This window comes from Carcharodon carcharias, chromosome 2 (assembly GCF_017639515.1).
Source record: "Carcharodon carcharias isolate sCarCar2 chromosome 2, sCarCar2.pri, whole genome shotgun sequence".
NCBI classification, from domain to species: Eukaryota; Metazoa; Chordata; class Chondrichthyes; order Lamniformes; family Lamnidae; genus Carcharodon; species Carcharodon carcharias.
In genome coordinates, this window is record NC_054468.1 from 8,500,168 (window position 1) to 8,629,651 (window position 129,484).

Sequence of the window (129,484 nt, forward strand, 5' to 3'; positions counted from 1 at the left end):
CTATGGCTCAAACCAGCTGACTCAGCAACGGAAGCTAAACCTTTCCTGGTTTGCATGAGTCAGCTACTCACTGCTTTAATCAGTCAATCCTTGGAGAAGCCCAAAAATAGCTCTGTACAATGTGAGCAACGCAAGAGGATAATTCGCAAGATAAGGATGCATTGAGTTTGGGAAATGTTATAAGATTGGATGGAGGATTGGTGAACAGACAGGGAGCATGCTACAGCTGCAACACATCACCTGCCCTGACATCCTTATTGTGTTCATATAACTAATTAGGTTTCAAGTTTAGAAATATCACACAACTGTTGCCTGAAGTTTTACCAACTTTTATAAGCTATAAATTTAATGCACTAATTAGAGCATCCTAGTACTGGTTTAAACTACTGCCCCTGCTTAGAGAGAGTAAATCTTAAAAACTCACCAACCAATCACCTAGCTGCTCACCAAATTAAAACTTTGAGCACTCACCAGCTTCTGGAGATTTGTCTCACTCTGGCCTGGTCACACTCTATTCTCCCACACTCAGTGCCTTTACTGTGAAAAATAGTCTCAAAGTGCTTCACAGGAAACCAAGCTGGGTGAGGATAGAAATAAGGGGGTGACATTCACTTTGGACAATAACTGCAGGGAAGTCGTAGTTTGAGCGCTGGTGTAGTGTTTATCACTGCATCTCAATGGGAAATAATTGAGGCAAATCCTTCTCAGTCAGTGGTCTTGAAGTCAATCCTAATGTTGGAGGTTAAAGCCCTAAATTAGCCCTAACTGGCATTTTAAATATTGACACTTTTATTCAGACATCATGATGTTCTGTGTGGGAAATGAAGATGCAAATTCAAATTGGAATGATACACTTATGCAGTGGAATATCCTCTCCAAAAATTTATTTATATATCCTAGAGTGTCGCTGGCTGGGCCAGCATTTATTGCCCATCCTTAATTGCCCTTGAGAAGGTGGTGGTGAGTTGCCTTCTTGAACCACTGCAGTCCCTGTGGTGCAGATACACCCACAGTGCTGTTAGGAAGGGAGTTCCAGGATTTTGTCCGTGTGGTGCAGGTACACCCACTGTGCTGTTAGGGAGGGAATTCCAGGATTTTGACTCAGCAACAGTGAAGGAACGGCGATATATTTCCAAGTCAGGATGGTGAGTCGCCTGGAGGGGAACTTGCAGATGGTGTTGTTCCCATGCATCGGCCCTTGCCCTTCTGGATACAATCACAGAATCACAACCCACCTCCACTACCTTCCCAGGCAGCGCATTCCAGACCATCAACACCCTCTGGGTAAAAAAGTTTTTCCTCACATCCCCCCTAAACCTCCTGCCCCCCACCTTGAACTTATGTCATCCAGGACAAAGGTAATAGTGGCTTTGGGTTTGAAAGGTGCTGTCAAAGATGAGTTGCTGCAGTGCCCGCTGGCACATGTGCCAGCAGTGGAGGGGGTGACTGTTTAAGTTGGTGGATGGGGTGCCGATCAAGAAGGCTACTTTTTCCTGGATGGTATCAATTTATTCGAGTGTTGTTGGAGCTGCGCTCACCCAGACAAGTGAAGCGTATTCCATCACACTCCTGATTTATGCCTTGTTGATGTTGGGGAGGCTTTGTGGAGTCAGGAGATGAGTCACTCATTAGAGTACTCAGCCTCTGTCCTCCTCTCGGAGCCACGCTGTTGACTAAGATTGGTCCATTTCAGTTTCTGGTTAATGGTCGCTCCAAGATACTGAGTGTGAAGAACTCTGCAATGCTGGCACCCTTGACAGTTAATGACACGGCGTCACTTAAACCCATTAGCCCTCTTTGGTATCTCTATCCGTAAGTAACCCTTGCAGAGATGACTGTTTCCCACTATAGCTCTCAATAGTTGGACCTAAAGGAAAACAGCCGTGATGAAATGGCCTTATGTTACGGGATGAGTGCATAAAAGAGACAAAAACAGAATTTTTCCATATAGCGGGATGGGCTTTTTTCGACAAACAGACCAGCGGGATCACATGATTCACCGCCAGTGTATGCTGAGGGAGAAGATAGTGATACAATTGACTGGCTCGATAAGCCACCTCAAAGGGCAGTTAAGAGTTAACCCCATTTGTTTAGAACTGGAGATGATTTGTCTCCCTCTAATGGGAAGGGGCATTACAACAAAATTATTTTATGTTCTTTCAAGGATGTGAACATCACTGGCTAGGCCAGCATTTATTGTCCATCCCTAATTGCCCTTGAGGTGGTGATGGTGAGCTGCCTTCTTGAACCGCTACAGTCCATGTGGTGTAGGTACACCCACAGTGCTGTTGGGGAGGGGTTTCCAGGATTTTGACCCAGCGACAGTGAAGGAACGGCGATATATTTCCAAGTCAGGGTGGTGAGTGGGTTGGAGGGGAACTTCCAGGTGGTGGTGTTCCCATGCACCTGCTACTCTTGTCCTTCTAGGTAGTAGAGGTCATGGGTTTGGAAAGTGCTGTTGAAGGAGCCTTGGTGAATTCCTGCAGTGCATCTTGTAGATGGTACACACTGCTACTGTGGGTTGGTGGTGAAGGGAGTGAATGTTGAAAGTGTGGATGGGATACCAATCAAGTGGGCTGTCTTGTTCTGGATGGTGTCGAGCTTCTTGAGTGTTGTTGGAACTGCACTCATCCAGGCAAGTGGGGAGTATTCCATCACACTCTTGACTTGTGCCTTTAGATGCTGGACAGGCTTTGGGGAGTCAGTAATTGAATTACCTGCCGTAGGCTTATGACACTATCCCTGGGAACTCCTGCATTGACTGAATACAGAAGCAGCGATATAATGATGGAACTGTATAAGACATTTGTTAGGCCACAGCTGGAATTTTGTGTACAGTTCTGGTCACCACATTACAGGAAGGACATAATTGTTCTGGAAGGAGTGCAGAGGAGATTTACAAGAATGTTGCCAGGGCTTGAAAATTGCAGCTGTGAGGAGAGATTGGATAGGCTGGGGTTGTTTTACTTAGAATAGAGGAGGCTGAGGGGTGACCTAATTGAGGTGTATAAAATCATGAGGGGCCTGGATAGGGTAGACAGGAAAGAGCTGTTTCCCCTAGCTGAGGGGTCAATTCCCAGGGGGCATAGATTTAAGGTGATTGATAGAAGGATTAGAGGGGACATTTGGAAAATCTTTATCTCCCAGAGAATGGTGGGCCTCTGGAATTCACTCCCTAAGTTGGAGGTTGAGGCTGAAACGCTCAACTCACTGAAAAGGTACCTGGATCTGCATCTGAAGTGCTGTAACCTGCAAGGCTATGGACCAGGGGCTGGAAAGTGGGATTAAAAATGAGCCGCTAGTTTCTTTTTTTTTGGCCGGTGCAGACACAATGGGCCGAATGGCCTCTTTCTGCACTGTGATTTTTCTATGGTTCTGTGGTTTTATGGTCCTGGGACTGAGATGATTGACCTCCAACAACCACAACCACCTTCTTATGTGCTAGGTACATCTCCAACAAGTGGAGAGTTTTCCCCTGAATCCCATTTATTCCAGTCTTACCAGAACTCCTTGATGCCACAGTCAAATGCTGCCTTAATATCAAGTGCAGTCACTCTCACCCCTCAATTCAGAATCCAGGACCTAGGAGGTGGAAATAAAATGGGTGGGATTGCTGTCCCTGATCACTAACAGCAACTGCTATTGGAGAGCATGAGGTAAGACCAGAATTGGAGTTATAACCAAGACCCTGTCAACATTCTGAACTAAGACTGGACAAGAGGAGTAGCTGCAAGCCAGACACAAGAGGGTGCTCATATCCTGAAGAGCTTTACACCAGCAAGGGGACAACTCTTTTGAAAAAGAGAGGAATGGAGCAGAAAGCATGAGTCACAATGCTGGTTGCTGCAGCGAGAGTCATTCTCTTGTGATGGATGTTGTACAATCACATTGGCATGAGATGAGTTGGGCATTAATGATCCAATTGTTTAGCAACCCAATTTGCTTTAAATTGCACCAATATAAATGGCACGTCGAGGTTGGTCATGTGATCTCAGCTGGAGTGATTCAAGTGACCGAGCGTGGGTGACTCATCAACATCCCATGATGCTTTGCTCTCATGCAAGAAGCCTGGCTCATCAAACACCATGTCACCCCCACCCCCACCATCACCACACCCTCCTCCCCTCAACCCCACCACCCCTCCAACCACCACCGCGCCCTCCCCCCCTCAACCCTGCACAAACCCCCAGTTAAACTGAAAGAAAATCCTGTATTCATATATCATCTTTCACAACCTCAGGACATCTGAGAACAGTTTACGGCCAATGAAGTACTTTTGAAATGTACTCACTCTCGTAACATATGGAACTTTGTGCACAACAAGATCCCACATAATATGAAGCGATAATGAATTAGCTTATTTTGATGATTTTTGTTGAGGAATAAATATTGGTCCAGGACACCAGGGGAAGACTCCATTGCTTTCCTTCCAATAGTGCCATAAGATCTTTTCTATTCACTTGAGAGGTCAGACGGGTCTCAGCTTAATGTCTCGTTCAAAGGACAATCCCTTCAAAAGTGCAGTGTTCCAACAGTACTATACTGGGAATAGCAGCTTGGTCGATGAACTCAAGTCTCTGGGGTAGGATTTGAACCCACAACTTCCCTGACTCAGAGGTGAGTGTGTTGCCCACTGAGCCATGCCTGACACTTTAGAAAAGAGGCCTTTAACCCATTACAAAGTGGGAACACTGGTCTTACTCACCACAAGGTACAAGTCAGAAGTGTAATGGAACACTCTCCACTTTTTTGGATGAGTGGGCCTTCAACAACACTCAAGGAGCACAACACAATTCAGGACAAAGCAGCGTTCAAGAAGACGGCTCACCACCACCTTCTCAATGGTAATTAGGGGTAGGCAATAACTTGGCCTTGTCCACGATGCTCACACCTAATGAAAGAATTAAAATAAGGTTAAGGGTCGGCCATTTAGGGTTGGAATGAGAAGACTCTTCACTTAGAGGATTGTGAATCTTTGGAATTCCCTACCTCAGAGAGGTATGGATGCTCAGTCATTGAGTATATTCAGGGCAGGGATCGATAGATTTCTGGGTATCAAAGGAATTAAGGGGCATGGGGATTGTGCGGGAAGGCAGAGTTGAGGTAGAAGATCATCCATGATCTTGAATGTTGGAGCAGCTTGAAAGGTCAAATGGCTGACTCCTGCTTCTATTTCTTACTCTTATATCTTTTGGAAGAGGTGCTGGAAGGGAAGGCCGGGAATCTTAGCCTCCTTGCAATGTTCCTCCTCAATCCTGTTTTACCTGTTGTCCAATTCTTACAAGAAGACTTAGAGCTCCATCCTCTTTAGCAAAATGAAATATGCCAACACTGAGTTCCACCATCCCTGGCCTGAGCCATGTTCCCAGGCCTTTCGCCTAGGAGACCAGACACATATTTCAATGCACTAAACATAGGTAATCCTGAGAGGCTGGTGCAGCAAGGCAGCAAAACTGGGACATTAACGGCCCTATACTTTTGTTCGTCAGGTGAGGGTGATAATGTGGCAACGATCTTAAAGCTTTAAAAAAGCAAATGCTACCTGAGAGCAGCTGATTTCCATCAAAGATGGTTGGAGGTCAGTAGATGTAAAGCCAGCTGTGGGCACACTCAGTCCCTCACCGGTGGGCAACAGCTATAAACTGATAAACTCCGCTCAAGTACAGCCCATGTTGCAGTGACTAACCCATTCTGTCACCAGGAGTTCAAAGGTTCTACTGTGGAATTGTCCCAAAAACTAAGTCAGTGATGACAACAGCTTTGCATTTACGCTGTGACATTAATGCAGTAAAACATTGCAAGCTGCTTCACAGAAACATTATCAGACATAAATCTGACACCTAGCCACATAAGGAGATATCAGGCAGGTGATCCGGAGCAATAGTTGAGCTGGACTTGTTGCAATTTTGCTCTCCGGCTTCCACCACCAGTCTTTACTGGTCTGTACTGTTTGGCTCCAGTGTGTAATGGTCTGTATTGGTCTGTACCAGTTGGCAACAGCCCATACTGGTCTATACCAGTTTATAATTCCCTATTGGGATGACGGTGTGTAGAACACAGCCTAAAAACAATGGCTGGTGTTATCTTTCACATGGCCTTCCTCACAACCCCCAAATCAATCCCCACTCCACTGCCCACTCCCCAGAACCTGAAAATTTTCTCTCTTTCAAGCAGTGACTGGATTCTTTTTCAGATTTCTTTTATGAATTCCATTCAACATTAGTTTGAGGCACCTGGCGTGCCTTGTGTTTTGCAGTTTTCTAAGACTTGCATTTACTTAGCTCCTTCCATGACATGCAGGATGTCTCAAAACACCTTATAGCCAATAAAGTGCATGTTGAAGTGTAGTCCACGTGTTAGGAGGAACACGACTCTGTCAGCAAGATATGGAAAATACATAATCAGCTAGTGTACTAGACTCCTGCAGCCATCTGACAGACTCCTCTCTCATTTCTAAACATGCTAACGCTTCTCAGAATACAGACAAGTATTGAGTTATGTTTAAGATGCATTTGTGCCAAAGAACATCTCTCACTGGTTCAGTTACTGGCACACATGAGCAGGTCAAAGATCAGGCTGCAATCAAGCTACATGACCTCAGGTACATCCTTTGCATTCCACTTCTCCAAACATGCTCTCCTTGCCTTATTTAGACAAAACACTAAGATTTGACCTTTTCAGGGGATTAAATTCTTCAGAAATGAACGAATGGGCCAAACTAATCTCAAAATAGCTGGGTTTCACTGCTTTATTTAAAATCCTGTGCTCGGGAGTGTCTCCTCAATAACTAGGATATCTTTCCTGATCTCTATACAGTAAACTGTGTTGGAATGTGCATGTGTTTTTGACCTTTTTGACCCTGAACTGAGCTTCTGATCCCATATGCTCTCCATCACAAAGCCACCTAATCCAACTCCATAAAATGTCCCATTCACACATCACTCCCTGTGCTCGCTGTCCTACTCTGGCTCCTGGTCTGACAACACTTTCATTCCAAAATTCTCATCTGATTATTTAAATCCCTCCACGGCCTCACTTCACCCTATCTCTGCAACCCCTTGAGATCTCTGCCCTCCTCCAATTCTGGCTTCTTGAGTATCCCCGATTTTCATTGCATCATCCCAATGTCTCTTTTTGTGACTCATTAAGAAATTTTGTTTGTTCTAATTCATTCATGGGATGTGGGCTTCGCTGGCTGGGCCAGAATTTATTGCCCATCCCTAGTTGCCCTTGAGGTGGTGGTGGTGAGCTGCCTTCCTGAACCACTGGAGTCCATGTAGTGTAGGTACACCCACAGTGCTGTTAGGAAGGGAGTTCCTGGATTTTGGCCAGTGACGGTGAAGGAATGGCGATATATTTCCAAATCAGGATGTGAGTGGCTTGGAGGGGAACTTCCAGGTGGTGGTGTTCCCATCTATCTGCTGCCCTTTGTCCTTCTAGATGGTAGTAGTCGTGGGTTTGGAAGGTGCTGTCTAAGGAGCCTTGGTAAGCTCCTGAAATGGGTATTTTTCTGGTTGGCAGGATGTAACAAGTGGTGTGTCACAGGGATCAGTGCTGAGACAGTTTATATAAATGACTTGGATGAGGGGACTGAAGGAATAGTTGCTAAATTTGCTGATGTCACAAAGATAAGTAGGAAAGTAAATTGTGAAGAAGACGTAAGGAGGCTACAAAGTGACATAGATAGATTAAGTGAGTGGGCAAAGATCTGGCAAATAGCCTATAATGTGGGCAAATGTGAAATTGTCCATTTTTGCAGAAAGAATAAAAAAGAAGCATATTATCTAAATGGTGAGAGCCTGCAGAGCTCTGTGATTCAGAAGGACCTGGGTGTCTTAGTGCATGAATCATATAAGGTTAGTATACAGGTACAGCAGGTAATTAGGAAAGCTAATAGAATATTATCATTTATTGTGAGGGGATTGATTACCAAAGTGCTTCAGTTGTACAGGGCACTGGTGATACCACATCTGAAATATTGTGTACAGTATTGGTCTCCTTATTTAAGGAAAGAGGTAAATGCATTAGAAGCAGTTCAGAGAAGGTTTACTAGAATAATACCAGGAATGGGCGGGTTGTCCTATGAGAAAAGGCTGGACAGGTTAGGCTTGTATCTACTGGAATTTAGAATAGTAAGAGGCAACTTAATTGAAACCTTTAAGATCTTGAGAGGTCTTGATAGGGTGGGTGTGGAGAGGATGTTTCCTCTTATGGGAGACTCTAGAACTGTTTAAAAATAAGGGATTGCTCACTTAAGACAGAGATGAGGAAAAAATTTTTCTTTGAGTGTTTGGAACTCTCTTCCTCAAAAGGTGGTGTCTTTGAATATTTTTAAGGCAGAGCTAGACAGATTCTTGATTAAAAAGTGGGTGAAAGGTTATCGGGATTAGGCAGGAATGTGGGGTTGAGGTTACAATCAGCAATGAACTTACTGAATGGCGGAGCAGGTTCGAAGGGCCGAGTGGCCTACTCCTGCTCCAAATTCATATGTTTGAATGTAGCATCCATGGTTTAGTGGGTATCATCCCTGGTTTAGTGGGTATCATCGCGGTTTAGTGGGTATCATCCCTGGTTTAGTGGGTATCATCGCGGTTTAGTGGGTATCATCCCTGGTTTAGTGGGTATCATCCATGGTTTAGTGGGTATCATTGCGGTTTAGTGGGTATCATCCCTGGTTTAGTGGGTATCAGCCATGGTTTAGTGGGTATCATTGCGGTTTAGTGGGTATCATCCCTGGTTTAGTGGGTATCAGCCATGGTTTAGTGGGTATCATTGCGGTTTAGTGGGCATCATCCCTGGTTTGGTGGGTATCATCCATGGTTTAGTGGGTATCATCCCTGGTTTAGTGGGTATCGTCCATGCTTTAGTGGGTATCATCCATGGTTTAATGGGTATCATCATCGTTTAGTGGGTATCATCCATGGTTTAGCGTGTATCATCCATGGTTTAGTGGGTATCATCCATTGTTTAGTGGGTATCATCCCTGGTTTAGTGGGTATTATCCCTGGTTTAGTGGGTATCATCACAGTTTAGTGGGTATCATCGCGGTTTAGTAGGTATCATCCCTGGTTTAGTGGGTATCCCTGGTTTAGTGGGTATCATCCCTGGTTTAGTGGGTACCCCGGTATAGTGGGTATCATCCCTGGTTTAGTGGGTATCATCGTGGTTTAGTGGGTATCATCCATGGTTTAGTGGGTATCATCCCTGGTTTAGTGGGTATCATCCCTAGTTTAGTTGGTATCATCGCGGTTTAGTGGGTATCATCCCTGGTTTAGTGTGTATCATCCCTAGTTTAGTTGGTATCATCCCTGGTTTAGTGGGTATCATCCCTGGTTTAGTGGGTATCATCCCTAGTTTAGTTGGTATCATCCCTGGTTTAGTGGGTATCATCCCTAGTTTAGTTGGTATCATCCCTGGTTTAGTGGGTATCATCCCTGGTTTAGTGGGTATCATCCCTAGTTTAGTTGGTATCATCCATGGTTTATGGGTATCATCCCTAGTTTAGTGGGTATCATTGCGGTTTAGTGGGTATCATCCCTGGTTTAGTGGGTATCATTTCGGTTTAGTGGGTATCATCCCTGGTTTAGTGTGTATCATCCATGGTTTAGTGGGTATCATCCCTGGTTTAGTGGGTATGATCCATGGTTTAGTGGGTATCATTTCGGTTTAGTGGGTATCATCCCTGGTTTAGTGGGTATCATCCCTGGTTTAGTGGATATCATCCATGGTTTAGTGGGTATCATTGCAGTTTAGTGCGTATCATCCCTGGTTTAGTGGGTATCATCCATGGTTTAGTGGGTATCATTGCGGTTTAGTGGGTATCATCCTTGGTTTAGTGGGTATCAGCCATGGTTTAGTGGGTATCATCCCTGGTTTGGTGGGTATCATCCCTGGTTTAGTGGGTATCATACATGGTTTAGTGGGTATCATTGTGGTTTAGTGGGTATCATCACAGTTTAGTGGGTATCATCGCGGTTTAGTAGGTATCATCCCTGGTTTAGTAGGTATCCCTGGTTTAGTGGGTATCCCTGGTTTAGTGGGTATCATCCCTGGTTTAGTGGGTATCCCTGGTTTAGTGGGTATCATCCCTGGTTTAGTGGGTATCATCGCGGTTTAGTGGGTATCATCCATGGTTTAGTGGGTATCATCCCTGGTTTAGTCTGTATCATAACTGGTTTAGTGGGTATCATCCCTGGTTTAGTCGGTATCATCACTGGTTTAGTGGGTATCATCCCTGGTTTAGTGGGTATCATCCCTGGTTAGTGGGTATCATCCCTGGTTTAGTGGGTATCATCACTGGTTTAGTGGGTATCATCCATGGTTTAGTGGGTATCATCCCTGGTTTAGTGGGTATCATTGTGGTTTAGTGGGTATCATCCCTGGTTTAGTGGGTATGATCCATGGTTTAGTGGGTATCATTTCGGTTTAGTGGGTATCATCCCTGGTTTAGTGGGTATCATCCCTGGTTTAGTGGATATCATCCATGGTTTAGTGGGTATCATTGCAGATTAGTGCGTATCATCCCTGGTTTAGTGGGTATCATCCATGGTTTAGTGGGTATCATTGCGGTTTAGTGGGTATCATCCTTGGTTTAGTGGGTATCAGCCATGGTTTAGTGGGTATCATCCCTGGTTTGGTGGGTATCATCCCTGGTTTAGTGGGTATCATACATGGTTTAGTGGGTATCATTGTGGTTTAGTGGGTATCATCACAGTTTAGTGGGTATCATCGCGGTTTAGTAGGTATCATCCCTGGTTTAGTAGGTATCCCTGGTTTAGTGGGTATCCCTGGTTTAGTGGGTATCATCCCTGGTTTAGTGGGTATCCCTGGTTTAGTGGGTATCATCCCTGGTTTAGTGGGTATCATCGCGGTTTAGTGGGTATCATCCATGGTTTAGTGGGTATCATCCCTGGTTTAGTCTGTATCATAACTGGTTTAGTGGGTATCATCCCTGGTTTAGTCGGTATCATCACTGGTTTAGTGGGTATCATCCCTGGTTTAGTGGGTATCATCCCTGGTTAGTGGGTATCATCCCTGGTTTAGTGGGTATCATCACTGGTTTAGTGGGTATCATCCATGGTTTAGTGGGTATCATCCCTGGTTTAGTGGGTATCATTGTGGTTTAGTGGGTATCATCCATGGTTTAGTGTGTATCATTGCGGTTTAGTGGGTATCACCCATGGCTAGTGGGTATCATCCCTGCTTTAGTGGATATCATCCCTGCTTTAGTGGGTATCATCGTGGTTTAGGGGTATCATCCCTGGTTTAGTGGGTATCATCCCTAGTTTAGTTGGTATCATCCCTGGTTTAGTGGGTATCATCCCTGGTTTAGTGGATATCATCCCTAGTTTAGTTGGTATCATCCATGGTTTGTGGGTATCATCCCTAGTTTAGTGGGTATCATTGCGGTTTAGTGGGTATCATCCCTGGTTTAGTGGGTATCATTTCGGTTTAGTGGGTATCATCCCTGGTTTAGTGTGTATCATCCATGGTTTAGTGGGTATCATTTCGGTTTTGGGTATCATCCCTGGTTTAGTGGGTATCATCCCTGGTTTAGTGGATATCATCCATGGTTTAATGGGTATCATCCATGGTTTAATAGGTATCATCCCTGGTTTAGTGGGTATCATCCCTGGTTTAGTGGATATCATCCATGGTTTAGTGGGTATCATCCATGGTTTAGTGGGTATCATCCCTGGTTTAGTGGATATCATCCATGGTTTAATGGGTATCATCCCTGGTTTAGTGGATATCATCCATGGTTTAGTGGGTATCATCCATGGTTTAATGGGTATCATCCCTGGTTTAGAGGATATCATCCATGGTTTCGTGGGTATCATCCAATATTTTAGTGGGTATCATCCCTGGTTTAGTGGATATCATCCATGGTTTAGTGGGTATCATTTCGGTTTAATGGGTATCATCTATGGTTTAGTGGGTATCATCCCTGGTTTAGTGGATATCATCCATGGTTTAATGGGTATCATCCATGGTTTAATGGGTATCATCCCTGGTTTAGTGGGTATCATCCCTGGTTTAATGGATATCATCCATGGTTTAGTGGGTATCATCCATGGTTTAGTGGGTATCATCCCTGGTTTAGTGGATATCATCCATGGTTTCGTGGGTAACATCCATGGTTTAGTGGGTATCATCCATGGTTTAACGGGTATCATCCCTGATTTAATAGGTATCATCTATGGTTTAGTGGGTATCATCGAGGTTTAGTGGGTATCATCCATGGTTTAGTGGGTATCATCCATGGTTTAATGGGTATCATCCCTGGTTTAATGGGTATCATCCATGGTTTAGTGGGTATTGTCATGGTTTAGTGGGTATCATCCCTGGTTTAGTGGGTATCATCCATAGTTTAGTGGGTATCATCGCGGTTTAGTGGGTATCATCCCTGGTTTAGTGGGTATCATCATGGTTTAGTGGGTATCATCCATACTTTAGTGGGTATCATCGCGGTTTAGTGGGTATCATCCCTGGTTTAGTGGGTATCATCATGGTTTAGTGAGTATCATTCTCAGTTGAGAGTCAGAAAGTTGTAGATTTGAGTCCAATTCCAGAGACGTAAGTACATATTCAGGTTGACAGTCCAGTAAGGGAGTGCTGCACTGTCCAATGTGCTGTCTTTTAGATAGAACTTTAAACTGAGGCCCTGCTTGACATCCAAGGTGCGTGTAAAAGGTCGGTTGACACCGTTTTGAAGAAGAGCAGGGGAGTTCTCGCTAGTGTCCTGGGCCACCATTACTCCCCTAACCAACACCACTAAACAGACAATCTGGTCATTATCACATTGCTGTTTGTGGGATCTTGCTGTGTGCATATTGGCTGTTGCTTTTTCCTACATGACAACAGTGACTTCACATTAAAAAACAGCTTCAATGGTTGTGATTTTGACACGTCATTATTATTTGTGTGGCTGGGGAAGCAGTTTTATTTTGATGCTGAGGTTAACAATCCATTCAGCCGCTTCAGCTGGCACGGTGTGAATGGTTGCGGTGCCACCAGGAATGGATGTCTCAGGGCAGGAGGTCAGCCTGTGGGTGATGGTCTGATGTAAATGGGGACGGTCACAATTCGAGTTCTTGTTCCACTCGTGGAGCGAGTGGCCACATCTTCACTGGGCCGTCCTCAAGCCGTTGAGGATTGTCTGGGTTTTCCGTGGACGGTAGAAACCTGGAACTTCACCACCCGGGTCAGTTACCGGGTTGTGGTCGGCGATGTTTGCAGTCGGCCAGGAGGTGCGCCAGCGAGAGGCGGGGCTGTCGCCAGTCTGTAGGGTGTGGAGTGTGTCCCAGTCGGGACTAGGAGATTTCAGACAAGCGTGTAGGTTTTTTATTTGAGGTTATGTGTGAATGGAAGCTGCTTTGTTGACTGTCAGCCGATAATGTTCTTTCAGGAGGAGGTTTTCCCTACAGACATCAGGGGGGATTCAATGTGTGCTAACACAGGAAGCCACCCGAGCTGTATTGCTCTCAACATTCCAGAAATAATCCTCATGAATCCCTGGAGGTGGATACCTACCACATTAATGTGGCGGCTCCTGAGCCTGGTTGAGCGGTAGTGCTCTGTTGTATGGTAGACCAGAGCGGGTGAAGCAGCATGCAGTGTGTAGTATGTAATGTGTAGTGTGTAGCGTGTAGCATGTAGCGTGTAGCGTGAAGTGTGTAGTATGTAGCGTGTAGTGTGTAGTGTGTAGCGTGTAGCATGAAGTGTGTAGTGTGCTGTGTGTAGCATGTAGCATGTAGCGTGTAGTGTGCAGCATGTAGCATGTAGCATGTAGTGTGCAGCATGTAGCATGTAGCGTATAGTGTGTAGTGTGTAGCGTGAAGTGTGTAGTGTGTAGTGTGTAGTGTATAGAGTGTAGCGTGTAGCATGTAATGTGTAGTGTGTAGCGTGTAGTGTGTATCATGTAGTGTGTAGTGTGTATAATGTAGCGTGTAGCATGTCGTGTGTAGGGTGTAGCATGTAGCATGTAACATGTAGTGTGTAGTGTGTAATGTGTAGTGTGTAGCATGTAGTGTGTAGCGTGTAGTGTGTAGCATGTAGCATGTAGTGTGTAGTGTGTTGGTTCTGCTGCCCCAGGTGGTCCCTGCCATTTTCTGTATGAGATTGACTCTCATCGTGAACCGGCTCTGGTGTTCTGGACGTGGTGCCTGTACATCAAGATGCAGTTTGAAACTGCCACCTTCACATAGTCTTCCTCTTAAAGCAAGTTTTCTGACTTGGAACTAAAGATCACATCGGGTTGGGCCAGTGCTGGCTATTGGTAGTAGCCACGTGTAACTAATTAGGCTCAGTTAAGAGCCCACTTGGGGTCAAGTTGATGATGTGACTGAAATACCCCTGATGATGGATGGGTCCCCACTGAGGCCAAACCCACCCTGGAAGCAGACCTCTTGTGGCAGATCATGGGGCCTGTGAGTCTCCTTGAAATGCTTCAGAACCACGGGCATCAGGAGGTCAAAGTAGCATATGCCCACCATCCTGTGAAGGGGCTTACCTTCCATAGTGATTGCCTGGCAGCTATGGCCATACTTATTTTTCATATTCAGGAGGTGCTTCCATCTTAAGGCACCTTTTTGTTCTTCAATCAACATTGGCGGTGCCCACCTCTCCCAAGGGGCTGCCAACTGAACATGGCGGCTTACCCTCTTAGTGGATCTGTCAGTCCCCCGCTCCACCTGCTATCCCTAATTGAATGAGTCTCCTGGAGGAGGCCTCTTGACTGGCCACCCCTGGGAAGATTGCAGCTGATGTCCAACACGGAACCTTCTGGGTTCCCAACCCGGAACTGAGCATCAGGCTAGAGTCCCGATGGTCTCAGAAAAACCCAGCCCTTATTCCTATATCTGATCTGGTGAGCGAGAGACCATAAGACCATAAGACATAGGAGCAGAAAAGAGGCCATTCGGCCCATCGAGTCTGCTCCGCCATTCAATCATGGCTGATAAGTTTCTCAACCCCATTCTCCTGCCTTCTCCCCATTACCTTTGATCCCCTTACCAATCAAGAGCTGTGTATTGAGGTGAATTCCACTTAATAATTGATCCCAGCTTGGAATTCTGGACAGAAAGGAGGACTTGGGGATTTAAGGGGTTAATGATAAGACTTCCTTGTATGCTGAAGCAACAGGCTTTCTAAGACGAACAGGAGTATCATGGGGAGAAAGCATGGCTTGTCTTCTGTTCCAAATACCTGAGTATTACCTCCAAAAATTGTTGCAAAGACTAACAGTCTTGCACAACATCTAGTGCAAGAAGCGCGGGTATAGAGATCTATTAATTATAGGGAGATAGAGATGGTCATTGACTGGTGCTTGTGTGGCATGAACGTTATTTGCAACTTATCAGCCCAAACCTGAATATTGTCCAGATCTTGCTGCATTTGGACTGTATCAGTATCTCAGGAGTCACGAATGGTGCTAAACATTGATTCCCTCACCACCTGCCGCAGATCCAGCCTGGCAGCTATGCCCTTTAGGACTCAACCAGCTGGGTCAGTAGTGGTGCTGCCAAGCCACTACTTACTTGGACATTGAAGTCCCCCACCCAGAGTGCATTCTGCACCCTCGCTACTCTCAATGCTTCCTCCAAGTGATGTTCAACATGGAGGAGCCCTGATTCATCAGCTGAGGGAGTAAGGAGCAGGTGGTTTCCTTGTCCATGTTTGGTCTGTTGCCATGAGGCTTCACTGTTGAGGACTGCCAGGGTATCTCCCTCCTGACTGTATACCATTGAGCTGCCATGTCTGATGGGTCTGACCCGTTGTGAGTAACTCACCTCCTGACTCCTCAAAGCCTGTCCACCATCTACAGAGCACAAGTCAGGAGTGTGATGGAATATTCTCCACTTTCCTGGATGAGTGCAGCTCCCACAACACTGAAAAGCTCGACACCATCCAGGACAAAGCAGCCCCGCTTGATTGCACCATATCCACCACCTTCAACATTCACTCCATCCACCACTACCGCACAGTGGCAGCAGTGTGTACCATCTACAAGATGTCCTTCGACAGCACCTTCCAAACCTATAACCTATACCACCTAGAAGGACAAGGGCAGCAGATAGATGGGAACACCACCACCTGGAAGTTCCCCTCCAAGTCGCTCACCATCCTGACTTGGAAACATATCGGCCGTTCTTTCACTGTCTCCGGGACAAAATCCTGGAACTCCCTTCCTAACAGCACTGTGGGTGGACAACGAATGGACTGCATTGTTTTACCACCTTCTCAAGGCCAGTCAGGGATGGGTATTAAATGCTGGCCTTGCCAGCTCTGCTCACATCCTGTGAAAGAATTTAAAAAATAATTGAAACATAATGGTTAATAAAGTTGATTCTTCAAAGGACTCAAAAACTGTTAAGTCAGGAAGTCGTATTTGAGGGAAATAGTTTTTAAGCGAACAACCATAACTGGCTAAATGAACTGTTTGTTTTCAAAGGATCTGGAACAGAGATGCATAACAAAATCTTACCTGAGAAATGGACCTTTGATTTAGTGCATTCTGATGTATTAACCTATGCAGTTTTGCCCAGATTTTCCTGAGACCTTGAAAGGTCATTCTAGAACCCAGCAACCAAGCTTTGTGCCTAGTTCAGCCAATCAAGTACACTCAGTATCAAAAAAATCTGATCTGCATGTTCACCACCACCAAGTATCTCGTTCTTTCTGAAGATGAGGCTTTTTCCAATGAGAGCAGTCAGGAAGTTGGCTAATAGTTGCTTCTCCAGCTACCTCATATCATCATCAACAACTTATATTTATATAGCCCCTTTAATCTAATAAGGCATCGCTAGTAGCTTCACAAGAGTGCTAGAAAGCAAATATTGACAACAAGGCAGGCAAAGAGATATTAGAGCAGGCAGCCAGAAAGTTGATCAAAGTGCGAAGGAGCGACTTAAAGGACAAAAGAGAGGTAGAGAGGCGGAGAGGCGTGGAGAGGGAATTCCAGAGCTTAAGGTAAAGACACGGCCACCAATGGTGGGATGATTACAATCGAGGATTCTCAAAAGGCCAGAATTAAAGGAACAAAGAGATGGCAGAGGTTTGCACAGTCAGAGGAGGTTACAGAGATAGAGAAGGACCAGGCCCTGGAGGGATTTGAAAATGCAGATGAGAATTTTAGACAAAAGCAAAACATATGAAACATTTTCTCTCCACACATGCTGCCTGACCTGCTGAATATTTCCAGCATTTTCTGTTTTTATTTGAGAATTTTAGAGTCGAGATGTGGCTTGACGAGCGGTGAGGGCATGTAAGATGGGTTGACGAGACTTGGTACATGTTCGGACATGGGGCACAGAGATTTGGATGATCTTAAGTTTATGGAGGGTAGTGCTGGGGAGAGCGGCCAAGAATAGTGAAGATTACAGATAACAAAGAGGCAGATAAGGACTTCAGCAGCAACTGGGCTGAGGCAGACCTGGGTATGTGATTAGAATCTATGTGGATGTGTGGTACTCAAAACAGTTAAGACTTATCTAGCAGGAGGTCAGAACTACATACAGAACACAAGTCTATTTATTCTGACTCCAGCTTGTGCCAGGTACAAACGAGGCTGCAACATCAGAGCCAATCACGACGTAATCCAGATGTTTTATTCCCCATCGGATTTCTGCAGGCACTCGGGATAGATCCTAACTCTCTGTGTTACTGTGAGGCAGGTGATAGCGGATTCCCAGATTGTGTTATATCCCTCCCTATATTTATTCCCATTGGCTTCAATGGGTAAAACTGGGGGTGGGGTGCTGACTCACTAATGCCCCCTTTTGACATTCTCACGTCAAGTCAGGATCAAACCCAATGGAATTATCCAGCTCCCTCCACCCAAGGTGGGTTTAATGACGGGGGGGTGGGTGTCGGGGGGGTTGCTGGGTTAACAATGCGGTGAGAGCTTAAATGTCAGTTTACGCCAGTGTAAAACCATGGCCGGGTCTTCTGCTCCCATCCGTCATGGCAGGGTCGCAATTCCTGCCAGAGGGCAACGTGAAACCATTTTGCGTCCCATTTGGGGGATGCAGATGAACAGGACTGAGCGGAATCGTGACTCCCCCCCACCCCCCCAACCCCCGGCCTGATTTTCCCAGCCGCCAGTGGAATCTCACACCAGGCCAGATCGACGAGGCGTGCACATGGTGGACTTACCTGGAAGAAGGCCTGGGGCAACTCGTGGAGATCAGGAGGGCAGGTCAAAGCCTCCAGCGACCGTGGACCCTGGGACACCATACGCAGCAGGCGGGTGGAGCATCGACAACTTGGATCTTCCCGTCTGCAGGAGCCTCCAGGAGGTGGATCTCCTATTTTCAGGGGCTTCCAGGGGGGTGATCTTGTATCTGCCGGACCCTGCAGGAGAATGATCTTCCCCTTCAATAAGTTGATGCCTGGGTACCTTTTCAATATGGCGGAGTGCAAGCCAATAAGCCCACCTCACCGCGCAAAATGTCGGGAAATCCACTGGCTGCCTAATTAACTAGGCCAGCATCTGTGAGACGGCACCAATCCCACCAGTCCCTGTGGCAGGAAACTCTCCCTGTCCCCTCCCTCCCCACCACTGGACTTAGTCCCGGAATGGATAATCCCGCCTAATGTTTTTTCATCGGAAAACCAAGTCCTCGGTGTAAATTGGAATCTGAACATAGTCTCACTTAATGTAGTTTCTGCAGAAAGAAAGACTCTCTCTGCCCTCTCGTGAAGTAGTTTAAGAATAAGAGGTCTGCCTTTGAAGACAGAGATAAGGAGAATTATTTTCTCTCTGAAAGGATCATTATTCTGTGGAATTCTCTTCCCCAGAAAGTCGTGGAAGCTGTGTTTTTTTTTTAAATCCAGCTAAGGCTGCGTTAGATAGATTTACGATAGACAAGGCAGTCAAGGGTGATGGGATTGGACAGGAAGGTGGAGCAGAGACCACATTCAGAGCAGCCCTTTTCAGCAGCCTAGTTCTGTCGAAGGATCATGAGGACTCGAAAGGTCAACTCTTTTCTTCTACGCCGATGCTGCCAGACCTGCTGAGTTTTTCCAGGTAATTCTGTTTTTGTTTCAGCCATTTTCATATTGAGTGGTAGAGCAGGCATGAAGAGCTAAACGGCCTGCTGCTGCTCCTGAGTACTACTTTCCTTTGTCCTCCCTGGTGTCCTGGGGCCAATATTTATCCCTCAATCAACATCACTAAAAATAATTATCTGGGTCATTATCACGTTGCTGTTTGTGGGAGCTTGCTGTGCGCAAATTGGCTGCCACATTTCCTTTACATCAGTGACTACACTTCAAAAAGTATTCCATTGGCTGTGAATTGTTTTGAGGTGTACGAGGCGGAGAAAGACGTTACAGGAATGCCTTTCCGATTGAGCATTGCATTTGAAGAATAATTCCTGTTTGTGCGATGGTGGGAAGGAATGTTGTGAAACTGTTCAATTAATAGTTCTCAGAAAGGGCGATGGAGTTTGCAAACACAGGAATCATTGCTTTAAAAACACACATTTTCTCAATCAGAATGATCATAACCTGGTCCAGCTCACTGGGAAAATATGCAGAGAACAATTAGCAGGTGCCCTGCCAAGCAAGCAAGTAGTGTTTGGTCCCTTTGAAGTGTGAGTTGAAAGGGGTTTAATGCTGTTTTCTACTTTACTGCATTGCCTGTCAGCATATGGACTCCACATGGTCACCAGCCATACCTGCAGATCTCATTATCCCAGCTGGACAGAACCTGAAAACTCACTCTGTGAGGTTCAGGCAGGGGAGGGACAGGTGAGGAGGGGACGGAGGGGAGGGAGAGAGGGAGGGGAGAGAAGGAGGAGGAGGGAGTGTAGAAGGGGGAGATGGGGAGGCAGAGTGGGAGGATGAAGGAGAGTGGAAGGGTAGATGGAGGGATTGAGAGATGAGGGAAAAGGGGAAGAAGAAGGAGAGAGGGAGGGAGAGGGAGAAAGGGAAACAAGGGAGCATGGGCCTCTCTCTCTCTCTCTCGCTCACATGCACGCATGCCACAGGTTCTGGGTGATAGAGGGAACTGATCAGATTGTGTTCCACTTCTACCTCCTCCTAAGGCATGGGATCTATGGGCATCAGACAGAGGCCAGGACCTCATCCTGTAGCCAACCTTTAATCATGAAGGAACGAGCAGGCAGATCCACTGCAAAGGGCATCACATCTAAAGACAATATTGTCACCAATCAATATCCATGCACATCCAAAGACAATATTGTCACCAATCAATATCCATGCACATCCATAAAGTTACACACACACACACACACACACACACACACACACACACACACACACACACACACACACACACACAAATACCACAGGAGTGTGGTGGAACACTATCCATTTGAGTGCAACTCCAACAACACTCAAAAAGCTCGACAATGTCCAGGACGAAGCAGCGCACTTGATTGGCGCCCCATCCACAAACATTCACTCCCTCCACCACTGACGCACAGTAGCAGCAGCGTGTGTACCATCTATAAGATGCACCACAGCAACTCACCAAGGCTCCTTTGACAGCACCTTCAAAACCCATGACTGCTACCATCTAGAAGAACAAGGGCAGCAGACACATGGGAACACCACTACCTGGAAGTTCCCCTCCAAACCACTCACCATCCTGACTTGGAAATATATTGGTCGTTCCTTCACTGCCGCTGGGTCAAAACCCTGGAACTCCCTCCCTAACAGCACTGTGGGTGTACCTACACCATGTGGACTGCAGCGGCTCAAGAAGGCAGATCACCACCACCTTCTCAAGGGCAATTAGGGATGCCTTGCCAGCAATCCCACATCCCATGAATGAATCATAGCACCCCACCTGCACGCACACTGGGATACTCAGCAGGTATTAGAAGTGGAGGGTTACCGGGTGACCCATCACCTTTACTGACTAAGGAGAATGAATCTACTTCCTGCACCCCTCCCCCAACCCAGCCCCGACCCTGATCCCATCTCAGCTCAGCCGATAGGTCAGTGGTCGAACCAGGAGACACAATGGGATTGGGAGGAGATTGGGAAGGGGTGGATATAAATTATATTGTTCTTGTGCATTTGTGCAAAAGAAGCAGTAGAGAATCGGCCTCCCAGTGACACATGGTGGCTCAGTCAGTAACTGCAGCTCCCAGTCTACAAAAAAAACAGGCCCATAATCTCACTAAAGGTTATTTATCTGAAATATTAGCTCAATCTCTCTCTCTCTCTGTGCCCCGACAGGCACTGCCCGTCTTGCAGTGAGTGAGGAGGTTTCACCATTGGTGTGGACTTCCCCGAGCTCCCTTGAGATGACAATCAGAGTGTTATAAGCAGTCTAACACTGGGGAAAGGGGAAAAATATTAACCCAGGGTCTCCTATTCTATTCAATCAAACAGGGATATTAAACGAGGGATAGGATTGGCCTTTTGTCAGACCAACAGCCCAAGCAATTGCTGGATTTTTAGCCACAGTTATGCTCGAAAGAAGGAAGGAACCTATATTTATTGTTCCTTTTACTCTGTCAGGATATCGCGAGGTGATTTACAGGCACTTAATTACTTTAGAAATAAAATGCTAGAAAAACCCAGCAGATCTTGCAGCATCCATGAAGAGAGAACTTTCATCAGAGTGTGAAGATATTGGAGAAGTAACAGGCAAATACCGAGATGGGAGTTGGTTAGCTCAGATGGTTAAAATGTGGTGCAGAAATGATGTGGGTTCAATCCCCATCCTAGCTGTGGTAGTTTATGGAGGCTGGTCTCCTCACAATGCCCTGTACTGGTGGATTGGCGCCCCTCAAGCTACATATAACTAATTGTGTGTCTCTGTAATGGAGTCATGCCTGTAGTCCTTTATGGATTATGATTGATTATCTAGAGGGGATCTTAAATGATTAAAGCAAAGATGGTGCAAAGCAAAAAGAGAGCAATAAGACAAAGATGGGTTTAGAGGAGGTATAAATGGCAACAACAGAATCATTGCCAGTACCCACCACCTAAAAAAATGGGAATGGTGTTTACTGTCTGAAATGGTTAAGATTCAATATTAAGGCACTTTGCACCTGTCTTTACTAGAGAAGAGGAAGCTGCCAATGTGTCATATAGGGGCAGGATAGAGTCCAAAAGTAGGGCAGTTTGGCTAAGCCTTTCCAAAACACTGGTTAGATCCCCCACTGGAGTATTGTGTTTAATTCTGGGCACCACACTTTGGGAAGGATGTCAATGCTTTGGAGATGCTGCACAGGAGGTTTACTAGAATGTTACCAGGGATGAGGGACTTCAGTTAACGTGGAGAAGCTGGGATTGTCCTCCTTAGAAAGATGGTTACAGGGAGATTTTATCAGTCTGTTCAATATTATCAGTGGTTTTGATAGAGTAAATAAGGGGAAACTTCTTCCATCATCAATGGTCAGTACCCAGAGGTCACAGGTTTAAGGCAAAAGAAGAGGCGAGTAGAGGAACATTTTTTTTACACAGCGCAGTGTGTGATCTGGAACACACTGCCTGCAAGGGCTGTGGGAGCAGATTCAATAATAACTTTCTTTTAAAAATTGACTAAATGCTTGAAAGTAAAACAATTACAAGACTGTGGGGAAAAGAACATGGGGCGTGGAATGAATTGAAAATGGTCTTTCAAAAAACAGGCACAGGCATGATGGGCCAAATGGCCTCATTCAATGCTGTATCATTCCGTGATTTGATGATAGATTGGAAGATTGTAAAGGTGAGCTGCTGTTCCTTGTGCTCGTGTTGAGCTTTTGGAATCACTAGTCTGGAAGGGTTCATTATTATAATTAACAACAACTAGAGTGGGCTGGTTAGGGGAGGAACTATCACAAGAGTGATAATAAAAGACAGTGAGACAGGAGGAGTTGTGTCGGAGAGGAACAGGATGTTGGAGGGAGACGAGAGACATCAAACCATAAGCTAGCCTCATTGGCACTCCTCTTCCAAAAATGCCATGGGATCTTTTACATTCTCCCAAGGGGGCAGAAGGGGCCTTACTTTAGCATTCTTCAGAAGACTACATCCAGGTAATTGCAATGCTTTAACAGTCCTGACAACAGCTGAGAATAGATCATCGTCCAGAACACAAGTCTATTTATTCTGACTCCAGCTTGTGCCAGGTACAAACGAGGCTGCAACATCAGAGCCGATCACGACATAATCCAGATGTTGTATTCCTCATTGGATTTCTGCAGGCACTCGGGATAGATCCTGACTCTCTGTGTTACTGTGAGGCAGGTGATAGCGGATTCCCAGATTGTGTTATATCCCTCCCTATATTTATTCCCATTGACTTCAATGGATAACACTGAGGATGGGGTGCTGACTCACTAACGCCCCCTTTTAACATTCTCACACAAAGTCAAGATCAAACCTTTTAACCAGAAAGCCTTTGAATCAGGAAATCTTTTAATTAGAAAGCCAAGCCCTGGGTACAATTTGGAACCTAAATATAACCTCACTTAATATAATTTGTCCAGCATTCCCATAAACTGAGAAAAGAAACAGGGAAAAAAATCTTGCAGGGCTGCAGGGAAAAAGAGTGGGACGAACAGCGCTACTCTTGCAGGGAGGCAGCATGACCTCAACAGACCGAATGGCCACCTTCCTTCCGTAAACATTCGATGATTCTATGACCTTGATGTCCCATCTGCTCTCTCTCTCTCATGTGGATGTTAAAGATCCCACAGCCGCTATTTTGAAGGAAGAGCAGGGGAGTTCTCCCTGTGCCCTCGGCCAATCCTTCAATCACATCACTAACATTAATTATCCGATTTTTATCACATTGTTGCTAATGGGAGCTTACTGTGCACAAATTGGCTGCCATGTTTCTTACACTATAACAGTGACCACACCTCAAAAAGCATTTGATTGTAATGGGGAAAGGAGTTACGGAAATGCAAGTTTTTTCTCTAGGCAGGAGTAGGGGGCAGAGATGTTATAATGTGGGAGCTGAGCTCGTGTACTGGAAACATGTTTCCCTTCACAGTCCCTTTGTTGTTTAATCTGCAGCAGCCAGTGTTAAACCTGCTCGCGCTCGGGTGCACAGCTGCCAAGAGTCACATCTGGTTTAGGATATTTGCCCCATCAATCAGCGGCACAGGTGATGTGCAGTGTGTGTGATCTTCACTGCGGGCACAGCATTGAATTCGACAAGCTGGAGGGGCCCGAGAAATTCGAAACACCTGGAACCATCCTGGGGAGAATTCGACAACGGTTTCTTTCTTTCTTTCTTTCTGCAGCCTCACACTGACCTCAAACAACATTACTTTCCAGTACAGCAAATTACATCTTGAGGGAGAGAAAGAACTGTTTCGTTACCCTGTCAGGTACATTCAAAAAGAATAGAAGGAACTTGCGTTCTTGCCTCTGAGTCAGAAAGTTGGGGTTCGAACCCCAGTCTGGAGACTTAACGCCTTCCCTCAACTTCCTCCTCTCTTTCTCTTCCTCCTTCACTCCTTCAGTCTTCGTCCTCCCTCCTGTTAACATTCAACCTCTTTGCTGCTCAGTTCAGAACATGTTACAAATCAAAAATTTGCTTCATTCTCCTCCCTCACTTATTATCCACTCCCTCATTCTCCTCCCTCCCTCATTCTCCTCCCTCCCTTATTATCCCCCTCCCTCATTCTCCTCCCTCCCTCATTCTCCTCCCTCCCACATTCTCCTCCCTCCCACATTCTCCTCCCTCCCTCATTCTCCTCCCTCCCTCATTCTCCTCCCTCCCTCATTCTCCCCCTCCCTCATTCTCCCACCTCCCTCATTCTCCTCCCTCCCTCATTCTCCCTTTCCCTCATTCTCCTCCTTCCCTCATGCTCCTCCACCCCTCATTCTCCTCCCTCCCTCATTCTCCTCCCTCCCTCATTCTCCCCTTCCCTCATTCTCCCCTTCCCTCAATCTCCTTCACTCCCTCATTCTCCTTCACTCCCTCATTCTCCTCCCACCATCATTCCCCTCCTCCCCTCATTCTCCTCCCTCCCTCATTCTCCCCTCCCTCATTCTCCTCCCCAACTCATTTTCCCCTCCTTCATTCTCCTCCCTCCCTCATTATCCTCCCTCCCTAATTCTCCTTCCCCCTCATTTTCTTCCCTCCCTCATTCTCCTCCCTCCCTCATTCTCCTCCCTCATTCTCTTCCATCCCTCATTCTCCTTCCCCCAATTCTCCTTCCCTCTCATTCTCCTTCACTCCCTCAATCTCCTCTCTCCCTCATTCTCCTCTCTCCCTCATTCTCCTCCCTCCCTGATTCTCTTCCATCCCTCATTCTCCTCTCTCCCTCATTCTCCTCCCTCCCTCATTCTCCTCCCTCCTTCACTCCCCTCTCTCCCTTGCCCTAGCAAGCCACTCGGCTCACAATCGCAAGTTGACCCATCATCATTTATTTTGGGAGGGAGGGGATTATGGGCACTATCGGTAGTCCAGCATTTCTAACCCATCCCTAATTGCCCTTGAGAAGGTGGTGGTGAGCTGTCTTCTTGAACTGCTGCAGTCCATGCGGTGTAGGTACACCCACAGTGCTGTTAGGGACGGAGTTCCAGGATTTTGACCCAGCGACAGTGAAGGAATGGTGTTATATTTCCAAGTCAGGATGGGGAGTGGCTTGGAGGGGAACTTGCAGGTGGTGGTGTTCCTTGTGCCTGCAGTCCCTCAGGGGGACAGGAGTTGGAGGAGTGCAAGGGGACAGGAGTTGGAGGAGTGCAAGGGGATCTGGAGGAGCGCCTTGCCAAAAAATGACCATTTCATGTTGGCCATTCTATTCTTGTGCTTCACAAATTCTTTATTTCCTTCAATTGTTAAAGACAGTGAAAGAGATTGGACTGAAACATTGGAGAGCGTGACCTACAGTCATTAGTGATAAGGGCTACCCACCCTCTCCTGCCAGCGTCAGTCTAACACTCTGACAAGCGGATTCATTCTCTGAGGTTACTGACAAGATTATTAACCAATCTGAACCACCCGCTGCCCATCTACACAGCGTGCAGCCCCTCCCAGAATCCATCTCCTTTCACCCACCCATCTACTGAAAACACCTGCTCCAGAAATAAGGACAACTCTCTCGAACCCCCTCCAAATGCTCATTCTTCTTTCTTGAACCCAGAGGCAATCCCATTCTACAGATCACAATTGAGGCCAATGCTCACAGTGAGACAATATCACACAGTCAGAAGGCCAGTACTGAGGGAGTGCCGCACTGTCGGAGGGCCAGTACTGATGGAGTGCCGCACAGTCGGAGGGTCAGTACTGAGGGAGTGCTGCACTGTCAGAGGGTCAGTACTGAGGGAGTGCTGCACTGTCGGAGGGTCAGTACTGCGGGAGTGCTGCACTGTCAGAGGGTCAGTACTGAGGGAGTGCTGCATTGTCAGAGGGTCAGTACTGAGGGAGTGCTGCACTCTCGGAGGGTCAGTACTGAGACAGTGCTGCACTGTCGGAGGGTCAGTACTGAGGAAGTGCTGCACTGTCGGAGAGTCAGTACTGAGGGAGTGCCACACTGTCAGAGGGTCAGTACTGAGGGAGTGCTGCACTGTCGGAGGGTCAGGACTGAGGGAGTGCTGCACTGTCTGAAGGTCAGCACTGAGGGAGTGCTGCACTGTCAGAGGGTCAGTACTGAGGGATTGGTGCACTGTTACATAGTCAGTACTGAGGGAGTGTTGCACTGTTGGAGGGTCAGTACTGAGGGAGTGGTGCACTGTCGGACAGTCGGTGCTGAGGGGGTGGTGAGCTGTCAGAAAGTCAGCACTGAGGGAGTGCTGCACTGTCGGAGGTGTCATCTTTGAGACAAGACGTTAAACAAGGCCCTGTCTGCCAGCTCGTGTGGACGGAAAATCTCCCAAGGCGTTACTTGAGGAAGACCTGAGATGTTCTATTTTTATCTAAGTTTTGGGGAACCTCTTTCCAACCACATAAAATTTCAGCTCAACCAAAACTCTCACCAAACCCCGTTCACCCATTCCCCACCCCCCAACCACATAAAATTTCAGCTCAACCAAAACTCTCACCAAACCCTGTTCACCCATCCCCCCACCCCACATTGCCCCGCAGTCTGACAATGCTTTGATCTTAAAATTCACATCCTCATGTTCAAATCCCTACACAGCCACGCCCCTCCCTATCTCTAGGGCCTCCTCCAGCCCTACTACCCTCCAAGGTCTCTGCACTCTTATGATTCTGACCTCTTGAACATCCCCCAATATTAACCCACCCACAATTGGTGGCTGTGCCTTCAGCTGCCTGGGGCCTAAGCTCTGGAATTCCCTCCCTAAAATCTCTCCACTTCTCCCTTTAATGCACTCTTTAACAGAGGTTTTTGGTCACTTTTCCCAATAGGTCTGTAACTCTTTCAAATATAGACACATTTCCATCTGTTCCTATTCAGGTGAAGTTACATTGTTTTTCATAGTTTATCATTGTGAGATTTGAACTCTTGATTTTGGGGTTATAAACCCAGTACCATAACCACTTGGCTATTTAGGCCAAGCAAGTGGCTCACTGCTAAATTTATTTCTAATGATGTTCTTGTTAAGCACAATTAACTATGTTAATGATGCTATAAGAACTCAGTTGTTGTTTCTTATAAAAATATCTCATAAATTGTCTTTCAGTCTGACCTCAGTTTGTCCCCCTGCCTGCACTCAGTGGAGTAAAAGAATGATAAAGAGATTCTATGATTGTAAAAGAGAATATTTTAAAATGTTTTGGTTTGCTTCGTCACGAATATATTGGGGATGGATCTGGTTAAGTACAGTGACGCACTGTGGCAAGAATCATGTATAACACGTTCTCCAATGCATCACTTTTCCCACGTCCTGAAATCCAAGCCAGATTCACCTTGGGGTACAGTTCCAGAGGTTATGGCCTCCCTATGTCGATCATGGTGGGAAAGCAGAGTTACAATGAAAGAACATCTGTAGTTGCATTTATATAGCACCTTTCATAACCTCAGGATGCCTTAAAGAACCTTCCAATTAATTAAGCTCTTTTTTTACAAGTAGTCAATGTTGTCGTGTAACATAAAAGTCAATTTATGTCTAGCAAGATCCCACAAACATGGGATATGATAATGACTAGAGAATCTGTTTCAGTGATGTTGGCCAGGGACAATTATTGGCTGGAGAACACTGGATAGAAATCTCATGCTCTTCTTCGAAAGTGTGGCTATGGGATCTTTTACAACCGCTTGAAAGGGCCTCAGTCTAACATGTCATCCAAAAGACAGCACGTCCAACAGTGCAACACTGATTTTTGCGCTTAGAGCACAGAGCGGTATTTAAACCCATCACTTGAATGGTTCAGAGGTAAGAGAGCTACCCACTAAACCAGTCAGCGCTAACCCAGACTTGAACACCCAGCCCCGACTCACATTGGGTACAGTTCCAGGAGTTATGGCGTCCCTATAGCATTCATGGAGCATAAGCAGAGTTACATGGAAGAACAGCTGTGGGGAAGAACCTGCATTTTTGTAGCGCCTTCCATAACCACAGGACACCCCAAAACACTTTACGGCCAATGAAGTACATTCAAAGTGTAGTCACTGCCGTAAATGTTGGAAAACCAGCACCCAATTTGTACTCAGGAAGATCCCAAAATCAACAACGTGCTAATAACCAGGTCATCTGTTTTGGTGACGTTAGTTGGAGGATAAATATTGGTCCAGGACACTGGGGAGATGTTGAGAGAAAAAGAAGAAGCAGATGGAGGAGGATAAGGAGGACAAAACCATTTCTGCTGGTTGGAGAGTCTAGGACTAGGGGACTAGTCTAAAAATTAGATCCGGACAATTCAAATGAAGAAACACTTCTTCAATGCAAAGGATGGTAGGATTTCCAACTCTCTTCTGCAAGCAGCAATCCATGCTAGGTTAATTGTTAAATTTAAAACTGAGATTAGTAGATCTTGGTTATCCAAAGCGATAAGGGGATTTGGAGAAACGCTGCGTTCACGGAATTAGGTTGGAGATGAGCCATCATCTGATGGAACTGGCTCAAGGGTCAAAATGGCCTCCTCCTGTTCCCAGGTTCCTTAAAGTTTCAGTTGCAATACTTGGAGAAGAGCAGAGGGGTGCTCCCCTCTAGCCTGGGCTAATATTTACCCCTCACTTGACATCACAAAAAATAAAACAGGGGCCAAGATTTTACGGCCCCTCCCTCCCAGTGGGATATTACATTCCCGCCAAACTGAATGGAGATTTAAATGGCTCATCGCATCCACTGGTAGGGATGGGGAGGGGAGACACACCACGGTGGGGCTGTAAATCCCTGACCATAATCTGGTTACTATCACCGTGTGGGAGCTTGCTGTGCACATTTCTTACATATACAACATCGCATTTTTCAAGTACAAATTGGCAGAATGTATGCCCGCACACCCTGCCAAGCAACCCCATTTCCAAAAGTACTTCAACCCCTGCAAAGAGTTTTGTGAAACCATTAGGTCATGAATGACTCGATGTAAATATCTTTATTTAAACTAAGTGTGAGTTTCTGTGCTAAGTTTAATGGTGAGCTGAGAAACACTGCCCATGAAGCAATGATTCAGGGGGAACACCTGTGGAGGAAGTGGTCTTTGCTGCTCTGACCTGTTGTCTGGGAAGTGAGTCACCGCTGTTAAGAGGGCAGGAAAAGCCTTTCAATCAGAGGGGTCTTGTTTACACACACGTATTTCCTGCCAAGATTCAATCAGGAAATTACTGTTCATGTCAGGAAAAAATGGCACTGTGCGCTCCTCTTTGTTTCAAACGTAGCAGCGATGACCCAGGAGAGAGTAAAATATAGTCACAGCCTCGCACCACATGCACACCTAGATGACATCACCAGGAGAAAAATACAGGAGGAAATGGGAAGATGTTACATCACATGTTTTGGAGGTGGGGGGGTCATCTCATGTTGGGTACAGTTAGAAATATACTGCAGGGAATGAGGCCATTTGGCCCATCATGTTTGTGCTGCCTCTTTAAAAGAGTTTTCCAATTAATCCAACTCCCCCTGATCTTTCCCCACAAGCCTGCAAACTATTCCCGCCTGATTCCCTTTTGAAAGTTACTATTGGATCTGCTTCCACTGTCCTCTCAGGCAGCGCATTTCAGATCACAACAACTCACTGCGTAACCAAATCAATTTCCCACACATGGTGCACAGGAAGTGATTACTCATTTCTATCTGCCCATCTCCATGGCCCTTTCTTCCCACTCTTCTCCTCTCCTGTGCTCCCTTCATCTGACCTTTCACATGAACTCACCCCATCCTGCCCAAACCTGTGACTGATCATCCCTCAAACACTATCTTTCACTGCTTCCTCACCCCTCTCAGCCATATCTCCTTGGATACTTCCATCCCCATGACCCTTACCCTTCAAACCAAAATTGCCCTTGAGCTGTCTGCCCACTCGCTTTCCAAATCCCTTCGCCTGCCTCCGCTCATTCTGATATTACAGAATCACAGAATTGTTACAGTGCAGGAGGAGGCCATTCAGCCCATCGTGACTGCACCAGCTCTCCAAAAGAGCAACTCAGCTATTGCCATTCCTCCACCTTCTCCCTGTAACCCTGCACATTCTTCCTCTTCAAATAACAGTCTAATTCCTTTTTGACTCGCTCGATTGAACCTGCCTCCACTGCACTCTCAGGCAGTGAATTCCAAACTTTCCATTCCAGGATGTTACCAACACTGTTCAGCAACATAAGTTCCCTAATTACTGCCATAGCTAAATCAATGTCTTTGTCCCATCCGGACGCAATTATTCCAAAGCTCTCCAGACCAGCTTCCCATCTTCCAGCCTCCATAAACCTCAGCTCATCCCATATTGCCCATTTCCTAACTCACACCAAATCCCATTCACGCATCACCCCCTGTGCTCCTTCAACTACATTGGCTCTCAGTCCAGCAATGCCGCCATTTTAAAATTCCCATCCTTGTTTTCAAATCCCTCCATTGTATCACCCTTCCCTATCTCTGTAATCTCCTCCAGTCTCACAACCCTCTGAGATCTCTGCACTCCTCCAATTCTGCTCTCCTGAGCATCCCTGATTTTAACCGCTCCACCATTGGCAGCAGTGCTTCAGCTGCCTGGGTCCTAAACTCTGGAATTCCCTCCCTAAATCCAGCCATCTTTCTCTCTCTCTCTCTCTCTGTCAGTCTCACTCTCTCCCATATTGCTTCTTAAAAACTACCTCATTGACCAAGCTTTTGGTCCCCTATCCTAATATCTCCTTCAGTGGCTAACTGGTAAATTTTTGTCCGGTTACAGTCCTATGAATCATCTTGGGGATTTTACTATAGGAAAGGCACTAAGTCAGGCCATGGTGCGATTGGAAAACCAAGATGAGAATTTTAAAATGGAAGTACTGCCAGTGTATGTCAGCGAATGCAGGTGGTGAACAGGACAGGGACGGCATGAAAATTGTGATCATTACCCTTGCCTGTTCTCTCCAAAGGTGCTGATTTCAAACTGTGAGGCTTATCGCTTTCTTATCTCTCACTGTTTGAAGTGCCGGTATGGAGATGTGCTGCTCGGAAGCAGGTGTGCTCAAACAATGCGCCCACTGGAGTGGAGGCAGCATCACTTCCTGGTTCATGCGAACTAACTCCGCTTGTACCCAGGTTTTCCTCTTCTGAGAGTCTGCGGGGGTGGGAGTGAAGTGATGAAGTCAGTTAGTTATGACTGGGTCGTAATCATGTCCAGGATTGGGAAAGCGGTCCTGATTTGCAGTAAATGACAGAAAGCGTCCAATCAATCCTCCCACCCCTCCAATCCGTGTTAGTAGCTATAGAGTTCAGGATGCTCGGCGTCTATTCATTGAGTCACACTGAATCCTGCCCGGACATCCTGCGGAATCCTGGTGCGATTAGATTCAGCACTGACAGCAAGCTGGAAGGAGAGGAAACTACCATTAACAGCACTGAATAAAAACACAATTGTATTATTGATGAATGATAATATTACATTTAAGGCATGCCAATCTTCTACACTGATTACAGGGGATTCTAAATATAAAACATTCATTCCAAGAAAATATTGCCAGTTAAAGTGGCAGAAATTCATTAAAGGCGCAGCAAATGTTACTTTGCACTTTTCTTCACTTACACTATTAGGACGAAAATCAGAATTCCAGGGCGGAATTTTACACCTGCAGGATTTCACAGTCCCATCGAAGTCAGTGGACATTTGAATGGCTTGCAGCATTTTACAGCCCTGTCCACATTGTTGCCAAAGAAACAACAAACTTTCATTTCTGTAGCGCCTGTCATGGCATCCCAAAGCATTTTTACAGCCAATGAAGCACTATTTTAAAGTGTAGTAACTGTTTCAGTGTAGGAAATGTGATAGCTAATTTGCACACAGCAAGATCCCAGGAACAGCACTGTGAAAACGATCGGATAATCTGTGTTTTTGTGATGTTGGTTGATGGTTAAACATTGCCCTAGAGCACTGGGATGCTTCACTTGTTCTTCACAATAGGATGAATTTTTTTACGTCTTTTCCATTTGGTTACCCATCTGGTTCACTAATGCCCTTTAGGGAAAGAAATCTGCCATCCTTACTCAGTCAGGCCTATATGTGACTCCAGACCCACAGCAATTCGTTGACTCTGAAATGCCCTCTAAGCAAGGGGCAATTAAGGATGGGCAATAAATGCTGGCCCAGTCAGCGACGCCCACAGCCCATGAACAAATGAAGAAACAGTTGACATGAGGTGGTTAATGGGGCTTCCCACTTCATGTGTCATCTGATGGACACCACCTTCATATCCCTCAGGACTGCTCTGAAGTGTTGGCCTTGATTTTTTTTACAAACTTCTGCAGTGGGGTTTGAACCCACAAACTCCTGTCAGAGGCCAGACAGCGAGGTCGATACCATTCACCTCTGGATGGGGGTGACGGAGACTCCAGGAGCCGCTCTTATGAGATTCAGGCTCTGCTTAGGGAATTAGGAGTCTGTTGAAGAATGTTCTGAGCAGGCAAACTGCGCAAATAATGCAGCCATTTTGTCTATGTTGAAATCCCAGCTCCTTACCTTTGTAACAGTGATTTGAAAATCAGAATTCCAGGGCGGAATTTTACGCCTGCAGGATTTTACAGTCCCATCAAAGTCAGTGGACATTTGAATGGTTTGCAGTATTTTACAGCCCTGTCCACACCACAACGGGGCCATAAAATTCCACCCCTACAGACAGTACCCCCAGTGACTGAAACTGCTGCTTCACTAAATAAATAAAATACAATGGCCATAGTGGTCAGAGAGTCATAGAGTCATAGGGGTCTACAGCACAGAAATAGGCCCTTTGGCCCATCAAGTCTGCACCACTCAAACAAATACCTAAATATTCTAACCCCATTTTCCAGCACTAGGCCCATAACCTTGTATGCCATGGCATCGCAAGTGTACATCCAAATACTTCTTAAATATTATGAGGGTTTCTGCCTCCACCACCCTTTCAGGCAGTGAGTTCCAGATTCCCACCACCCTCTGGGTGAAAAAAATTTTTCCTCACATCCCCTCTAAACCTCCTACCCCTTACCTTAAATTTATCCCCCCTGGTTATTGATCCCTCCACCGAGGGGAAAAGTTCCTTCCTGTCTACCCTATCTATGCCCCTTATAATTTTATACACTTCAGTCATGTCCCCCCTCAATCTCCTCTGCTCCAGGGAAAATAACCCCAGTCTATCCAATCTCTCCTCATAACTAAAACTCTCCAGCCCAGGCAACATCCTGGTAAATCTCCTCTGCACTCTCTCTAGTGCAATCACATCCTTTCTATAATGTGGATTCCAGAAATGCATACAATACTCTAGCTGTGGCCTAACCAGCATTTTACACAGTTCCAGCATAACCTCCCTGCTCTTATATTCTATGCCTCGGCTAATGAAGGCAAGTATCCCATATACTTTCTTAACTACGTTATCTACCTGTCCCGCTACCTTAAGGGACCTGTGGACATGCACACCAAAGTCCCACTGATCCTCAGTACTTCTCAGGGTCCTACCATTCATAGTGTATTCCTGTGCCTTGTTTGTCCTGCCCAAGTGCATTACCTCACACTTATCCGGATTAAATTCTGTTTGCCGCTGACCAGCCCATCAATACCCTCCTGTAATCTAAGGCTATCCTCCTCACTATTTACCACCCCACCAATTTTCGTGTCATCTGCGAACTTACTGATCAACCATCCTACATTCAAGCCTAAATTGTTTATATATACCACAAACAGCAAACGACCCAACACCGATCCCTGTGGAACCCCACTGGACACAGGCATCCAGTCACAAAAAAATCCCTCAACCATCACCTTCTGCTTCCTGCCATTCAGCCAATTCTGGATCCAATTTGCCAAATTGCCTTGGATCCCATGGGCTCTTACCTTCGTTATCAGTCTCCCAAGCGAGACCTTATCAAAAGCCTTGCTGAAGTCCAAGTAGACTACGTCAAATGAATTGCCCTCATCTACACACCTGGTCAAAAAATTCAATCAAATTGGTCAGACATTAAGGCCTCCCCTTAACAAAACAATGCTGACTGTCCTTGATTAATCCCTCTCCAAGTGTAGATTAATTCTGTCCCTCAGAATTGCTTCCAATAGTTTCCCCACCACTAAGGTTAGACTGACTGGCCTGTAGTTCTCTGGTTTATCTCTTCATCCCTTCTTGAATAACGTTACCACATTGGCTGTCCTCCAGTCCTCTGGCTCTCCTGTGGCCAGAGAGGTATTGAAAATTATTGCCAGCACCCCTGCTATCTCCTCCCTTCCCTCACTCAACAGCCTGGGATACATTTCATCTGGGCCTGGATATTTATCTACTTTTAAGCCTGCCAGACCACTTAGAACTTCCTCCCTTTCTATGCTAATTTCTTTAATTATATCACAGTCCTTCTGCCTAATTTCCATACCCACGTTGTCCCTCTCACTTGTGAACACCAACACAAAGTATTCAATTAGAACTCTACCTATCTCTTCCAGCTCCACACACAAATTACCACTATGGTCCTTAATGGGCCCTACTCTTTCCTTTGTTATCCTCTTACTCTTAACGTACTTGTAAAATAACTTTGGATTTTCCTTCATTTTACCTGCCAATGTTTGTTCATGCCCCCTTTTCGCTCTCTGAATTTCCTTTTTAGGTTCCCCCCTACACATTCTATACTCCTCAAGGGCTTCCGCTGTTTTGAGCCCTTGTTATCTGCCATAAGCCTCCCTTTATCATTTTATCCAAACCTGTATATCCCTCGACATCCAGGGTTCCCTGGATTTGTTGGTCCTACCCTTTGTCTTTACTGGAATATGTTGGCCCTATTCTTTCCCTCTTTCCTTCTTGAATGAGTCCCAGTGCTCTAACGCAGATTTATCTAAAAGTAGCTGCTCCCAGTCCACTCTGGCCAAATAACATCTGACCTGAGTAAAATCAGCCTTCCCCCAATTGAGGACTCTGATTTCTGGCCCATCTTTGTCCTTTTCCATAACAACCTTGAATCTAACAGAGTTATGATCACTATCTGCAAAATGCTCCCCCAGTAATACCTCCACCACTTGCCCGGCTTTATTCCCTAAAATTAAGTCCTGCTGCCCCCTCTCTTGTAGGACCTTCTACCCAATGGCTTTAAAAGCTCTCCTGGATGCATTTTAAGAATTCCAGTCCTTCTAAACCTATCACATTATGACTAACCCAGTTAATGTTAGGGAAGTTGAAATCTCCCACTATTACTACCATATTATTTTTACACTTCTCTGAAATTTGCCTACATATCTGCTCTTCTATTTCTCTCTGAATGTTTGGGGGCCTACAGTACACTCCCAGCAATGTGATTGCTCCTTTTTTGTTTTTCAGTTCTACCCATATGGCTTCATTTGAGGAGCCTTCTAAGATGTCATCCCTCCTTACTGCTGTAATTGATTCCTTGATCAATATTGCAATACCCCCTCCTCTTTTACCTCCTTCTCTGTCTCGCCTGAAGACCCTATATCCTGGAATATTGAACTGCCAATCCTGCCCTTTTCTCAGCCATGTCTCTGTGACAGCAGTGACATCATACTTCCATGTGTTAATTTATGCCCTCAACTCATCTGCCTTATTCGTCAGACTCCTTGCATTAAAATAAATACCATCCAACCTTGTGCCTTAACTAGCCTGTAATTTCAATGCCTTCCAGACTCGCTTGCTCTCTCTCCTAATTTAGGTTGTGCATCTCCCCCTGCTGAACCTCCTCTCAGGATCCCATCCTCCTGCCAAGTTAGTTTAAACCCTCCCCAACAGCACTAGCAAACCTCCCCGCAAGGATGTTGGTCCCATTCCAGTTCCAGCCGTCCGACTTGTACAGGTCCCACCACCCCCAGAAACTGTCCCAATGTCCCAGAAATCTAAAGCCTCCCCCTCCTGCACCATCTCTCCAGTCACTCATTCATCTGGACTAACCTCCTTTTTCTATACTCACTAGCACGTGGCACCGGAAGTAATCCAGAGATTACTACATTTGAGATCCTGTTTTTTAATCTGTTTCCTAGCTCCCTAAATACTTCTTGCAGGGCCTTATCCCTCTCTCTCCCTACATCATTGGTACCAATATGTCCCACGATCTCTGTCTGTTTGCCCTCCCTCTTTAGAATGTCTTGCAGCCATTCAGTGACATCCTTGACCCTGACACCAGGGAGGCAACATACCATCCTGGAGTCATGTCTACAGCTGCATAAACGCCTGTCTGTTCCTCTTACTATCGAGTCTCCTACCACTATTGCTCTTCCCCTCTTTCTCCTCCCCCACCCCAGTGCAGCTGAGCCACTCTCAGTGCCATGAGCTTGGCTGCACTCCCCAGAGGAACTGTCACTCTCAGCGTTTTCCAACACAGGCAAACGGTTCTTGAGCGAGATACACCCTGGGGGTATCCTAACTACCTGTCTGACACCTTTCTTCTGACTCATTCCCTCTCTGTCTGCACTTCCATAAGCTGTGGGGTGACCATGTCTAAAAACGTGCTATCCACAAAACTCTCAGCCTCGTGGATGCACCCTTGGTGCCTCCAGCTGCCGCTCCATCTCCAAAACTCGGAGCTCAATTATCTGCAGCTGGCGGCACTTTCTACACACATGGTCGGTCAGAGTGCAAGGAGTGTCTAGGACTTCCCACATGTTGCAGGCGGTACATAACATGGGGCTGAGCTGCACTGCCATGCCTCTAGTTGAAAAAGCAACCCTTACTTTAAGTTGAATACAGTAAAAAAAAGTTAAATTATTTATGTGCTTTAAATAAAAACGAGAACCCTTACCTTTCCTTAGCTTAATCTATTTTAAACTGGAGAAAAACACTTACCCACTACTCACCAATCAGCTCTCACCTTTGTGTTGACATAACATTTTGAAGCTTCCCCGCTCTCTTGCTGGTTCTGATCTCTCTGCCACTCTCTCACGCTGTCTTGTGATGTCACTCTTGTTATTTTCAGCAAGAACTGACTGCAGGACACTCTTCCCAGACTGCTTCACCGCGATGCTGACTGCAGGACACTCTTCCCATCTGCTTCACAGCAATACTGACTGCAGGACACTCTTCCCAGACTGCTTCACCGCGATGCTGACTGCAGGACACTCTTCCCAGACTGCTTCACAGCAATACTGACTGCAGGACACTCTTCCCAGACTGCTTCACCACGATGCTGACTGCAGGACACTCTTCCCAGACTGCTTCACAGCAATACTGACTGCAGGACACTCTTCCCAAACTGCTTCACCGCGATGCTGACTGCAGGACACTCTTCCCAGACTGCTTCACAGCAATACTGACTGCAGGACACTCTTTTTCTGTTTTGGGCCATACAGGCCAGAAAGATCCAGATCAATGCCCAGCCTTGTCCATTTGAATTCATTCGGTAGGGGAACCATTGCGGGTGTGGAGCAATCAGTCATGGTTTCTGCTCTTGATCACCAACTGGTGAATATGCTTTTATTTGGTTCTTTCATGGGATGTGGGCATCACTGGCTGGGCCAACATTTATTCTCCATTCTTCAACGCCCTTGAGAAGGTGGTAGTGAGTGCCTTCTTGAACCGCTGCCGTCCATGTGGTGTAGGTACACCCACAGTGCTGTTAGGGAGGGAGACATTGACTGAGTACAGATATCAAGCTGCCCTGTAAATGTACCTCCCACCACCCAGTCAAATAACAGGATAAATCAGCCCAGGATGAAGGACACAGAGGTCCTATTTTTTTTTTATTCGTTCATGGGATGTGGGCACCGCTGGCTAGGCCAGCATTTATTACCCATCCCTAATTGCCCTTGTTCAAAGGTCATTTAAGAGTCAACCATATTGCTGTGGGTCTGGAGTCACATATAGGGCAGACCAGGTAAGGACAGCAGATTTCCTTCCCTAAAGGACATTAGTGAACCAGATTGGTTTTTAAAACAATGTGTGGCCTCTAGTTCTGGTCTCCTGTACAAGTGGAAACATCTCAATGTCTTCTGTTACGTACAGGAGAGGGTTTAATTTAAAACAGCCTTGATTGCTCCTCTCACCACCCGTCCATAAACAGAAAGGTGTTTTTGATTTTTGATTGCCCCTTTTATAATTGGTGGTGTATTTTCTCCAACTCCTCAGTTTTTGGGGTGATCCAATCCTCTATTAATAACCCCACAGCAAAGTCGAAATCGGGTAAAATCAGGGGGTTCGTTTATTTTACACATACTCAAAAAAAACGTGGGAAGAGGGTTTGCAATGTAGACCCTGCTACAAAAGAGGGACAAGGGGCAGAAAGAGAATACAGGGCAAAGACCACAAACAAACAAGAATGACTGTTTCACGTGAGCCCAGAGTCCAAAATCAAAAGCCCAATGGTGTATTCCTACAGGCAGGTCAGAAACTGATGTGAGTGATCCACTTTCCCAGTTGTGCTGACTTCCACAATGGGAGAAGCACGTAGAGGTGAATCAGTTTTGCAGTAGGAACTGGTACCAATGTTCAGAACTTCCAGTGGAAAACAATGTAGATGAGGACCAGGCAATTTAAGCCTGGACAAAGCTCTATTTCTGCTGCTGCTTTGTTAATGGAAGATGGCAGGCTACCTGGTTTCAGCTCCACAAGGGCAACATTACAGGTTGTAGCAGCTTGGGGGTGGGGGAGAAGGGGGGAGTAGTGGCAGGATCATGTGACATAACTCCCACTTCTTCCCCTTGGTTTGGACAAAGGATGTATATTCCTGATCTGGATTCTTGAGAAGGTTAATGTTGCATCCATTAATAAGTTTCAGTGGTCCCAGGGCCCATTTCCTCTTGTAGACACATCATCTCCATTGGCCAACGCTCTGCATTAGGAATGGAAAGGGTTTTTGTGCATTTCCTTGGAATTTAATTCCTGCAGTCACAGGGGGCATTAACACCTCTTCAGAGATAATGGGTAGAATTTTCTGCCTGTCAGGCGGGTGGGCCTGACCCAATCTCCGGCGGGGGGTGGGGGTGGGGAGCTGATCCCTGCCGGAGAAGCGGACCCCGCCGCCATTTTACGCCCAATTAAGGCCCGCCCAGCGTGGCGTCCGGTGGGAAGCGCTATGCACTCCCTGTGTGGGTGGGGGGGGGATTCCCCAAAAGCGAGAGTGTGCTCTTTCACACATGCGCACGATAAAACGCACATCTGCCTGAGGCTAGGTGCAGCCTCAGGGAGATCGCTGACACTTCTAAAAACATTTAAAATAGAAAAAAAAATTCCCTAACGTGTTCCCCTCATGTGACAATGTCACACGAGATGGGACATGTTCATAATTTACAGAATAACTTTATTAAAATGTTTAAAACCCTGCATGAAAACTCACCCCACCGGTGGATGAGGTTTTATGTTTTCTCTATTTGCCGCCGGGGTTCCTGGCCGAGCAGCCAACCTTAAGGTTGGACAGGCAGGTCCTTTAATTGGTTAAATGATCCTGTCAATGGCCTGCAGCTGCGCCCCCGCCTTCCTGAAAATTTGGGGTGGGGGGGGGGGGGGTTCCGTCCCCTGCTCGCCGACAGTAAAATTCTGCCCAGTGAGATCCTTGCTATTTTCTGAAGGCTAGAAATCCCTTTCTTGTGGGCCGCAGCGAGTCAGGTTTCAGTCAGTGTAAAGCCTTTGTCCATTTTTGAAATAAAGATAATTTTATTACAGCAGCCAGGATAATACAGATGTACAGTAAAGTCCCGCCATTCGCTGGGATTACGTTCCCACAAAATTTCGCTAATGGTGAAATCACGAAGGAGGAACATGCTTTTGGGCTCAACTGAATCTGTTTCAGCCATGCGAGGGCAGTCACAATACTCTACAAAAAGCTTTGCCTCTCTTCACTGAAGCTGTTAGACCGGCTGTGTATACTCCACATTTTATCTTTTTGATTCTGATTTCCAGCATTAGCAGTTTTATTCCCAACCCAGTTAAAAACCATGCTCAATGAAGAAGGGAAAAAGCCAAGGCCAACAAGGGGTAAAATATATCCTGGAAACTTCCTCTCTGATCCCCCTCACCCCCCCTCCCCCCCACCCCCTACCCCCCCCACCCCCCCGCCTCAGGTCACTGAAACCAGCCAAGGTGGTCACATGAACCAAGGATTACAAAGATTTATGAAGACTCTTGCATTCTGTTTTATGTGACTTCTGTCCTCAACAGGGACTAGTCCAGTTCCCTCTGAAAGTATTCGGAGAGTCAGCACCTGTCACACTACCCTGTGCTATATTCCAGAGCCTCTCTCTACTACTCCCTGAGAAAAGACAAATCGCCTAATATCCAGTCTATTCCTATTCTGTATTTAGTAAATGAACTGATCCAACACTGGAGCTGTGTTCAAAGGTTGTGACTGTCCAAGGATCAGCGCAGAGACTCGGACATTTAAAACCCCGATAAGCGGACATTGCTCAGGCAATGGGTGTACAAAGTACAAAGCTCAGGTAAGTGAAAACACAATCAAGGAAGCCGCGAAAGGTGGGACTTAACTGTATTTGTATATTTTCCATCATGTCTTCTGAGCATGACACTAAACTCTCAAATCCTCTCAATTTTAAAGGCCTCTGTTAGGTCACACCATCAGTTTTCTCTTTTCTAGAGAAAAGAACCCCAGCCTGCTCAATCATTTCTGATAGGTGCAACCTCTCAGTCCTAGTGTCATCCTTGTAAAGCTTCTTTGCATCTTCTTCAGTACCTCTAGATCTTATTTTAATAACATGGAGACCAGAACTCCAAAGCTCAAACAGGCCCTGAATCTAAATAAAGGGAACTACGAGGGTATGAGGTCCAAGTTAGCAATGATGGATTGGGGACTCTTACTAAAAGGGTTGACAGTGGATAGGCAATTGCTAATAATTAAGGAACGTATGCATGAATTACCAACAATTATTAATTCTTGTCTGGCGCAAAAGTAAAACAGGAAAGGTGGCTCAACCAAGGCTTACAAAAGAAATTAGGATAGCATTAAATCCAAAGAGGAGACATATAAAATTTCCAGGGAAAGCAGCAAGCCTGAGGATTGGGAGCAGTTTAGAATTCAGCAAAAGTGGACAAAAAAATTGATCAAGAAGGGGAAAATGGAGTATGAAAGTAAACTTGCAGGGAACATAAAAACTGACTGAAAAAGCTTCTATAAATATGTGAAGAGAAAAAGATTAGTGGAGACAAATGTAGGTCCCTTACAGTCAGAAATGGGGGAAATTATAATGGGGAACCAAGAAATGGCAGAAGAATTGAACACATATTTTGGTTCTGTCATCACAAAAGAGGACACAAATAATTTCCCAGAAATGTTAGGGAACCAAGGGCCTAGTGAGATGAAGGAATTGATGAAAATCAGTATTAGTTAAAAAATGGTGCCAGAGAAATTAATGGGGCTAAAGGCTAAAAAATCCCCAGAGCCTGATAATCTACATCCCAGAGTACTAAAGGAAGTGGCCCTGGAAATATTAGATGCAGTGGTGGTCATCTTCCAAAATTCTATAGACTCTGGAGCAGTTCCTACAGATTGGAGGGTGGCAAATGTAACCCCACTATTTAAAAAAGGAGGGAGAGAAAAAACAGAGAATTACAGACCAGTTAGCCTAACATCAGTAGTGGGGAAAATGCTGAAGTCTATTATAAAAGACGTGGTAACAGAACACTTTGAAAGCATTAAAAGGATTAGACAATGTCAGCATGGTTTTATGAAAGGAAAATCATGCTTAACTAATTGACTGGAGTTTTTTGAAGGTGTAACAAGTAGAATAGATAAGGGAGAACCAGTGGGTGTGGTGTATTTGGATTTCAAGAAGGATTTTGATAAGGTCCCACATAAGAGGCTAGTGGGCAAAATTAAAGTACATGGGATTTGGGGCAATATACTGGCATGGACTGAGAATTAGTCGGCAGACTGGAAACAGAGAGTAAGAATAAATGGATCTTTTTCTGGGCGTCAGGCGGTGACTAGTGGGGTACCACAGGGATCAGTGCTTGGGCCCCAGCTATTCATGATTTATGTAAGTGACTTGGATGAGGGAGCCAAATGTAATATTTTCATGTTTGCTGATGACACATAACAGGCGGGGTTGTGAGTTGTGAGGAGGAAGCAAGGAGGATTCAGGGCAATTTAGACAAGTTGTGTGTGTGGGCAAACACATGGCAGATGCAGTATAATATGGATAAATGTGAAGTTATACGCTTCAGTGTAAAAAACAGAAAGGCAGAGTATTATTTAAATGGTGATATGTTGGGAAATGTGGGTGTACAAAGGGATCTGGTTGTCCTTGTACACCAGTCAATGAAAGTAAACAGGGAGGTGCAGCAAGCAATTAGGAAGGTAAATGGTATGTTGGTCTTCATTGCAAAAGGATTTGAGTTCAGAAGTAGGGATGTCTGACTGCAGTTATACAGGGCCTTGGTGAGACCACGCCTGGAGTATTGTGTGCAGTTTTGGTCTCCCTACCTAAGAAAGGATATACTTGCCATAGAGGGAGGGCAGCGAAGGTTCACTGGGCTGATACCGGGGATGGCAGGACTGTTGTATGAGGAGAGATTGGTTCACCTGGGCCTGTATTCACTAGAGTTTAGAAGAATGAGAGGGGATCTGATTGAAACTTATAAAATTCTAACAGGTCTAGACAGACTGGATGTTGGGAGGGTGTTTCTTCTGGTTGGGGAATCTAGAACTTGGGGCCACAGTCTCAGGATACGGGGCAGGCCATTTAGGACTGAGGTAAGGAAAAATTTATTCATTCAGAGGGTGGTCAACCTGTGGAATTCTCTCCCACAGAGGCTGTGGAGGCCGGGTTAATGAGTATATTTAAGAAAGAAATTGATAAATGTTTGGATATTAGGGGCATCAAGGGGTATAAAGTGAAAGCAGGAGTGTGGTGTTGAGATAGAGGGTCAACCATGATTATAATGAATGGCAGAGCAGGCTCGAAGGGCCAAATGGCCTACTCCTGCTCCTAGTTTCTATGTTTCTATGTAAATGTGCACAGCAACTCCAGGTGCGGTCTAACTAAGGTTCAGTATAGTTTAGTACAACTATTGTGCTTCTCAGTTCTATCCGTCTCCAAAGCCCAGTGCTTGGGTTTTCCTTTTTATGACTTTAATAAATCAGTATTGTTACTATTAGTGACTTGAGTGTTTGATTTTGAAGGCGAGATTCTTCCACCCACATTAGATGACCTTGCAGGGAAATATTTTATCGCAAGCTTGCCTAGAATTCTATTGTAAACAAATGTGAATATTATCATTTTGCAGGACAACACTAGGTTCATTGCTTACTGCAGTATCCTTGACAGGGAATACAAGCACAGGATGCACTCTGTTTAGCACAGACTATTTTAGAATCAGCAGAGTTGAGCTTAGGATCGGCAGAGGCAGTTTATTAAAGGGACCCTGCAGCAATTCTCCCACATCCTGAGATTCCTGTTTTCAGCTCCTCTGCCTGAATGGTCGGTAACCAGGGAAATAGTCAAAATATTCTGAGTCAAAAATAAAAAGAATTTATTTTACACAGCGAGTTGTTCCGATCTGGAATGTGCTGCCTAAATCCAGGGTGGAAGCAGATCCAATATTAACTTTCATAGGAACAAGAGGAGGCCATTTAGTCCCTTGAACCTGTTGTAGAATCATAGAATGTTTATAGCCCATTCAGCCATTTGGCCCATTATGTCTGTGCTGGGTCTCTGAAGAAGCAATTCACCCAGACCCACTCCCCCACCTTCTCCCCATAGCCCTGTACATTCTTCCTTTTCAGATAATGGTCTAATTCCCTGTTGAATGCCTCGAATGAAATTAAAAAAGATCGGGCCATAACTTCCAATGGAGTGTCGATTGAGTTGGACTGCTGCTCTGCTCGACAGTTCTTAACATGAAATCCAGCCGATCCTATCTCACCTGACCTTCAGACTCAGGCCGGGTGAGATCTGTGCAGTGCAGCACGTCCGCCAGAGCCTAGGCTGTAGAGTTGAAGGTAAGGAAGCTACGCCCCCTTTCTTGCAGCCCTCTTTTTAAAGGTCCTTGACCAGCCAAGAAGAAAGTAAGTGGGTAGGACTGGTGCAGGGAGGGGGGAAAAAGGGGAAAAGCAAAGGTCACTGGTTAGTGAACAGGAGCAGGAACATGGAGCAGCACCTCTAACCTTCTCATTCACCCATTGAGCCTCTTCCACTATTCGATTGGATGATGGCTGATCTTGACTCTATTTACCTGCCTTTGCTCCAGAGATTTCAATACCCTGAGCCAACAAAATCCAGCCATCTCAGCCTTCAAACCTTCCAACTGACCCCACGGCTTTTTGGGGCAGAGAGTTTGAGATTTCCACTACCCTTTTTGTGAAGAAGTGCATCCTTATTCCCCCTGCCCTTCTGAAGCTGCTACCTCTCACTGAAGTCCAATTTAGACTGTCCTCTGATATCTCGCCAAAGGGGCCATTAGTCAGTTGTGAATCCTGACAGTGAGCGTCAAAAAGCTATTCCACTGTGAAGGGCATCAGTTGAGGCTGTGTGCTCTCAGCCAGAGACAGAGTTTCCTATTTCTGGTCCTGGGACCATTGGATCTCCCTGAATTAGCAAATGCAGGAAAAACAGGCAGGGTCTATTCGAGATGGCACTGCTGCCAGATTCCACCACAACCTCCCCTTCCCCTGTAATCACTGACCCTGGGAGAAGGGCCCTGGCCAGGAATCTTCCCTCCCATGGTGACACATACACCCACAGATGCCCACTTTATATGTACACATGCCTACTCCTACCCAGACACACCTACACATACACACCGACACATGCCCATACATTGAAGGGTGCAGTAGTGTAGTGTTTATGTTACTGGACTAATAATGCAAACAGCATCAGTTTAAATCACTCCATGGCAGTTTTAGAAGTTGAATTGCTAGTAGTTTGGTCGTAGTAAACTTGAGTATTGCTGAAAAAGAGACAAGTCTAAGTTTTTCGTCTTGCACTCATCAGTAACTCGCTAGGACCAAAATAAGGGGAAACAACAATTTATACTGCATGTGAAGAGAGTACTGATTGGATAGCAAGTGGCTTTGTCATGAAGAATGCACCAGTGATGGTGTCTGAGTTAATTGCCAAGCATTGTTTGAAATTTAAACCAGGTAGCTTGACCCTGATTGGTCAGGCACTGCCTGAGGGCAATTTCTCAGGGGAATAAAATTTTATCTCAGTAAAATTGATCAATGAAGCTGTCCGATTGTTCTAAAAATGCAACTGGTTCACCTAATTCCCTTTGGGGAAGGGGAAGGAAACCTGCTGTCCTTAACTGGTCTAAGTCTATAGGTGACTCCAGTCCCAAAGCAATGCGATTAACCCTTAACTGCCCTTGAAGTGGTCGCTCAATTGCATCAAATCATTAACAAGGCAGCTGGGGACAATAAATGCCAGCCTTGCCATCGATGCCCACATCTGGAGACTGATGAAATAATAACAGGAGAGACAGATTCCATCAGGGTGTGAGGATAATAACCCAGAGCAGGAAGCCTGACTGATTCTCACACTTCATGCTGCTTCAGTTGGGAGAAGCTAACTTGGTGGAGACCTCAAGGTAAAATCTGGAGCGTGCCCAGCCTCAAAGGAGAAGATTTGACCTTTAACCTTCTGACTCACTGGGATAGCTCATCCTGCGCTTTCCCTGACACCTATAGTCAGTCTTTCTCTTGTGTTTTGCCAAGAGTGGTCATGTATTGCCCTCTGGTGCCAATTCCAATAAACAACAAAGCATCTTGTTCAATTCCACTGTGAAAGGACATGTCTGTCCTTGGCTTGCTGCATTGTTCCAGTGAAGCCCAACGCAAACTGGAGGAACAACACCTCATCTTCCGACTAGGGACTTTACAGCCTTCCGGACTGAATATTGAATTCAACAACTTTAGGTCGTGAGCTCCCTCCCCCATCCCCTTCCCTTTCTGTTTCCCCCTTCCTTTTCTTTCCAATAAATTATAAAGATTTTCCTTTTCCCACCTATTTCCATTATATAAAAAAAAACCACTAGAGCTATACCTTGAGTGCCCTACCATCCATTCTTAATTAGCACATTCGTTTAGATAATATCACCAACTTTAACACCTATGTGTTCTATTGTACTATTGTCGTTGACATCTTTTGATGATCTGCTTCTATCACTGCTTGTTTGTCCCTACAACCACATCCCCCCCACCTCCACCTCTCTCTCTCTCTATCTCTCCGCCCCCCACACACACACCTTAAACCAGCTTATATTTCAACTCTGTCTTGGACTCGAACTCAAGTTCTGTCGAAGTGTCATGAGGACTCGAAACGTCAACTCTTTTCTTCTCCGCCGATGCTGCCAGACCTGCTGAGTTTTTCCAGGTAATTCTGTTTTTGTTTTGGATTTCCAGCATCCGCAGTTTTTTTGTTTTTATCCACTGTGAAATTGTCTGTTTAAAGTTTGAGCACACTGGTGGAAGAGAATTAGTGGTCTCCCTCTACACTGCCCCCAGGGCTGGTACAGCACAGGGTTAGATACAGAATAAAATACCTCTTTACTGTCCCCATCAAACACTTCCAGGACAGGTGCAGCACAGGGTTACATACAGAGTAAAGCTCCCTCTACACTGTCCCCATCAAACACTCCCAGGACAGGTACAGCACGGGGTTACATACAGAGTAAAGCTCCCTCTACACTGGCCCCATCAAACACTCCCAGGGAAACCAGAGTGGTGAAATTCAAAATTGCAGGCATAATGGACACCGATTTCAGACATTAACAAAGTTCAAGAACTTTTGAAAAGGAAGCTGCTGATGAGAGGCTCATTTGGAAGGACAGCGGTGTCAAAAGTGCTGTTTTCCTGAATGAAGGGAAACAGAACAAGAGAGGAAACCATTTACAATTACACTTAGCATGGTGCTTCAGAATATTGAGTGGTTAGTGAGAATGGGGTTGATCAGTTCTCATGGATGAAGTCAAGTCACAGACAGCAGGAAGGGAGACTGGAGGAAAGTTAGGGAGAGACTGGAGTTCACCATTCAGGTAAGGGAGAACTGGAAGAAGAATCTGTCTTGATGTGAACAGAGAGGGGTGGCAGCTGGGAGAGTCTATACCCTGGTGACAATGAACTCCATGAGCTGCTCAGCATCAACTTTTATTTATATAGCACCTTTAACGTAACACTGCAACACATCACTGGAAGCTTTCAGCAAATTCTGCTTAAAAAATAAAAATACCTGGAAAAACTCAGCAAGTCTGACAGCATCTGCGGAGAGGAACACAGTTAACATTTCAGGTTAGTATGAACCTTCATCAGAATTAAGGAAAATAGAAAAGAGGTGAAATGTAAACTGGTTTAAGGTGGGGGTGGGACAGGTAGAGCTGGATAGAGGACCAGTGATAGGTGGAGATAACTAAAGATGTCATTGACAAAACGAAAAAGAGGTGTTGACAATGGTGATATTAGCTAAGAAATGTGCTAATAGGTGGCGTTAAGGATAGAAAGCAGGATGAGCAAGGTACAGATAGCCCTAGTGGGGGTGGGGTGGGGGGGGGGGGGGAAGGATCGAAATAGGCTGAAAGGCAGAGATAAAACAATGGATGGAAAAACATTTAAAAATAATGGAAATAGGTGGGAAAAGAAAAATATAAATTATTGGAAAAAAGGGGAATCGGAAAGGGGTTGGGGATGGAGGAGAGTTCATGATCTAAAGTTGTTGAACTCAATATTCAGTCCGGAAGGCTGTAAAGTGCCTAGTCGGAAGATGAGGTGCTGTTCCTCCAGTTTGCGTTGAGCTTCACTGGAACAATGCAGCAGGCCAAGGATGGACATGTGGGCATGAGAACAGGGTGAAGTGTTGAAATGGCAAGCGACAGGGAGGTCTGGGTCACGATTGCGGTCAGAATGAAGGTGTTCTGCAAAGCGGTCACCCAATCTGCGTTTGGTCTCTCCAATGTCGAGGAAACCGCATTGAGAGCAGCGAATGCAGTAGACTAAATTGGGGGAAGTGCAAGTGAAATGCTGCTTCACTTGAAAGGAGTGTTTGGGCCTTTGGATGGTGAGGAGAGGGGAAGTAAAGGGGCAGGTGTTGCACCTTCTGCGGTTGCATGGGAAGGTGCCATAGTAGGGGGTTGAGTTGTAGGGGGTGATGGAGGAGTGGACCAGGGTGTCCTGGAGGGAACGATCTTTGTGGAATGCTGCCAGGGGGTGTGAAGGGAAGATGTGTTTGGTGGTGGCATCATGCTGGAGTTGGCGGAAATGGCGGAGGATGATCCTTTGAATGCAGAGGCTGGTAGGGTGATAAATGAGGACAAGGGGGACCCTATCACGGCTCTGGGAGGGAGAGGAAGGTGTGAGGGCGGATGCGCAGGAGATGGGCCGGACACGGTTGAGGGCCCTGTCAACCACCATGGGTGGAAAACCTTGGTTAAGGAAGAAGGAAAACATGTCAGAGGAACTGTTTTTGAAAGTGGCATCATCAGAACAGATGCGACGGAGGCGAAGGAACTGAGAAAATGGGATGGAGTCCTTACAGGAAGCGGGGTGTGAGAAGCTGTAGTCGAGGTAGCTGTGGGAGTCAGTGGGCTTGTAATGGATATTGGTGGACAGGCTATCACCAGAAATGGAGACAGAGAGGTTAAGGAAAGGAAGGGAAGTGTCGGAGATGGACCACGTGAAGGTGAGAGAGGGGTGGAAATTGGAAGAAAAAGATAGACTTTTCCAGCTCCAGATGAGCGCATGAAGCAGCACCGAAACAGTCATCGATGTACCAAGTTGTGGGAGGGGTCTGGAGTAGGGCTGGAACAAGGAATGTTCCACATACCCCATAGAGACAGGCATAACTGGGGCCCATGTGGGTGCCCATAGCCACACCTTTTATTTGGAGGAATTGAGAGGAGTTTAAGGAGAAATTGTTCAGTGAGAGAACAAGTTCAGCCAGACGGAGAGTAGTGCTGGATGGGGATTGTTTGGGCCTCTATTCGAGGAAGAAGCGGAGAGCCCTCAGACCATCCCGGTGGGGGATGGAGGTGTAGGGGGATTGGACGTCCAAATTCTACCTTGGATCTACAGTGACAAATAACCTGTCACGTGATGGCGAACACATTGGAAATGCAGCCAGCAACTTTGGCTGACTAACAAAACAGGCATGGAAAAATAACAAACTGACCAAGATGCTTCTCTGTGAAGCTTGTATCCTCAACACACTGCTGTGTAGCAGCAAAGCCTGGATAACCAAGAAAAAAATGGTCACTAGCTTCCATCTTGTGTGTCCACGATGCATTCTTAGCATCACATAGAAAGACAAAGTCACCAACGAAACAGTCCTTTCCAAGCAGACATGCTAACCATGCCAGGGCTAATCATGCAAAGGTTTCGCTGACTTGGGAATGTGCACAGGATGAAAGAGGGCCACATCCCCAAGGATAAGCTATAAGGTGAGGTAGCCCACGCCAAGAGACCAGCAGCACGCCCAAAACTGATTCAAGAGCTCTCGGTCAAGAGACTTGAAAGACCTCAACCTCAGCAAGTAGGAAACGATCAATGCAAATTGCGACACCAGCTCTTGAACAGGAATTCACCATGATGACATGATTTCAGATGCCAGCCCTCAAACATATTGAATATCACCCTGTCGTAGACGAGGGAAATCTTCATAATGTAAACTTTTGCCTTTCATTTCAGGTCATTCCAGTCTGACTGGTAACTGCCGTCTGACTTGTCACTGCTTCTCTCCTGATGTCTGCCAACTTCAGAACTCTGAGTTCTGGTGATCTTGATGTGAACGATTAGGATGATCATCACAAGAACTTCTGTGATCATAGCCCCACACCACCTAGCTTGCCCCTCAACATTCTGGTTAAATTAATCCTACTTCCTTCCACCAGGTTAGCACCATTTGTTGGGCTATTGCAAACTCTAACTTCCCATCTATGGACATTCCTGTGGACTGCTCTACTGTTCTTCACTGACCTTCAGCTTATCCATCCCCTTTTACTTTTCTCTGGAATTCCCCCCATAAATCTCTGTCTCGAAGACAGTCCTTAAAACCTACCTCTTTGACCAAGCTTTTGGTCAGCTGTCCCAATACCTCCTCACATGGCTTAATCTCCCAACTTTGTTTTACCATACTCCTCTGAAGTACCTTGGGACTTTTTACTGCTGAAAGCACTATGTAAATGCAAATTATTGTCCACACATCCAATGCATTGTCCATGTTTTTGATTTCACTGTGCATCCTGGTCCATTCATTCCTGAACATCCTAGGACTCATCAACTCCATTCATTATAGGGCAGCATCTTTTACTTAGCGAGAGCCCCGCTCACCCAGAACTCATCTTCCATTCTGCAGCTTATTAGCTGCTGTTCGCTTACAATTTATTTCAGTTAAGGAATGGTCTTTATTCATTAAAACACAGCACACAGTCCAACACTCACCTCTGAGTCAAAGGTTGTGGGTTCAAGATCCAACACAGTCCAAGTGGTCTGAGTCAGATGGACACCAAAACACCTATAAATCTGGTCATTTAACTCATTGTTTGTGGGAGCTTTCCATGAGTAAACTGGCTTTCAAATCTCCTACAGGAGACTACGCTTCAGAAAGTACTTTGCTGGCTGGGAGGCCATCAAGATGCGAGATGAATGCAAATCTTGCATTTCACTGCAGTGATGTATTTTGAATGAGAGAACAGTTGCACATATATATAATAGTAACTTTCAAAAAGGAACTGAAACAATAACTGAAGGAGAAAATCACGAAACTATGGGAAAAGAACAAAGGAAGGGGGTGGGGGCTGGAGGAACGGTACACTTACTGTTCCAGTTACATAGGGTCAAATGCCCTTCTGTGCTGTACAACTATGTGGTAGTGCGCTCCCCATTCTCTCATGGGAAGTAGTTCGTTCTGAATTCTTCATCACTTGTAAGTTCACTGACTGGAGGAAAAAGGACAATTTTTCTGGGAAAGTAGTGATTTATTAATAAGTTAATAACTTTTTATATAGATGTTCTCTGAAAACCACACTCCTTTGGTACATGAATCCTAGGCCCGTGGATGCAAAGCCCCCTTCAATCCTCAGTTTCGGACTCCTCCTCATCCTGGCTGATTTGGAAGTAGCGGAGTTCGTAGCTTTCTTTATCGGAGGCGATAACCCGCAGCCAGTCTCGCAGATTGTTCTTCTTCAGGTACTTTTTGGTCAGGTACTTCAGGTATCTGAAGGGGTAGAAGAGAGAGACGGTCAAGGTTTAAATACATGTCCGATCTTCAGCTATGGTTCAGTGGGCAGCACTCACCTCTGAGTCAAAGGTTGTGGGTTCAAGATCCATCCCAGGACTTGAACACAATAACACAGGCTGACACTCCAGTGCAGCAGAGGGAGTGCTAAACAGTTGGAGGTGCCATCTTTCGGATGAAGCCTGACACTTAAACCCGCGGGTGATCTGCCATCCAAGGCAGAGTGCTGGCAAGCTCTTTGTCCACATTAGACCTCACAGCAAAACCCCACCCAGCCCTTTAAACTGATGGCTGCACATTTAAAGTTCCACTAGGAGCTGCTAACACACACACACACGCACACTGAATTTAGCTTGAGGTACTGAGGCCAACAACAGCCTCGGCAGCACAGCAGGACTCCGCAATCAAGTCAGCTGCAATGTCAACTGCTTCACTGCTCCCTCGAAGCAAGCAAACTGAGACAATCCACCGAACAGGGATCAGCCAGTTCAGCACCAGGCAGGAATCAAACCAGCTTATCAAACTGTAAAATTGATTTAAAGAAAAAATATGCTCAACGCCTTAAACAAAAACTTCACTCACTACTGGGAAAAATTCCCAAACCACCCCTCCATGTCGGATCCAACTCCAAAATACTGCTGAGTGAGCAAACTCCCACCTACATGTGGACTCTGATGGAGCAAGTAAGGTGAAACTGTTTCCATGACAGGAGGGTCAGTAACCAAGGGACATAGGTTTGAAGTGGCTGGTGAAAGAACTGGGGTGGGTGGAAGGTGGGGGGAGGGCGCGCGCAGGGATGGGAAGAAAGACATTTTATGCAGTGTGTTGTTGTGATCTGGAACGCGCTGTCTGAAAAGGCAGATTCAATTGTGACTCTCAAAAGTTGGGTAAATACTTGAATGGGAGAAAGCTGCAGGTCTATGGGGAAAAAGTTGGGAGTGGGACTTATTGAAAGGAGTGGCAAAAGCACGAGGTGCCAAATGGCCCCCTGTTCTGTGCCGAGCCATGCTATGATTCTCCTGCTACTTGCTGGAGTGCAGTTCCACACCTTTCACCAATCTTCTGGCACCACCCAAGTGGGCACTGTTCAGGGCTGATCTGGCTATTCAACCACAGCAGCATCACAGACGTGCCCAATTTTGTTCCTGCCACGCTCTGAGAGAGATCCAGTCTGAGTTCTGTACTACAAAAACTATTCAGAACGTGTATTGCTGAGGTGGCGCCTTTTTGAACCACTGCAGCCCGAAGGCTGATGGTGCAAAATCAGAATTCTGCACCTCTGTCCCCCCTCTCCCTGGGCATTCAGGCCAATCACAGCACGGACGCCACAGGAAACAACACGAGGCAACAAATGCTCACCTTTTGGAGAACTTTCTGGTTGAGGTGACAGTGATCTTGTTTTTCAGGCTCTCGATCTGGACGATGCTGCCCAGGTTTCCGGCCTTCCCACCAACCTTCACCTTCTCCCGCAGAAACTGCTCCTGTTATGGAAAACAAAATCATGGGACACTAGGGAAGGAAACCCTAGGCAGACTAGGGAAGAGAACCCTAGCCAAAAACAGCAGTTAGCAGGGCAAGAGTTAAAGGGAGAGAAAGAATAATGTCAGTTCACTTAACAATTTAGAAAGTTCTCAAATCTCAGATTCACTAAATTGGTCCCCAGGATGAAGGGGTTGTCCTATGACAGAGCCCGAGTCAAATTCGGCCTTTTTTCTCCAGAATTTAGATGAATGAGGTGCGGTCTCATTGAAATCAACAAGGTTTTGAAGGGAAAACAAAAACAGAATTACCTGGAAAAACTCAGCAGGTCTGGCAGCATCGGCGGAGAAGAAAAGAGTTGACGTTTCGAGTCCTCATGACCCTTTGACAGTCTTCAGTTCTGTTGAAGGGTCATGAAGACTCGAAACGTCAACTCTTTTCTTCTCCGCCGATGCTGCCAGACCTGCTGAGTTTTTCCAGGTAATTCTGTTTGTGTTTTGGATTTCCAGCATCCGCAGTTTTTTGTTTTTATCTCAAGGTTTTGAAGGGATTGGATTGGGTGGACACAGATTGTTTCCGCTGATGGGGGGGGACCGAAAACACAGGGGCACAGTCTCAGGACAAGGCGTTGTCGATCATTTAGGACTGAGACAAGGGGAAATTACTTCACTCAAAGGGATGCGAATCTTTGGAACTCTCTACACCGGAGGGGGGGGGGAGGGGTGCGCAGGTTGTGGATTCTCCATCGTTGGAAAACATTTAAGGCTGGGATACAGATTTTCGGTGTCTCAGAAAATCGAGGGATATGGGGAGCAAACGGGAAAGTGGAGCTGAAGCCCAAAATCAGCCATGACCCTGTTGAAAGGCGGAGCGGGCTCGGTAGGCTATGTGGTCTACTCCAGCTCCTATTTCTTGTGTTCTTGAGTGGAAGATAAGTTACACAATAAAGATGATAGGCTTAAAATTCATCCCAGTAACTTACAGTAGTCATCTCCAGTCTGCGCAGGAATAGTCACAGAAATATAAGCTGCCTCCATTTCATCGACTGTTGTTCAATTTGTGGGGGGGGGGGGGAGGTGTAAACTTGCTGACCTTTCTCATAACCATCCCATTCCTACTGTCACATGCTGCAGCTACCATGGAGGGTAACAGTAGTGCTGTTAAAGCTGATACACCCTCAGAGAAGGACCCAAAGTAGGGCTCTGCACTGTCAATCACTGTTCCCTGATCCACCCAAGCGCATGGGCCCAGGTTCCACTCTCTATACTCTATACTCACTGGAAGGGTTTCCACTCAGGCGTGGAGAATAGAAGACACGGGCCCAAGCTGGAGTCAACATCCGGTCTGTGGGGGGCGGGGGGCAGGGGTATAGGATGATGCTGTAAATTCCTTATAGTAAAAATAGAAAATTGATGGAAACGCTCAGCAGATCTGACAGCATCTGTGGAGGGGGAAGTGGAGTTAACGTTTCAGATCTGTGCCTTTTCATCGGAACTTTGGGTGGAAATTCTAATGGTATCTTACAGATCTGAGACATTAACTCTTTCTCTCTTCACAGGTGCTGACAGATCTGCAGAGCACTTCCATCACTTTCTGAACTTATTTGAACTTTCCACTAAGCCCAAAATTTTGCTTTTGTTTTAAATTTCTTACAAAGTTGCTGCAGTCGAGGATCCCATCTTCCACTGGGTTGGAGAGGTTGAGAGTGAACCTCCAGACGGATTTCTTCTTGCCCTTAAGGAGCACAGACGACTTCTTCTGTGGACAGGAAGAGAGGCCATTACCAAACAGCATAGGTACAGGAGGTATGTAAAAATGGGGAAGGGGGGAATGAATCACAACCAAGCGGAGGGATGAACCGCGGGCAAATGGGGGAAACAATCCACGGGCAAAGGGGGAGGAACAAACCACGGGCAAAGGGGGGGGGGGGGAGAACCAACCACGGGCAAAAGGGGGGAACGAACCACGGGCAAAGGGGGGGAGAATGAACCACGGGCAAAGGGGGGGGAATGAACACGGGCAAAGGGGGGGGGAGAATGAACCACGGGCAAAGGGGGGGAAATGAACCATGGGCAAAGGGGGGGGAGAGAGTGAACCACGGGCAAAGGGGGGGGGGGGAATGAACCACAGTCAAAGGGGGGGGGAATGAACCACGGGCAAAGGGGGGGGGAATGAACCACGGGCAAAGGGGGGGGGGGGAGAGAATGAACCACGGGCAATGGCGGGGGGAAGAATGAACCACAGGCAAAGGGGGGGGAATGAACCACGGGCAAGGGGGGGGGGGGGGGGGGGAAATGAACAACGGGCAAAGGGGGGGGGAATGAATCACGGGCAAAGGGGGGGAAATGAACCATGGGCAAAGGGGGGGAGAGAGTGAACCACGGGCAAAGGGGGGGGGGGGAATGAACCACGGTCAAAGGGGGGGGGAATGAACCAAGGGCAAAGGGGGGGGGGGGGGGAATGAACCACGGTCAAAGGGGGGGGGGGAATGAACCACGGGCAAGGGGGGGGGGAATTAACCACGGGCAAGGGGGGGGGGGGAATGAACAACGGGCAAAGGGGGGGGGGAATGAACCACGGGCAAAGGGGGGGAGATGAACCATGGGCAAAGGGGGGGGAGAGAGTGAACCACGGGCAAAGGGGGGGGGGAATGAACCACGGTCAAAGGGGGGGGGAATGAACCAAGGGCAAAGGGGGGGGGGGGGGGGGGGGAATGAAGCACGGTCAAAGGGGGGGGGGGGAATGAACCACGGGCAAGGGGGGGGGGGGGGAATGAACAACGGGCATAGGGGGGGGGGAATGAACCACGGGCAAAGGGGGGGGGAATGAACCACGGGCAAAGGGGGGGGGAATGAACCACGGGCAATGGGGGGGGGGGGGTCGAACAGGGAACAATTATAAATGGAAATGTTGGATATTAGGATTTACATGAAAATTTCAGCGAGGAGCAGTGAACTCGGGTTGATGCTGATTTAATTTCTAACTGGGCAGCAACACAGCTCCGAACATTCAGCAGCATTTTGTAACTGAGCCACTCCACATGGTTGATGATGGGATTGTGCGAACAGGCCGCAAAGCCTCGGCGCTCGGGTAGGGGGCCGGGTCCGGCCGGGGGGAAGCCGAGCCCCCATGCTCCCGGTCCCCGGGGCCTGGGCAGCTCCTGCCCGGGGTACCCGGGCTCTGACGGAGAGCCCGCCCCGCGCTCCCGCGCTCCCGCTCACTCACCGGCGCCATCCCCTCCCCTGCCCCGCAAACTCCGCCGCTCCGCTCCCCGCCGGGACCCGAAAGGGCGGCGCGGGCGCGTCCCCTGCTTTATATAGGGGTGTGCGTCGTGACGTCAGCGCGCAGCACGCACCCTGACGCCGCGGGGAAGCACGCGTCTGGAGGTCATGTGACCGTGGGCAGCCGCTGCAGTCACGTGCCTCCTCCCCCTTCACACCCCCAGCCCCGCCTGTTCTACAGGTAGGGGTCAGTCAGTTGGCTCAACTGGCTGGACTGTGATGCCAACAGCGCGGCTGAGGTCACTCACCCACTTCCTCCATCTCCGGCCCTCAGGTTAAAGTCACCACCAGTTGTCTTCCCTCCAATGGGAACTGCAGACACTCAACATTCATCCTCAACATTCAAGCCCTATTCCCACCACGTGATGAAAGGGTTTTTGATCAGCTGAAGGTCCACAAGATGTTTTCGCCTGGGGGAAGTAGGAAGACTTGGGAGTCACCAATATAAAACCAGTCACCCATGTCATCCCTGGCTCACTGGTTGCCTCCGAGTCACAAAGTTGTCCAAAAGTTGGCTTGAGCAAGCAAACAAGCCTGAGACTCCAGAAGACAGAGGGAGATAGATCTTTGACTTAACAAGGGAATGGGATGATGTAGAAGGTAGGCAGGAAAGTAGCTTTGAGGCACGATCAGATCGGCCGTGATCTCACCGAATGGCACGGCAGGCCTAAGGGGCCCAAATAGCCTACTCTTGCTCTCAGTTCATAAGCTTGCTTGGCTGGGTGCTAAAGAATTTTCAAGGAATACTTATCCCTCAGTCATAAAACAACAGATAAACTGGCCATTTTCACACTGTCGTTTGCGGGAGCTTGCTGTGTACAAATTGGCTGTCCTGTTACCTACATTACAACAGTGACAACATTTCAAAATGATTTCATTGGCTGTAAAGTGGTTTGAGACATCGGAGGTTGTGAAAAGTGCTATATAGATCCAAGAATTTTTTTCCTTTAATAAATTCAGGAGAAACATCTTTACCCAGAGAGTGGTGAGAAGTGGAACCCATGATCACACAGCATCTAGATAAAGGCATGAAGGAGATAGGATGGGGTGAAACAAAAAAGGGAAGGGAAAGGCTCATGTTGGTTGAAACAGTAGCATGGACCCATTGGGCCATATGGCCTGCTTCTGTACCGCAGACTTGATGTAATGTGATGCTCACAACCTTGGCATCCTATTCGACCCAGGGGTGAGGTTCTGATCCCATATCCTCTCCAACTCTAGGATCACCTACTTCCATCCCTGCATCCTCAGTGTTTCCAACTGTTCCTCAACTCATCCACTGCTGAAATATCCATTCATGCCTTTGTTACCTCTAAGCTCATCAAGTCCAATATTCTCCTGGCCAGCATCCCACCTTCCGCAATGTTCAATTTACCCAAAACTCTTCTTGGTGTTGATACTGGCCAAAGGAGGTGCTAATGGTAACATTAAGAGTAGAAAGCAGAATGTGATAATAGCCGGACCAGGAAAGAACAACACGAGCAAGTGACAGATGGCCCTAGTGGGGGTGGGGTGGGGTGAAGTGGGGGAGGGGACGGTGGTGGGGAAAAGGATCGAAAATCGGCTAAAAGCTGGGGATAAAACAATGAATAAAAACAGAAATAAATTTGAAAAATAATAAAAATGTGGAAAAAAAAATGAATATTGAAAAAGGGAAATCAAAAAGGGGTGAGGATGGAGGAGAGAGTTCATGGTCTGAAGTTGTTGAACTCGATGTTAAGTCCGGAAGGCTGTAAAGTGCCTAATCGGAAGATGAGGTGCTGTTCCTCCAGTTTGCGTTGAGTTTCACTGCAACAGTGCAGCAGGCCAAGGATGGACATTTGGGCATGACGTCTTTTGCAAACTCTCCTTTGCCTTCATTTACCGCCGGCCTTCTATCCAGCTTCACCTGCTCCACCCCCCTTCACCATATTTCTACTTACCTTTAGTTCTGAAGAAGAGTCATACAGACTCGGAACATTTACTCTGTCTTCCTCTCCACAGACACTGTCAGACCTGCTGAGTTTTTCCAGCATTTTTTATTTTTGTTTCAGAGTTCATTGATGGTTTGGCATGGAGCTCTTTTGCTGTTACTATGCATTGCCTTTAAAAGCACAGCTGCCTGAAACATGGCAAAAGTGGCTGGATAGCAGCTTTCCCATTCAACCAAATATTCCAGCCAAGTTGACCCCCTCCTGAACCTCCAACTGCCAATACACTCCCCCTGACACAACTGGGATAGTTGCAGGATATGCTTCACCTGTATAAATGATGACCTTGAATTTTTGGACAGAACAACCTATGAGATAGTGGTACATGTACTGCAAGTTGCTGATGGGGCCAGTGGAAACTTAACCCAAAAAGAAATATTGGAACATAGTGATACGACCGGGATGGGAGGAGAGCACGTATGATCCAGCCCCACTACTTCACAGGCCGCACTGTTAATTTAAAAGTTTAATTTTCTCACCAAAATAGCCAATCATCTAGTTCACCTACTGGTGGCTAAAATAAAAGGTTCTTCAACCAGGCTTCTTTCAATAAACACAGAACGATTGTTTATTATAAAACAAAACTTCTTTTTAACAAATTCAAAGTTCTGGTTAGTGCACACAATTGTAATTGGGAAGTATAACTATCTATCTTTTGCTAAAGAGTTCCCCCAGCACATACACACACAGACAAAGGGCAAATAGATAGTCTCCCTGCAGAGATGGGCGCTATAAAATAAAGGATAAAGTTCACAGGGTCTCGACACTGTCAACCTGGAGTTCCCTCGTGAAGATGGACCACTGGTCCTGGTGGACGTTTGGAAGTTCTAAAACTGGTCTCAGCTTTGCAGCTCCAAATGCAGACCAGTTACACTCAGATGTGAGTTGTCTGCCTACAGATTGATAACCACACACAATTTTAGGCAAGGTAGAGAGAGAGAGAGAAAGAAAAAGCACGAGTTAGGGCAGCCAGCTTGCTCCCCAACAAGATTGCCTTCAAAACCAACAGGTTCACAACTTAAAGTTTTCTTTCTCTCTCCCATGAAATTTCCAGCAAGTTACCGAACTTTACCTTTTCAGTTCCTTCTCCCCATCAATTAAAGTGAATGCTGTTCAAAACAAACAGGTCATTCTCATAATTTTCATAATGTTATTGGAATTTATTGTACGGATTGGAATAGTGTGTGTGTGTGTGTGTGTGAGATTTAATTGAATTAAAGACAGCTGGTCTGAAGGCTTTGATGTATCAGAAGACAAGCTAGGTTTGAAATGTTAAGTAGGTTTGAAATGTTAAGTAGGTAAACATGGGTGAAGTTTTAGAATGTGAAGCGTAAAGGGAACATTTGCATTTTTAAGTAAACCAGACCAGCTTGAATTCAAAAGAGGGGGTGAAATGATTCACCCAGCCAGGAGAAGTTAAGAAACAGTGTGTCTAATCTTCCCAAAGATTACTGGTAAAATTGATACTATGATACACTTTTATTATTAAAAGGGCAAAATCCAAAGACATAGTGAAACAATGGGAATTTACATTCAAAGGGAAAAATATGTATGAAGGAGAGAAGGCTGTGTGCAAGGGAAAGCATTTTAAGATCTAACAAATGTGAAAAGCCTCCAGCCTCTGCATCCAAAATGCTGTCTACAAGAACTGAAGTTAAGAAAACTCACTTTGAATTTGACTGTTCAGGGTATAGTGTTACTTTGCCTGGGTCTTTTAAAATCTGTGTGTTTTTACTGCTGCCTTAACGGAAGTGTAACTGGGAGTTAGATTAATCAGGGGAGCTAAGAGTTATCATAGTAGTAATTTGTAGACCTATATATGTGCTTAAAATCATTTCTCCTATTAATACATGTTTAGTTTAGTTTTGTAAAAATCCTTTAAGGCTCAGTGGTCTTATTACTACTGAGTTCAAGGCATGCATCTCAAATTAACATACAAATTGCAAAACAAGTTGTGGCAGTTGTTTCAAGTTTCCCTTTGGGATTTGAACAGCTCAGCATTTCCCATCAGCTGTGCCATAACATTCAAGCACCATAAAGGTCAGGTAGTTTCTTGGAAGAGGCCTGCTTGTTGACAGTTCCAAGGTGAAATTATGACCTTTTTAAAAACAATCCCAGGTTAGCATCCAAATGTACAGATAATGCCACGTTCTTCCACTTTGTAAAAGAAAAATTCAGCAATGAGATAGGATTCTAACATAACTCCACCCTTAAGAGATGAAGCACCATTTCCAAATGTGTTTCATCGCAAAGTGTACGGAAAAAAATACATACAACATATAAACAGAATTCAAATATACCCTCTCAGCCATTCACTCCTTCACAGAATCTGTAGTTTTGATTTTTTTTAAAACTTTCCAGATTTTTTTGCAAAATTTACATTCTTCAAAATGCATCAGCAATTATACTTCCCAGGGAATAAGAACACCTTTTAAATTATAAGGCTGTATTAGCAAGCCTCCATTGGAACAGTCTGTCATTCTGAGTCTTAATATTTTCCACAAAGGCCAAGGGATTATGGTCAGTGTATACCATGGTTTCTTTACAGCCATGCCTGATATATACTTCAAAATATGTAAGAACCAGTAACAAGGCCAGGGTTTCCTTTTCTACCATAGCATATCTTTTTTGATGCTGATTTAACTTCTTAGAAAAATACCCTACAGGCTTCCCTTTGCCTGATTCATTTCCCTTCAAAAAGACTGCACCCACCTCCAACTCGCTAGCATCGATTGCCACCTTTAAGGGTTCAGTGAAATTAGGGGCGGCTAACGCCAGCTCATTAGCTAGTTTTTGATAAGCCAAAGGCAATCCTGTCCAGCACTCCCTTGACCATACCGCCTTTGCTTTCTTTTGCAATAAATCCGCAAGTGCAGAAGCTATTGTGAAGTTTGGTATAAATTTACGAAAGAAGTCGTACATCCCCAAACATGTCATGATTTCCCATTTAATTTCAGGGATAGGGATTTCCAAGAAAGCCCGTACCTTCACTGTTCTTGGCAACATTTGTCCTTGCCCGACGATGTGCCCTAAACTGGCTACGCGCGAACTCACTCTTGGCCAGGTTTATTCCTAGACCTGCCAACTATAATTGATTAAATAAGGCTTCTCATTGTTTTACACTGTCTTTCCACTTGCTGCTGTAAATCAATGCATCATCTGAGTAAGCCACATGGCCAGAAACATGAGTGACTACTTGATTCATTAGTCTTTGGAGAATGGCTGTAGCATTTTTTAGTCCAAATGGCATTTCTCGACATTGGTATTTATATATATATATATATATATTTTTTTTTTTTTTCTTTTCCCACCTATTTCCATTACTAAATGTATTTGAATCCATTGTTTTATCTCTACCTTTTAGCCTATTTCGATTCCCCCCCTACCCCCATTAGGGCTATCTGTCCCTTGCTTGTCCTGCTTTCCACCCTTAATGTCCCCATTAGCACATTTCTTAGCTAATATCACCACCATCAACACCTCTTTGTCCTTTTGTCTATGACATCTTTTAGCAATCTCCAGCTATCACTGGCCCTCTATCCAGCTCTACCTGTCCCACCACCACCCCCCCCCCCCCCCCCCCCCCCCCCCCCAAACAAACCAGTTTACATTTCACCTCTTTTCTATTTTTCCTTAGTTCTGATGAAGTATCATTCGGACTCGAAACGTTAACTGTGTTCCTCTCTGCAGATGCTGTCAGACCTGCTGAGTTTTTCCAGGTATTTTTGTTATTGGTATAGCCCATTTAGAGTGACAAAAGCTGACATCTCCTTAGCTCGCAATGTAAAAAGGTACTTGCCAGTATGCTTTCAAATCTATCTTAGTAAGGGATGTGGCACTGCTAACCTTGTCAATCCAATGTTCTAAACTAGGGATTGGAATCAGTTTTTGTTGCTGCATTAACCTTTCCATAATCTATGCAGAATCTGGTTGAGCCGTCAGGTTCAGGCACTAACATTACTGGAACACTCCAACTGCTTTGGCTAGGCTCAGTTAGGTGATTTTCCTAACATACATTGAATTTCTGCTGTCACTTGAGATTGTTTCTCTGGACTGAAAACAAAAAGGACGTTGCTTTAAAGGTGAATATTCTCCTACATCCACATCATGCATGTGTAAAGTTGTACAGCCTGGTTTGTCCCTACAGATTCCTTTAATTTCTGTCCTACCTCTTAAGAATGAAAACATGGTGTTCTATGTTGAAATTCTACATAGCATGGCTAGTGGCTGGGTATTCACTCAGACAGCTGTTACAGAAATGAATTGGAGAAATAAAAACAATTTACTAGTCAAGAGAGCAGATTATCTGAACATGTTTTATTCGAAGTTTACAGGTTTTGTGCAAAACTCATATTTGCATTAGCATCATTCCTTTATAAATGGCATCAGAGGCGTTCAGTTTAAACAGCTTTTAATACAGTTTTCACTCTTTGAGCCCTTAGTAGTTGCTAAAAAAAAAAAATCCTTGAAATATTAGTAGCCTGACCTACCTGCTGCTCAAATTACACAGGCAAGGATACCAATACCCAGTTCAAAGGAAACTTCAATACAACATCAAATCGCTATGAACCTTGAAGTAATACACTTTTACTGGAAAGGAAATGCTCTCTATTTGTAGTTGTGTTTCCTGGTTATGTTGATGTATTTGTATTGTGGATGTGAATTTGATTTGTAGTGAAATGAGCTTTAATTGCAGTAGGTTTATCATATACATATATAGCTACAGACAATTCCAAAAACTGTCTGGTGGAGCACATCAAACTAGCTTAAAATAACTTGGATAACTGCATTTGAGTCAACTATTTGAATTATACACGCAGATTTAAGTCTTTTGAAATCAAATGAAGATCTTTTGTGTATCTATTTCCAGCTCAATGCACCAATGAAGTTGAGAATGACTCCATTCAATCATGCTTACTGAAGCACTATCTACTATATTTACAAAACCTTCAAACAGCAGGGATCCATGAGGATACCAACAAATCTTGCACACTATAGGAGAGGGACCTCTGTTGGAGACCAAATTAAATATTTCTGTTAGCACCTCTCTCCACCAAGCACAGCAGACAAGCTGGAATTATTTCCTTTAAAGCAAAGGTTAAGGGAGATTTAATAGAGGTGTTCAAAATTAATGAGTAGTTGGGATACAGTAAGTGAAGAGAAACTTTCCAGGAGTGTTGGACCAGAGGACATAGATTTAAGATAATTAGAAAATAGAGGGCTGGGGGAGTGGCGGGGAAATATTTATACCCAGCAAGTTGTTGGGTGGAATACACAGCCTTGACAGGGTGTTAGAAGCAGATTCAATAGTAACTTTCAAAAAAGAATTTGTTAAAATGCTCGAAAAGGAAACATTTGCAGGACTCTGGGTAAAGGGCAAGGGAGTTGGATTAACTGGTAGGTCTAGCAGAGTCAGCACAGGTGGCCTGCTTCTATACTGTACTATTCTATGTTCAGATGGAGATGTGTGGCATTTCCATTTCCCTACACCAGCCCCTGAATAATACTCCTACTTGCTATAGGCAGCTTGATGCTGCAAGCCTACACATTGAGAATGGAATAGAGTTGCTTTCCGCACCCTCCCTACCAGCCTCAACTTGCTCCACAAGAAGGAACTTTCACGCCCATAAACGTGAGCTGAATGTGAAACTAGGTCCCTGGGGGAAAAGGGCCAAATAACCTAGTTAATATTTGTGAAAGCAACTGTCCTCGAATTTCGAGCAGGCCGCCATAATGGAATGGAACTATGGCCCAACTAACTGCAGCCAAGTAAACCATTTCTACATCAATAGGAAGTGAAACTTAAAAAGTAGCACAAACCCTGGACCACAGCTTTAATTCTGAAGATAATGCAAATCATTGACCATGTTATTTTATGCACATGGACACACACCAACCCACTGAGTAACTTATGTTACAATATTTCAAGTGGAACACCCAGCAACCAAGTGCTCAGACACAAAATACATACTTTCAGGAGACTCATGAAGCAATATTTGTTCAATTGCATTCAGGTAGCACAAACAAAAGTAGCCAACAAGCCACAGGCAGCCAATAAAGATGGAACCCAGTGGCACCTCCACATCACAAGAGAGAGGGGAAGAGTACACTTTGAGAAAACAAGGTTCTGGTGAACATCTGTGTAATCCATTCTGCACCGAGTTAAAATATACACCAAGCAAATCAGCAAAACAATAGTGGATTTCAGGTAAGAAAATTCAACTCTCATCAATTTTTCCTTTGAAGCCACAGGAGACAGTGGTGGTCTGACCCACTTTGGTTTGGAAGGGAGTGTGTTGGTGAGTATTACAGCTACAGGCAAGTAATGAAAAGATTTCCACTTTCAGCACCCCACCCCCCCCCTCTATAAGTGTTTAATAAAATCACTGCAGCACTGGCAACAATTCATCTCATGCCTGACAAATCCAACTCCAAATGCACCTCAAAGACAAGTTCCAAGAAATGCTTCACTCATTTTAATCCCATTGCATGATAAATACAATAAAAGTAAGAAGCAACTGAATATTATCATCAGTCTGGTGACAAAGGCCTCGAGTGAAATTGCGCAGCATAACACGCCCAGTCTCTAGATTCCAGTCAGTGTTCTTCTACAATGCAACAATTGGAAAACCTGTTCCATCTGCCCAGGACAATCACTGACATTGCATTAGCAGAGTTTTACAATGCAAGAAGCCAACAAAAAGTTTCTTTAAAAAGTTGGCAGGAGTGTAACAGAGGTAATACCGATACTTTGGGTGCCCTGTGCCTCACTAAGCAATGAGGATGGGCATCAAACTGATCACTGGGCAGACAGCTTTTGGAATTCACTCTATAGGCCGGTTCTATTAACAAAAGAGGACCGATGGTGGCAAGCATTACATCACCATACTTTTTTTTGGGAGCACCAACACCCATGATTTAGTACAAGACCAATCAGCCCACAGCAACGACTGGCTAGCTGATTAGGCAGTAAGGTCAGGTCCGGTCTGGTGCCATTTGGAAAAAAAATTCTAAGAAAATGAGGTCATGGTGTGAAGGCCATTACTTTGGTGATAATTAACCTAATTATGATCCAAGGTTTTGGCCTGAGCAGTCAGGTCTGGTCTCTTGATCCCTGTTTATTGTTTGGTCATTGACTTGATGCCAATGGCTGCCTCTTCGTTCATTGCGTACAGAACTGTGATCTAGGAAGATGGGGAAAATATAACATCAGCAAAACTAGTCATAGACATGGATCAGGTTTCATAGAACATTAGCAATAGGAGGAGTAGACCATTCCATTATTTATTGATCTTCACTCTCATTGCACGATATGCATGCTCAAATTCATTCGGAAGACCAGGAGGCATCACCCAGTCTCCTTCAGCTGCAAAGTTCATTTCTTAATTCTGGCACTTGATAACAATCACAAAGATCAACAATGAAGTTTGAGAACACAATCTCAAATTCCCAAGATTAAACACAACTCTCAGAATAAACGGTCTCATTCAGGAGCCAAGTTATTCATTGTCAATGTATCTGGGGTCTTGCTTTAGGAATGCACCATAACAAACAGGGAGCATCCATGTACATAGGATATGAACAGAAGGCAACGGGGGAATAAAAAGTATCTTGGTGACAAAACTCCAGTTCCAGGCTCGGCTGTGACCAAAGAAATCAAATGTAACTCAGATTAAGAAAAGGAGCAGGATCTCCCTCCAACTCGTCCCCATTTAACATTGTTTATGCTTTAGGGCCTGCTTATTCAATTTGCGTCGCCATTTTTGGTTTTACATCATCAGCACTCTGACCCCGCCCCCTGCATGCTGCACTGTGGGCCAGCTGCCGGAACCGACACTGCCATCACCAGAAGCCCAGGCTGCAGGGGGACAGTGAGGCCCAAGATCCGGGAGCAGGAGCGCAGGGCAGGGATGGGAAGCTGCTGACCACCGACTGGGTGGTGAACTGAGAGTAACCTGGGGCGGTGGGGGGGAAATCCATTATTAAGGAGGTGATAGCAGGATACTTAGAAAATCATAATTTGATCAGCAGAGTCCTTTAGGGGAGGAAATCTGGCCTACATGTAGGCCCACGGCAATGTGACTGACTCTTAACTGCCCTCCAAACAACGGGATGGGCAATAAATGCTGGCCTCCCAGCAACTCCCTCATTCCAAGAACATATGAAAAGTGAAGTCGATATGGGTTTGTGAAAGGGAATTGTGTTTAACTAATTTATTAGAGTTTTTTTGAAGAAGTAACAAGCAATGTAGACAGAAGGGAATCTGTAGATGTAGTGTACTTGGATTTCCAGAAGTCATCTGATAAGGCTCCACATTGAAGATTACTACACAGGATAAGATTACATGGTGTAGGGGGTAACTTATGAGCATGGATAAGAGATTGGTTAGCTAACAGGATGAGAGTGTAGGGATAAACAGGTCTTCTTCAGGTTGGCAAGCTGTAACTAGTGGAGTGCCACAGGGATCAGTGCTGGGGCCTCAATTATTTACAAGCTACATCAATGACTTGGATGAAGGGGCCGAACGTATGGTAGCTAAATTCGCGATGACACCAAGGTAGGTAGGAAAGTAAGTAGTCAAGAGAAGGTAGGGAGTTTGTAAAGGGGTATAGACAGGTTATGTGAGCAGGCACAAATTTGGCAAATAGAGTATAATGTGGGAAAATGTGAACTTGTCCACTTTGACAGGAAGAATAGAAATGCAGCATATTATTTAAATGGAGAGAGATTTCAGAACTCGGTGGTATAGAGGAGTCTGGGTGTCCTGGTACAAAAATCACAAAAAGTTAGTATGCAGATACAGCAAGTGATTAGAAAGGCTAATGGAATGTTGGCCTTTATTGCAAGGGGAATGGAATATAAAAGTAGGGGAGTTTTACTGCAGCTGTACAGAGCCTTGGTGAGACCACATCTGGAATACTGTGTAGTGTTTTGGCCACCTTATTTGAAAAATATATAATTGCAAATAGTTCAGAGAAGGTTCACTCGACTCGTCTCTGGGAACTTATGAAGAAAGGTTGAACAGATTGGGCCTGTACCCTCTGGAGTTTAGAAGAATGAGGTGATCTTATTGAAACATAAGATCCTGAGGGGACTTGATAGGGTAGATACCAGGAGGATGTTTCCACTTGTGGGAGATACGAGAACCAGAGGACACAGTTTAAGCATAAGTGCTCTTAAGACTTTTAAGACGGAGATGAGGAGAATTTCTTTCTCTGAAACGGTCATTAGAGTGTGGAATTCTTTTCCCCAGAAAGCAGTGGAGGCAGGGTTATTGAATTTATTAAAGGCAAAGATAGTCAGCTTTTCCATAGACAAGGGTTACGGGGAGGGCAGACAGAAAAATGGAGTTGAGACCACAACCAGATCAGCCATGATCTTATTGAATGGCGGAAGTGGCTCACAGAATCACACAGTGAAGAGGCCCTTCGGCCCATCGAGTCTGCACTGACAAGTGAGAAACACCTGACCTACCTTCCTAATCCCATTTACCAGCACTTGGCCCATAGCCTTGAATGTTATGATGTGCCAAGTGCTCATCCAGGTACTTTTTAAAGGATGTGAGGCAATGCGCCTCCACCACCCTCCCAGGCAGTGCACTCCAGAACGTCACCACCCTCTGGGTAAAAAAGTTTTTCCTCACATCCCCCCTAAACCTCTTGCCCCTCACCTTGAACTTATGCCCCCTTGTGACTGACCCTTCAAATAAGGGGAACAGCTGCTCCCTATCCACTCTGTCCACGCCCCTCATAATCTTGTACACCTCGACCAGGTCGCCCCTCAGTCTTCTCTGCATCAACGAAAACAACCCAAGTCTATCCAGTCTCTTCATAAATGTTTCATCCCAGGCAACATCCTGGTGAATCTCCTCTGCACCCCCTCCAGTGCAATCACATCCTTCCTATAATGTGGCGACCAGAACTGCACCCAATACTCCAGCTGTGGCCTCACCAAGGTTCTATACAACTCCAACATGACCTCCCTACTTTTGTAATCTATGTCTCGAATGATAAAGGCAAGTGTCCCATATGCCTTTTTCACCACCCTACTAACATGCCTCTCCGCCTTCAGAGATCTATGGACACACACACACTAAGGTCCCTTTGTTCCTCAGAACTTCCTAGTGTCATGCTGTTCATTGAATACTTCCTTGTCAAATTACTCCTTCCAAATGTATCACCTCACACTTTTCAGGGTTAAATTCCATCTGCCACTTATCTGCCCATTTGACCATCCCGTCTATATCTTCCTGTAGCCCAAGAAACTCAACCTCACTGTTAACCACCCGGCCAATCTTTGTGTCATCCTCATACTTACTAATCCTACCCCCCACATAGTCACTTATGTTGCTTATAAGGCTTAAAAGGCTAAATGGTCCACTCCCACTCTGAAGTCATTTGAGGGGCAGCAGCCCCCCCACCCCCCGGCTCCATCTGTGCCCAGCCCCTGCAGACTGTCAGGAAGGAGTCCAGGCTCCAGGCGAGCGAGGGAAAGGAGTGAGCAAGAAAGGAGAGAGAGAGAGGGTGTGAAAGAGAGAGACAGAGACCAAGTGGGAAGATAGATAGCTGAGCAGCTCACGTTTGGGTTATTCCACATGAGCAAAAGCAGCTGTAGCACGGTCCTGATCACATTACTTTGCCTCATGTGATTATGGCCAATGGACTGCTTGCTGGGACTTTAGTCTATGATGGATGTCATATGAGAAGAGCCCGAACAAATTGTTTTGTGACAGTTTGGTTCACACCTAATAAAATATGGCATCTACGCAACAGTGGCTTAATGCAAGGAATTCCACCTCTGTATATTCTATGGTTCATCAGCGCCTCTCCTCTCACTAATTTTTCACCTCTCTAAAAGTACCAACTCCTTTCTGATCATCAGCCCACAGGCCAGCACATCATTAAGTGGCCATTTTTTAAGATGCAAATTTGGACACTAAGCATTAATGACGAGCTCTGCTATTCAGCAAACCCAATCCTCAGAAGGGACTGATAGTAGCAAATTAGGAGTAGGAATCCTGGATTATTTTCCTCTCCACATATCTAAATAGCTTCTAGAAGTTGGATTTAAACTAGAATGTGTAGAAAGCTGGGTGACTTGGTGACTTCCCATTCAGCATTCACTATTGTTTTGATAAATACCATTCATGAATTTGTGAAAGGCCCGAGACAGTGTTGATTTACCGTCCCTGTTCAATAATGATCGTGCATAAATACACATCCAGTTCTTCTTACCAATAGGTCTTCGCCAGCATCATATCTCTGTAATATTTCCTTTCCCAGATCACCTTCTGCTAGCTTCAGATCCTCACGTATCTCACCATTATCTGTCATCAGAGAGAGGTAGCCATCTGTAATTCCAATCAACTAGAGAAGAGAAAAATCAGTTCAATGCAAAGCTCCTATAAAAATCTACGAACATCTGCTGCAGAGTTTTTGACTGATTATCGATAATTGTACAGTACAGACTTATTTAATTCTGCCCTTACACAAAAGCATTGCTGGGACACAGGGGCCACCCCTAAAGCAATGGGTGTTCACATTATGAATCTCAATAAAAAATGTTTGTAGGCTGGTTTGCTGCTGCTGAGTGGGGCTGGGAGGGTTGCTGGAGACTTCTTACTATCACAGCCATCATTAAACCGCTGTCAAAAACGTAATTATAACCCTCTTAAAATCTGTAACATACTCTACTTGCGCTACTGCCCTGGTCAAGTTAACTGCATGTTCTCAGTATCTGAAGATCTACCGTAATTAGAAGTTTACAGCGGTCTCTCCCTCTAGGCTCTTCTGCAATTCATTTCACTCCCCCTTTGTAATCTGGAACTGTTTCTACCATCTGTGGAAAAACATTTCATTCGCTAACAGTCACACGGAAGAATTTTGCCTAACCTCTCCTCACTGAGGATTTCATATCAAAAACTATCCAAAGGTGTGCAGGAACAGAGGGATCTAGTGTATATGGGCATAAGTCATAAAAGCAGGCAGGACAGACGGAGAGAGCAGTTAATAAAGCATACGGTATCCTAGGTTTTATTAACAGGGACACAGGGGAGAAGAGCAAGAAGGTTGTGCTGAACTTGTATAAGGCACTAGTTGGACCTCAGCTGGAGTATTGCGTCCAATTCTGGGCGCCACACTTTAGAAGGATGTAAATGCATTGGAGAGTGCAGAAAAATGATTCCAGTGATGAGAAACTTCAGTTATGAAGATAGATTGGAGAAGTTGGGACTGTTCTCCTTGGAGAGAAGGCTAAAAGGAGATTTGATAGAGATGTTCAAAATCATGAGGGGGCTGGACAGAGTAGATAGGGAAAAACCTTTTCCGCTCATAAAAGGATTGAGAACAGGAGGGCACAGATTTAAAGTGATTTGCAGAAGAAAAAAATGCGATGTGAGAAAAACCTTTCACAAAGTGAGTGGTTCGGGTCTGGAATGCACTACCTGGAAGTGTGCTGGAGTTAGGTTTAATTGAGGCATTCAAGAGGGCATTAGATGGTTATTTAAATAGAAACAATGTGCAAGGGTACGGGGAAAAGGCAGGAGAATGGCACTGAGTCATAATGCTCATTCAGAGAGCCAGTGCAGACATGATGGGCTGAATGGCTCCTTCTGCACCGTAACAATTCTTTGGAGAGGTGGGACCATTAGGGGAGAAAAACCTGGAAAACTCTCAATTGTTTAGTACATCTCAAGTCTCTCAGCCTTCTCTTTCCCAACATAAATAATCTCAGAATTTCACATCTATTATTGCATTTGACACTGCCATCACAATCTTTACATGCCATTGGAGAGAGACAGAGCTGCACAGCTCTATCACCAGATGGAGCTTCATAAGCTCTGAATCTCCACAACTATGCGCACACTAATACACCAATGAAAAATTGCTTTGTTCCAACTATCTGAGGTCAACTACAGGGGACGTGCTAGGTAGTTTCTCATACCCTGTATCACCTGCTAAATATACACTGTATCTGGCATCCTTCCAACAACAGGGGGCCTAAAATCTCTCATCATGGTCTAATCAATGCCATACACACATTGTTTTTGTATTCTGTCCCCACACTTACAAAAACCTATTGGCCTTTATTATCTAAATTTACCAACGCTTTTAATGAATTATATATTTTCACCCAAGGTCCCTGCTGCTCCAATCCTTCAGTATCTTTCAGTATGCTCCCATTACTTAATTTTCCTCCCAAACTGAAGTGACTCATAAAAGCCCATATTAAACCACATACACCAACTGTCTGCTCATTCCACAGTCCTTACAGTCAACCCCTCCCTGAAGAGTATACCAAACCCTCTACTTTTGTTTCACTGGAAAGTTACACTGTCATTGAGCTAATTCTTGCCCAAACTTCCATCTCCATTCATTACCCTATAGTCCAGGTAAACAAAAAACATCCACACATGCACTGCCGATGCAACTCGTTGAGAAGAGTACTTAAACAACTTCTGTTCTTTTCAACTAAGGGGGCCTAGTTCAATTGTGGTGCCCCTGCTGCTGTCCAGGATGAGGTGACCAAGCTGCAAACTGAATTTTGAATACAAGAACATGCAGACCATGGAGCCATCTAAGCAGTGCCAAAATCCAAACATCATAACTCACTCACTACTTCCCTCAAAATAAATCCAGCCTTCCTCAGCATTTGAGTTCTGTGATAGATAAAATGCTTCTCTGTATTTTCACAATTTATCAACAATTTAAAGACAGTTACTTTTCTGCAATTGTCAATTTTGCAGCAACTTCATCTGTCACCATGATACCCATGTTATGAGAACCAGATTTTTTTTTAATAAGTAAAGTTTGCATCACTGTTAGGCCAGCTTTCAACTGGCCAGGCCAAACCAGCAGCTAAGAATTACAAGGGCAAGAAATAGTCAAAAGTCACCCCAAACTGGATATACATCGGACCAGAGTACGCAATTGCAGTCTCACACAAAACCAGGAAAATACAGCAGTCTAAGCGCACCCCTGTGCAGTAACACCAGCTATTGTACACAGCAACACAAGTTCATACCACAATGCAGCATCTCCTTCCCAATGGTTGACTTAGTTCACCCCTACACATGAAAAATCACATGAAAACTGTTTATAATCTAATTACCAAATTGCAAACAATTCAATTCCCAACTTTTTTCCTATTTTAATGTAACAAATATAACAGAAAACGTACAGCAGGGAACGCTGCCATTTAGCCCACTGAATGTGAGCTGGATGAAAAAAAAGTTATCCCGCTTAATCCTACTTTCCAGCCCTTGGTTCATAGCCCTGTATGTTACAGTAACTCAAGTATCTAACCAGGTATCTTTGTTTTAAATTCAGAGGGTCTGCCTCTACCACCATTCTAGCCAGTGAGTTCCAGGCTCCACCAGCATCTGGGTGAAAATATTCTCAAATCCCCTCTAATCCTTCTGACTTTTCCTTCAAATCTATGTCCCTGGTTACTGACCTAGCTGCTAAGGGAAATAGGTCCTTCTTATCCATGCCATTTAGACTCATCAATTAAATCTCTCTTCAGCCTCCTCTGTTGCAAAGAAAACAAGCTTGGCCAATCCAAACATTCCTCATAGCTAAAATTCCTGGTAATATCCTAACAAATCTCTGTACCCTCACTACTGTGATCACATCTTTCTTGTAATGTGGAATGTAATTCATCTTCTCCTGTAGATAATAGCACAACAGCAAGAACAATTAAACATGGTTCAGTACAACCAGGCAGCATCCTATGGGCTGCTCTCCTTGGAAGACATTGCAACTAACCTTTCAATTAATCACAGCAGCTCACCTGATAATCGTTTCTCTTGACATTGGGGACATCAACATTGTGGGTAGAGGGGCAGATATCTTCATATTTCTTTGAGGTGAATATATCAAGACCAACCATGTGAACCTGGGAAGAAATACAACGGGAAATATACCATGTTAACATTCAATGCTGTACCAAATGTTACAAGGCAGATTTAACTTGCTAGGACCAACAAGCTATATGTGACTCTAGCCCCACACTGGTAACTCTTGGTTGTCTATTTTATTTATTTCCATACAATTCACACACAATGCAAACAATCATGATCACTGAAGTTATGACAATTGTGAGATTTAAATATACCAGTGTTCGTATGGGGGTGAGGTTGCAACATTCGCTTGAAGGTTGACTATTGAAGCAGCCTAGCAAGTTACTCCACTATTTCAAACCATCAAGGTGACAAATAAACTTCTCACAGCTACTGGGGTATATCAATAAGTACAGCCCTGCCTGCAAGACCCAGATTCAGAAAATGAAAAATACATCAAGAAAACAAACTGACCATAAAACACACTTCAAATGAAGCCTGACCATTCAAATCTAAACCTAATATCTTTAAGCTCCATTTTGCAACTCAGTAGTGGGGCGGGGTGGGTGGAATGGTATTGTCACTGGACTAATAATCCAGAGACCGAGGGTAATGCTCTGGAGACCACGGAAGATGGTGAAATTTGAATTCAGTAAAAATCTGTAATTAAAAGTCTGATGATGGCTATGAAACTATTGTCGATTGTTGTAAAAACCCATCTGGTTCACTAATGTCCTGGTCTGGCCTATATGTGACTCCAGACCCACAGCAATGTGGTTGACTCTTAAATGGCCTCTCAACAAGGGCAATTAGGGATGGACAATAAATGCTGGCCTAGCCAGTAACGCCCACATCTCATGAATGAATAAAAATTAAAGTGACCCCTCAGGAGTTGTTCACTTTAAATTTGTCCTCGTCAATCATGAGAACACCACAAATATTTTGATACCTCTTATCAAAATGCAGTGATTACCCTTCAAGCCATTTAAAACATTCTTTTCAAATCTAAGTGATCTTTGTTGAGAGAGAAGTACATAGAAACACACAACAGAAATTAGGAGTAGGCCATTTGGCCCTTCGAGCCTGCTCTGGCATTCATCATGATCATGGCTGATCATCCAACTCAATAGCCTGTGCCCACTTTCTCCCCATATCCTTTGATCCCTTTCGCCCCAAGAGCTATATCTAACTCCTTCTTGAAAACATACAATGTTTTGCCCTCTACTACTTTCTGTGGTAGCAAATTCCACAGGCTCACCACTCTCTGGGTGAAGAAATTTCTCCTCATCTCAGTCCTAAATGGTCTACCCCATATCCTCAGACTGTGACCCCTGATTCTGGGCTCCCCCACCATCAAGAACATCCTTCCTGTTCCCCTCTCATTTTTCTGAACTCCAGTGAATATAATCCTAACTGACTCAATCTCTCCTCATATATCGGTCCCGCCATCCCAGGAATCAGTCTGGTAAACTCCCTGTATAGCAAGAACATCCTTCCTCAGATAAGGAGACCAAAACTGCACACAATATTCCAGGTGTTGTCTCACCAAGGCCATGTATAATTACAGCAAGACATCCCTGCTCCTGTACTCGAATCCTCTCCCTATGAAGGCCAACATACCATTTGCCTTCTTTACCGCCTGCTGCACCTGCACGCTTACCTTCAGCGACTGGTGTACGAGGACACCCAGGTCTCATTGCACATTCCCCTCTCAATCTATAGCCATTCAGATAATAATCTGCCTTCCTGTTTTTGCTACCAAAGTGGATAACTTCACATTTATTCACATTATACTGCATCTGCCATGCATTTGCCCACTCACTCAGCTTGTCCAAATCACACTGAAGCATCTCCGCATCCTCCTCACTGCTCACCCTCCCACCCAGCTTTGTGTCATCTGCAAACTTGGAGATATTATTTAGTTATCTCATCCAAATCATTAATATATATTGTGAATAGCTGGGGTCCCAGCACCGATCCCTGCGGAACCCCACTATTCACTGCCTGCTATTCAGAAAAAGACCCGTTTATTCTTTCTGCCAACCAATTTTCTATCCGTCTCAATACACTACCCTCAATCCCATGCGCTTTAATTTTACACGCCAATCTCTTATGTGGGATTTTGTCAAAAGTCTTCTGAAAGTCCAAATAAACTACATCCACTGGCTCCCCCTCATCAACTCTACTAGTTACATCCTCCAAAAATTCCAGTAGATTTGTCAAGCATGATTTCCCTTTCGTACATCCATGCTGACTCTGTCTGATTCTGCCACTGTTTTCCAAGTGCTCAGCTATTAAATCTTTTATGATGGACTCTGGAATTTTCCGCACTACCGACGTCAGGCTAACTGATGTATTATTCCGTTTTCTCTCTACCTCCCTTTTTAAATAGTGGGGTTACATTAGCTACCCTCCAATCTGTAGGAACTGTTCCAGAGTCCATAAGGTCTCAGAAGATGACCACCAATGCATCTACTATTTCAAGAGCAGCTTCTTCCTGGGATGTAGATTATCAGGCCCTGGGGATTAATCGGCCTTCAATCCCATCAATTTCCCCAACACCATTTCCCTACTAACACTGATTTCTTTCAGTTCCTCCTTCTCACTAAACCCTGTGTTGAGGACTCGAAACGTTAACTGTACTCTTCTCCACCGATGCTGCCAGACCTGCTGAGTTTTTCCAGGTATTTTTGTTTTTATCCCTGAGTTCCCCAACATTTCTGGTTTGTTGTGTCCTCCTTTGTGAAGACAGAACCAAAGTGTGTATTTAGTTGGTCAGCCATTTCTTTGTTCCCCATTATAAATTCCCCTGTTTCTGACTGTAAGGACGCAACATTTGTCTTCATCAATTTTTTTCTCTTCACATTCCTATAGAAACTTTTAGTCAGTTTTTATGTTCCCAGCAAGTTTACTTTCGTACTCTATTTTCCCCATCTTAATCAATCTTTTGGTCCTCCTTTGCTTAACTCTAAACTGCTCCCAATCCTCAGGTCTGTTTTTTTTATAGCCAATTTGTATGCCTCTTCCTTGGATCTAATACTATCTCTAATTTCCCTTGTAAGTCATGGTTTGGCCACCTTTCCTGTTTTACTTTTGCGCCAGTACTTGAAAAATACAACAGAAATCCCATTCTGATGGGTCAACATGCCCAACTAGTAAGTCAATGCAGAGCAGATTCGAATCCTGAGCTCGACAACTGGCCTCAAGTCTCCAGGTTAGAAAGGAAATACAAAGACCCTGTACTTCAAATACAGGCGTCTGAAAGATTAGCAGGCAAAGCAGTGGTGTTCCTCTGATTAAAGAGCTCGCCAAGACACTCAGTTAGCTCCACGCTAAAAGGCCATTTGAAAGACAAGAAACTAGACCATAGCAAAGTGCGCACATTCCCAGAAAAGGAGGGGAGGCAAGGTGGAGAGGGGGAAAATCAACAAAACGATCAATACCTTCAAATTCTGCTAACTAGTACAGTATTAAGGGCATTAACGATGACTACACACCTTGGCATGCCCATGCTTGCCAGTCTTAGATGTTGACATTTCAACAATCTTGCAGGGGCGCCCTTTCAGAACCACAAATCCATTCTTGCGTAAAGAGGAACACTGCGTTGGAAAGGTAGCAGAGGCCCCAGCATCTCCGGTGGTGAAATCTAGGTTGTCATCCATGGTCCTTGTGTTTTAGTGGAGACACTGAAAAGAGGAAAGTTTTTCATCAGACAACAATGGTAAAACAAAAATCCAAACAAAGTCACACTCCATGTAGCTCTTAACTAAACCTATGAACTCTTATCCAGAAAAGAAAATCTAGACGAGTTAATGATAATTCAAAGCTCTGTGGCTGTTATTGGATAAAACAAGTTTCCATCAATTTAAAAACAAGATTGTTAGAAACACTGCCTGATTTTCTCATCCATTACCCTAGAGTATCAAGGCTGACTGGCAATGCCCCTACCAGGCCCATTGTGGCTTAATATCACACCCAATGACGCATTCACTCATTGTGCTCCCAACTTGCTGAGATCTATATCTATCAACTGTACCAAAAAAATACAAAACATTATTAAAGAAGGTGGAATTATGCAGGCAGTGAAATTTATAGCATCATATAGCAAAGATGGAGGCCATTAGGACGATTGACCCTGTGCTGGCTTTTGGAAAGAGCTATCCCATACATGCCAAACCCACTCTTTCTTCACAGCCATATAAAATCCTGTTCAAGTACTTATCTAATTCTCTGTTGGAAGTCATTGTTGAATCAGCTCCTGCAACTCTTTTAGATACAGTGTTCCAGATCACAGCTTGCAACATCTTCCAACGTGCCCACCCCCCAACATGGCTCTAACGCAACCTCCAGCTCGCAACCCTCCTGTCATTTTTCCCTATCTGTTAAGACCATAAAATGTACAAGTAGAAGTGGGCCATTTGGCCCATCAAGTCTGCTCCGCCAATTAATGAGATCATGGCTGGTCTGGTCTGATAATCTTCAGCTCCACTTTCCTGCCTTTTCCCCGTAACCCTTGATTCACTTTCTGATTAAAAATCTTATCTCAGCCTTGAATATACCTAACGATCCAGCCTCTGCGGTAAAGAATTCCACAGATTCACTACCCTCTTACAGAAGAAATTCCTCATCTGTCTTAAATGGGTGACCCCTTACTCTGAGATTATGCCCTCTGGTCCTAGACTCTCCCTCAAGGGAAACAATCTCTCCGCATCTACCATGTCAAGTCCCCTAAAAATCTTACATGTTTCAATAAGGTCGCCTCTTATGCTTCTAAACTCCAATAAGTACAGGCCCAACCTACTCAACCTCTCCTCATAAGAAAATCCCTCCATACCCGGGATCAACTTCGTGAACCTTCTCTGGGCTGCCTCCAATGCCAGTATACCTTTCCTTAGTTAAGGGGATCAAAACAGTTCACAGTATTCTAGGTGTGGTCTAACTAGTGCCTTGCATAGTTTTAGCAAGGCTTCCTGGAGTATATTTTTATACTCCATTCCATTTGCCCTCCCTGTTACCTGCTGAACTTGTATGCTAGCTTTTCGTGATTCATGCATGAGGACCCCTGAATCCCTCTGAGCTGCAGATTTCTCCATTTAAATAATATTCAGCTTCTCTATTCTTCCTGCTAAAGTGCATAACTTCACATTTTCCCACATTGTATTCCATCTGCCAAGTTTTTGCTCACTCACTTAACCTGTCTATATCCCTCTGTAGATTGTGTCATCCTTACCACTTCCTTCCCATCTATTTTTGTGTCATTCGCAAACTTTGTGATAGTACATTCACTCCCCTCATCCAAGTCATTAATATATCACAATATATATTTATCAAAACCACTCAAATGCAAGTTAAAGGAAGTGCCTTCAGGAGACAATGAGCTTCATAGAAAAGGGCATGTTCTAAAAAAAAAACATTAATGAAAAGGCGGCAAGAAACCCTCACCTCAAGGTACTGCCCACCCCAAACAGATTACAGAACTCCAGGATTCATTACCAGAACCATTTTAGCAATGACATTTTTATATTTTAACATTCAACATCGATGGCTCAGATGATGTGGGGCTGGAAATGAATCTCAATTTAATATACTTACTTTCATTGATGTATTTTAAGAAATTAGAATGGAGGTATCCCAGGAGGCCCTAGCCCCATGTATCCCCAGTGGTCACGGCTAATCAGGACCGGACAAACACACAGAATGGATATGGCCCATTCACCAAGGCAGCACCCACTTCTCCCAGACACGCAGACACAATGGTCACAGCACATTTACACCCACATCCCACACAACAGACACAGTTTATTTACCCCTCGCTCCATACTGGACAGAGCATATTTACCCAACAATGAACACCATTACCCCTTCCCCCAATGGGAAGTTTATTTACCCCCATAGACAGTTTATTTAACCCCCCCCCCCCCATTGGACAATTTATTTATCCCCTCCATGGACAGTTTATTTTACCCACCCCCCTCCCATGGACAGTTTATTTTACCCCCCCCTCCCATGGACAGTTTATTTTACCCCCCTTGCCCCCCACATGGACAGTTTATTTTACCCCCCCTGCCCCCCACATAGTCAGTTTATTTTAACCCCCCCGCCCCCCACATGGACAGTTTATTTTACCCCCCCCTCCCATGGACAGTTCATTTTACCCCCACTGCCCTCCCAACGAGTTTATTTTACCCCCCTTGCCCCCCACATGGACAGTTTATTTTACCCCCCTTGCCCCCCACATGGACAGTTTATTTTACCCCCGTTGCCCCCCCATTGTCAGTTTATTTTAACCCCCCCGCCCCCCCCAATGTCAGTTTATTTTAACCCCCCCTGCCACCGCCCCCCCCATGGTCAGTTTATTTTAACCCCCCCTGCCACCGCGCCCCCATAGTCAGTTTATTTTAACCCCCCCCCCCGCCACCGCCCCCCCCACAGTCAGTTTATTTTAACCCCCCCGCCCCCCCATAGTCAGTTTATTTTAACCCCCCCGCCACCGCCCCCCCCATAGTCAGTTTATTTTAACCCCCCCGCCACCGCTCCCCCCATAGTCAGTTTATTTTAACCCCCCTGCCCCCCCATAGTCAGTTTATTTTAACCCCCCCGCCACCGCCCCCCATAGTCAGTTTATTTTAACCCCCCCGCCCCCCCATAGTCAGTTTATTTTAACCCCCCCGCCCCCCATAGTCAGTTTATTTTAACCCCCCCGCCCCCCATAGTCAGTTTATTTTAAACCCCCCCCGCCCCCCCATAGTCAGTTTATTTTAACCCCCCCACCCCCCCATAGTCAGTTTATTTTAACCCCCCCGCCCCCCATAGTCAGTTTATTTTAAACCCCCCGCCCCCCATAGTCAGTTTATTTTAAACCCCCCCCGCCCCCCCATAGTCAGTTTATTTTAACCCCCCCGCCCCCCATAGTCAGTTTATTTTAAACCCCCCCGCCCCCCCATAGTCAGTTTATTTTAAACCCCCCCGCCCCCCCATAGTCAGTTTATTTTAATCCCCCCCGCCCCCCCATAGTCAGTTTATTTTAATCCCCCCGCCCCCCCATAGTCAGTTTATTTTAAACCCCCCCCGCCCCCCCATAGTCAGTTTATTTTAAACCCCCCCGCCCCCCATAGTCAGTTTATTTTAACCCCCCCCACAGTCAGTTTATTTTAAACCCCCCCCGCCCCCCATAGTCAGTTTATTTTAAACCCCCCCCCGCCCCCCCATAGTCAGTTTATTTTAAACCCCCCCGCCCCCCCATAGTCAGTTTATTTTAACCCGCCCCCACAGTCAGTTTATTTTAAACCCCCCCCGCCCCCCATAGTCAGTTTATTTTAAACCCCCCCCGCCCCCCCATAGTCAGTTTATTTTAAACCCCCCCCGCCCCCCATAGTCAGTTTATTTTAAACCCCCCCCGCCCCCCCATAGTCAGTTTATTTTAACCCCCCCGCCCCCCATAGTCAGTTTATTTTAAACCCCCCCCGCCCCCCCATAGTCAGTTTATTTTAAACCCCCCCGCCCCCCCCATAGTCAGTTTATTTTAATCCCCCCCGCCCCCCCATAGTCAGTTTATTTTAATCCCCCCGCCCCCCCATAGTCAGTTTATTTTAAACCCCCCCCCGCCCCCCCATAGTCAGTTTATTTTAAACCCCCCCGCCCCCCATAGTCAGTTTATTTTAACCCCCCCCACAGTCAGTTTATTTTAAACCCCCCCCCGCCCCCCATAGTCAGTTTATTTTAAACCCCCCCCGCCCCCCCATAGTCAGTTTATTTTAAACCCCCCCGCCCCCCCATAGTCAGTTTATTTTAACCCGCCCCCACAGTCAGTTTATTTTAAACCCCCCCCGCCCCCCATAGTCAGTTTATTTTAAACCCCCCCCCGCCCCCCCATAGTCAGTTTATTTTAAACCCCCCCCGCCCCCCATAGTCAGTTTATTTTAAACCCCCCCCCGCCCCCCCATAGTCAGTTTATTTTAACCCCCCCCCATAGTCAGTTTATTTTAACCCCCCACCCCCCATAGTCAGTTTATTTTAACCCCCCACCCCCCATAGTCAGTTTATTTTAACCCCCCCACCCCCCATAGTCAGTTTATTTTAAACCCCCCCGCCCCCCCATAGTCAGTTTATTTTAACCCCCCACCCCCCATAGTCAGTTTATTTTAACCCCCCACCCCCCATAGTCAGTTTATTTTAACCCCCCCACCCCCCATAGTCAGTTTATTTTAAACCCCCCCCGCCCCCCCATAGTCAGTTTATTTTAACCCCCCCACCCCCCATAGTCAGTTTATTTTAACCCCCCACCCCCCATAGTCAGTTTATTTTAACCCCCCACCCCCCATAGTCAGTTTATTTTAACCCCCCCACCCCCCCATTGCTGCACTGAGATTCAGAAAGGTCAGCGCTGACCTCTGACCCGGAAGAACACACGGCGGCGGCCATTAGCTCCCATCGGGCCTGCGGCCTCCAGCTGAGTGGCTCCGGTGAGCGGGAGGGGGAAATAGGGAGAAAATTGGGGAGTGCAGACCGAGCCGGCTGTGCTGGCCCGGGAGGGCCCCCGCCACCAGCCGCTCACACCTTAATCCCCACCTCCCCCCAACCCCCCAACCCCCCCCCAACCTAAACAAAGGCCGGGGTTTTACCTCAGGCCCCGCTCTCTGGTTAAACCCGCCCCCCTCTTCCCACTTTACACGGGGTGAGGGGAGGGAAGCCTCTCCTCCCCCGCTCTCGGTGAGAGGGGAAAGCCGGGCCTCTCTCCTCCCCGCTCCACGGGGAATGTTAGCTTCAAACCGCGGCGCGCGCGCTGCCGCCTCACCCTCCAACCGTCCGGGCAGAAGGTGCCGCTACGCATGCGCGCCTCTCAATACTGCGCCAGCGAGGGGAGGGGGGGGTGGGGGGGTCCCGCTAATCAGCAATAACCCACACCCCTGACAGCACGCAGACTGACGCTACTTGTCACCCGTGACGTCATCACGTTGGAAAATTCCCCCTCTGACGTTGAACAATGGTCAACAACAACAACTTAAATTTTAGGATCAAGCCAGATGGATAGACATAGAGAGGAAAGATGCTGCAATCAAACTTATAGACAAGGCAGACCCTGAGATCGAACCAGATGGATAGACATTGACATGGAAAGGTATTGGGATAAAATCAGATGGATTGATGTAGATAGGGAAAGATATTGGGATAAAGGCAGATGGATTGACGTAGACAGGGAAAGGTATTGGGATAAAACCAGATGGACTGACTTTGATGAAGCTCAATGCAAACTGGAGGAACAGCACCTCATCTTCCGGCTAGGCACTTTACAGCCTTCCGGACTGAATATTGAGTTCAACAACTTCAGATCATGAAATCTGTCCTCCATCCGCACCCCCTTTCCGATCCCCCCTTTTTTTTCCAACAATTTATACAGATTTTTCTTTTCCCACCTATTTCCATTGTTTTTAAATGTATTTCCATCCATTGTTTTATCTCTACCTTTTAGTCTATTTCAATCCCTCCCCTTCACCCCCACTAGGGCTATCTGTACCTTGCTTGTCCTGCTTTCTACCCTTAATTAGCACATTCCTTAGATAATATCACCACCTTCAACACCTCTCTGTCCTTTGTCTATGACATCTTTTGGCTATCTCCACCTATCACTGGCCTTCTATCCAGCTGTACCCCACCCCCCTTAAACCAGCTTATATTTCACCTCTTTTCTCTTTTTACTTAGTTCTGTTCAAGAGTCATACGGACTCGAAACGTTAACTGTGTTCCTCTCCACAGATGCTGCCAGACCTGCTGAGTTTTTCCAGGTATTTTTATTTTTTGTTTTGGATTGACATAGACAGGGGAAGATATTGGAATAAATGCAGATGGATCGACATTAACAGGGGCAGACACTGGGTGATGGGGTCTGCATGTCACCACCTGTAAGAGTGGTGGAGACGGATACCCTCATCACTTGGACATGTGCTTGAGGTGCCGTAACCTACAGAGCGAAGGACCAAGAACTGGAAAGTGGGATCAGGTTGGATAGCTTGTTATCTTCCAGCCCATACACAATGTGCCAAATGGCCTCCTGTGATGTAAATCTTTCCATTCTACGGTTGACAAATTATCCAATAAAGCTTTTAAGAAACACAGGATCCTGGGATTTTTAAATATATATATATATATATATATATAGGTTGCAAAAGCAAGGAAGTATTGTAAATCTTTATAAGTCACTGGTTAGGCCTGAACTAGAGTAGTGTCTCCAATTCCGGGCACCACACTTGCAGAAGGATGTAAAGGCTGTGGAGAGGGCACAGTCAAGAATTACTGAAATGGATGATGGACTTCAATTATGTGGAGGGACTGTTGAAGCTAGAATTGGTCTCCTTAGAGCAGAGAAGATTAAGAGGAGATTTGATAGATGTTTCCAAAATCATGAAGGATTTTGATAGATCAAATAAGGAGAAACTGTTTCCAGTGGCAGAGGGTCAGTAACCGGAGGATGTAGATTTAAGTTGATTGACAAAATAACCAGAATGTTCTCCATCAGGGCAGTATAATACTGTATGGTGAAATATACACACATATTCATTGATTGTGACAGGCTTTGGGATAACCTGGGGATATGAAAGGCACTAAATAAGTGTGAGGTTGGGATCATCCGGTCCTGCCGAAAGTCGAACTTTTGGCTGGGCCGCCACGTCTCCCAATGGGTCCCATCATGGCAGGGCCGCAAAGTCCCGGCCTAAGCCTTGATTTTTCTGTCAGCTGTGGTCAGTGGGAAAGTTGTGGGTTCAGCCACAGTTCAGAGGCTTCAGCAACTAAATCCAGGCTGACACCTGAGTGCAAGCAGTATCGAGGGAATGCTGCACTCTCAGAGGTGCTGTTTTTCAGATAAGACATTAAACTAAAACCACCTCTGCCCTCTCAGGTGGATGAGAAAGGTTCCATGGCACTAATTCAAAGAGGAGCAGCGGAGTTCATCATGGCATAACAGTTCCTATAGCACCTTTTGAAAACAGAAGCAAGTTATCTGGTAATACTTGTGGGAGATTGCTGTGTGCAAATTGGCTAGCACATTTCCTAGGTAACAATAACTACACTTAACAAGTACTTAATTAGTTGTAAAGGGGATTTGGGATGCTGTAAGGTCATGAAAGTTGCCAATTCAATGCAAATTCTTGCTTTTCTCTTTGGAATAACCATTAATTATATTGCCCTAACCGAACAACTCAGAAGAAGCCATGCTCAAATAGTGTGCAGCTCTGAGTAGACAACCACTGGCAGTGTGTCCTGTTACTGATACACAAAGGAGACATCGAGGCTGTGGAGGCAGTTCAGGGAAGAGTTGCAAGACTCGCTGAAGAAATATGGACTCTCAAGCTCTTTGGTGACAATGAGGTGATCGCATATGGGATGTGAGTGTCACTGGCGAGGCCAGCATTTATTGCCCATTTGTAGTTGTCCTGAGAAAGTGGCAGTAGATCTTCTTGAACCTCTCTTGCTAGGAGACTTTAGAGGGGCACTCAAGTGTCAGCCATGTTTATGTGGAACTGGACAAATCCCTAGGATATTATTGCTGGAAATCCTCACTGTAGTGTCCTCGGCCCAACCATCTTCAGCTGCTTTACCAATGACCTTCCCTCCATAAGGTCAGAATGGTGGACGTTTGCTGAATATTGTAAAGTACCATGTTCAATACTATTTGCATATCCTAGATACTGAAACAGCCTGTGCCTGCATGCACTAAGACCTGGATAACATTCAGGCTTAGGCTGACGAGCAACATTGGCACCACACAAGTGCTAGGCAATGACAGTCTTGATAAGTGTCAGGAACGATGTATAACTTTAAGATTAATTTATATTTATATTTGCGGATTGAAAAAGGTGGAATATGGTTTAGATTCATTTATTTTTTTTGTGAGTTTGGTGTCGGGAAGTCTGTTTGGCCTCTTAGCAAAAAGGTCAGGTTTTCTGGATTTGTTTGTATACACACATTTTTAATGAGGTTTTACGAGCCTTGAAGTGAAAAGATGGGTTACAAAGGGGTTAGTAATTTAGTGATATTGAGAAAAAACACAAAGTAGAAAAAAACTGCTGTTGCCTAGTGACAGGGGTCCACTGACACACACAGACACAAGGAAAGACAGAAAGGAAGTTCAGAGTGTGTATATCAGAGAGTGAAGACAGGAGTTCTAAGGTCTCTGATAAGAAATCCTGCAAGGCTTCTGGGGAACTGAGATTAGGAGACTTGGGTGTTTGTTCTGCAGTTGAAGTCATAGTGAGTTTTAAGTGCGGTTTTGGTTGTCTCGGAGAGATACCAGCTGGGAAAAAAGCATCTAGTTAATACTCAGAAATCCACCAGAAGAAAACCGCTTGCAATTGGGCCAGCCCAAGCAAGAAGCCTTGGTGTTAAGATTGTGGTAAAGCTTCACTGGGTTTTGTGTCCGTAAAGCTATTGCTGGGATAAAAGGAATAGGGTGAGTTTGAATCGTTTTCTTGTGTTTGTATTGAGATCTTTCCAACGTTTTTGTCTGGTATAATATAGTTCATTTTTCCTTGTTTAATAAGTGTTTTATTGTTTATGTTAAAAGTTAATCAGTAAGCTCCTGTGAATTTGTTCAGTAACTTTCCTCCACGCTTTCTAAAAAAAAAATAAAGTTAAGATCTATCAGCCAGGTTTCACCCCGGAATCTGACTTGTCCAGTATTAACTTCAGCTGGGATCATAACAATAAGAGAGAATCTAGCAATCTCCCCTTGACATTCAATAGCACTATCACTCAATCGCTCACCATCAACGTGCTGGGATTACCATTGACCAGAAGCTGAACTGGACCAACGATATGAATAGTGTGGCCACAAAAACAGGGCAGAAGTTGGGAATTCCTCGGTGAGTAACTCACCTCCCAATTGCCCAAAGCCTTTCCACCGCCCCCAGGAACAAACTTTAAAAAAACCTGGCAACATTGAGCGAGAGAGGATTATGGGCCAAGGCACCTGGAGAACTGAGAGCCACCCATACTCTTCTCTGAGTAGTTCCAATTAGTCCAGCCAGTCAGGAACTCAATAATGAGTTATGCAGATGGATAATGAACACAGGACAAACCTAAATTCAAATGAACGTACTCAAATATTGTTCCAACTGCTTATAGAATTATAAAATGATTATGCCACAGAAGGAGGCCATTTAGCCTGTCATGCCCATGCCAGCTCTGTGCATGAGAACACCAGCTAGTCCCACTCGCCCCACTTTTCCCCCGTAGCCTGCAAATCTTTTCTCTTCAGTTAACTATCCAATTCCCTTTTGAAATCTACTATTAAACCTCACCACACACTCAGGCAATGGATTCTGGATCCTAACAACTCACTTCATTTTTTTTTTATTCATTCATGGGATGTGGGCTTCTCTGGCTAGGCCAGCATTTATTGCCCATCTCTAGTTGCCCTTGAGAAGGTGATGGTGAGCTGCCTTCTTGAACTGCTGCAGTCCATGTGGTGTAGGTACACCCACAGTGCTGTTAGGGAGAGAGTTCCAGGATTTTGACCCAGTGACAATGAAGGAACGGCGATATATTTCCAAGTCAGGATGGTGAGTGGCTTGGAGGGGAACTTCTAGGTGGTGGTGTTCCCATCTATTTGCTGCCCTTGTCCTTCTAGATTGTAGTGGTGGTGAGTTTGGAGGTGCTGTCTAAGGAGCCATGGTGAATTCTTGCAGTGCAGGTCACCGCTAGATTTGTTGACAATCACCTTAAATCAGTGCCCTCTGATTCTCGACTATCCACCAATGGGAACCATTTCTCCCTTACTACCCTGTCCAGAACCCCTCATGATTTTGAACATCTATCAAATCTCCTCTTAATCTCTTTTATAAGGAAAAGAGTCCCAGCTTCACCAAGCCATCCACATAACTAAGCCTCTCATCTCTGGAAACGTCATGAATAATTTCTGCACCCTCTCTAACACCTTCACATCCTTCCTAAAATGTGGTGCCCAAGGTTGAGCACAATGGGCGGAATCATCCCAGAATTGCACTAAGTGCGGTAGCAAAAATGGAAAGTGTTGTTTTACCTGCCAGCCACAGTGGCGGGTTTTCGTGCTATATCATCCCATTCTGGGAGAGTCCTGCCTCACTAATAATGCAACCACAGGAAACACACCAGATCGCTGGTGCGGCGCCCTCTGACTCGCACGCCGCTCTGTCACCTCAGGCCTTCAGTAATCCAGGCGCCATACTTAAAGAGCGCCCCTGCACAGAGCTAGCACTCCCTCAGGGATCAGAAGCTGCTGAAAAGTCATGGCTGCCAAAGGGAGAAAACATGCTGGCCCCAAATTTAGCAATGCCTACCTCGGACACCTACTGGACATAGTGGAGGCCAGCCATGAAGTCCTCTACCCCTGATCTGTGCAAAAACCAGCAAGCAAGGTCACCAATCCAGCATGGAAGGTGGTGGCAGCAGTGGTCAGTGCCAACACCCTGCAAAAGAGGACAGCCACCCAGTGCCAAAAGAGGATCTCCTCCGTTCCGCCAGGATAAATCGCTCTTCTCATCACTCTCAACTCACACACTCACAAACCCATCGCACATCTGCAGGGATCTCACTCACTGCCTGTTCAAGGGACATCACTATTCACTCTCTCACACATCTTCATCTGCCCTGCGGATCGTGTCCTCATCTCACCACCAACACATGCCAGGCATCCTGAACTGGCAGGTGCCCTGCTTACATCCTCTCCATCTGTATTCATGCAGGATAAGCTGGCACAAAAGCAAGAGTTCGCAGACTGGTGGAGGAATGCCCGACATCAAGGTCCTCACGGACTCTGAAAATAGAGTCATGCAGCTGATTGGTGATGATCTGGACCATTCCTGTGCTGACAGTAAAGTTGACGGTGCTCAACCAACTGAGGATCCAGCAGTGCAACATCCATCAGGGAACCGTGCTGTGAGTGAGTTCCCCCATTCTGCAGTCCCCTGCCATGCACTAATCAGCTCTCCACGCTTTCGCAGGCACATCTGGGAAGCAGCCAAGGGGATCTACCAGCCAGGTCCTCGACTCAAGCCCCGAAGATACCTCGGAAGAAGAATCTGATGACACCCTAATTAAAGACTCGTCACAGCGCTCACCCACACCCTCCACCAGCACAGAGACACATGCCTTGGCGGGACCTAATTCTAGAGTAGCTTTGGTGTCACAACCTGGTGAGCACATCGCACTGTCTGATCCACAGGAGGCGGTTGCAGGGACTTCCCAGATGTCCAGCACTCAGAAGACTGCTGGAGGCCCTAAATCTGCTGAGTCTGAGTCACATGAGGAGCCTCTGGGCTTAGTCATACCTCAGCTGCAAAGGCAAGATCGAGAACATTAGGAAGGGATGTCCGCTGCACTCCTCAGATTGCAAGGCACGATGGAGGAGTCTGTTTGCAATCAGCCTGAGGTGATAGCGCGCCATGGCAATGCACCAAGGTCAACACTGGTTGGATGGCAGCCACCATGGAGACCTTTGTCCAGGACATCGGTCCTGCATTTCTACACGGACTGAACTCCATTGCTGACGCCATAGTTGGCCCCCAACAGTGTCAACGCAAGAAGGCTGCAGGGCAGCTTGATCTCACTCCAGCTTTCCCTTCTTCTCAGGGGGTCAGCCAGGGGCCCTTGGGCACCCATAGGGAGGAGGATCAGCAGGTGCCATCAACTCAGATGACTCAGGAGTGTCCGGCCCATCCGAATCCCCTCTTCCTGTGACCCCAGCAGCTCCAGCTCCACAGGCCAAGGAGCGTGCCACTGGCACACAGCAGGACCCTGCAAGCAGGCCTGGACCCTCCAGGTCTCCAGAGGACACATGCCAAGGTCATTACAGGGCGTAACAGTAAGCAGGCTGCCTCCACCTCCACTGTGCATGTCTGGGGAGCACCAAGATGTAGCGGCAGGGTTAGGAAGTTTAAGAAGATAAAGCTACACAGCCTGGGCACGGGTGTTAATCTCTTGTACTTAATGTTCACTATTGTAAATAAATACCCAAGAATATCTCCTTGCCTATAGCTCCTTGTTATGATGAGCAGCGTTCATGTCACTCAGATGTGAAACATTGGTTCCTGCACAAGATAAAGGCAGGTGTCTCAGTCCAGGGCTTCTTCCGTGTGCAGTGTGTAATCTTCAGATCAATGTGATGGTCCAGCTTCACACTCACTGGACGCATTACTGATGCCTACACCTCGATGGTGCTGGTCATTGCTGCCAGAATGTCATGGGCAGGCATCACAGAGTTAGGTCATTCTCTTTGTGTGCTCTCAGCACCTTTGAGGTGGGGCTGCCCCCCATCTCTTCAGCATCTGTGACCAATGACGGTTTGACCCTGAAGGGGACTGGTTTTAAAGGCTGACAAAGGATCATGTGAAATTTAAAGTTTCACGCCTGCATCTCCATGATATGACCGTGATCACAAGCGAGCTGCCCTCAGCCAGACCAGAGTCAGACATCCACAGAGGCTGTGTGAAAACGTGTGTCCTCGCTGCATGTCATCATCATCCTGGATTCTAGTGACTATTGGGGCCTCCGATGCGTCTCCATGACATGAGTCTGAGCACTGAGGGTATGTGCACTACCATCAGCCACACAGGAGTCAAACATTCACAGATGCAAGGTGGGGATGTCAGGACTGTCCTCACTGCATCTCGTCATCAACCTATGAATCTTGTAGCTATGAGGGTCTCCCGAGTACACCTGCCTCATTTGGCCAGTGCGATGGCCTCATCACTGGCAACTTTGCCTTTGAGGACCTCATCACTGTTATCCCCTTCAACGTGTCCTCGTCGGAGGAAATGTGCAGCTCTTCCATCTCCTTTTCAGCCAGGTGCTCTCCCCCCACCCCAGCCCCAGGTTGTGGAATGCGCAGCAAGCGACAATGATGCGCGACCCCCTGAGGTGCCTCAACGGACCCTTCGAGGCACTGGAAGCTCATTTTCAATGTGCCTATCGTTTGCTCCACTAAAGTCGAGCCTCGATTTACTGTCGCTCTGCTGCAGTCTGAGGCCACCACCACACGACCGTCATTTACCACATCCTCAGAGGGTGGCCCTTGTCCCTCAGGAGCCAACCCTGCAGCCTCTCTGGACCCTGAAAGACATCAGGGATCTGAGACCTGCTAAGGTTGTAGGACCCATGGACGCTCCGTGAGAATCATGCGTAGACATGTCGGATGCGTAAAAGGGACAGTGACAGTCTGGATACATAATTGGCTGAGTGAGCATCATACAGGATCCTGCGCTTTATAAATTGAGGCATAGAGTACAAAAGTAAAGAAATTATGGTGAACCTTTATACAATACTGGTTCGCCCTCCAATGGAACATTGGCTGGAATTTTCTGCTCCTGTTGGCATTGGGCATCATGGCAGGTGAGGGGGGGGGTGGTTGGGGTGGGGAGCGGGGAACCATATGGTGAGAAGGCCAGAAATCGGTTTTACGCCATCGTGAATCCAGTTTGTTATCGTCCGCTCCACCCGTCAATGGCGGGCTGCGTCAGCTGTTAACGAACGTCGGGAAACTAATTTCAATACTTTAGTATCTCATTATAAGCCCCGCTCGCCAGAATCAGCCCCCCCCACCAACATCAAATTAACCACCCACATGAGCATGGCTTCAGAACGGCATGCTTCACCACTGCCTTTAATAGGTGTGCAGCTGGCGAGCTGAACTTCGAGGGGAACTTGAAGGCGAGTGCACACAACCTAGCGCAGCGCTCGTGAGTATCGCCCAAAGGACATCAAGGAAGAGGCGCTACGCAGTCACGGAGGCACAGGCAAGTCGCTTTATCCCAGCTGGCTTCGGTCTAGTGCCAGAGCAAGGGCTTCGGTCCAGTGCCAGGGCAAGGGCTTCAGTGCGGGTCAGACCAGGGTGGGGTTGCAAGGCAGCACAGACTGAAGCATGTACACGAGCACATGCCGGGGGTTGGGGGAGGTGGTGGTGGGGGGAGGTGGTGGTGGTGCGGGCAGGAGGAGGGGGTGCGAGGGAAGCGGCCACACACTTGGAAAAGCTTGTCAAAAGTGAGTTTTCTTTCACAGCTGAGACTGCTCGGCTGCAGCTCCGTTACATGTTTGTAGTCGGGCCTCTGAAGCTTTTCTGTCCACTCAAGCAACACAAAAGCATGAAAGTGCCACCAGATGCCCCAAATCTTTCTACCCATCAGGCATAGACTGCAAATGAATGTACGTTTTAGGGGGTAGCAGAGCATTTGGCTGATTGGACACCTTTGTAAAGGGCAGCCATGGTGCAGTCAGTGGTGTAGGTGCTCACAGCCTTTTGCAATGTCTTTATTAAGGTTTAGACCACCGATCATGGCTCAATCTAACAGCGCAGCCTTGCAGTACAGGTTAGGAGAATGCCTGTGCCTGAGCTGAGGGCACAGCATGCCGTCCAGTGGGTGAAGCTGCCGCCAATCGGTCAGGTGGAGTGCAGCGAAGATGGTTGGGGTTTCGGACAGCCAATGAGAGACTACACACTGGCCATCCCAGTAGCGGCCTGCACCCTCCTGCATGCACGCAGGGGCCTTCAGACTTCCTTAACAGAGGTCCTTAGGCCACATGTGCTAATTCGTGCATCACTCTCTTTGATCCTGGCAGGAGGAAAACATCAGGATCATGGAGCCTGGTGATTTAGCAGTTTGCCTCATAGCTTACAGGAAGCAGAGAAGAAGAAGAAGAGAGCTGGCTTGGCTAAAGGAGGAGCACCTCCCTCAAGGTGAAGGGGTGGCAGGGCTTGCTGCACACGCAGCTGAAGATTCGCGTCGAGTGGTCGCTGGCAGGTGTTTCTCTCGACCCAGGGTCTGTAGACGGCACTTGTCATTCCTGCAGATGACTGAGAACCAGTGTCACCGAAGACTGTGCATGTCGAGGGAACTGGTCGGTCGCATCTGCCAGCTGCTGCAGGATTTGGTGCCATGGGGACATGGCGGCATCCACTGCCATCAGCCTTTTGCGATTGGGATCAGATCTTCGCAATAACGCATGAAATAAAAACATTTACGGAAAATAATTGTCCTCAAGGTGTTGAGTTCGCAGTTTTCACAGAAAAATATACAAGCTCTGGAATGCAATCCCGTAACATCTGGTTAAAAACCTGGAATATAATTTAAGTTATTGGTGGTAGACTCCTGGTTGTTCGAGTATGTCCAATCTCTAAGCGACTTCATCTTCTGTGGGTTCTCTCATGCCTGAAGAATCCATTGGCAGGGACATCCGCAGAACTGGCAGTTCATGTTGTTGTCCTTGGTGCTTGGGGTAATTTCTACAGCTGTGCCACCCTGAGCTTCACCTGGGCATGTCGGATTTTGTGAGCTTGGAGGACATGGTCCTTGAAACCTGCCGAACCAAATTTTAGTGCTTTGGGCTTCCACATGGACCTATTGGCTGCAATCTTTTCCCAAGAAAGGTGGTCTGCGCTGCAGAAGTTTGTAAAGCTGTTTTTTCGGATGACCTTGTATCATTTGTGTTGATCCCTTTTGGTACTGTTTGCCCCAAGACAGCCTCCCATAGAAGATCTGCTTGGGGAATCATTCAGGTGGGAGAGATGGACTGCCCTTCTAAGCTGAATTTTCTAGAGGGTGGTCTCCATGCTGTTGAGCCCAGCACTGTTGGAGGACCTCATTCTTTGTTATTTTGTCCTGCCATCAAATTCTCCTGACAGGACTTGGGTATCATTGGTGGAAGTACTTTAGAGATTTGATGTGATGTCTGTAGCAGACCCAGGATTCTGTACCATACAGTAGGACAGTAAGGACAATGGCCTGGTAGAGTTTGATTTTAGTCTTCAGCTTAATGCCACATTGCATCCAGGCACAATCACACTCGGCCATAGGCAGGAATTGCTTTCTGGATGAGTGTATGGATATCTTCATCAATAGTGGCATCTCCAGAGAAGACAGTACCAATGTATGAGGATTTGTTTTACTATCTCGAGCCTGGTGCCATCAATGGTTATGTCTGGCGCTGCATAGCATGTGCCTGGTGCTGATTGAAACATAACCTGGGTCTTAGAGACACTGCTTGGAAACCAAGCTTTTTGGCTGCACTTGCATCTGTTCTCCACAGTTTGGATCTCTCCTTGTCGTGGAGAGCTGGAGCGCAGCCATCTACACACAGAAGTTGTCTGATTACTGCCTCTGCAAATTTGGTGGAGGCACACGATCTGGAGAAATTGACGAGCTTCCCTGAATGGAACCTAATGTTGATGCCTGCAGGCATATCTCTGGTCAGTTCCCATATCTCTGGTCACTTCCTTAAGAATTGCAGCAAAGATAAGATTGAAGAGTTGGGAGACATGACACATCCTTGCTTTACACCACTGGTTACCACAAAGGCGTAAAATATCTCACGTCAGGCACAAACACATCCAACAATGCCATCATTCAGTTGGTGCAGGATTATAACAAACTGGTTGGGACATCCTAGCTCGGAGAGCAAGGGCCGTAGACCAGGTTGACTCACTGTCAAAAGCTTTAGTTAGGCCTATGAACAGCATATATAGATACTGATGTTGCTCTCAGCACTCATCTTCTACTATAAACATCATATTAGCTGCCCCAAGATTAGCTCTAAAACCACACTGTGATTCCAGAGGACATCATCTACAAGGCTGCTTAGTAGATGGTTTAATAGGACCCTCGTGCGGATCATTCCTGTGATTAAGAAAAGACTTATTCCACGATAGTTGCCATATACGTTTTTGGAACCTTTTCATTTCCAGATGCTGACCATTTTTGTTTTCATGAGATCTGGGTGTCACTGGCAAAGTCAGCATTTGTTGCCCATCCATCATTGCCCTTGAACTGAGTGGCCAGGCCATTTCAGATGGCAGTAAAGAGTCAACCACTCTTTGAATTTAATTAATAAATTAAATTGATTAATGAAAAAAAATCTGGAATATGAATCACAGAATCACACAGTGCAGAAGAGGCCCTTCGGCCCATCGAATCTGCACCGACATGTGAGAAACACCCAACCTACCTTCCTAATCCCATTTACCAGCACTTGGCCCATAGCCTTGAATGTTATGATGTGCCAAGTGCTCATCCAGGTACTTTTTAAAGGATGTGAGGCAACCCACCTCCACCACCCTCCCAGGCAGCGCATTCCAGACCGTCACCACCCTCTGGGTAAAAAAGTTTTCCTCACATCCCCCTAAACCTCCTGCCCCTCACCTTGAACTTATGTCCCCTTGTGACTGACCCTTCAACTAAGGGAAACAGCTGCTCCCTATCCACCCTGTCCATGCCCCTCATAATCTTGTACACCTCAATCAGGTCGCCCCTCAGTCTTCTCTGCTTCAACGAAAACAACCCAAGTTTATCCAACCTCTCTCCATAACTTAAATGTTTCATCCCAGGCAACATCCTGGTGAATCTCCTCTGCACCCACTCCAGTGCTTGTCCTCACTGATCACCTGTTGTGGTCACTTTGACAAACGGACCATATCATCTGTTCTTCCCCTATCTGTTGAAGATCACACTTAATCTTAGTTGTTATTGCCATCCTCTGACTACAGTCCAGCTTCAAGGCCTTTCACTTGTTTGCAGGCCTTAAGGTTGTGCAAGGTTCATCTGGTAACCTTTAACTGCCAATGTGCTTGGAGATTTTAATATTTCAATAAGTTCTTACTGTACCCCTATATTCCCCCTAATAATTACTGTACTCCTATATTACCCCTAACAGTCCCCCCTTTTGGCCCTTGGCCTAGCCCAAGGTAGCCAACGACAGTGGTACTGTCCGTCCCTTTACACATCACCGCCCATTGATGCTGGCCAGTCATCCAGCTTTGGGTTGTAAAAGGTACCGTCAGACCATCTGTATCATCTGGCCCTTCAATTCAGGCCTCAGGCTTACTAAATTCCTTCTCCACCTGCGAAAACTCCCCCAGTGCCACCTTTTTGTGACTTCCGGGTGCGATGAATCAAGGCTGTTAGATAGATAATCAATATCAGATGAAGTATCACTAAGGCATGGGAGATAATCTGAATCCACAAGTGTATTTGTACATTTGAGCCCCAGTTCCACCACCACCACCATGTGGAGGAACCTATTTGCTCGATATCCTCTTTTAAGGCTCTAACCTGTTGCTGCAGTTTATAGTAAGTCCTGTATATCTGCTGAGCCTGACTCCGAATCGCGGTTAGGTGCTCGGGTAATAAGGGAATTTCATAGGACAACTGGTTCAAATACTGTCAGATTATCCTTAAGGCTTTCCTTGACCTGAATAGTAGCCGCTCCTCTCTTGTATAATTCAACCAGTTCCACTTTCCCTACCCTTGTTGGCGCCTGTGGGTGTGGGTACACTGAATGATTATGGATGGGGCATATCCGGTTGTTCCCATATTGGATCTTCTGCTGCCACGTGGTGATAGAATATCTCCCATTCCCCGTGTATGCAACATGGGTCGGTTCTTTTGCAGCCCATATAGTTTCCATTGTACAGTTTGCTGCTGCTTTAAATCCACTTAGCTTCACCTGTCTCACACATTGGGTGTGCATACTATTGCGGTAGCCTCTATCCTACACTCTTCTAATGTGGTACTAACTATATTCCCTTCTATGTCTACTGCATATGGTGGAATGACATGATACCTAATATAATAGTCCTCCCGTATAACCCCAATATTTTCTACTCTATATAATGTCCTGCCGGGTGTTGACATAGATATGACAGATATTACTAATAGAATGTCTATTAGTATATTATTATTCACTATACATTCAACATTCATTCTACATACACGTGTTAAACCTCTGAGCTGGCAACCGGTCAAGTCATGATCCTTGTGTCGTGAAGGATTAAATAAATGTTCATTAGTTACCCATAAAGGAACTACCCCTTCATTAATCTGCCTTAAATTCCCTTGGGCTTATTCCAGTGTCCAAGATCCGTAGGTGCTGCAAACATCATTTTTGCTCGCTTCGTCTGAAATATTTTTCCCTATTTCAATTAGTTTGTTGATGGTCCCTGCATGACTTTCGAGCACGGTAGCCAGGTTTTGGATTAACCGCGTCACGTCCTGGTCTGTGTTTAATTGGATGTTATGAATTCCCTGTCCCTGCTCTAGAATTTCCTTAAGCTTAAAGCTCAGGGTCTGGACCTTCTGGTCAACAGTTGCCAGGTTCTGAATTAACCACTGATGTCCCTATATTGAATATCGTAGCGGCATCATTTATCAGGCTGCACTTAACGCGGTTCCCGCCCAAGCCTGATCGCACCTCACCATCGAACTGAGATGCTTCAGTCATCAGCTGGCCCATTCCAGCCGTATATGGTGCTCGAATATGGGTTGAGCACCACTGGGGTGGGGCAATTCCAGATATGTTCAAGACTACGGGTACCAGCTCGTGGTGTATATTATCATAGAAAACTTCTGATTAACCAGCACCAAACCATTCATCAGCCCTGGATGCATAGTCGGACAAGGTGGGTCAGTCGATGTGGTTTGAGGGGCTTCAGTTATCTCTACTCAGACTGTGGAAGTAGATGCGGAAGGTGTTGGGTAGTGGTGCTAATCTTCTCTTTTGGGCGGACCTCCCAAGCCCGATCTGAAGCAAACCCTTACTACAATTCGAAAGCACCTGTTCTCCTACTGTTACATTTATCATTGCGTTGCGTGTCACATTCAGCACTGTCCGTGCTGTACCAAAGTTCCTCCTGTGGTGCGGGATGAGCAGTGATGATCCTCGACCTTGTTGCCAGTACTGACACACCCACGATCAGGATCGTAAACCTATGGAGACATTAACATCAGCTCCCATTGTCCGGGTTACTGCTTGGTCAATTGTCATGTATCTTTAACTGTGTGTAATGCCTCCATTTACTTCCCGTTCTCATATCTACAAGTGCGCATGTATCACCTGTCATAATTATCTCATATGGTCCATACCTGTTCGCTCCGAGCTCACCTTGGCCATCACCTTATTCCCCACTTAGTCCATTTTTGCTCTTTGGATTTGCCTATTTCCATATCCTTAATCACCTGTCGGTCTCTGACTTCCTTAACTCCTGCAATTGCTAACTTATTTCCCTCACATAGTCTCGCATCCTTCCTTTTAGTTGTCCTACATCTCCCACTCCTACTATGATTCCCTCGGGTAACTGCATTGCTCTCCTTGTCATTATTTCAAATGGAGTGAACCCGGTGGTCCTGCTTGGGCTAGCCCCTAAGGCGCATTAGAATATTCCCTGTCTCTTGAATTGCTTTTGTTATTGATGTTTTTTTTTAGTTCAGTTCATCCTTTTCCACCATCCCCGAGCTCTGTGGCTGGTAGGGAATGTGGAATTTCTGTTTATATTTAAATTTATACATTTCTTTAATCTTCCTGTGAAATGAGTTCTCTGATCTGAATCCATCTGGATAGGCCCCCTCCACTCCTTCCAGACTACTGTCTCCTGCAGCTGTCCCATGTCAGACCTCAATTCCTTAAACTGCCGACACCACTCTACAATGCACCTTCTTATCCTATCTTTCAATGTCTCAGTGTCTTCACTCCCAGTGACGGTTCTCTCTGGGAGCTGTTTAACTCTGTCATAGTGTTAATCCTGTGGCCTTACTTTTTGTAGTTCGCAGGCACATTAATACAATCAGTAATACATCTATTTAGTCTTTTTCCAGCTTTCCCTTTACCTGTATCCATCTTGTGGTAAATGGTTGTTAAGTATTATTTCTATTTACATTTCAATTTCTGAACTACACATTCCACATAGTTTTACCTCTAAGTGTTTTTTCCCCTGACCATGATCATCCTAAGATTCTTTTGAGTTCAGTTTCTCTATTGTCTTGATTGTTTATAATGTTTCCTTGCTCCTTAGGCGCTATTAACTATTCCACGTCAACGAGGATCTCTCTCTCTCGATCTTTGCTTATCTCCCCCTATGCGTTTCCAATGTCTCAGTTGATGGCCAGATTATCAAATTCACTTCCCTTAAAAAACATTTGTATATTGTGTCCTCTTTTCCTAACTCTTTCTCCTATTTGCCTCATAACATTTTACACATGCAACAGCCACCATCTTATCTTAAAAACAAAAAAACTGCGGATGCTGGAAATCCAAAACAAAAACAGAATTACCTGGAAAAACTTAGCAGGTCTGGCAGCATCGGCGGAGAAGAAAAGAGTTGACGTTTCGAGTCCTCATGACCTTTCGACACCATCTTATCTTGTTCAGTTTGCCTGGAGAGACTTTAAAATAAATAAAATATTCTCACAACAGTTTTAAAAACAGAAATCAGGCATTGACATGTTTTGCTTCCTTATCTTCTCAAACAACATTTTATTGTCTCAAAAGTAACCCACTAAATTGTGTCTGACCCGTTTCTTTTAGAATTATCCCAGATTCATTAACTCGGCCAAAAATTGGATTTCTGCCAAACTTTGTCAAGGTCTTGAGCTTAGCTTCATATTTTGGGAACAGACTATACAAATATAAAAGCTTGCAGCATTTGAATTAGTGCCAATTGTTGTCAAACCTTTTAAAATGAAAATTCCCTTTTGAGAAATTATCAGGAACCAAACCTCAAATTTTAAACTTTGTAAGAAATGTAATATACACTATCAAAATTAAAACTACCTCTTTCTTATGTGTATTGATTTGTATTCAAGTTATAATTCCCGTATGTTTATCGACACATTCTTTATCTTAGGAAGCATCCTAGTGATGCAAAAGTAACCTGTTAAATTACACTGCACTTTACATCTGAAGATTGTCCCAAATTCAAATTCCAGTGCTTTTGGAAAGCAGATTTCCTTTCATATTTAATTCATCTCTTCAAAAGAAACCCCTTTTTATCCATTGGAACCACCTAGACCGTGTGTTTATATCTTTTGGTTTTCCTAGAATCCCTTGAACTTCAGGTAATTTTTCCCCTCAGAATTTTAGAATACTAACTCGTATGAGTTAATGTAACTCGTATGTATCAATCCCAATCAGCTTGGAAGCTGGAGATACTAGTTTACAAATGGGCTGGTACTAAGGTTGGTTCATCTAACCCTGTTTAATGACTTAAAAATGTCATATTCTAAACAAAACTTCAAATAGCAGTCGGGGAATAAAGGGACCTCTAGGGACAATCAAACTGATGAAAGCTCACATTTCCCCTGCTACTGGGTGTCAGTGCTTATTAATGCCCCTAGGGGTACCCCCCTTTTCTCTCTTTCTCTCTCTGGTCTCTCTTCAGCACAAGCAGCTCTTGTAGTGGACCTTTCAGGTCCCGATCATCCTTCCACATTTTCAGGAAAATCTCATCATCCCACATGGGATGCGGTTGTCCTGAAAACTGTACATACGTCACCCATTTCCGCTCTGCACAGTCCATTGCAGACTCACCCTTCTTCTGTACTACGGACGTTATACACCACCAATTCGTCTCTCCCTCCCCCAAGGCTTCCTTAACTGCCTCCTCAAACTCTCTGTGCAGGGCTGTCACCTTCTCCCGATCTGGGACGTCCCCAGGTTTCGCCCAGTCTCCAGTTCTAGACTGCGGGGGTAATCTTCCTCAGATATCCCCTGGGCATTTAGCCTTCACCAGTGTATGGTTATCAAGGGGGTGCATTGCATGGAAATCTTGCATTTCCCGCAGTTTGGCCCAGAAATCTGGGTTGTTATGCCGAGTTTTAAGTCTCAGCAGTTCTTTAAGCAAAACCTGCTTCTCCCCCGGGCTGAATGGTACGTGTTTAACTTTCTCCATAACCCTCTCAATCTCTTCATCCTCCCCCTATTCCCCAGCCCCCTTTCTCTCTTCGGGTTTCAATTCACCTTTCCTGACTTTACTTTTCCTCACAGTTACTGCCTTAGGGGCCATGGGATTCAACGGGCACAGTGGGGGCGATTGGTTCATATGAGGGTGGTTTTGTCCCAGCTCCATCATAGGCTTCTCCTTCGGAGCTTTCCTCGTCTTGATCAGTATCGCTACAGGCTGCTGCCGCCACTGCTCTGATCTGTCCTGGACCGACTTTGTCTCTCTCTCTCTCTCTAATCGACTGGAACTGAGTATTAACCCCATCTGCACAACTGCAGGTACAAGATAATAACCATCACCCCTTTCTTTTCCTTATCCTTTTCCTGCTCTATCCATCACTGTTTTTGTTCTCTGGAAGTTCCCTATGGTTTCCACCCCTGCTTCTGTATTTTTATGATTAGTTTTGGTTGTTGTTCCACTATGAAGCTCGTAATGGAGTCCAGGGTTCCCCAGTCGAGTTCCATAGCATTATTCCGTTTCCCTGACGGCATTTTGTTCTTATTCCCGTCTATCTCTGCACGGTATGTTCGCACGGTCCTAACTTAGTTATCTGAGGTATGTGCAGTTTCACTGGGTCCTGGCCTCCCGGTGCGGCTTCGGCTAAGGTTAAATTTCAAACCGTAACCAGCCAGCCTGGCTCTGCCTCCTCTCTCTGGTAATGGTCTGGCCCTCCCTGCGTGGTTTTGTCCTCACTAGCCCGCCTGCACAGCTCCACCCCTTACCCCCGACGCCTCCTATCTCTTGTGTTGAGTCCTCCTACTGATTTTTTGATACTTGACCTGGACCGTTCTCGGGTAGGCTTACTGCACTAACTACGGGTGGTAAATAAATACACTCACCCACTTTGCAAAGCCACCCTGAGGATCCGATCCAAGTATCCTGCCGACTACATCAAATTGATGTGGTATCATTGATGAACGGACCACAGGAGTCTCAGGTACAGGTCACGATCATTTATTCAAGCAGTTGCAAGGAGAACACCATCTCAATACAGCTTGAGACAGTACTCTAAACTACAAGTGTTCATCATATTTATACATTATTGGTCACGTCCAAGAACAGTTTCCAGATTCCGATCTCGTCAACAAATAGGTTTACATTACAAGACATTTCTGGTAACAAGTACATCCCTATTTGTTTTCACCCAGGCAGAGACCTTACCATCTGTTCTTCCCCTATCTGTTGACGAGTACACTTAATCTTAGTTGTTATTGCTATCCTCTGACTACAGTCTGGCTCCAAGGCCTTTCTGTTGTTTACAGGCCCTTAAGGCTGTGCAAGGTTCATCTGGTAATCTTTAACTGTCAATGTGCTTGGAGATTTTAAGTAATTCATTCCCTTTCAATAAGTTCTTACTGTACCCCTGTATTCCCCCCTAACATCACCCCACCAGCCTCCGCATTCAAAGGATCATCCTCCGCCATTTCCGCCAACTCCAGCATGATGCCACCACCAAACACATCTTCCCTTCACCACCCCCCCCCCCCCCCCCCCCCCCCCAGCGGCATTCCCCAGGGATCGTTCCCTCCGGGACAATCTGGTCCACTCCTCCATCACCCCCTACACCTCAACCCCCTCCCACGGCACCTTCCCATGCAACCGCAGAAGATGCAACACCTGCCCCTCTACTTCCCCCCTCCTCACCATCCAAGGGCCCAAGCACTCCTTTCAAGTGAAGCAGCATTTCACTTGCACTTTCCTCCATTTAGTCTACTGCATTCGCTGCTTCCAATGCGGTTTCCTCTACATTGGAGAGACCAAACGCAGACTGGGTGACCGCTTTGCAGAACACCTTCGGTCTGTCCGCAAGCATGACCCAGACCTCCCTGTCGCTTGCCATTTCAACACTCCACCCTGCTCTCATGCCCACGTGTCTGTCCTTGGCCTGCTGCATTGTTCCAGTGAAGCTCAACGCAAACTGGAGGAACAGCACCTCATCTTCCGACTAGGCACTTTACAGCCTTCCAGACTGAATATTGAGTTCAACAACTTCAGATCATGAACTCTCTCCTCTATCCCCACCCCATTTCCGATCCCCCTTTTTCCAATAATTTATATATTTTTATATATTTTTCTTTTCCCACCTATTTTAAAATTTATTTCGATCTATCGTTTTATCTCCACCTTTTAGCCCATTTTGATCCCTTCCCTCCACCCACCCCCACTAGGGCCTTCTGCCACTAGCTTGTCCTGCTTTCTACCCTTAATGTCTCCATTAGCACATTCTTTAGATAATATCACCACCGTCAACACCTCTTTGTCCTTTTGTCTATGACATCTTTGGCAATCTCTTCTTTGCCTCCACCTATCACTGGCCTCCTATCCAGCTCTACCTGTCCCACCCCCTCAACCAACTTATATTTCACCTCTTTTCTATACTTCCTTAGTTTTGATGAAGAGTCATACATACTCGAAGCGTTAACTGTGTTCCTCTCCGCGGATGCTGTCAGACCTGCTGAGTTTTTCCAGCTATTTTTGTTATTGTATCATAAAAATGGAATTTGACTGGCATTGTGCGATCATCAGATCAGAACGACATGAACAGGGACGTCCAGCAGAGGGAGCTGTAACTTCAGGATCAAACTGAAGATGAACTGGTAAGTAGAACCTGTTATTAATAAGATTTAAATAGGTAACACTCAGCATGGAGGAGAGTTACACCAATATTGAGTGCTACCCACTAACACACAGCCCTTCTCTGCCATAGCCAGTCTATGATCCCTACCTCCCCCATTTATGTTCAGTGTTTCTTTTTCTCCACGGGACTTTATTTTAATTTGAAAGGTGTTAGTAAATTGATTTGTTGAAGATGGATGTTATTTTTCAAATATTTTGGGGAATATGGTGGCATTCTGGAAAGAAGGCTGTGTGTGGGTGTGTGTGTTTAATTAAACTGGGTAAGCTTAATAAAGACACTTTGTCTGTAGGAGCAGAGAGATGAAAGGTAAAGGGTATAGATGCATGCATTTGCAACGAGAGGCTGTGGTGAAGTTGAATGTATGAGTAAATTGGTTTTAAAATTTGCATTAGGTGATAGATAAAGAATTGACCTTTCAGTTGTTAAATTTCAGAGGGAGTTTAGAAGCAACAAGGGACTTTTACAACTTACAAAGGGAAGGTCATTAAATTTTATTTTATCTGAAAATGAAGGGCAATAGGAATCATGAAAGATTTTTATAATTTGGAAAAATTGAGTTCAAGGAGGTGCTTAGAACAATGAGCCTTAAGATCATTGGGAAAAAGGATATTTAAGGAAAGATGTTTAGTTGAGTTGTGCTGGCTGTGTGGGGGGGATGTCCTGGGACCAGCTCTGTGCTGAGATAAGTTGTGAATTGGAAGCAGCCATCCAGTTTCAAGCCAGTCTGTTTCGAAGTTCCTTCAGTTGCACAGCAGAGTGGAAGAGAGTGAGAAGGTGTGTGACATACCCTTTTACTAAAGTGACAGCAGTTTTGCCTTGGACAATATTACTAGATTTTTATGGTTAAAAATCTATAAGGGAGCTGTTGCCAAGTAGTTTACTTGTGTGTTTTGACCAAGGAGGTTTTTTGGGGGAATGTTTTGTAAGACTGTTTAACTGTGTAATTTTAATCTTGTGTGCTTAAGTATTTTTTTTCTTCTTGTTAATAAATCTTTTAAATTTAAAATCCTAAAAGTGTTACTGAGATTCTATGCTTCTGGAATCAGTTGTTTTCCCTCGCTTTCAAAACACACGAAGAAAGTTATGATCAGTAAGACAGCTTTCCCTCTGGGATTTGGCTTGCTCAACAAATAACATTGGCTGCAGGCGTAACCATGTTATTGATCTGTGTGACAGCTTGCTCTACCCTCTGCTGAACTAACAGATACACTTTTTCCTTTATTCTTTCATGAGATGGGTGGACATTGCTGACAAGGTTGGCGTTTGTTGCCCTTGAGAGCAGTTAAGATTTTTTAAAAATTCATTTATGGGATGTGGGCATCACTGGCTGGGCCAGTATTTATTGCCCATCCCTAATTGCCCTTGAGAAGGTGGTGGTGAGCTGCCTTCTTGAACCACTGCAGTCCATGTGGTGTAGGTACACCCACAGTGCTGTTAGGCAGGGATTTTTGACCCAGCGACAGTGAAGGAACGGCGATATATTTCCAAGTCAGGAAGGTGAGTGGCTTGGAGGGGAACTTCCAGCTGGTGGTGTTCCCATCTATCTGCTGCCCTAGTCCTTCTGGGTGGTAGTGGTTGCAGGTTTGGAAGGTGCTGTCTAATGAACCATGGTGAGTTCCAGGAGTGTATCTTGTAGATGGTACACACTGCTACTACTGTGTGTCGGTGGTGGATGGAGTGAATGTTTGTGGATGAGGTGCCAATCAAGCAGCTGCTTTGTCCTGGACGGTGTCAAGCTTCTTGAGTGTTGTTGGAGCTGCACTCATCCAGGCAAGTGGGGAGTATTCCATCACACTCCTGACTTGTAGATGGTGGACAGGCTTTGAGTGAGTTACTCGTCACAGGATTCCTAGCCTCTGACCTGCTCTTGCAGCCATATTTATATTGTTAGTGCAGTTTAGTTTCTGGTCAATGGTAACCCCCAGGATGTTGATGGTGGGGGATTCAGCAATGGTAATGCCATTGAATGTCAAGGAGAGATGGTTAGATTCTCTCTTGTTGGAGATGGTCATTTCCTGGTACTTGTGTGGTGCAAATGTTACTTGCCACTTGTCAGCCCAAGTCTGGATATTGTCCAAGTCTTGCTGCACTTTGACATGGACTGCTTCAGTATCTGAAGAGTCGCGGATCATGTTGAACATTGTGCAATCATCAGCGAACATCCCCACTTCTGATAAAAACAAAAAAACTGCGGATGCTGGAAATACAAAACAAAAACAGAATTACCTGGAAAAACTCAGCAGGTCTGGCAGCATCGGCGGAGAAGAAAAGAGTTGACGTTTCGAGTCCTCATGACCCTTCGACAGAACTTGAGTTCGAGTCCAGGAAAGAGCTGAAATATAAGCTGGTTTAAGGTGTGTGTGTGGGGGGCGGAGAGATAGAGAGACAGAGAGGTGGAGGGGGTTGGTGTGGTTGTAGGGACAAACAAGCAGTGATAGAAGCAGATCATCAAAAGATGTCAACGACAATAGTACAATAGAACACATAGGTGTTAAAGTTAAAGTTGGTGATATTATCTAAACGAATGTGCTAATTAAGAATGGATGGTAGGGCACTCAAGGTATAACTCTAGTGGGGTTTTTTTTTAATAATGGAAATAGGTGGGAAAAGGAAAATCTTTATAATTTATTTTTTTTTCTCTTTTTTTTTCTTTTTTTTTCCAATAAATTATAAAGATTTTCCTTTTCCCACCTATTTCCATTATTAAAAAAAAAACCCACTAGAGTTATACCTTGAGTGCCCTACCATCCATTCTTAATTAGCACATTCGTTTAGATAATATCACCAACTTTAGCTTTAACACCTATGTGTTCTATTGTACTATTGTCGTTGACATCTTTTGATGATCTGCTTCTATCACTGCTTGTTTGTCCCTACAACCACACCAACCCCCTCCACCTCTCTGTCTCTCTATCTCTCCGCCCCCCACACACACACCTTAAACCAGCTTATATTTCAGCTCTTTCCTGGACTCGAACTCAAGTTCTGTCGAAGGGTCATGAGGACTCGAAATGTCAACTCTTTTCTTCTCCGCTGATGCTGCCAGACCTGCTGAGTTTTTCCAGGTAATTCTGTTTTTGTTTTGGATCCCCACTTCTGACCTTATGATGGAAGGAAGGGCATTGATGAAGCAGCTGAAGATGGTTGGGCCTAGAGTGGGTTGTGGGTTGAGAGTCAGATGTGGCCAGACCAGGTAAGGACAGCAGAATTTCTTCCTTCCCTAATGAACAATAGTGAACCAGGAGGGCTTTTACAATAAAAGCAGCAAATACTGGAAACACTCAGCAGGTCAGGCAGCATCTGTGGAAAGTGAAACAGAGTTAACGTTTCGAGTCCAAAATGAATCTTCTTTGGAATGGGTTTTTACGTTTGATGATAGTTTCATGGTTACCATTACTGAGACTAGCTTTCAATTCCAGTTTTTTTTTTAATTGAATTTAAATTTCACCATATGAACCCTTGTCCCCGGAGCATTGGCCTGGACCTCGTGATTATTGGTCCAGTGACGTTACCACTGCACCACCATCTCCTTGAGCTTTAGATCGCTGATAATCAGATGGGGTAATGAGTAAGGGAGTTAGGATGTGATTTGGAGTGGAGCCTAGATTGGTCCCATTTGTTTCCCATCTAAGGTGGTGGGGGGGAGTTGGTGGGGTATGGCTCACTGTCCTCCTGCATTCTCTGACCAACCCTGGAGGCATTTCAAATCCAGGGCAGTTGATCTATGAAGAGGAAGATCCCATAAGAAAGAATTATGCAGCACGCTTTCATAACTCCAGCCAACGCAGTGTTTTTTGAAGACAATGAAGTCCCTCTTGTAATGTAGCGGCCAATTTGTGCACAGCAAGCTCCCACAAACAGCAATGTGATAATGACCAGATTATCCGGTTTAGTGAAGTAGGTTAAGGGATAACTATTGACTCAGAACAGCAAGCAGAATGAATGCAAAGTAAAATAATGCAGATGCTGGGAATCTGAACTAAAAACAGAAAACACTGGAAATGCTCAGCAAGTCTCTGCAGCATCCACGGAGAGAACTGTTCATGGCCTGAACTTTCACTCCCAAGTCAAGTTAGCAAATGGAAATTTCCCGACTCTGAAACCCTGACTTGGGAGAAACTTCTCCGACCCACTGGATTTTCCTTCCAGGGAGTGGGAGCAGATCCGAACTGGACTTGGGCCTGTTGCCATTGGAAACAGTGTGGGGGTTGGTGGGGGGGGTGCGTTGGTGCTGCTTAAAAGGCTCAGCTTGGTAAGGGTCACCTTGGTAAGGCTCACCTTGGTAAGGGTCACCTTGGTAAGGCTCACCTTGGTAAGGCTCACCTTGGTAAGGCCCACCTTGATAAGGATCACCTTGGTAAGACTCACCTTGGTAAGACTCATCTTGGTAAGGCCCATCTTGGTAAGGCCCACCTTGGTAAGGCTCATCTTGGTAAGACTCACCTTGGTAAGGCTCACCTTGGTAAGGGTCACCTTGGTAAGACTCACCTTGGTAAGGCCCATCTTGGTAAGGCCCACCTTGGTAAGGCTCACCTTGGTAAGGCCCATCTTGGTAAGGCCCACCTTGGTAAGGCTCACCTTGGTAAGACTCACCTTGGTAAGGCCCATCTTGGTAAAGCCCACCTTGGTAAGGGTCACCTTGGTAAGACTCACCTTGGTAAGGGTCACCTTGGTAAGACTCATCTTGGTAAGGGTCACCTTGGTAAGACTCACCTTGGTAAGGCCCATCTTGGTAAGGCTCACCTTGGTAAGGCTCACCTTGGTAAGACTCACCTTGGTAAGGCCCATCTTGGTAAGGCCCACCTTGGTAAGGGTCACCTTGGTAAGACTCACCTTGGTAAGGGTCACCTTGGTAAGGGTCACCTTGGTAAGACTCACCTTGGTAAGGGTCACCTTGGTAAGACTCACCTTGGTAAGGCCCACCTTGGTAAGACTCACCTTGGTAAGACTCACCTTGGTAAGGCCCATCTTGGTAAGGCCCACCTTGGTAAGGCTCACCTTGGTAAGACTCACCTTGGTATGGCCCACCTTGGTAAGACTCACCTTGGTAAGGCCCATCTTGGTAAGGCCCACCTTGGTAAGGGTCACCTTGGTAAGACTCACCTTGGTAAGGGTCACCTTGGTAAGGCTCACCTTGGTAAGGCTCACCTTGGTAAGGGTCACCTTGGTAAGGCCCACCTTGGTAAGGGTCACCTTGGTAAGACTCACCTTGGTAAGGGTCACCTTGGTAAGGCTCACCTTGGTAAGGCTCACCTTGGTAAAGATCACCTTGGTAAGGCTCACCTTGGTAAGAATCACCTTGGTAAGGCCCACCTTGGTAAGGCTCACCTTGGTAAGACTCACCTTGGTAAGGCTCATCTTGTTAAGGCCCACCTTGGTAAGGCTCACCTTGGTAAGGGTCACCTTGGTAAAGATCACCTTGGTAAGGCTCACCTTGGTAAGAATCACCTTGGTAAGGCCCACCTTGGTAAGGCTCACCTTGGTAAGACTCACCTTGGTAAGGCTCACCTTGGTAAGGCCCACCTTGGTAAAGATCACCTTGGTAAGGGTCACCTTGGTAAGACTCACCTTGGTAAGGGTCACCTTGGTAAGACTCACCTTGGTAAGGCCCACCTTGGTAAGACTCACCTTGGTAAGACTCACCTTGGTAAGGCCCATCTTGGTAAGGCCCACCTTGGTAAGGCTCACCTTGGTAAGACTCACCTTGGTAAGGCCCAGCTTGGTAAGGCCCACCTTGGTAAGGGTCACCTTGGTAAGGCCCACCTTGGTAAAGATCACCTTGGTAAGGCCCACATTGTTAAGACTCACCTTGGTAAGGCCCACCTTGGTAAGGCCCACCTTGGTAAGGCTCACCTTGGTAAGGCCCACCTTGGTAAGGACCACCTTGGTAAGGCTCACCTTGGTAAGGCCCACCTTGGTAAGGCCCACCTTGGTAAGGGTCACCTTGGTAAAGATCACCTTGGTAAGGCTCACCTTGGTAAGAATCACCTTGGTAAGGCCCACCTTGGTAAGGCTCACCTTGGTAAGACTCACCTTGGTAAGGCTCATCTTGTTAAGGCCCACCTTGGTAAGGCTCACCTTGGTAAGGGTCACCTTGGTAAAGATCACCTTGGTAAGGCTCACCTTGGTAAGAATCACCTTGGTAAGGCCCACCTTGGTAAGGCTCACCTTGGTAAGACTCACCTTGGTAAGGCTCACCTTGGTAAGGCCCACCTTGGTAAAGATCACCTTGGTAAGGGTCACCTTGGTAAGACTCACCTTGGTAAGGGTCACCTTGGTAAGACTCACCTTGGTAAGGCCCACCTTGGTAAGACTCACCTTGGTAAGACTCACCTTGGTAAGGCCCATCTTGGTAAGGCCCACCTTGGTAAGGCTCACCTTGGTAAGACTCACCTTGGTAAGGCCCAGCTTGGTAAGGCCCACCTTGGTAAGGGTCACCTTGGTAAGGCCCACCTTGGTAAAGATCACCTTGGTAAGGCCCACATTGTTAAGACTCACCTTGGTAAGGCCCACCTTGGTAAGGCCCACCTTGGTAAGGCTCACCTTGGTAAGGCCCACCTTGGTAAGGATCACCTTGGTAAGGGTCACCTTGGTAAGGCCCACCTTGGTAAGGCCCACCTTGGTAAGGGTCACCTTGGTAAGGCCCACCTTGGTAAGGCCCACCTTGGTAAGGCTCATCTTGGTAAGACTCACCTTGGTAAGGCCCACCTTGGTAAGGGTCACCTTGGTAAGACTCACCTTGGTAAGGATCACCTTGGTAAGGCTCACCTTGGTAAGGGTCACCTTGGTAAGGCCCACCTTGGTAAGGGTCACCTTGGTAAAGATCACCTTGGTAAGGCTCACCTTGGTAAGAATCACCTTGGTAAGGCCCACCTTGGTAAGGCTCACCTTGGTAAGACTCACCTTGGTAAGGCCCAGCTTGGTAAGGCCCACCTTGGTAAGGCTCACCTTGGTAAGGCCCACCTTGGTAAAGATCACCTTGGTAAGGCCCACATTGTTAAGACTCACCTTGGTAAGGCCCACCTTGGTAAGGCCCACCTTGGTAAGGCTCACCTTGGTAAGGCCCACCTTGGTAAGGATCACCTTGGTAAGGGTCACCTTGGTAAGGCCCACCTTGGTAAGGCCCACCTTGGTAAGGGTCACCTTGGTAAGGCCCACCTTGGTAAGGCCCACCTTGGTAAGGCTCATCTTGGTAAGACTCACCTTGGTAAGGCCCACCTTGGTAAGGGTCACCTTGGTAAGACTCACCTTGGTATGGCCCACCTTGGTAAGACTCACCTTGGTAAGACTCACCTTGGTAAGGCCCATCTTGGTAAGGCCCACCTTGGTAAGGGTCACCTTGGTAAGACTCACCTTGGTAAGGGTCACCTTGGTAAGACTCACCTTGGTAAGGGTCACCTTGGTAAGGCTCACCTTGGTAAGGGTCACCTTGGTAAGGCCCACCTTGGTAAGGGTCACCTTGGTAAAGATCACCTTGGTAAGGCTCACCTTGGTAAGAATCACCTTGGTAAGGCCCACCTTGGTAAGGCTCACCTTGGTAAGACTCACCTTGGTAAGGCTCATCTTGTTAAGGCCCACCTTGGTAAGGCTCACCTTGGTAAGGCCCACCTTGGTAAAGATCACCTTGGTAAGGCCCACATTGTTAAGACTCACCTTGGTAAGGCCCACCTTGGTAAGGCCCACCTTGGTAAGGCTCACCTTGGTAAGGCCCACCTTGGTAAGGATCACCTTGGTAAGGGTCACCTTGGTAAGGCCCACCTTGGTAAGGCCCACCTTGGTAAGGGTCACCTTGGTAAGGCCCACCTTGGTAAGGCTCATCTTGGTAAGACTCACCTTGGTAAGGCCCACCTTGGTAAGGCTCACCTTGGTAAGGCTCACCTTGGTAAGACTCACCTTGGTAAGGCCCATCTTGGTAAGGCCCACCTTGGTAAGGCTCACCTTGGTAAGGCCCATCTTGGTAAGGCCCACCTTGGTAAGGCTCACCTTGGTAAGACTCACCTTGGTAAGGCCCATCTTGGTAAAGCCCACCTTGGTAAGGGTCACCTTGGTAAGACTCACCTTGGTAAGGGTCACCTTGGTAAGACTCATCTTGGTAAGGGTCACCTTGGTAAGACTCACCTTGGTAAGGCCCATCTTGGTAAGGCTCACCTTGGTAAGGGTCACCTTGGTAAGACTCACCTTGGTAAGGGTCACCTTGGTAAGTGTCACCTTGGTAAGACTCACCTTGGTAAGGGTCACCTTGGTAAGACTCACCTTGGTAAGGCCCACCTTGGTAAGACTCACCTTGGTAAGACTCACCTTGGTAAGGCCCATCTTGGTAAGGCCCACCTTGGTAAGGCTCACCTTGGTAAGACTCACCTTGGTAAGGCCCATCTTGGTCAGACTCACCTTGGTATGGCCCACCTTGGTAAGACTCACCTTGGTAAGACTCACCTTGGTAAGGCCCATCTTGGTAAGGCCCACCTTGGTAAGGGTCACCTTGATAAGACTCACCTTGGTAAGACTCACCTTGGTAAGGCCCATCTTGGTAAGGGTCACCTTGGTAAGACTCACCTTGGTATGGCCCACCTTGGTAAGACTCACCTTGGTAAGGCCCATCTTGGTAAGGCCCACCTTGGTAAGGGTCACCTTGGTAAGACTCACCTTGGTAAGGGTCACCTTGGTAAGGCTCACCTTGGTAAGGGTCACCTTGGTAAGGCCCACCTTGGTAAGGGTCACCTTGGTAAAGATCACCATGGTAAGGCTCACCTTGGTAAGAATCACCTTGGTAAGGCCCACCTTGGTAAGGCTCACCTTGGTAAGACTCACCTTGGTAAGGCTCATCTTGTTAAGGCCCACCTTGGTAAGGCTCACCTTGGTAAGGGTCACCTTGGTAAAGATCACCTTGGTAAGGCTCACCTTGGTAAGAATCACCTTGGTAAGGCCCACCTTGGTAAGGCTCACCTTGGTAAGACTCACCTTGGTAAGGCTCACCTTGGTAAGGCCCACCTTGGTAAAGATCACCTTGGTAAGGGTCACCTTGGTAAGACTCACCTTGGTAAGGGTCACCTTGGTAAGACTCACCTTGGTAAGGCCCACCTTGGTAAGACTCACCTTGGTAAGACTCACCTTGGTAAGGCCCATCTTGGTAAGGCCCACCTTGGTAAGGCTCACCTTGGTAGGACTCACCTTGGTAAGGCCCAGCTTGGTAAGGCCCACCTTGGTAAGGGTCACCTTGGTAAGACTCACCTTGGTAAGGGTCACCTTGGTAAGACTCACCTTGGTATGGCCCACCTTGGTAAGACTCACCTTGGTAAGACTCACCTTGGCAAGGCCCATCTTGGTAAGGCCCACCTTGGTAAGGGTCACCTTGGTAAGACTCACCTTGGTAAGGGTCACCTTGGTAAGACTCACCTTGGTAAGGGTCACCTTGGTAAGGCTCACCTTGGTAAGGCTCACCTTGGTAAGGGTCACCTTGGTAAGGCCCACCTTGGTAAGGGTCACCTTGGTAAAGATCACCTTGGTAAGGCTCACCTTGGTAAGAATCACCTTGGTAAGGCCCACCTTGGTAAGGCTCACCTTGGTAAGACTCACCTTGGTAAGGCTCATCTTGTTAAGGCCCACCTTGGTAAGGCTCACCTTGGTAAGGCCCACCTTGGTAAAGATCACCTTGGTAAGGCCCACATTGTTAAGACTCACCTTGGTAAGGCCCACCTTGGTAAGGCCCACCTTGGTAAGACTCACCTTGGTAAGGCCCACCTTGGTAAGACTCACCTTGGTAAAGATCACCTTGGTAAGGCCCACATTGTTAAGACTCACCTTGGTAAGGCCCACCTTGGTAAGGCCCACCTTGGTAAGGCTCACCTTGGTAAGGCCCACCTTGGTAAGGATCACCTTGGTAAGGGTCACCTTGGTAAGGCCCACCTTGGTAAGGCCCACCTTGGTAAGGGTCACCTTGGTAAGGCCCACCTTGTTAAGGCTCACCTTGGTAAGGCTCACCTTGGTAAGGCCCACCTTGGTAAGGCCCATCTTGGTAAGGGTCACCTTGGTAAGGGTCACCTTGATGCTCTGGGACTTTGAACAGAATTTCCTGGCCCCGTTGGCGTTGGGCGTCATGGCGGGTGGGCTTGGTCAATATGGCGAGAAGGCCAAAAACCAGTTTAGCACCTACGTGAAAGCACAGTGGAATCATCCGACGGTGTCCGTCATGTCGGAATACCAAAGCCGCTGGAGGGCAGTGCGAACCCGCTTTGCATCCCGCTGATGAAAAGTAAATCCCGGTGCAAACCGTTCCCAACACCAGACATACAGCTAGGCCGGCGGGAAAAGACACTGGCCCATAACACGTCTGGACAAATGTGATGTGCACTTACTGTTAGGGCCTTGCTCAGATTGTGGTAAGAGTGTGACCATCGTGGAGACCTTGGTCTGGACATTGTTGGCTGAGCTCCATCGCTGATGCCACAACTGGCCTCCAACAGGGTCTATGTGAAAGGGATGATGGGCATCTCCATCTCACTCCAGCTTCCCCTTCTTCTCAACCAGTCAGCCTCGGGCCTTCGGGCACACATAGGGAGGGGGATCAGCAGCTGCGCACCCCGGGGCCATCTCCGGGAGTGTCCGGCCCATCCGAGTCCCCTCTCTCTGTGGCCCCAACAGCTCCAGCTCCACAGGCAGAGGAGGGTGCCACTGCCACACAGCAGGACCCAAAAGTGGTCCGGGGCCCTCCAAGTCTCAGCCCTCCAGAGGATACCCGCTAGGCAGGGTACAGCAGGCTGCCTCTCCCTCTGCTGTGGATGTCCGCAGAGCACCAAGACATTGTGGCAGGGTTAGAAATGTTAAGACGATGTAGTTGCGCAGCCTAGGCATGGGTGTTAATCACTTGTACACAATGTTCACTGTTGTAAATAAACTCCAAAGAATGTCTCCTCGCCTTTGGCTCCTTGTTCTGATAAGCAGTGTTCATATCAACCAGATGTGAAACCTTGGTTCCTGCAGAAGATAAAGGCAGGTGTCTCAGTCCAGGGCCTCTTCCCTGTGCAGTGTGGAACCTTCAGAGCAAAGCGACGGTCCAGCCTCACACTGACTGGACACATTAGTGATGTCTGCACCTCAATGGTGCTTGTCATTGCTGCCAGAATATCTTGGGTGGGTGTCAGATTTCTGTCACTCTCTCTGTGTGCTCTCAGCACCTTAGAGGTGGGGCTGCCCCTCCATGTCTTCAGCACCAGTGATGCTGTGCTCCTGAAAGGGACAGGTGCTGAAGGCTGACAAGGGGTCAGGTGCATTTAAAGTTTCGCGGCTGCGTCTCTATGATATGACCCTGTTCTCAGAGCGCAAGTGAGCTGCCCTCAGCCAGACAGGAGTCAGACATTCACAGAGGCTGTGTGAAGATCTATGGAGTGTCCTCACTACATGTCATCATCATCCTCCTGGAATCTAGCAACTATTAGGGCCTCCACTGCATCTCCATGACAGGAGCCTGAGCACTGAGGGTATGTGCACTACCATCAGCCACACAGGAGCCAAACATTCACAGATGCAAGGTGACAATGTCCTCACAGCCTCTCGTCATCATCCTCCACGAATCTTGTGGCTATGAGGACCTCCCAATCGCTCCTGCCTTGTCTGGCCATCATCCCCTTCAATGTCCTCCCCATCGGAGGAGGCGAGCAGCTCTTCCATCTCCCCCTCAGCCAGATCCTACCCCTGTTGCAGCGGCAGGTTATGGAGTGTGCAGCAAGCTACAACCATGCACAACACCCACTGAGGACTTTCACAGTGCACCACCAGACCTGTTGAGGCACCAGAACCTCATTTTCAACATGCCTATCATTTGCTCCACCAAAGTCTAGATCGCGGCATGAGCCTCCTTATACCACCGCACAGGTGTCCTCATCCACGTCCTCTGTGGATAATCCTTGAACCTGAGGGCCCAACACTGCAGCCTCTCTGGACCCTGGAAGATGTCAGGGTTCTGAAACCCGCTAAGGATGTAGGAGTTGTGGAGGTTGCCTGGGAATCATGCGTAGACCTGTACAATGCATTTGTGGTGGCCGCACACCAGCTGAACATTCAGCAAGTGGACCTTACAGTTGATGTAGTTGACTTCTTGCTGCCATGGAGATCTAAGCGCAGTCGATGGCACCCTGTGAAAAACCAGAGGTCTGCGCAAATCCCGGCGCTCTTGCTTCCTGGCTTTCCTGATCCCGGGTGAAACGCACAAAGTTCTGTGCCTTCATGAAGACGGTGTCTGTGATCTGCTAGATACGTTGGTGTTTGGAGGCTTGCGAGAACCTGCACAATGTCACCTGTGGAGCCCTGGAACAAGCCGCTGATGTAGAAATTGAGTACCATGGTCACTTTCACAGCCACTGGCATCGCATGCCCTCCATGTTCCCCTGGCACCAAACCCTGCAGCAGGTGGCAGATGTGACCGAGCAGTTCCCTGGACACGGGCAGTCTTCAGCAACGCTGGTTCTCAGTCACTGGCTGGAATGACAAGCGCCGTGTATGGACCCTGTCTGGAAGGACTCTCTGTGCATCTTCAGCTGTGTGCACACCGGGCCCTGCTGCACCTTCACCTTGAGCAAGCTGCCCCTTCCTTTACTGAGCCAGGTGTCTCGCCGCACACTTCTTCTCCTCTGCTTCCTGTGTGGTGGCCTAGATAACTATAGGGAGCCCACTCAGTATTGAAAGGGTTAGTGGAGAAATTGAATTAAATGCTTAGGCCTAAGAGAAAAATACTGCAACCTTGAAGAACAATAGCATGTTGTCTGACCACTGTAGGGTGAGCCCTGAGACATTCCATGTCTCTCTCTCGGGCCGAATGTAATCAAAGTTGTGATAACCGAGTGTGTAGGCACCGCACCTGTTGTGTAGGAATGGAAATTAACTAAAACATGGATTGGTCAATTAATGGATGCAACGACTTAACGACTTCTATTACTGCTTGTTTGTCCCTACAACCACACCAACCCCCTCCACTTATCTCTCTGTCCCCGCACCCAAACCGCCCCCCCCGCCAACACACCTTAAACCAGCTTATATTTCACCCCTTTCTCGGACTCACTCAAGTTCTGTCGAAGGGTCATGAGGACTCGAAACGTCAACTCTTTTCTTCTGCCAGACCTGCTGAGTTTTTCCAGGTAATTCTGTTTTTGTAACGGATGCAAATAAGTGGATTGAGATGTGCAAAATTTACTGATTGCTTGTAAAATGCTTTTAAGCAAGTCTTTGCATATTCCGCTTTGAGACGGCACAATAGCTCTCGTCGTATTGTTCTCCCTTGTGCACAAGTAATAAATGGGGTTTCTATGTATTAATGATGCCTCGGTGTGATTAATCTCCGACAGTTTCTGGAGGTCCCACCGAGATGACTAACCCCTGGGGTTGAGTCACGGAGCGCCAGTGTTAGGACCTCGCGGCTCAAGGACTCCTCAGTCCGCGGCAGCTCCATTTGGGCTTCTGGGGTTCGTTGACCTGCAATCTGCCTTCACCTGCCTGTGGCTGACTCTCAGGGTAAGTCATCTATTTAAATATTTGGGTGATTAATTTGGCCAGTAATTTAGTGTAAGTTAGTAATAGTATTTCCAGGGGTTCGAGTCCCCTGGAGGCGAAAAAGTAGTAATAGTGTTCCCAGGGGAATAATCGGAACAGAACTGAGCGCTTATAATATGTTTTTAGGGAGGTAGATAGTCCGCTACTGAATTTTCTGTAACTTAAAAAAAATGAATTGATCTAAGTTAGAAGAGCTGTTTGTGCTGGAGAGAGAGAGAGAGAGAACCCTTAGGGGGTTAATCAGCAATTGACAAGCAGCAGCAGAGAGAATGTGAGCTTTTGTCAGTTTGAAGGTCCCTATAGGTGGAGCCTTCAAGATCCCTTTATTCCATCACTGCTACTCGAAGCTTCGTTTAGAGTTAAGTTCAATATTATAGGAGTATCGATACAGACCTTTATCTGTGTGTTTGTTTGTGTGCAATGAAGCATTTGTATGTGAGCTTTAATGTGTTTTCTTCCCTGAATTGTTTTGTGTGTGTAGTTGAGCACTTTAGAGTCAAAAGCCCCATATTAGATTAAAGGAAAAGTTTATTCAAACATTCCAAAGTTTTGAGTACAAGGTTTGAGTTGAGATTTCTGGCAAAAATCATAATTTGAAGGTAGTGTAAAGATAAAACAGGGCTTGCCTTTGTTTGAGATGAACCAACCCTTGTACCACCCCCTTGCAGACTAGTAGGGAATAACCCTCATTATCAGCTTCCAAGCTGATTGGGATTAATACATACGAATTAGTATTCTAAAATTCTGAGGGAAAAAAAATTACTTGAAATTCAGAAAGATTCTAGGAAAACCAAAAGACATAAACACAAGGTCTAGGTGGTTCCAATGGGTAAAAAGGGGTTTCTTATGAAGAGATGAATTAAATATTAAAGGAAATCTGCTTTCCAAAAGCACTGGAATTTGAATTTGGGACAATCTTGAGCTGTAAAGTACAGTGTAATTTAACAGGTTACTTTTGAATCACTAGGATGCTATCTAAGATAAAGAATGTGTCGATAAGCATACGGAAATTATAACTTGGATACAAATCATTACACATGAAAAAGATGTTGTTTTAATTTTGTAAATTACAGTTCTTACAAGGTTTAAAAAATTTGAGGTTTGGTTCTTGATAAAATTCTCAAAAGAGAATTTTCATTTTAAAAGGTTTGATAACAATTGGCACTAATTCAAATGCTGCAAGCTTTTGTGTTTATAAAGTCTGTTCCCAAAATGTGAAGTTAAGCTCAAGACCTTGACAAAGTTTGGCAGAAATCCATTTTTTGGACGAGTTAATGAAGCTGGGACAATGCAGAAAAAATGTCAGACATAATTTACTGGGACAATAAAATGTTGTTTGAGAAGAAGATAAGGAAGCAAAACATGTCAATGCCTGATTTCTGTTTTAAAACTGTTATGAGAATAATTTATTGGACTGTAAATTCTCTCCAGACAATCTGAACAAGATAAGATGGTAACTGTTGCATGTGTAAACTGGTATGAGGAAAGTAGGAGAAAGAGTTAGAGAAAAAGGACATAATGTACAAACTGTTTTAAGGGAAATGAATTTGATAATCTGGCCATCAACTGAGGCATCGGAACTGCCTAAAGAGTAAGGAAACATTTTAAATAATCGAGACAATAGAGAAACTGACTTCAAGAGAATCAAGATGATCATGGTCAAAAAAAAACTTAAGAGGTAAAACTATGTGGAATCTGTAGTTCAGGAATTGAAAGGTAAAGAGAAATAATACTTAACAACACTTTACCACAAGATGGATACAGGTAAAGAGAAAGCTGGAAAAAGGCTAAATAGATGTATTACTGATTGTATTAATGTGCATGTGAGCTTCAAAAAGTAAGACCACAGGATTAACACCTTGATTACAGGCAGAGTTAAGCGGTTCCCAGAGAGAACCATCACTGGAAGTGAAGATACTGAGACATTGAAAGACAGGATAAGAAGGTGCATTGTAGAGTTGTTTAAGGAATTGAGGCCTGACATGAGACAGCAGCAGGAGAGAGTAAACTGGAAGGAGTGGGGGTGCCTACCCAGATGGATTCAGATCAGGGAACTCATTTCACAGGGAGAGTCATTAAAGAAGTGTATAATCTTATGGAGATTAAACAAAAATTCCATATTCCCTACCACCCCCAGGGTCCAGGGATGGTGGAAAGGATGAACTGAACATTAAAAACATCTGTAGCCTAATAATTCAGGAGACAGGCAACAGCTGGGCCACCATATTGCCCAGCATTGTGATATGCCTTAGGGCTACACCAAATAGGACTACCAGGTTCACCACATTTGAAATGATAACAGGAAGAGCCATGCAATTACCTGAAGGCATTATAGTAGGAGGTGTAGGGCCACTGAAAGGAAAAATACAGGACAATGTAAGGGAATTAAGTAGGCAATTACATAAGTTGAGAGAGGAAGTTAGAGACCGACAGGTGATTAAGGATATGGAAACAGGCAAATCCAAAGAGCAACAACGGACCCCCCCAAGTGGGGAATAAGGTGATGGTCAGGGTGAGTCCAGAGTGAACAGACATGGACCATACGAGGTAATTATGACAGGTGATACATGCGCACTTGTAGATATGAGAACGAGAGCCGATGTTAATGTCTCCACAGATCTACAATCCTGATCGTGGGTGTGTCAGTACTGGCAACAAGGCCGGGGATCATCACTGCTCATCCTGCACCACAGGAGGAACTTTGGTACAGCACGGACAGTGCTGAATGTGACACGCAACGCAATGATAAATGTAACAGTAGGAGAACAAGTGCTTTTGAATTGTAGTTAGGGTTTGCTTCAGATCGGGCATGGGAGGTCCACCACTATCCAGCCACCTCCCATCTCTACTTTCATAGTCTGAGTAGAGATAATTGAAGATCCTCAAACCACACCGACTGACCCACCTTGTCCGACTATGCATCCAGGGCTGACGGATGGTTTGGTACTGGTTAATCAGAAGTTTTGTATGATAATGTACACCATGAGCTGGTACCCGCAGTCTTGAACGTATCCGGTGTCGTCCTGCCCCTATGGTGCTCAACCCATACCCAAGCACTCTATACTGCTCTGACGCGCCAATTGATGACTGAAGTAGTTCAGTTCAATGGCAAGATGCAATCAGGCTTGGGAGGGAACTGTGTTAAGCGCAGCCTGATAAATGATGCCGCTACGATATTCAATATAGGGACATCATTGATTAATCCAAAGCCTGGCTACCGTGCTCAAAAGTCATGCAGCAACTATCAATAAATTGATTGAAATAGGGAAAGATATTTCAGGCAAAGCGAGCAGTAATGATGTATGCAGCACCTATGGACAAGAATCATGACGACTGGTTGCCAGCTCAGATGTTTAACACGTGTATATAGAATGAATGTTGAATGTATAGTGAATAGTAATATGCTAATAGGCATTGTATTAGTAATAGCTGTCATATCAATGTCAATGACATAACCCAGGCAAGACGCCCACAGTGACTGCTGGTACGGGACCCCAGCCATGGGGCCCATTTGTACACCTACAAATGGACTTTATACAAATGCCTAAATGTATGGGATATAATTATGTTTTATTTATATCATGTTTGTTCTCGCGATGGGTGGAGGCATATCCCACCTGACGAAATGATGCTGTTGTTGTAAGATTGTTGTTGCGTGAATACATACCCAGGTTTGGGCTGCCAGAGATTTTATCGAGTGATAACGGGCCTCATTTTACTGCTAAAGTGAGAAAGGAACTGTTGAGGGCCTTACAATGTAACCATCACCTTTCCTGCCCTTACCACCCCCAGTCTACTGGGGCGCTGGAAAGACAAAATGGTATTCTGAAAAACAAACTAGCTGAATTATGTGAAGAAACTGGTTTGAAATGGCCTTAAGCTCTACCCCTGGCGCTCATGACTACGTGCTCTCACCCTAACCGTACCACCTCCCTCTCTCCTTATGAAGTTGTAATGGGACGTCGTATGCACCTCCCAGTGACCCCACCTTTGTCTGCTGGGGAAATGGACATCCACGCCACGGATGAGGGAATGATTACATACTGTATAGCGCTCACTAATTCTCTCGAGTTTGCATATACAGGTAGTAGAAGCTCAGAAAAAGCCCACCATTGAAGGTTGCCATCAATACCAGCCTGGGGATCTAGTCCTGGTAAAGACCTTCAGGAGAAAGGACTGTTTGGAACCTCGATGGGAGGGGCCTTTCCAAGTCCTGCTCACCACGCATACGGCCGTGAAGGTTGAAGGACATCCCTTGTGGATCCACACATCGCATGTCAAGCAGACACTGACCTCGGACGGAAGTGCTTGTGCAGGAACTTTAACTGAGCCGTCAGGATGCTGACTCTGATTTGGATCCTGTCCTGTGTGGTCCTTGTGGGGGCATGGAATACCAATTCTATGGTTCAACGAATGCAGGCCGTAGCCTTACAAGTTAATCAGACTAAATGTTGGATTTGTACTCATTTTCCTGTTAACCCCTCCTCCTCAGAGATGCATATTCTGGCTTTCCCTTCAGATTCTACATGGTCCCTAATTAATACAGGGGCCCTCATTCATCGAACGCCCATTTGGAGGTGGGAGCCCACCTTTGTGGTTATTAAGGGGAGGCCTGGCTATGCGTCAGGAGAAATTATACCGGGGTAGTACTCGGGTGGGTGAGTTGCCATTGGGTTCCTGTGCCTACCTTGCTGATTCAAGCCAGCTATCTATTCCCTTCCTCTCCTCAGGGATCAGGATTCCACTGAGGAAGATGCTCGACGACTAGGATACATAGAACTTGGCTAAGGGTGGTGGATTGTCCTTTTAAGACAAAAAGGGGGGAAGGGTGGTGGCTTAGACAACTATAGGGAGCCCACTCAGTATTGAAAGGGTTAATGGAAAAATTGAATTAACTGCTTAGACCTAAGAGAAAAATACTGCAACCTTGAAGAACAATAGCATCTTGTCTGACAACTGTAGGATGAGCCCTGAGACATTCCATATGTCTCTCTCTCGGGCCGAATGTAATCAAAGTTGTGATAACTGAGTGTGTAGGCACCGCACCTGTTGTGTAGGAATGGAAATTCACTAAAACATGGATTGGTCAGTTAACGGATGCAAATAAGTGGATTGAGATGTGCAAAATTTACTGATTGGTTGTAAAATGCTTTTAAGCAAGTGTTTGTGTATCTTGCTTTGAGACGGCACAATAGCTCTCGTTGTATTGTTCTCCCTTATGCACAAGTAATAAATGGGTTTTCTACGTATTAATGATGCCTCGGTGTGATTAATCTCCGACACCTGTAAGTTATGAGGCATACCGCTAAATCTCCATGATCCTGATGTTCTCCTCCTGCAGGATCGAAGTGAGAGACGTGGGTCAGCTGGACCAAGCCTCCTTAGATAGCACCATCCAAACCTACGACCACTATCATCTAGAAGGACAAGGGCAGCAGATAAATGGGAACACCACCACCTGCAAGTTCCCCTCCAAGTCACTCACCATCCTGACTTGGAAATATATCACCGTTCCCTCACTGTCGCTGGGTCAAAATCCTGGAACTCCCTCCCTAACAGCACTGTGGGTGTACCTACACCACATGGACAGCAGCGGTTCAAGAAGGCAGCTCATCACCAGCTTCTCGAGCGCAATTAGGGATGGACAATAAATGCTGGCCCAGCCAGTGATGCCCACAGCCCAAGAATGACTAAAGAAATTGCAGGAGAGTCCTGCCCTCCTTGGGTGGCCAGCGTGTGTATTGCGCTCATTGGCTGTCTGAAACCCCACCCACCTCTACCCCACTCTACTTGACCAATTGGCAGCAGCTTTGCCCATTGGACTGCAGGCTGTGATGTCAGCTCAGGCACAGGCATTCTCATTCTCCTAACCCGCACTCCGAGGCTGCACTGTTAGCTTGAACCATGAGGGAGACTGGTCCAAACCTACTTAATAAGGACATTGCAAAGGGGCTGTGAGCGTCTCCGCCAGTGACTGCGCCATGGCCGCCTTTCGCAAGGGGATTGTCCAACTTGCCCAGCCGGCCAATCGTTCTGCTGCCCCCTGTAACGCACATTAATTTGCAGCCTGCGCCCGAGAGGGTGAAAGGTTCTGGAGTATCTGGTGGCATTTTCATGTTTTTGTGTTGCATTGCTGTGGTGGGCAGAAGAGCTTCAGAGGCTCCGACTCCAAGCATTTCCACGGAGCTGCAGCTGAACAGTCTCAACTGCGGAAGAATGCTCACTTTTGACCAGCTTTTCCAGGTGCGTGGTCACTTCTGTCACACCCCCCCCCCTCACACACCCTGAACTCCTGGCATGTGCTTGTATACTCACTTCAGCCTATAATTCCAATATTCTCTCCCTCTCCCCCACCCTCCTTGACGCCCAGCGCCAATGGGGCCGGAAAATTCCCACTAGAGAATCAGGGCAAAGTGTAAGAAATTAGGAGGGAGAACACGGGAATTTTTTTACACAGTGGGTTAGGAAGCTGCAAAATGTATGACAGGAGTTAGGGATTAAAGCCGAAAACATTTTAACTGTTCAGAAAAAGTTAGATAGATGCTTGAAGGAAAGGAAAGGATATGGAAACGGGGCAGCTACATAGAATTATGATACTGTTTATTTTGAGGATAAGTATCAACATGGACTGGATGGGCCAAATGGTTTGTTTCCTTGTTGTCATTTTTCTTTAATTCTATTCAAGTCCCTATTTTCTTGAACAATCTGAAGATATAATCAAACCCTTTGGACTATTTTAACTATCCATTAGTTCAGGATCCACACTGCTGCTGTGTCCTGCCAGACTCCTTTTTTGAAGTACTTCCTGACCTCAATTTCTCTCCCTTGGTGCCTATAATTCACTAGACTGATACTGGACTGATAGGTGGAGCTTAAGAAAGTAATTAGGAGAGCAAAGAGGGGATATGAGAAAGCTCTGGCTGGTAAAAGTAGGGAAAATCCCAAGATATTCTCTAAGTATATCAATGGGAAGAGGAAAACCAGGAAAAGAGTAGGGCCAATGGGTGGAGCCAGAGGACATCGGTAGAGTGTTGAATGAATACCTCACGTCCATCTTCTCCCAAGAGAATGAGGATGAAGGTATCGAACTCGGGGAGAGAGACTGTGAGGCTCTTGAGCAAATTGATATAGAGAGTGACAAGGTATTGGAGGTGTTGGCAGGCTTAAAAATGGACAAATCTCCAGATCCAGATGATTTGTGTCTCAGGCTGCTGAGGGAGGCAAGGGAGGAGATCACAGGGGCTCTGACCCAAATTTTTAATTCCTCTCTGGCCACGGGGGAGGTGCCAGAGGACTGGAGAACAGCTAATGTGATTCTGCTATTTAAGAAGGGTTGTAGAGATAAGCCAGGGAACTACAGGCAAGTGAGTCTCACGTCAGTGGTAGGGAAACTATTGGAGAAAATTCTGAAGGAGAGAATCTATCTCCACTTGGAGAGGCAAGGTTTGATCAGGGATAGTCAGCATGGCTTTGTCAGAGGGAAGTCATGCCTAACAAATTTGATTGAATTTTTTGAGGATGTGACCAGGTGTGTAGATGAGGGTAGTGCAATTGATGAAGTTTATATGGATTTCAGCAAAGCCTTTGACAAGGTCCCACATGGGACACTTATAAAGAAGGCAAATGCACATGGGATACAGGGTAATTTGATAAGGTGGATTCAAAATTAACTCAGTTTTAGGAGGCAGAGGGTGATGACAGAAGGATGCTTTAGTGACTGGAATCCCGTGTTCAGTGGTGTACCACAGGGATCTGTGCTGGGTCCCCTATTATTTGTCATTTTTATAAACAACATAGATGACTATGTGGGGGGTAGGATTAGTAAGTTTGCGGATGACACAAAGATTGGTCTGGTGGTTAACAGTGAGGTTGAGTGTCTTGGGCTACAGGAAGATATAGACAGGATGGTCAAATGGGCAGATAAGTGGCAGATGGAATTTAACCCTGAAAAGTGTGAGGTGATACACTTTGGAAGGAGTAATTTGACAAGGAAGTATTCAATGAACAGCATGGCACTAGGAAGTTCTGAAGAACAAAGGGACCTTGGCATGTGTGTCCATTGATCTCTGAAGATGGAGGGGCATGTTAGTGGGGTGGTGAAAAAGGCATATGGGACACTTGCCTTTATCAATCGAGGCATAGATTACAAAAGTAGGGAGGTCATGTTGGAGTTGCATAGAACCTTGGTGAGGCCACAGCTGGAGTACTGTGTGCAGTTCTGGTCGTCACATTATAGGAAGGATGTGATTGGAGGGGATGCAGAGGAGATTCACCAGGATGTTGCCTGGGATGAAACATTTAAGTTATGAAGAGAGGTTGGATAGACTTGGGTTGTTTTCGTTGGAGCAGAAAAGACTGAGGGGTGACCTGATGGAGGTGTACAAGATTATGAGGGGCATGGACAGAGTGGATAGGGAGCAGCTGTTCCCCTTAGTTGAAGGGTCAGTCACGAGGGGGCATAAGTTCAAGGTGAGGGGCAGGAGGTTTATGGGGGATGTGAGGAAAAACCTTTTTACCCAGAGGGTGGTGACGATCTGGAATGCGCTGCCTGGGAGGGTGGTGGAGGTGGGCTGCCTCACATCCTTTAAAAAGTACCTGGATGAGCACTTGGCACGTCATAACATTCAAGGCTATGGGCCAAGTGCTGGTAAATGGGATTAGGTAGGTAGGTCAGGTGTTTCTCACGTGTCGGTGCAGACTCGATGGGCCGAAGGGCCTCTTCTGCACTGTGTGATTCTGTGATTCTGGACACAGGAACTAGAGGAGGGTTTTCAACATCCTTGTGTCTGTTCTGCCATTCATTGATCTACTCGCCTCGGTTCCATGTGCCTTAATACCTCACCTGTCAACCACAGTGCTGAAATTGGAAGAAAGTGACTAGTAATGTCCCTCTTTTTTTAAGTAAGGCAAAAATCAATAAATAAGGGGATGACAGCCCCTGGTGGGGCACTGTAACTAAAACAAAAACATGAAAGGAAACTTACACAAATCAAAATGTCATTTCCGGTGGTGATGATGCAGCCCAGCTCCCACGGTGTCCACTGATCGCGAAGGTCTCTAGCGTCCTGGTGGACACTGTGTGCTCCCTCTTCAGGGCCACCCAGCCAGGAACGTAGCCGCAAGAGAGGGGCAGACAGTCAGGTTGGACAACCCCCTCGATCGCCCGCTGCCTGGATCTGTTGATGGCCACCTTGGCGAGGCTCAGGAGCAGGTTTAAAAAGAGGTCCTCTCTCCCGTCAGCCCTCCCCCGCAGCCCCCCACCAACACACCCCACCTGACTGGGTGACCAAAGATCAGGAGCGTGGGGCTGAAGTGCAACCAAATATTGAGGTGCAGCCCCTTCACAAAATGTCAGAGGTGCTGCAAGCTCGGGCAATCTGTCACCCACATGGAACACGGACTCCCCTTGGCCGCAGAAACTGCGTTCGGCCTGGGAGCCCATGAACCACCTTAACCTACGATTACATATCATTGCCGCTTACAACACCCTCCACGCCAGGTCCCTGGTGGAGAAAGGAAGACTCCCACGTAAAGAACCCTCCACTGGGGACCTCCTGCACTGCCAGACAGTAAAACAATATGCCCCCACATGTCTTGACACACAGATTTATAATGGGGCCTCAACAATTTGCCATAATTGTTAATGACTTGGATAACACAAGATGGAGCCATATATCTAACCTATTTCCATTATTTTTAAATGTATTTCCACCCATTGTTTATTTCTACCTTTTAGTATTCCCCCACCCCCACTAGAGTTATCTGTACCTTATCTGTCCTGTCTTCTACTCTTAATTAGCACATTCCTTTAGATAATATCACCACCTTCAACACCTCTTTGTTCTTTTGTCTGTGACAGCTTTTGGTTATCTCCACCTATCACTGGCTGCTTGTCCCAACAACACCCCCCACCCCTTAAACCAGCTTATATTTCACCCTTTCCTATATTTACTTAGTTCTGTTGAAGGGTCATGAGGACTCGAAACGTCAACTGTGCTCTTCTCCGCCGATGCTGCCAGACCTGCTGAGTTTTTCCAGGTATTTCTGTTTCTGTTTTTGTTTTGGGTTTCCAGCATCCGCAGTTTTTTGCTTTTATCTCTGTCTTTACTGCCATATATCTAAGCTTGCCAATGACACAAAGTTTGGTGGCATTATAAGCAGTGCAGAATAGAACATTAAGTTACAAATAAATATTGTAGATTAAGAGTAGATTAAACTGTGACGATGGATTTTAGCACATATATGTGTGAGCTAATTTTTGACAAAAATGGATAGATCAAGGTATTACCTAAATGGTGAGAAGCTAGCAACAGTGGAGAAATTTAGTGGTCCGTGCACACAGATTATTAACATTAGATAGCTTACAAAGAAAAAAATCAAAAAGGTTAATGGAATATTAGCTAATGGAACATTAGAAGGTTAGCATATAACGGGGAGGAAGTTTGCCATAGATGCACAAAGGCCTCATTATACCACATCTGGAGCACTCTGCAGTTCTGGGTGCCGCACCTCAGAAAGGATATTTTGGCCATAGAAGCAGTGCAGCACAGAGTGACCAGGATGATACAAGGGCTACAAGGGTTAGATTATAAGGAGAAATTAAATAATTTTGTAAAAGTTCATTCATGGCTAAGCCAACACTTATTGCCCAAACCTAATTGCCCTTGAGAAGGTGGAGGTGAGCTGCCTTTTAGAACCACTGCAGTCCACGTGGTGTAGATACACCCACAGTGCTGTTAGGAAGGGAGTTCCAGGGTTTTGACCCAACAACATTGAAAGAATGGCAATAAAGTTCCAAGTCCGGATGATGAGTGGCTTGGAGGGGAACTTGAAGTTGGTGTTCCCATGCGTTCCCATACTGTCCTTGTTCTTCGAGGTGGTAGAGGTCATGGGTTTGGAAGGTTCTGTCCAAGGAGCCTTGGTGAATTGCTGCAGTGCATCTAGTGGACTAGTGGATGGTACACAATGTCTGTTTGTCGTGGAGGGACTGAATGTTGAAGGTTGTGAATGGGGTGCCAATCAAACAGGCTGCCTTGTCCTGGATGATGCTGAGCTTCTTAAATGTTGTTGGAGTTGCACTCATCCAGGCAAGTGGAGAGTTGAAGTAACCTGATATGTAATACACCTTTAAGACAAGTGTTGTAATGTAAGATCACATGATCTTAATACACAATAGCAGAGTAGTGCAGGTTACCACTGTGAGAGAGCCTTGAGTTAGACACTGAAGAGTGAAGACAGAGTTTTGAGTTGTGTGCTTTAGGGGCAAAAGCCACAGAGTTTTCTAAGAAGCAGACAGATGATGAAATTCTGGAAAACTCAACCACTGAATTCGTTTAAGTCAAGCTTACATCTGAGATTAGTCTGGCTAATTTGGAAGGTAGAAAGAAGGCAGAAAAGTCAAAAAATTGGACATGATTGTCACCGTTGGGACAGAACATTTAATGGAGGAGAGAAAGTATTTGTGAAAAATTTTAGAGAAGGACCAGCATGGCTGTTTGGTGAAATAAGTGCAGTAATGGGAGCTCTTTCCTACCATGTGAAAGTCGAAGGCTGAGTAATCAGGAGACGTGGATCACATAAGAAAAGGAGAAACCAAATAGCCAGAAATGACTCCACCAGTGTTCGAGACTGAATCAACATCTCCTGTTGAAAGAACTCAACTAAGTACAAGTGTGTTTGAAGGGCTGACTGTACCTGAAAGAGTTGAAGAAACAGATTTACAGGAAGCTACTGAAGAACAGATGCTCAGACGACGCCAGTAAAGGAGTTTCCGAATCAACCTTCAGAAGCTGTAGAGCTGAGACGTTCTACACGCATAAGGAAAGCCCCAGAGAGACTGACTTTGTAAATAATTGTTCTGTGTAAATAACATGATACATCGAAAAAATTGTAAAATGTATTTTTCAGTAAAGGGGCAGGGATGTAGTAATCTAATGTGCAATATACCTTTAAGACAAGTGCTGTAACGTAAGATTCTATTATCTTAATACACAATAACACAGTAGCGCAGGCTACCTCTGAGAGAGAGAAAAAAAGATAAAAACAAAAAACTGCGGATGCTGGAAATCCAAAACAAAAACAGAAATACCTGGAAAAACTAGGGTCATGAGGACTCGAAATGTCAACTTTGTTCTTCTCCGCCGATGCTGCCAGACCTGCTGAGTTTTTCCAGGTATTTCTGTTTTTGTTTTACCTCTGAGAGAGTCTTGAGTTAGACACTGAAGAGTGAAGACCAAGTTTTGAGTTGTGAGCACACAAGTGTAGCTGCTGACTTTTGTTTGTAAATAAAAGCATGTGTTTGTTCTAACAACAATCTACTGATCTCTGTCTCTGTACCAACTTGTTCACCCCAAAACAAGTGTGCAACTGGGATTCTTTAACCCCCAACAAACCAGGGCACTGGATCCAACAAGAGCATTCCATCACATTCCTGACTTGTACCTTGTAGATGGTAGACAGGCTTAGTGGAATTAGGAGGTGAGTTACTCACTGTAGAATCCCAGGCTCTGCCTTGCTCTTGTAGCCACAGTATTTACATGGCTGTTCCAGTTCAGTTTCTGCTAACCCCAGGATGTTGATAGAACATCTAAACTAGACTTGTATTCCCTGGAGTACAGGAAGTTGAGGAATAGTTTGACTGAGGTCTTTTGGATTTTGAAAGGAACTGACATTGTAGATTAGAAACATTATTTCTTTCCACTGATGGGGAAGTCTGGGATGAGGGAACATCGTAAAATCAAAGCCAGGCTGTTTAGGAGCGAAATGAAGAAACACTTCTTCAGGCAAAGATTCATAGAAGTGTGAAACTCTCTCCCACAAAAATCTGTAGCTGTTGGGGCTCAATTAACACTCTAAGTCACATGTTGATAGATTTTTGCACAACAAGGATATAACAGACCAAGGTGAGTGGATGGAGTTAAGATACAGGTCAGCAATGATGTCACTGAGTGGTAGAACAAACTTGAGGAGCTGAATGGCCTCCTCCTATTCCATGTTTCTACATATCCTAAAGTGTTTAAAGATTGTAAAAGACCATCATAGCAATGTATGGAATCCTGAAACATATCCCAGTTAACAGTTGAAAAAATCTAGAGAAAGTGATCTATTGTTTACAGTTCTTGCCTCTCAGGTTCCAGATGGGATAAACCCTTATTTTCGAGATTGTGTTCAGTTAACACAAAGGACAAAGGTTATGTTTGCTGATTAGTGGTGAAAGGAAAATCACTGTATCATTAGCCCAAAGTAGAATGGGTCATTGATTCTGTGGAGAGCTCGCAATATAGTGAAAGGGGAACACTCAGTTTATTAATGAGTATCATTAGCCATTTGCAGATGTTGTTGTGGAGCCTTTTCTGCTGATAAAATGTTTGAAGTTTCATTTGAGGCAGTTACACATTAACAAAATAGAATCTTTAACC

General features: G+C 45.9%; 2 protein-coding genes and 1 long non-coding RNA gene across 5 annotated transcripts; 1 reads left to right on the forward strand and 2 right to left on the reverse strand.

The window, feature by feature from the left end:
* Positions 1-51,308: 51,308 nt before the first annotated feature.
* On the reverse strand, positions 51,309-56,414 carry LOC121275445 (60S ribosomal protein L22-like 1). 2 transcript variants are annotated; one of them, XM_041183066.1, is made up of 4 exons: positions 56,294-56,414; positions 54,722-54,826; positions 52,949-53,070; positions 51,309-51,568 (listed from the first exon to the last, which is right to left on the reverse strand). In XM_041183066.1, the coding sequence occupies exons 1-4, from the start codon at positions 56,300-56,302 to the stop codon at positions 51,424-51,426; spliced, it is 381 nt and encodes a 126-aa protein (XP_041039000.1). In that variant the 5' UTR covers positions 56,303-56,414; the 3' UTR covers positions 51,309-51,423. The 2 variants fall into 2 exon arrangements, with proteins under 2 accessions (XP_041039000.1, XP_041039001.1); XM_041183067.1 differs by having other exon boundaries at positions 54,722-54,823; positions 56,294-56,328.
* A 6,202-nt stretch (positions 56,415-62,616) lies between these two features.
* Positions 62,617-82,013, reverse strand: LOC121293641 (eukaryotic translation initiation factor 5A-1-like). Of its 2 annotated transcripts, none has more exons than XM_041216816.1 (5): positions 81,953-82,013; positions 76,656-76,844; positions 73,110-73,214; positions 69,554-69,685; positions 62,617-65,503 (listed from the first exon to the last, which is right to left on the reverse strand). In XM_041216816.1, exons 2-5 carry the CDS (start codon positions 76,818-76,820, stop codon positions 65,438-65,440), a joined length of 468 nt encoding a protein of 155 aa, XP_041072750.1. In that variant the 5' UTR covers positions 76,821-76,844; positions 81,953-82,013; the 3' UTR covers positions 62,617-65,437. The 2 variants fall into 2 exon arrangements, with proteins under 2 accessions (XP_041072750.1, XP_041072743.1); XM_041216809.1 differs by lacking the exon at positions 81,953-82,013 and adding an exon at positions 81,780-81,940.
* Positions 82,014-85,385: 3,372 nt separating this feature from the next.
* On the forward strand, positions 85,386-121,315 carry LOC121289182. The gene is made up of 4 exons (XR_005945500.1): positions 85,386-85,603; positions 102,416-102,486; positions 115,862-116,027; positions 120,151-121,315. It is a non-coding gene; the product is annotated as an uncharacterized LOC121289182 (long non-coding RNA).
* Positions 121,316-129,484: the final 8,169 nt, after the last annotated feature.

Coding starts and splice junctions, on each gene's coding strand:
- LOC121275445 (XM_041183066.1), bottom strand. Junction 53,071..54,721: donor TCCTCGACTGCAGCAACTTT/GTAAGAAATTTA, acceptor TTTCCATAACAG/GAGCAGTTTCTGCGGGAGAA. Junction 51,569..52,948: donor ACCAGAAAGTTCTCCAAAAG/GTGAGCATTTGT, acceptor CTACCCCTTCAG/ATACCTGAAGTACCTGACCA.
- LOC121293641 (XM_041216816.1), bottom strand. CDS start 76,820: ATGGATGACAACCTAGATTTCACCACCGGAGATGCTGGGGCCTCTGCT. Junction 73,215..76,655: donor GCAAGCATGGGCATGCCAAG/GTGTGTAGTCAT, acceptor ATTTCTTCCCAG/GTTCACATGGTTGGTCTTGA. Junction 69,686..73,109: donor TCAAGAGAAACGATTATCAG/GTGAGCTGCTGT, acceptor TCTCTTCTCTAG/TTGATTGGAATTACAGATGG.